Source organism: Rosa rugosa, chromosome 6 (genome assembly GCF_958449725.1).
Source record: "Rosa rugosa chromosome 6, drRosRugo1.1, whole genome shotgun sequence".
NCBI lineage: Eukaryota > Viridiplantae > Streptophyta > Magnoliopsida > Rosales > Rosaceae > Rosa > Rosa rugosa.
Window position 1 is genome coordinate 47,839,279 of NC_084825.1, and position 120,232 is coordinate 47,959,510.

Here is a 120,232-nt window from a genome sequence, read left to right on the forward strand (position 1 = left end):
TCATCTTTGGAAGAGCTTTCATGGCCACTGCCGGTGTCAAGATTAATGTGAAGAAAGGCACCATGAGCATGAAGGTACTTGGAGACAAAATCAAGTTCCAAATCTTTCCTCCCCTTCAAATTCTGGATGACATGAATGAATATTACTTTTTGGGTTACTATGGAGAGGCAAGAGTAAGGGGAGATGAAAAAAATAAGAAAGAAGTTTGGGCACCTCTTCCGGTCTTACCATGTTCACAAGGCTTTGAGTCACTCCTCACCCCCATCAAGAAGAAGAAACAAATTGGAGGATTGCCCAAGGGAGCACTTGTTGACATGGGAGCTTGCCTTGGAAGTTCAAAGAAGGTAAACAAGGGAGATGGTTGTCTCAAGAAGCCCCCTTGAGTGAATGAAGAATCAACGGACCGGCAAGATGTCCTTAAAGCAAAGCCCTACTTGGAGGTAGCCAAGCTCATAATGCAAGTGAAGGAGGAGGAAAACCCTTGGAACCATTCTTGAAGAAATGACACCATTAAAGTTTAGCTTGAAGAAATGACACCATTAAAGTTTAGCTTGGAAGGCAAGGGCTTAAAGCCTTGCATGTTGGTGATTGTTGGTGAATTGAATGAACTTCATGGTCTACAAGGGGGAGCATTCCTAAACCTTTTTCTTGCTTTATGTACTTCATTGTGTTTAAATTCCGGTCACTTCTTTGTTTTTGTGATAGTTTGCATGCTATTTCTTACCATTGCTTGACTCTTTCATTGCAAAGCTTTCAAGAAAACACTTTTTAACATTGAGGACAATGTTAAGTTCAAGTGTGGGGGGAAGGTCTAGTTTAAATTCAATAAATTCAAATTGTTAAAAAATAAAAAAATAATAAAAAAGTTGTTTTTTAGCTTTTAGTTGTTTCTAGTTTTTGTGTGTTTTGTTTGTGTTTAGTTCCTTCCAACTCCTATGATGAAACTTGAACTTGATTTGTAAAGGGCTAGAAAACATGTTTATGTCTTGTGAACTCAATTTTTCAAATAAAGGTTATGGGACTTATGTTTAACTTCATTGTTACCTTTGATTGTCAAGTTGATGCATTGGGATATGGTTGGCATGATGAGATTTGTGAGAACTATTTGCACCACAAATGTGAGTTTTAAGCCTAATGAAAGTGCATCCAATAGCTCTTAGCACTTTATTCTTCATGTGTGATCAATCTTTTGTGAATTGTATCTCTAGAACTTGCTTTATATCTCTCAAAACTTTTGTCAAGCATGAATACATCGCGGAAATGATTGAGGCAATAGGAATTCCACCATGGCCAAACAAGCTCTTGTCCTAAAAAGATGATTATCCTTAGGTTGCCAATTTGTGTCTTTTGTTAGCCTTTCATTTCTTTGCACCACAAATGTCTTACCTTCTAGCTCAAACACTAGCCTTACCCTTTCCAAGTTTTCTTAGTGAGCAATGTGAGATTGTATATGTCAAGATGCTTCAAGAAACAAAGTTTGGGGGTACTTGAAAAGAAATAAGTGTGGGGGAGTATTATGTTTATTGTGCAGTTGTAATTTGTCTTTACATTTCAAGAAAGTCAAAAAAAAAAAAAAATCCAAAAAGAAAGTTTCTCTAGTTCAATAAATAGTTTTTAGTTTAAAGTTTGAGGGAATGGTTAAGATAGTGAATCATATGAAGCATCTTAAGGTCTTAAGTTCGAAAAATCTCAATAAGGGAGTTGCTCGGAATTTGTGATTTCCTATCCACTTCATTTCTCTAACCCCTCGCCCTAAGTCTCATTACAACCTAATAAAAGTCATTTTTGATCCAAGATGGTTTGTGCACGACCCGTGGAGATGAGATTGAAAAGCAAGCATATGGCGGCATTTGCATGAGATTGTTTGAGTGATAGTGTAGCTAACCTTTAAACACTTGTGTGAAAATTAGAGTGAAAATCTAGTGAGTTTATTGTTAGCACGGTTTTGTTGTGCAAGCTTGGTTTTGGTGCATCAAAGTGACAATCATGGCATGACATACATTTTACTCTAGCATTTGTCCCATAGCTTCATAAACTTTTGAGACATGACTTGATTTTCTTGCCTTGAGCAAATTGTGTTCTTTGAGGATAATGTTGGAAGGATTAGGTTGTGTTAGTTTTGTTGTGTTTCGGATTTGGGTTAATGCTTTTGCTTGAGGACAAGCAATATTCAAGTTTGAGGGTATTTGTTGAGTCACAAATTACTTATGCAATTGTGCCCTATAATTATGAAAATTGATTTGTCTTCCATGCTATTTTACCCTTTTTAATCCATTTCCTTTTATTTGTAGGAAACCTTGCATTGAGAATAAAATGACTGTATGAAGCTTGAAATGCGGAGATTTTAAGCTAGGGGAAGAAGACACGGAGATTGGAAGAAAATTGCAAATCGACTTTTCCGGCGAGCCGCCACTCATGGAGGGTCCTTTCTCCAGCAAAGGAGGACCATGGTTGTGAGAATCTCCCATCACTTGAAATTCAAATATCTCCCTACACCTTGTCCTTTTGTCACCTTGCCAATTTGGGACCATTTGGGAGACAATGGTGTAAGAGCATCTATTGCACACTTTGGGGACCAAAGAGGACACACATAGCTGATCAAAGAGAGGCCAAAGACTCATTATTCAGCATTCTGGACTCCATTCAATCATCCACCCTATCCAAGATCCATTTTCTCTCTAGAGAAGAAACCACCATTTCCACCACTAAAACCACTATTTCCACCACTACAACCTCCATTTCCTCCACCACTCAACACCACAACTCACCTTAGAGATTCCAAATTTCACTATTCTTACCAATATCAAGAGCTTGGAGATAGGAGAAGGAGGTGACTACCACCACATCATGTTCTTGGAGACCCATCTCCACCGCATCTTCCGGCATCATCAATAGTCACCCTTTAATCCATATCTCTTTATGTATTTGATGTTTAATAGAATGTTGAAGCTTGTGTATCTAGTTATGTGTGAGTAGTGAACTAGTTCAACCCTAGCCAAACTTGCTTGTATTGATGCTTTTGTTTATAAATTGATGCAAATTCATGTTGTCATTCTCACATGCTAAGTCAATAGTTGAATGCATTACTTAGACCTAATCAATTTGAGTTATGTGTTTGCCATGACATGAAGTTTTTTCCTAGAGATTGATTACCTTTACGCCAAAATGGAGCATGAAAGCACACCATGTGTGCATGTGAGGGTAGTGAGCTAAAATCACCTAGAGATAGGATTTGTTTGCTTGCTTGGTTACCTAAACTCTAAGTAGTTAACTCTAGACTTATCCGGTTAGAGTTAATAAAATGAAAGGGGTTTAAGCCTTAGTAGTCTTATCCGGATGCTAAGAGGGTAGTTGGACAATTAGTTTTGCATCATTCATATCCAATTGCTTTAATGCTTGCAAGGGAGGCAAAAGGTGAAACCCAATGCCCTAACTCCCATCCATTTGATAACAACTTGTTTAGTTTAGCTTAGTTTATATTACTTGCTTTCATTGTTTCAATTTGAATAGAAACCAATCTCAAAATCAAAATCAAATCTCTATACACCATCTTGCACATACTCACCATGAACTTTGATTCACTTGTGAGCTTTTGTTTGTGATTGTACATTTGCATATTCTTCAAGTTTTTCCTTAGGTTTTCCCTAGCTAGGAAAAGGATTTACCAATTCTCATGGGTTCGACATCCTTACTTAATCCCCTATTCTATAACTTGTACCTCTTACACTTGAGGGTGGCTTCAATGCTAACAGATACCTTAAAATTCATCAATTTGGCTGAAATTTTACAGAGATGATCTATACATTAGTACCTAAAAACTGAACGGTCGAGATGTGGATATGCGACCGAAAAGTGACTCTAAACTCTAAAAGCGCACTTTAATTTTAGAGCGAGGCCTCGCTCTGGATAAATATTAATATATATATATATATATATAGGGAGGATTAAGAGAGGACATCCTTAAACTCTTAAAGTGAGGATGTTTTTATTTTTAGCATGTATTTTAATAATAACACCATTCATTCTCTAGTAACCTACACACATACGAATCCTACAAAAAATCCAAATAAGAAAACGTTTAACCATTTGATTAGCATAATGTTCGTTTTAATTTTATCTAACGGACTACATTTGTTTACACACTTTTGAGTGACCAAATGATTATGGATTTGATTATTTTTTGTAGACACAATTCTTACATAGGAATCTAAAGGATGAACAGATTTTTTTTTTTTTTTTTGAATAAAGGGCTGGTGCAGCTGCCCTCAAGCCTTGATTAATGAAACTGTCGAATACATGGGGGGGACATTAAGCCTAAACCTCTGATTACAATAAGCATCTAGAGTATTTTCCGAAATAATATCAGAAATCTCTATAGGAGACTTGTATTCTAACAAGCACCAACTAGCAAAGAGTGCACAATGAGCTACTCCATTTGCTTTAACATAGCAGTGACATAGCGGAAAAATAACTCGATATGTAACCCGATTACAACATAGCATAAGTACCAGCTTTAGCATATCTTTCCTATTATGTTGCCGCCGAAAAAAAAATCCGACGACACTTTGTCTCACCCTGCCACTAGGCGGTAGGGACCATTTGACAAAGAAAACCGCCGGCTACCTAGAGCAGACAAGGCACATTGAGTGCATACCCAGGCACAAGACCCGACTAGTCCTACACAACAAGTGTAGAGATTTATTTCACGCCAAAGACGTGACATAATTAAACAGTTGCTGAAAATAAAGCTAACAACAAAAATAAAATAGGTAGCCCAGACCGGGCCCAAAAAAGGGGCCCAAGCCCAAGCAATAATCCAGGGGGAAGGAAACCCATAAACTGTCAATCGGGCCTGACCCAACTCCACCATAGCCACCGTCGGATCCTGCACAGCGCCGCCCCGCCGCCTTCGCCAGAACGCTGTCAAAGATATGTCATCTCCGACGCGCCTAGAAGAACTGCCATCCCAGATCGGAACCCAGCCCCGAAGAAGCGCCATCTTCGTCGCACCATGGAGAATCCGAATGGGAGCACTCCAACCCGGATCGGGATCAGATGACCCAACCCAGATCGGGTCGCTCCGAGCCCCCTGCCACGCCACGCCAAACACCTCACCGCTTGGCCGCCGCCGAATCTGTGCTCTAAACCACCGATTAGGCCATCGAAGAGAGTACGAGTACGAGTACGAGTACGAGTACCAACCAAAAGTCACAGACTTCCCCTCCTTCACCTCTCTGACATCCACCGTAATCACCCGGATCGGAACTTGATCAAGGGACCCGGCCTCACGCCTGACCCACATGGAGTCGACAATGGCCCGTCCGACGACGGCATAAGGGCACGCCGTCGGACATGGGGGGAAACCTATGTTTAATCACTCAGGCGCGTGCAAGCGCGTTCTCTCGCCGGACAGGGGGGAAACCTATGTTTTTAAGGATGAACAGTTAAAATCATTGAATTAGGTCATATACTAATGTAAAATAGTAAAAATCCTCAAATACTTAAAGTAAGGATGTCCTCTCTCTTGATCCTCCATATATATATCTATATATATATATATGTTCAATAAAATACTTCAACAAAGTATAAATATAAATGAGTGAGATGATTTTTTTTGAAATTATGGGGACAAATTTACTTGATTAAATTATGAAAAATGTAGAATGAACTCAATAAATTACCTCAACGAAGATCAAACGATATTTCTTTCTAAAATTGGAAGGATAATTTCTAGATTTGCTCTTGAAATATATGTGGTGATCTTCAACGCCGGTTTAGAAAGGCAGACTGATTGAAAGCTAAGTTACAGAAATGCACAATTCACGGCCATGAAATTCTTGTCGTTGAATTGTGACTTGGCCAGTTGGGTCACCATCTTCATAAATAAGTCGGCATAGACGGCTGGTTTTCTGTCTTTGCAATTTGCATGCAATCAAACTAATAGTCACAGAAAAAGTCATGGGCTCTCTTTGGAAGGATGGTCACATCTCTGAAGACAGTCGGTGCTCGGTTCAAATGTTGGAGGACTTTAGTTTTGATCCACAAAATTATTGAAAATCTTCATCATTCTACATATAATGTTGAAAATCATCGATCAATCTCCATAGATGTATATGAGATGCACCATACTTCATAACCTACAAGCATTACTAGTTTACTACTTGGTCCATGAAAGCCCTAGTCTTCTTTTCTCGCCGTGGTGATCCTATTTTTGTCCCTATCGATTATAATGCAATTTGGGTTTAAATGTTTCCAATTACTAATGTGTAGAAGCTAAAATTTGGAGGAAAAGATGAAGTTAACCTGCTTCTACGCTAGAAGTATTTTAGCATCAAGCTAAAACATATATTCTAAAACCTGTTTAAGTGGAATACCTATCCGCATAAAACACAAATTCGGACCAAAATTTCTAATGAAGAAAAAAAGTAGGTCGACTAAGAAAAATATATATTTTTTTCTTATTAATAACAAAAATTTGAAAATGATGAGGAAACATTACTAACAGGTATCAACAATCAATCGGCTCGTTAAGAGTTTTTGACAAGTAATTACTGAAGTAAGTGTTACATCATTATTTCTAAAAGATAATGGAATAAAGCCAAAGAAAAATTTCAACCACTTGTATAATGAAAACCGAAGAAAAGCTCATTTATCACATGTTCTAAGAATATACGAGCGAGCAACTATAGTATTGATGAAATCCAAAATTTATTCTAATCCTTACTCCTATATGATGAAATCCAAAAGAAAAAAAAGAATCTAAAAACTAAAAACAAGATTGCCCAATGGACTTAAATCAAACAAAGCCCATTGTCCAAATAGCAGCCAATTTCCGGGTTTGGGTCTTTTACCTTCTTCAAATCAGCAGCTTAAACCCTTAAACCCCTCAAAGCCACCATTTCTGTTAAACCCTGAATCATGTTCCTCCTTCGTAAAATCATCCCCCACAAACCCCAAAATTCCAAATCAATCCTCACCGTCGCCGCCCGTTTCTGCACAACCCAAATCCCTACCGTCAATTCTTTTCCCGATGAGCCCACCGCCGCCTACTACGACCTCCTGGTCAACGCCGCCGGCGAATCCAGAGACTTCGCCAACCTCCAGTACCTCCTCAACAAGCGCGTGAAGGACCACTGCTTCAACACCTCCAACACCTTCAAGTTCATCACCAACACCGAGGCTTCCCTCTCCGTACTCCCAAATCTCTCTCGGACCCTCGCGTGTCTCGACAAAGGGTTCACGCGCAAGAGCGCGTACGACTCGCTCATCTCCCGCCTCTGCAAGCTGGAGCTAGTCGAGGAGGCGCTGCGCGTGGTGGACCTGATGGCGCGTGAGGATTTCGGCCTGAACGCGTGTACCTTCCACCCGATTCTCAACGTGCTTACAAAGAAGGGGAAGATGGAAGAGGCGTGGCGCGTGGTGGAGCTGATGCGGAAATCTGGGGCTCCGCCGGATCTGACGTGTTATAATTATCTTCTCATGGCGTATTGCTTCTCCGGAGATTTGGATCCGGCGGCCGGAGTTTTGTGTACTATGGAGGAGGAGGGGATGAAGGCGGACACGCGTACGTACGACGCGCTGGTGCTTGGCGCGTGCAAGGTGGGGCAGGTGGAGGGGGCTATGGTGCTGCTGAGGAGGATGGTGGACGATGGAGTTCCGGTGCTGTTGTCGACCCACGTGTACGTTATTGATTCGCTGCTAAGTCGGGGTTCTTACGCGGAAGCGGTGAAGTTTGTGAGGGGTTTTAGCGGGAAGGACACTTGGTTGGACAAAGAGAGTTTTGGGAGTCTGGCTAAGAGGCTCATTAAGCTCGAGAGGCTTGGTGATGCGAAGGAGGTCTTGGATGAAATGCGTGGAAGGGGTTTAGTTATTGGAGATAAATTGAAGGATTATTATGAATCAAAGATTACAAATAAGAAATAAGAGTTCATAGGTTTATTAGTGTAAACTACTGTTCATCTATTGTACTATGATCTCACTTCCCTGCTTTAATTCCATTTCCTTGCCATCAATTGCCTTCATATTCCTCCTTTGATCTCTGAATCCTTAGCATTGTTGTTAATTCATCTTCCCACTATTTCAAGGCATTTCCACCTCTTGTACCTTCTGGCTTTAATTTTTTCTGCCTTTTGATTGCTTTTCAATATTCCCCACAACTCCACAAGAGCCAATATTTTTCTGAGAAATTTTTCAGTGCTACGGTCAAACTGCATGGCGTTAGACGACAACAAGAAGGTGTTTTTTGTTTATGTTCTTCTTCATGAAGTCTGGAGCAAGAGCTTTGAACCAAGAAACAAATATTCAATTAAAGATTTGCTGCAATTCGGGGCTTTCCTACTGCTATCAAAGATCTTTTGTATAAATTAATTGATTCAATTTGTGACTTTCCTAGTTTCAATTTTATTAGTATGAAATAATTATAATTCTGATTTATGATGGTTCTGCATGAAGAGATGCATGCATGCTTCTTCAGGTTGAAACCTTCGGTGCGGCAAAACAGTTAAAGCCTAAATCTCATACAAGAATGACTATCACGCTATGATTTTCAGGCACAATAATACATCAAAATAATCAAATATAAATACACCGGGCGTGATGATTTGAACATCGACCCTAAATACAAATAAAATTATTCTTTTTAAAACAAGTATACTACTAAGTTCCGAACTCACAATGTCAATACAGACTTGTTCTCTAAAGTCCTATATTACATTACACAAATTTACAAATTAAGTTGCATTAACAAAATAATAAGTAAATGATCCTTCAGAGCTGACTACAAACGGAAGTCTAAATAAAGGTCAAAACAACAAAATTAACTTCCGAACACATACAGCTGCGACTGCAAAACTCCAACGTCAGCCACGATTACCCTAATTTGCAGGATCAACCCCTACACCATTGAATAGTGCACCGGGTTGCAATAACAAATCTGGTAAGCTCTTGACAGCTCGTATGAGTAAACTCGAACCACAATAGTAGACCGGAATAATAAAGTCAAACAATTCAAAATAATATAGTAAACCCTGCATATGATTTAGTGTAGGTGATTACATGAAGATCAAACAATATAAAGAAATAGTAATCCTTGCAAATAATTTAGTTTAGGTGATCACATGAAGATAAAACAAAATAAATAAATAGTAATCCCTCCAGATTTTTTTTTTTTTTTGAGTAAAAGAGGTCATCCAATTATGTAATTCAGCAAGCAGTACAAAAACGATCCATCCCTATGGGGTCGACAGAAAGAACCGTTCCGTAGAAACTACTACAAAGCCACTCCTAACTAAAAGAGCAAACAAACTAGTAATCTCCTAGCACACCCACATTTTAGGATTAAGCCCAAAACAAAGAAAAGCAGAGCCCCGAACAAGATTAAAAAACCCCAATGGGGACAACGAAGTCTCTCTTTTCTTTGCGATCTCTCCTGCTCAATGCAAGAAAAAAATAGGTCCATCATTCAGAAAAGAATGAAGGCCCAACACTAAATTAAAATTTAAAGACAAAACAACTGCCCAGGCCCAAAACAAAACCCTAACAGCCCAATACAAGGCCCAACCAAAACACCTAGAGTAAACCCTAGCAGAGAATGCAGTCAAGCTGCCGTAGCCATACACCACTTGCCGGAGTACGTCGCCTGCGCTACCACCACCATTGATAGCATCCTTCTGCAGGCCGCCACCCATACCAGCAAGCAGCTTGAACAGGAATGGACCCAATTCTAGCGGAGGATAACAAGTCCCACCACCATACTCAAAACTTAATTCCAGCCTGACATCCACCTCTGCCGGCAAAGAAAAATCAAGAACACCACCGGTCCCTTTGTCCTCTATAAGAATCGACCAATCCCAGCCATACCAGAAAACACCACCATCAAACGAAAAACCCAGAAATCCCTGCAGATACTTAGTTTAGGAGATTACGAATAAAAGCAAGCAATTCAATACTAGAAATCAATACACGTTTATCTATTTATAACACTAATCACCACCACATCAATCTCAATATTAATTACTCAACAACAATCCACTTCATTTACACAAAACCATCCACGTCCTTTACACAAAATCATCACCAAACTGATTATCACATAATATTGGTTCCTCATCTCCAACAACCTCAAAACAATAGCGAAACTAATTCCAAAATAATATGCTCACATTTCAAAACCATCATCAAAAACATACACACTTCAATCAAAGCTCAAGCCGACAAAACTATCTGTTATTTCCAATTGCATATATATATATATATATATATCGGAGCGGTTCCAAAGAGGACGTCCGCACTGTTGTTAAAGTGCGGACGTCGACGCTGCAGCTCGGCTCGGGGGGCGACAGAGCGGCGGAGCTTGCCGGACTGACACCAGGGGTCGGACGGACGAGTCTGCAGTCGGTGGAGTCGCCGACGACGTGGTTGCAGCCTTGCCCAGAAACCTGCAGTTGCAGGTGAGCTCGATGCCCAGAAACCTGCAACTCCGACCTCGAACGCTGCCCAGAACCGTCCGCCAAGCCTCCGGCCTCCGTCTGCCAAGCCCCGAGCCGCCGTTGCTGCCTGTAACACCGCCGCTGCGTCGTCGTCCGCACTTTAGCAAAGTGCGGACGTCCGCTTCAGAACCCGCCTGATATATATATATATATATATATATATATATATATATATATATATATATATATATATATATATATAAGTTTGCTCAGGTGCGGATATCCGCACCGAAGAAAAAGGTGCGGATTTCCAATTTTGACCCACTTTCCGATCACATTTTTACATCTTAGCCGTTCAGTTTTTAGATCCTAATGTATAGATCAGCTCTGCAAAATTTTAGCCAATTTGATGATCGTTAAGGCATCCAAAATTGCAATTTACACGAACGGACCGAATCTGTCGAACCGGAACCGTTCGTATTTATAATGATAAATTGCATTTTTGGATGCCTTAACGATCACCAAATTGGTTGAAATTTTGTAGAGGTGATATATACATTATGACCTAAAAACTGAACGGCTAAGATGTGAAAATGTGATCGGAAAGTGGGTCAAAACCGGAAATCCGCACCTAAGCAAAAAGTGCGGACGTCCGCACCGGAGAAGAGCTGTATATATATATATATATATATAGATATAGACACACACACACACACACGTAGTCATCCACTAAGGGATGCCACTAATACCAACTATAGTTTTACAAATTATACTACTCGAAAATTATTTTATATCAAAACATTGTTTTAGCTTACCCATGAACTGTTGTCAATGAAGTTCATATATTTTAGGGTTATTATCACAAATGGTACCTGAACTTATCTTCTATTTTATCGATGGTACCTGAACTTCAATTTTGATCACAACCAGTACCCGAACTTTTCGATTTCATTTTAAATGGTACCTAAGGCCACATTCGATAACTATTCCGGCCAAAAAAGCCAAATCTAAAAAAAAAAAAAAAAAAAAAAAAAACAAGTTCAAGGCAAGTCTATTACCAAAAAATCATCACTATATATGATTGCAACCCTTGAAATCATTAAAAATCATCACTATGATTGCCTCCCATGCCGTTTTTAGTCGGAATAGTGACCGGAGGTGGCTCTAGGTACCATTTAAAATGAAATAAAAAAGTTCGGGTACTGGTTGTGATCAAAATTGAAGTTCAGGTACCATCGATAAGATTGAGGTATAGTTCAGGTACCATTTGTGAAAATAATTTGTTTCGATAAATTTGATTTTTCATGCTAACCATTATATCTACTAAATTAAAATATAACTAATTTATCAACCGAAACACTGTGAGATTTACTCACCTCAAAATCCCGCTGTGTCTTCTCTCACAGCTAAGATAACGTACAGCACACTCTCTGTCAATCACCTAAGTAAAATCAAGCCTCAACTTAGTACTTAACCAAAAACAAAAACGGTTACAGTTCGAACCGAGCACTTGAACCAAAAACCGAAGATTCCATCAATCGAGACAAAACTTCCTCCGAGACCTCCCAAGGTCTCCGGAACACTTCTAGGATCAATTTATCAAAATTATACGACGATCCAACAGTCGGATCCTCACGAATCGCAAACCGAGAAAACTGAAACTACGAAAACCTAGCATGCTTCAAATGATCACAACATGACTCCATAATATATCAACATGCTCGTATCGACGAGTAGGAGGCAACTACGAAAACAGAACCCTAAAAACTTGCCATACCCGTTGCCATACGCCGTTGGCAGTGGCTGCGCGTGGCCGCCGGTAACCCCCGAATTGGGTTATGATACCTATTCTGAAATCTTCCCAACAACATCTACAACAACTTTTACAACTACACTGAAGTCCAGAAACTGAGGGATTCGTCGAAATTTTCCTCGAAAGGAAAGGGGCTGATTGAAACCCTAAAATCCCAATTTGCTCGATTCTCCTTCCTCGCTGCAAATTTGATCAAGAGGCTTGAGTAGAAATGTTCTGCATTTCATGGGCTAGAAAACCACTCAAGAAATGGCGCCAGTGGTGCCCAGAAATGAAAGAAATCGAGGAACTCCAAAATCGCGCCGCCATCACTGTTTCTACCTTGCTGAGATTTGTCTCGGCGGAGAAACGCCGTGTATCACCGCCACAGAACAAAAGAGAATGAAGAGGCGAATCGATTGGAATATGGAGGAGAATAGATGGAAAAACGGAAACTGGCGATTTTCGGCGCTGGAAGAGAGAGAAAGTAAGGGGTTTCCGAAAATTGAAGCCTTGGTTTTTTTGATATTTTTTTCGAATTTTTTCTATTTATCCCAAAATGGAAACTTTTTCCATTGGCCATAAATTCTTCATACGAACTCCGATTTTTGCGTTCCATGTGTCCATGAATTTGTATTGACGCGTTCTACAACTCTTGTGAAGGAAGTTTTTAGAAAAACTCAACGAATAAAAAGTCAATCTTTGACTCCTCGAAAATAAAACGTTTCGGTAATTATTCGTCCGAAAATCTTCCACTTCACCAACAACTTGAGAAATAATACAACCGAACACTTTATTAATTCTATAAAATTCTAAGATATTAATAATGAATTTTCGGAGTATTACAATGACATTACCCAAAAAGTCTAAGGTGTGAACGGTAATGGCCAACCACCACCCACTAGATCTAAAATGGTTCTAATTTGAGTAATTTCCACTTTCATTGATCTTCATCAATTCTTTATTTATTTTGGTAAAAGAAAAGAATTGAATCCCATCTGAGCTTATGAGTGAGGAAATGAAAGGGTTCAACTTTGAAAGAAAAAAATTGAATCATGCGGAAAAGAGGTTAAATTTCGATTCAACTTTATCTAACCCTACTTTGTTTTTTTTTTTTTTAAATGGGGCTGGTGCGGCTGCTTTCAAGCCTTGATTAATGAAATTGCATAATACAAGTGAGGGACGTAGAACGTGAACCCCAAATTACAATAAGCATAAAGAGAACATTCTGAAATAATACCAGGACCCTCCACAAAATCTATATATTCTAACAAGCACCAATTAGCAAAGAGTGCACGAATGACTATTCTATTTGCTTTGACATAGCGGTGACGTACCAGAAAGATAGCTCTAACACAAAAAAGCATCATTACAAATAGCACAGCTTTCCTACTATGTTGCTGCATAGAAATAAATTCAGTGACACTCAATTTCATCCTGCCACTAGGAGGTTGCGTCCATTTGATAAAGCAAATAGCTCGTCGCCTCGCTAGGTCAGACAAGGCACACAGAGTGTGCATACAGGGACCAAGCCCACGTCGCCCTGTCAAATTGTGATAGGGACTTATTGCCGGCATAAAACCACATAGTACTAAACTTAAAAAACAATAAAACATAAAAAGAAGGAAAGTTTGGAACCAGAGCCCAAGCCCAGGCCCTGGCCCAAATAACACCAAGCTCAGGCCAGAATTTCAGACTGCTGATGCCGCATCTCCTCCAGCCCGCATGCGGATACTTAGCCGTTCCACCACCCATCGTAAACTTGCTGCCACGAATAGAGGCTGGTCGACCCTCCGCCCCTCCATCATCCCCAGCACGTCGGCAAGACAAATCACACCTCCCCCACGCGGGTTCGAACGCCCCAAACCAGATCGGAGCACTCTAATTCGATCTGAGCCCATCAACACCCAACCTCGCCGCCTTCCCCTCGTCACCAGCCAGCAATCTCATCTTTTCGCAATCCGATCTTAGGAAGATTGACACCATTTTCAGTCGCCTACCACCAAACCAGGGCTGCCCTTCCCCGACAGGAACTCCAAGCGATCTGAACAGCACAGCAACAACCACACAACCTTCAATCCTACTGGGCACACTTCGAAAAAACCTATCCCTGGACACGAGGTCCATTTCGGCTCGTCCGACGACGCTGCCACGAGGGTGGGTCGTCGGACAAGGCATGAATCACGACGAGACGCTATTTTTCTCTCCTTGCGCAAGAGCCTTTTTTTTTTAATAATGGATGTTTTATTATACCTTTTTATCTAACCCTACTATTCTAACGCTAAAAGTGACTGAGGTGTTTTTTTTGGTTTGTAACTGAGGTTAAACGATGTGAATTTTATTTTGGACAATACTTCGTTAATCATAGCTAGTTAGCAAAGGCTGAACTTATTCAATAAAAGGACATTTGTCCACTCCTTTTAGTATTTTCTTTTATTTAATTTCTGTTTGTAACAATCTAGCTGCGTTATGTTAAAATGTAAAAAGTTGCAACCCACTTTAAAATAAAATAAATAAAAAGCCGCAACAATTATTTTCTTTATTTCAGTTACTGTTGTTCGGATCCAAATCCCACGAACATGGAACAAGAAGTAGCGGAATCATTGATTGAGGTGGTGGGCTCGGAAGAGTCGAACCCGAATAGCTCAGATGGGTTGCATCATTCTTCAAGACTCGGCGGAGTATCGGAGCACTCGCTGAAATTTGCCTTCTCCAATGGAGTAGCGTGACTCAGTCTGATTATGATTCCTAGCTCTTGTCGTATCTCTTGCCATGTTAGGTATGGTGCTCCATTGAAGAACAAATGAGTCCACTTTCAATCTATAATTCGATTTATGTGTTGTGATGGTTCAATTTTGTTTTGAAATTCGACTTCATGTTTAATCTTGGGGTTTTGGTTGTTATACTTAATAGTAATTTGCAGTAATCTGCATAGCTTTTCGAGTGTGTGGATGTTCAGTTTTACCGAGCAATTGAGTATGCATGTTCTCGTTCAAAATGTTCAATGCAAATATGTTGTTTCACTATTATATAGAGTTCTTATGGAATTGCTTGTTTTTACTTCTTCGTTTTGGTTAAGGGTTGTTTGCTTATAATGGGATAGTAGCCACCATGGTTCTTCTTCTGCTACTCTCTCAAGGAAACTCCAACAAGGGGGTGCTATACCAGATTTGAGACCCATTTTGTGTTTGGGCTCTCCAACAACCCAATTTAGGGGGAGTCAGTCTTGGAATTATAAGACTTGAACTCAAACCAAGTCTTATATATGAGACTTTTTCATAACCAGGACTGAGCTACAGTCCTTGGGGCCACACACGTGGGTTGGGTCAGCCCAACTCCAACGAAACACACTGGAAGAGAAGGTCACGATCACGCGTTGGGCTGGAGAGATCAAGAAACATTCACGCGCCTTAGGTGCGTTGGAGAGAGAAAACAAATGCCTAAACTTCTGCTTTGGTGGGCCCGCCTGAAGATTTCTGTCCCTTGCAGATCGTTGTGGGGTTTGCAACGGTAATGAGAAGGGACGGCTGTGATTCGTCCTTTTTGAATATGGACGGTTCTAAGATGTAGTTTTTTTTTTTTTTTTTTTAACTGCAACAGATATATTTTGAATCTCACGGCTCAGATTTGAGGGAAAAAATGATCAACGACTCATATTAAATCGAGGCTTATTAATTTCAGTTTTATCCAAAAAAATTAAAAAATTACCAGAAAATTGATGAACAAAATCTTTACCTTATTATGATAAAAATAGAAATGTAAATTTTTGGCTTGTTTAATTAAATTAACATATTTTTAATATAATATTCATAAACATTATACTCATATTATATTTTAATAAAAAATAGTGAAAATAGCACTCCCATATAACACCTCATTGTTAGAGATGAGAATTGAGTCATATATAAATAGTGAAACAATAAGTGCTAAAATGAGAATAGAACCCCAAAATGCAACTTGATTGTTGGAGTTGCCCTAGTACATTGTTGAACTACCAATGTGATTGCCCAAAAACATAGGTGATAGGTAAAAGTAGCCTAGTAAAGTTATGGCGGTTGGTTTTGTGGTTTGAAATGAATGAGTGAGACTAGCCTTTCAGGAGAAGGCTGGTTATAGATGAAGGAGGAAGATGTCGGCATTCCAAAGGAGAAGCCAGATGGTATTGGAGATGTATCCTAGATGACAACGCATTTGTTTGCAGCTTTCTGGATAAGAGGAGGCGAGGTGAGGGAAGATTTGGATAACGTGGAAGATCTTTGATTGAACTCTCTCCGTTAGGTGTTACAACAGCTTTCACACAAAAAATTCTAAAAGGACAGATGTCCTCTTATTATTGGAGAAAGTGCGAAGTATCGTTCTTTTATCTTCAAGGTGTTAACATGTGTTGAATTATCATTGGTTTCGAAAAACCACGTGGCGTGGTGTAGTTGTGTGGTTTCTTTTTCTCAAAATCATAGCGTACGTTTCAGTTTTATTTAAATGCTGAAACAGCAACACAATATTCTTTAAAAAAAAAAAAAAAAAAGTACAGCAACTCAATGAAATCCAAACACGTGCCCCCTCTATGATGAGAAACGACACGTGTCTAACATGCCTGGCATTACACAACACACTATAAAATGAAGCTGTGCAAGCTCCAGAAAAAATCATCCGATCGTATGACATACAATAGCAGCCTAGTTCAATCATATCTCTGCGGCAAAGGCAGGAAACCAAGAAGCCAGGCAGCCAGGAAGCCAAGAAGCAGGCAAAGCAAAATGACTCGTGGTTTTGGATGCGTGCAGTGCGGAACGCGCAGCAACCCCTGCCGGTGCAAGGTGGTGGGCCCTACCTTGGGGCTCCTGGCCTTCGCCGCGGCGGCGATCGTGGAATGGCCTGTGGGGGCTGTTGTCTACTTGTTCCGCCACACGAAGGGTCGCCGAATCATGGGTCATCCGTCCACTGTTGTTTACCCCAGAGTTTCTAATTCCATTCCCATATGAGTCCATCATCATCTGGTGCTGCTTAATTTCTTTTCATGCACTTGTAATAGTATCCAATCCATGGAAGCAACTCTTACCCCAAAGTACGGCTGCTCCTTTTGTCTGTTTTCCACTTCTGTTTGCTCTTAATTATTCGGTTTGTTATTGTAATGACTAATGAAATGGGTTTTTATTAATTAATTTGCACTTATGAACAATTCTCAGGTTCATTCCTTTCCTTGCTCATTCACCTCTCTTTCAACCAACTAATTAAGTCTTGACACATGTGTTTTGATTTAAAAAATAATAATATAAACTCTAACTTTAACTATATTGTTGTTAATCATAGCATTTAAACTATATTTTTTTAGATAATAATACAGGTGTCAGCATTTAAATGGCTGTTAAAAGATAGTGAATGAGCATGTTTAATCGGGAGGGGAACTTAAGAATTATCCGATCTTTATAGTTATTTTGACGCGTTCATCTTTATATCTCTCTCTTGGCGAAAGCACGAGAGATTATTCAAAGCACCGCCGTGCACTTGCACCAACATAAATGAATGGTTAGATTGCATTAAATACACTTTTTGTTTATTAAAAATAAAGTTGATAATAAATATCAAGGGTTGAGATTATTTTATAAGGGTTGGGTCACTTGTACCGTCGGTGCATAGAATAATTTCCACAAAAGCACAAGCAACCAGATAAGTACATTTATCCTTAATTTCTCAGACTAAGACCTCATGGAATAGGAATTACTTTGGCTTTAATTTCTTAGAGAATACATTCATCTCTTAGAGAATACAATTTGGCTTTAATTTCTCATGGAATAGGAATTTATTTCCATTTGCCATTACTTTTAAATGCGTACGTGGAGAGGACATCAATTCCCATGAGTACGTGTTCCATTTCAGTATCTACTAAATGTTGAAAATGGAATTAGAAAAATGCTAATTAATCCAGGGAGATAAAAAGCGAAGAGTGAAAATGGTGGTGGATCGAGATGATGGCTGGATACTGGCTCATTTGGATGTGGATTAGCTGGTAATTTGTGATTGGCTTGCTCATGTGTTCAATTCTTCAATGGGAATATTGACAACGTTGCTTCCTCATCAAACAAAGCCCCTAGTTGTATTACATATTTACATGTTCCCATGGTGATATCAATGACTTCTGTCCATTAAGGGAGAGCTTTTCTGATCAATTTTGAAGCTCCAGTGCGGTGATATGGAGGATGGTGGGTAGCGAAAAGGGGGGAATTTATTTGATTTGTGAGCTTTTAACATAAGACCCCCTCAAAATGAACTATTGCAATCTATACCTGAGATTTCATACTAGAGAACGATAAACCCCCAACTAGATCAATGCGCAAACCTATTTCAAAGAGATTATAGTATTTTATAGATTGAATTTATAGGAGATATGAATGATGGTTTCTCTCTTCTTCATTTTCTTTATAGATTTGTGATTGGCATCTTCTAATCCTTAATTAGTAAAATCAACTATTTCTCCTTTGTAATAGACAGGATCAAAAATAGAGCTAACACCCAATTGTTTATCATTATGAATTTATGTTTGAAGCACCGTTATGATATCTTGAAACTTTCATGTTTCATTTTTATTGAAAACTTGTCTCTAAATTTTTATTTTACATACATTATATAAGTGTTTTACGATTGGAAATCACGAGTTACTGAAATTATTTCTTGAATTTCTCTACATTAAGATCAAGTGACCAATGAGAACTCGGTCGGGGATGAAGATTTTTACCCTCTTAAACAGTAAAAAAGTGAAAAAGATTAGGCAAATTTTGAGAATGAAATGAAACAACCATGGACACAAGGTGGGACATGTGTATTGGAAGCCAAGCAGTTCCACATGGTTAAACTAGAACAGTTAGTAGTCTGTCCAAACCCCAATAGGAAACCTGACGTCACCGCCGGTCGAATCCACGGCCAGATTTCCATTCCCTTTCCGAGCCCGATCCTTTTCCCCATCTCTCACCCACTCCCCTACATCACCTCTCTGTTGGTCCAACTCTCTCTCTCCCTCTCTCTCTCTCTCTCTCTCAACCCGAACCCGACCCATGGAGCGCCCGACCCGGCCCTACGCCCCGGGCGGCCGCGAGGACTGCTGGAGCGACGACGCCACGTCAGTGCTGATAACGGCGTGGGGCGACCGTTACCTCCGCCTCAACCGCGGCAACCTCCGCCAGAAGGACTGGAAGGAGGTGGCGGACGCCGTCAACTCCCGCCGCGACGGCGCCGTTTTCAAGACCGACGGGCAGTGCAAGAACCGAATCGACACGCTGAAGAAGAAGTACAAGCTCGAAAAGTCCAAGCCCTTCCCCTCCACGTGGATCTTCTACGACAGCCTCGACTCCCTGATCGGAGTCCCCTCCTCAAACGCCGCCGTTTTGACCAGACCCCCGAAGCCACTCACACTCGCCCTTACCCTCAAGTCCGCCGCCGACCCCAGGGAGAGCGACGGCGAGGATGACGTGGAGGGGGGAGGAGTAGGGTTGGCGGGTGGGGCGGCGTGTAGGGAACTGGCGAGGGCGATTTTGAAGTTCGGGGAGATTTATGAGAGGATGGAGAGTTCCAAGCAGGAGCAGATGGTTGAACTGGAGAAGCAGAGGATGGCTTTCACTAAGGAGCTTGAGGTGCAGAGGTTGAATATGTTTATGGATGCTCAATTGGAGCTGGAGAAGATGAAGAAGAAGCGCCCCAAATACTCAAAGCATTCTTCCGGTACTGATTCGGGTTTTCGTTTTTTCGTGCATTTTCGCTCGGCGAAATTGTTGGTCGATTCCTGTAATGCAAGTAACAGTTTTTGCGGTCTAAAATTTGAATGTTTTTCCGCGAGTCAAATCTATTTTACCGTCTTGTCTTTACTGAGATTGGTTTCTGTTTAGGTTGTGATATGAGACTTGTTTTGTGTGTTTTACACAGGAAAGAAGTTGTGAGCTGAGAATGCAGGAGGGCCTCTCGAAAATCGATTTGCTGATCCGCCTCTTTTAAGTTATATGTACTCCATGATTTTATCATCCATATATAGTTGCAGCTCGAAACCTTTGGAAGCAGATAGGCCTATGTTGTGTGTACATGAGTAGTTGCTTTGCTACAGAGTTCTTCTACTCTGTCATTCTCTAGTGTAATTGTTCAGTATCATCAGCTTCCATATTACATGTGTTCTCTGTGTTAAGCTCCCATTTTGTTGGTTTTTTCCATCGATGGCAATGCTGAGTCTCGCTATGAAATGCGTGTATTGCGATATTTGTGTAGTTCCAGCCTTAAAAGCGATATACCCGGCCTGGTGAAATTTTGAGCTAATACTATAGTGAAAAATCGAAGAGGCAAGACTGCAACTAACATATTAGCTACTACCAAGGAAAACAGATCAGATCAGTATGTTCTCACAAAACTGTGAACTCCGGATCTCCTGGGTTCCAAAAACATGTTTGGGAGTATCTGGAAGGCAATAAGTATACACAACAAAATCACAATTCATGTTTAAAGAAAGTGCTTTGCTGGGTTTGCAGAACTGTTCTATTCTATTTTCTCTTGGTAGCCACAGAATTACTCCATCAATTCACTCATTATGATCACAAAGTAAGGCCACAACATATCAATTTCACAAGAGGGAGAGAATATAGAGAGATCAGAATTATAGTATATATGGGGGATAGCTAAAACCACTGTTTGTTCCATGTTGGCTCATAAATTCAGTTGAGCTCTGACTGAAGGCATTGTTAAATCCACTAAAAGCAGGAAGACCAGCGAAGTTAGCCTCAGTAAGGTGATCCTCTAACATTGTATAAGAAGACGCAAAAGAAGAAGAAGAAACTGATGAAGAACTTGGATGGCCATAACAAGCGAGACGAGCTCTAGCAATAGCGAGATCATGTTGAAGCTCCACCATCTTTCCCTGCAGCATAGCTATGGCGCCAATGCAACCATAAACAGGGTCTCTGAGCCGAGCCTCGGCCTCATACGCGAGTGAACTTACGGTGTCCTCCCTCTGCTCCTCAGGCACTTCACTAAGGATCTTGCTTACATTGCTTGCCCCAAACACTTTGTGAACTTTGGCAAACTTCGAGGGCTCGTCAGAGCGAAAATGCGGTGCAAATATGCAGGTCGGGACGCATCTCCTCTTCAACAACTTGCAAGCTGCACAGGATGAGCTTGAACGAGGCTCATGAGTTCCTTTCATGGCTTCATTACTTGCACATTTCTATCATGATCGAGTAGGTCTCCTTTACATCATAATCACTTATATAGACCTTCGGTTACATTTGAAGGGATGAAACTATTAATTATTCTAATTCGAATCATTTTTCCCACTCTCCCTCATAACGTGAAGTAGCCCTAAAGAGAGATTCGAATATGTAAATGAAGGGTTAATTATGGTTTACTATCCTATGATTTTTTTACCTTGATCCTACTCAAAATAGGCTTAAATATGTCTATTCATTTGTGAAATCATGTTGATTTTACATCTTGGAAATAAAAAACAATAGAAATAATTGATGATGGGGCACCATATATCATGCGCCATTGATAGTTATAATGGGACATGATGGTTCATCAAGAAAGATTAGGTATTTCATTTGACTGGACAGAGGATTTTTCATTAGAAAAGTAAATCACTTAATCAAGAAAGTTTGATTTGTCCACAAGAAGGAAACATGGAAGGTGCAAAAGAAAATTTAGGAATCTCAACCTCTATGGTCCCAACTGATCACTATAATGGTAATCTTGTTTGTGGTTAATTCCTGATTATTATGTTCTATATGAAAAGGATTACACTAGCTCAATTTTTTTTTTTTTTAAACAATTACAATTGATGAGGTCTAATTTATTATTATGAGACGTTTAGATATGAAAATCTTCACGGTCAAGTTGGTTATCTCTGCTATTGATCATCTCCATCCTCTTTATAGTATTGTGGCAAGTTGTCAAAGAATTTTTGAGTAGGGATTGAAATGTGTCCCTTACCCATGTTTACAGAGAGTGTAATTCAGTGGCTGATTTGTTAGCAAATATTGGGCATGGTTATGAGCCTGGCTGTAGATTCTTTAGCTCCCCTTCTGCTGATGTCGTGCCTCTTTTGGAAGCTGATCTATTGGGCTTGTCTAAGCCAAGATTAATTGTGATTTAGGTTTTTGTCTTTTGTCTTCGGGCATCCTTGTAATCAAATAAAAAATTGGCTTGTGATAACAAAATATCCGATTTTAACATCGCAATATAGAAATTTACTTCCTTAAAAATATGAGTGAACTAAATATCTTCAAGAAGAAATATGAGTGAACTAAATATCTTCAAGAAGATGTTTGATGCAAAGAATGTCAAATACAGTTTCGTGTTCCATTGTTTAGATTAATTAATTAAAGCTCTCTATTCACTACTAATTGTCGTCTGATGCTCTCTTACCATTTTGCTCGTGACATTAATCTCACAGTACCAAGGTTTGGTCATAGTCTTTAAAAAGGAGAGGACAATTATGTTTTTTTTTTTTGGATTAGAGAGGACAATTATGTTGCTGCTACGTGTATTGGTGGTCCGATTTCTATGGGTCCGTTGCCTCTTTTCTATTTGGAATGAGACTCAACTGTCGATCCACTACTCCAAAAGAAACAATGGTCGGCCAATGGTAATAAGAACGAGAATACAAAATGCAAATTACATTTCTCTATCGAAAAGACACTGATCCTAATCTCGCTTGGTACACTAGAGTAATTAGTGGTATAGTCGATATTGGCGTCTTGAGTTTTATGCTTATATCAGACCAAAAAAAAAAAAAAAAGAGTTTTATACTTATAGATCATATTTTTTATGATGGAATTCTAAGTCATTTTATGTTAACATTTTCGCCCAAAAAAATAAATTTCATTTTTTTTTTTTTACAAAAATTTGGAGAGAAGAAGGCTTTTCTACACCTCCACGCTAGGATATACCTACAACTTTGAATGTAAATGACTGATATGAGACACCTATATGTCTCCACAGGCCCATGTATTTCTGTAAAAGATTTACACATTACACGATCGAATGCAAGAACGCTGACAGCGGAGATCGAACTTGAATTGAGACTAAACCACAGACACACGCGTACCAACCGAACCAACCCATGTTGGTAAATGAAATGATGTGCCATGATTTTTATTTTTTGAAAAAAAAATGAAGAATAATATGTCACTTCAAACATTTTATGGCATTGTGGAAATTAGGACAAAGAAGACAATAGTGCGCTCCTCCTCCAGGTGCCCACTTGCTCAATGCTCGTCGTTTTCCCAGAACACACAAAGCGAAGCACACCTTGAAATTGCTCGACACGCGTTACCTATCATTCACCCAACGTAGCCATTTGACCGCCACGCTCGCGAAAAGAGCGTGGGACAAAAGGTGCATAGAGGAAGGAATATGGGCCGGCCCAAGAAGGAATGATTAGGGGTGTTGGTCTGTGGGTTAGAAAGTGGTGTCAAGAATTGTAGCTTGACTTCGGCCTATGGCATGTTGGTCTTTACTCCACTTAATTTCGATTAATCTTTTCATGTTTTTGAGATTTGACCTGTAGGACCTTTTACACGTGATCATACCGACGGAAAGAGAGGCAGAATCTGTTTGGATATCGAGTTTTCGGACACAAGTTGCTTTTGAATCCGTCGAAACACGCTTTTATACGATCGTTTAGTCATTCAATCGTATCAAACAAACAATATTTGAATCAAGTTGAATATCTCATTCTACAAGCGAGCCGTTATGAAGTTAAACTCAAATTTAGATCGACCAAGAGACCTTACTTTGAGCAATATGATACTCTCCATGTATTTATAAAGTTAAACTCAAACTAAACTTAACTATGATTCTAGTTCAAACATAACTCGAGCCGAGTTTTTTTTAGACAAATCAAATTCGAACATTGTAATGATCTACATTCTCACACACTCCCTCACGTAATGGCTGGATTAAAGCTATAAATGTACATTAACGATTAAAACTAAGTAACACATAGTACTTGACTACTTGTAGTCATTGAGCTTAAAATATGATATAAATACTTATTTGAAAATCTAGGCCTCCAACAAAAAACTAATTAACAATTAGTAGGCGGAGAGACTTGGTCCTCTATAAGTGTTTATCTGGATTAAAAGTATGACAACACTAAACATGCTCACACGAATTAATGTATATGAACGATGATGTTGAGAAGTATGATTTATGGAGCTTTCATTCTTTTGTCGTTAGCAAGATACGCACTGGATTTGTTTGGTCTCCATACATAGAACTATATAATTGTGGAGAAGTCGACCTATTGTTAATAGATCCAAACACAAATGTTCAATTCGATCGGTAGGTACCCAACAGCCAAGTCAAACAGCCTTCCACCTCTTGTTTAATCCTAAAGTGAAAGTGAATTTACCTCAACATCCCCTTCATCCTCTTTAGGGTTTAGATATACGTTGAAACATTACATCCCTTCTAGTTTGGGAAGCAATGACAATGCCCTTTTATGTACCAAAAAAAAAATGACAATGCCCTTTTATCAGACCAAATAAAGAAAAACAAAACCAAACAAAACAATGTTCTTCAGAAAAATAGACATTTTCACAAAGTCACTATCGATCATCTTCGTCCTATTGTCTTAGTTTTAGTGATCTATAAGGTTTTCAAGGATATATTAGATTTGGTTCATCTGAAGTTTGGAAGTGAAAGTTACAGAGAATGGTTGAGGTAGATTTTAAAATGTCTAATCCTGCTAAATGTAATAGGGCATCATGTATCTGACATTCTGACCATTGCTTGCTACTTAGAGGTAGACTAATATAACTAAGGAAATGGTGAAGGGGCAAAACATGAAGAAAAAGAAGACAAAAAGAGATGATGATATATGAATCTGCAAATACATTCACTTTTGGGCGATTGAGAAATCTTATAACATAATCTGTGTAAGATAACCTTTGACTCGTGAAGTTCTACGGATTTTTTCTGTAATTGTCTACTCGTCTCCAAAAATTTGGATGAGTAAACCCATAAGCAAGTCCATCACACAAGTAATTAAGAAAGGATACTATAATTCTTTTTTCTTCTAATTATGTTGGAACACCCAATAAGTTCAACAATGAGATTTAAACTCAAGAATTTCCTATGTGATGGATCTTGGGTAATGGACTAATGTAGACAAATAGTTAAAAATAATCACTCTTACTGACGGTGAAACCTAGAGTTACAATAAACAAAAAAAATAATGCATTACAAAGAAGAAGAATCGGTATTTTTATACTAAATAATACATTGAAACGGTAATACTAAAAGGCTCCGAGAACTAAAAAATATGTTTGAAGAATGAAGATAGAGTGATCTATCTCCTGTATAATGTCTCACTCATTCATTCGTCTACCATTTTTCATTCACCACTTGACCAAATGTCTCCTCTTTTTTTTTTGGGTCTTTTTCAATGGTAGGTTTCAAATTTTAATTATGATTAGTATATATGGGACTCTTGTCTTTATTAGATGTATTTGACATGTTAATATAGTACATAAATTATGAATTTATAAACAAAAATAATATACATTATAAGCTATAGAATGAAAATGGTTTCATGAACAATTATAAAATGGTGACTATTGTAGCTGCCAAAAGTCCATATATATTCATGGTCTTTTTTTTTTTTTTGAATAAACCCAAATAGGGTGACTGTCATTCATCGAAAGCCAGAAAGGGCCATTACATATCCTCCCTCTACCAACATGGGGTAGATAAAGAGTTTGTGGTAGTAGCACAGTGATACATAGATTAGGTCCAATCATTTGACGGTTCCATGCTCAGAAAGGGGAGCCTATAGACTATTGACTACTACATAGTAAATAGACAGAGTAAACGAGACTCGATGACGCTACTAAAAACCTAGAAGCATAGCTTCCTAAAACAAAGGAAATTATTAGAAAGTAAAAACTAACTATTAGAAAAGCTCAACAAAACAGACCCCAGGAAAGTCACCATCCCAGCCCAATAAGCATGGTCTGACCCAAGCCCAGAAACCAAGCTCCTCTGCACGACGATTGTACGCACAGCCGCCTCATCACTTCCGATCGATCAAGGCCCCACGACCATGCCGGCACGACCGCGCCGCCACTCCTGCGCCGCCATTTGCACCGTCATGCTCATCGTCTTCACGGTCTAAGTGCCACTCAATACAACATAATGACCTTCTCGGTATGATTTTATATTAATGAAATTATCATTTATTCATAAAAACTCAAATGTTCCTAATAAGACATTCCATATAAGGACACAATATCATTATTTTTACATTTTGAAACCACAAATGAAGATAAGAATTAGGTCACCAAGTACTAGTTTGACATGGTATGTATTCCTAATTTCCTATTCAGCATTTTCCCATGTAAGTGTTTGTAATATAAAAAATGGCGGGTAACATAACAAACCAAAATGGCCAGAGGTTGCGCCAAGTGGCAGCAACCCATGAATCCCTAACTTGTTCACTTCTCCATCTTTTCTGTTGTCTCTAATGTCAACTAATCCAAACAGAAACAGTCAAGAGTCCATGCAATTAGATTACTATTTCTCTCTTTCCCCGTTATTTCAATATCCAAATTAGAAACCTTGTTCTTGTTCAAGAAATTTGAAAAATCCTAGCTTAATTAGCAACAAGAGCAAGAGGTTTTAGTAATAAAATCGAACAGAAAACATACTCAACACTGAGAATTATAGAGGGTTTTGAACCATGGATGTGGCTCTAATTCCTCCAATGTTGGTTTCTTCAGGCTTTTTGCCTACTGGGTCATTCTTAGAGTCATTGATTCACATATGCAATGAGATTTGCTCCATGGAAAAGCTTCCTTTCCTTCAAGTCAGGAACATCTCCACCATGATAAGGAGGATTAAGCTTCTTTCTTCTTTGTTCGAAGAGATTCAAGAAACTAACGGCCCTCTCCCTCCATCTTCAATCCTGTGCCTCACTGAGCTCTTCTCCGTGATTCGAAGAATCAAGTTTTTGATTCAAGAGTGTAAGGACTGCAGCTTTTTGTGGGGACTTATGCAGATGGAGCTGGTTTCAAATCAGTTCTACGTGTTGGTCAAGGAGTTAGGGAGAGCACTTGATATTTTGCCTGTGAGTTTGCTCAATATTACGGCAGATATTAGAGAGCAGATTGAGCTTCTTCACCGGCAAGCGAAAAGGGCAGAGTTGTTTATTGACCTTAAAGAGGTGAAGAGAAGAGAAGAGCTTTTGGTATTGATGGGGAGCAACAATGAGAGGAACAAGAAGAACAAAGGGTTTGTAGACTTGGGCAAGGTGAAGGATATCTTGAGCAGCATTGGCTTGAGAAGCTCAATGGATTACGAGGAAGAGATTTCAAAGCTAGAGGCAGAAGCTCAAAAGCAAGCAGGGAGTGGCGGACTAATTGTGGTATGCAATATAAACAACCTCATCTCCCTTGTTTCATATTGCAAATCCATGATTTTCGTCTATGATGATTTCGAAACAACCAACAAGGAAGACTTCAAGCTGCTAGGTTCTACACCCTCAAATAGATATTATGATCACTCCTCATCTTCTCAATCCATAGTTGCCAACATCCCAGATGAATTTCGATGCCCGATTTCACTAGACTTGATGAGAGATCCTGTGATAGTAGCATCGGGGCATACATATGATCGAAATTCCATTGCTCAGTGGATCAATTCAGGGCACCAAACATGCCCCAAAAGTGGACAGAAGCTTATTCACATGGCCCTTATACCTAACTATGCACTGAAGAGTCTATTGCATCAATGGTGTGAGGAAAACAATGTTCCAGAAGTTGGATCATCACCATCATCTTCTTCAGATTTGGAGAGGAGCAGGAGCAGGAGCAAAAGAGATTCTTGTGAAAATGCTGTGGATCACATTTCTGTTGTAAAAGCTGCAGTTGATGCTGTGAAGTTAACAGCTGAGTTTCTGGTGGGAAAACTAGCAACAGGTTCACCAGATATCCAAAGACAAGCAGCATACGAGCTTCGGTTACTTGCTAAAACAGGCATGGATAACAGAAGAATAATAGCTGAAGCAGGAGCTATTCCTTTCTTAGTGACATTGCTGAGATCACATGATCCAAGAATTCAGGAAAATGCTGTCACCGCACTACTCAACCTTTCCATCTTCAACAACAACAAAATTTTGATAATGGCTGCAGGAGCAATTGATTACATAATCGATGTGTTGGAATCAGGGAACACAATGGAAGCAAGAGAGAATGCAGCAGCAGCAATTTTCAGCTTGTCCATTATTGATGACTGCAAGGTGACAATTGGAAAAAGACCAAGAGCCATTCCGGCATTGGTGGGGCTTTTGAAAGAAGGAACTCCGGCTGGTAAAAAGGACGCAGCCATTGCTCTCTTCAACCTTGCAGTCTACAATGCTAACAAGGTCAGTCTGGTGGTTGCTGGAGCGGGTCCCCTGCTCATTGATCTGTTGATGGATGACAAGGCGGGGATAACAGATGATGCCTTGGCAGTTCTTGCTCAACTTTTGGGATGCTCTGAAGGGTTGGAGGAGATTGGGAAGAGTAGGGTTCTAGTGCCAATTCTCATTGATCTTCTGAGATTTGGTTCTCCAAAAGGGAAGGAGAATTCAATAACTCTTCTGTTGGGGTTGTGCAAAGATGGAGGAGAGGAGGTTGCAAGACGACTATTGATGAACCCGCGGAGTATCCCTTCTCTTCAAAGCTTGGTTGCTGATGGATCCTTGAAAGCTCGAAGAAAAGCCGATGCACTGCTTAGATTACTGAACAGATGCTGCTTTCAATCTCGGAATCAATGACAGTACGATGTTTGTTACAATGTTGCATACAAAAAGATATGTATATTTGTGAAGATTAAGCGCACAGATAAAACTGTCGTATACATTGATTACTGCAAATTGATCTCATATTGTTGTTTGTTTCCAGAAAAATATTCATTCTTCCCTGTTGATTGGTTTAGATATTATCGCAATTTCATTGAGAATTGAGATGAATTTGAAACCTCCTCAAGGTCATACCAGCTATATAATGTCTTGAGAAAATGAAGAAAGAATTGAACATATTTCATTACTTCCAACTCTTTATTTTACATCAGTTCCTTGATGATCCGCTTCCTCACTAATACTACAAGAAAAGAGTAACATGAGCTGCGGCGACAGATCCTAAAGGTACAATGACAACTATATAATACATAAAAGGAAACTAACCTAGTTATATATGGTTTAACGTATATGGTTAAACCTAACCTGAACAATGCATAATTTATGAGGTTGAGTTACACGTCCATATGTGAACCACGATTCACCAATGGAAAGAATAATTTGTATGTATAAGATTTACAACTCTACCAATTCCAACTGAATATTTGTGCCCTTGATCCCGTACTTCCAATACCAGCTTCCACTGTCCATCATATTCTCTGCGATAGGATCTAATCCGATTGCTAAACCTGGATAACCCATGAAATGAAGATGGATAAATTAATGATTGTATTGCAGACATGTATGTAAGTCTTTTTGAAATGGCATTTACGTCTGTGTTGGATAGAAAGGGAGTCCCATTCTAGCAGTTATCATCTCAGGCTTGATTTTGTCACTTTGGAGGGTGTTTCTATTTGCTTTCATTAAACTACTCAAGTTACCTCTCTTCCTCTAAAAAAAATTTCTTAGTCGTTTCATTCACCCTCATTTATTCTGTTCTTTAATATAAACTTTAGAACTTAAAAAAGTCAAGGAAAAGTCAGCAGGCAAACTGAGCAACAATGCTATTATAGACTCTAAACTCCACAAACCTGAATCTCCTGGCGTGATCTTCATTTTGTAGCCATTTGGAACTTCAAATACATGATTTCCCTGCATCAGTTGATAAGAACAAAAAGACGCTTGTTAGCTTTTACCTATAATATAAATTCATAACCAGCTTAAAATTACTGATGGAAAGGTGAACTCCTAACAATTGGATATGAAACCTCCTCCATTCACCAGTCATTGAGAAAAACACAAGGTCCAAAGTGGACTTCAATATTGAAAACGTGCTACTTTAGATATCTTAAAAGCTCTACCTCTTATTAAATTCTTATTGTTCTTGTCAAAAGTATTGAATTCAATAGAGTCAAATTGGATTTGTACATGGTATCATGCCCCCCAGGCACTCTTTAACAAATTTATTGTTTATCATACAAAATGCTTCTGACTGAATTCCAATCATTTGAATATGTTACGCCGGCAAGATTTACTACAAAAGTAATAATACCTTAAATAATCTGTGAAAGGTGGAGGCCCGAAATCCAGTTTATAAAAAAAAAAAAATTTAAAAACTCAAATTAAAAAATTTCAAAGAATTTGTCTTTTCCTCCATGCATATCTACAGTGATTGGTTTTCAAACTAACCTTTAGGATAACATCAGTTGCCTCAAACTCAGCATTTCCATGCAGTACAACCTTACATGCTTGGATGCGCTGCACAACATGCTTCCAATAGACATTGTCTTCAAAATTCCAGTCAATTCCCTCATTCAATACTCTTACATTCTGTAATTTACACCTTCCACACCTACGGGATCAATAAATTATTACTACAACTTCAACTGTAAAATGGGTTCATCATTTCTGAAGACCTTAAATTGTAGAAATGAAAGCAACAGGCTTCTACCTGTGTCCATATTGTAAAATAGGTTCACCATCTTCACCAACCCTACTTGAGCCCATAATATTATCAGCCTCTATGATCAGGCTTCCATCAAGCTGGATATGGGAAAGAGATTAGTAAGGAGACAACATCTTTGTATTTCTCAATGTTCTATTTTAAAGTTCAAACCTGAACATTCCTCCACAGGAACTCTGCGACCTCTACTTGTAACTCAGAGCCTTTGCTTATTGAGCCTCCATAGAACTGTCAGGTAAACATAACTTGCTGCTTAGCTATTCATTTCTTCAATATTTCAATGAAGAAATACAAAATCTAGAAAACAATAAAATGAACCAACAACACATCCTCGGGTGCCACATGAGATTAGTGAACAAAATGCACATTACCAAAGACAGGGAGAAAAAGGAGTTGAACTGGCGAATCTGTCAGATTCTCATTGACTTACCTTTTGTCTGGTGACCTCCCAAAGGGGGCCAAGAGCAGGGTGCAGAAGAATAAGAAATGGTGGTCCAGAATTTAGATACTTGTCATTACCTCCAATCTGCATCATAGGATGAAGTAAAATACCACAATTGAATATCAAAAGGAAACTTCATCAAGAACTATGGATTTCCATTGAGCAAATACTAAGTGATAACATTAGCTGGCATCAAGTGGAAGTAATTTTGGTTACATTACTGCAAAATAATAAAGAGAATGTACCTCAGGAAGTTGAATATCACACTGAGACAGAAGGTCATGAGCATTTCTTAGGATATCCAACAGCGAACCATCCGGAGTCTGCATATGAGTTTAACATAACGATATTAACTTAAGGAGACAAATTACCCTCTGCACTGTGTCGCAACAAAAAGGGTACACTTCAATTTATACTCTCAGGAAAAGGAGACATAGAGCACTATTACATACTTGGTGTAAAGATTTGTCTGCATGCCTTCTTTTCCTCTTAGTAGATGATGTAACCCGTCTTCTTTTATTAAAAACAATAAAGGTATCAAGCTTATCTGCCAACAGTTATAGCAATATAGTTATTCATAAACATCAAACATAAAAGGGATAAGTAGTCACAGTAATATGCAATTTAGACAGTAATAATACCTTCAATGCCTTTATAATCTCTAGATGGATGTGTATTAAGAAAATTGTCGGCAATATTTTGCATTGTGCATTCAAGCCTGCCACCAGGAACACTACAATACAAGGAAAGTCATTACGAGCCAGGCTAACATTATTCATGTGTGCAAGATCTGTTTCTTTCGTAGTGCAGTCTGTAATGATTAGCATACCATGTCTGATGCACCCGTTACAAAGATTAAAAACAAACAACCAAATTGTAGGTAGAAGAAGTCTATTGAGGTTTTATCTTTGCAGGATCTGCCGTCAAGTATTATTGATGCAGACATAATAATCACTTGTGAAACAGCAGTTAAAGGTTTTAAAAAGTACCTGTGTGGATTTCCAAAATTGTCTACAAATGATATCGCCTTTTTAACATTTAACACCATGCCAGGTAAGCTGTCTGTATTCTTACTGGAACCCACCAACTCCGCGGAAGGTAAGTCTACATACAAAATGTTTGTATTGGCAGGGAACTCTGCCTGCAAACTTGAACATAGAAAGCATGGTCAATGTTGGACTATAGAACTGAAAATTTAAATTACCAAGTAAAAGTCATGGTGAAAGAAACGAATGGCCAAAGAATAAGAGAAAAGAATATAACACGTTGACAAACAACTTTGGTGCTTTAAGTTAGAATATGTCTTGCTTACATGAATTACACAAAATCACAACTTTATCAAGAGGTTTGCAGTAAAGGTCTAGATTCACGGACCAACTGACTGTTTGGAATTAAGAAACAATATTGGACTATCAACTCTGCCTCATTCTAAATATGTTGAACTTATCAAGTCAAGTATCATGTACTTGCACCAAGTTTTGCATTTTGTGACCTACTGAATCCACATTAAGGATGATTTCAGAATATTAGGGAGCATCACTATTCTTAATTATTTAAAGGCCACATGAAATGAGCCAGGAAAAAGAGCACCAGTGCTTCACTGAATAACAACATTGGATATTGTAAAGAAAAAACCATACACAGTCTAAGTTGGCATGCTACTACATTGGTCTTATGTAAATTTCAAGGACAAAGGATATCAAATCACACCATATACTACAAGTTATATTACAAATTTTTAATAAGAGATAACTACATACCTATTACGAGAATGAGGTCCATCTGCTATCCCAAATTTATCAAACTCTGTGTATTCAATGCAAGACAAACCATATGCCCACCTTCCATCCAGATTTTTCTTCTCCATTAGAACATTAATTCCTTCTGTAGCCCCCGAGTTCCTCTTACAGGAAGCAAACCCCAGTTTCTGTTACATGCACAGGTTGAAGTGAAAAACAATTAAAAAAGAAGAAGGATTCTAAGTCCAAAAGGTGCTACCAGTTTCCATAACATCTTTATGAACACCATAGCAAATTTGTACCTTCCCATGGTGTAAACCAATCCCTGCTAGTGCCAAGAGAGTCAAATCTGTAGCGGCCACAACATTGCTGGAAATTCATTGTTATTATGTAAGTCAAGATGTGGAATCCAATTTATCAACATTTTCCGATTGAAGAAAAACAGCTTACCTAACTTGCCGTACAGTTGCACCTTTACGTCCATGATCATAAAACCATTGAAAAATGCCTTTATCATAAGCAAGTTTCCATATCACACCATGACCACCAGGCTTGCAAATGGGAGCAAAAGGTTTCTTGATTATCCATTGCCCATCCTCTGCACTAACAGCTGGAACAAGGGGCTGCAATTTCACAAGAATACATTTATTGCCAAAACCAGATAAATGATTCCATAATACATAAGCATTACAGAAATACCCTTTATAGTTTCCCACATTATACCTGTTCGAAAAGTTGGAAACTTGATCGACCTCTCTTAAACCATTCAAGTTTTTCACAAAGAGAAGTTATGTGTTCATGGTTGTTCTTTGCAGCACTTGTCATGATAGCAACAGGAGTGATGCACTGCTTCCCATAAATCTTGAAGTACAAAAACTCTCTAGCCTTGCAATCAATATACTAAAACGTAAGATGCATATAACTTCATCATCACATAAAAACTTCTATGTTAGCTCATTTTTCTTGTCAAGTTTCCAATCTTGACAAACAGAGATCTTATACCTGAAGATCTCTTATAAGACCTTCCAATAAAGTCCGCCCACAATAAGGAAGCATTGCAGCTGGGAGACATTCACCTGTATCAGGATCAACCAAACCAAGCCTGTCGGCGGAGCCTCCCAGAGGATAAATTTCACCTAGGTCTGGCAAACCCTAAAATGAAAAACATCTTTTAGTTCAAGACAATCTAACAACCTTCATATCGAAAGACCAATAGCCCTGACACAAACCTGAATTCCCCATAGAGCAGCTTGAGCTGCATATTCTGCATTTTCAGAAAGATCAAGTCCACTAGGTGCATGAATTTCCAAAAACTGGCATTCCATCTGCTCTTGTATGTTGTTATACCAATTTGTAGTCTGCATTTCAGCTCTCGATTGCGCTAGAAGCTCCATTACTGTTATCTGATATCTGCACAAGTTTGTAATATAAGCTAACAACTCACATATCCTAATGCAAAGCTTTCCATATAAGAAAAGTTAAGACTAAAATGAATTCGAAGAACCGAAATAGTGGACTCACCCAATCACTCCTCCAATGCAGTTATAGAACTGTTCAACCTCTCCCAAATTCTTCAGTAGCTTCTTCAAGTCCTCAAAATCTTCATCATTCAAAGCAAACCGAACCTTCTTCTTCCCCGAACCGTCACTGTTCACATCCAATTTCTCAATCATTTCAGCAATGGCGTAAAACGCGGTCTTCACGGGGCTCCTGGCCGGCTCCGCCTCGCTCTCGGCGAACTCAAACCCCCAGCCGAGCACGTGCTCTTGGCCGGCGGCGACGAGGCACTTGAACAAGAACAACTCGGTCGGACTCAAATCCAGCGAGGCCAAAACCGCAGAGAAGACTCGGCTGTTGCCGGAATTGAAGAATCTTTTCACTCTGGAATCTCCGTCGATCACTCTGGTTTTGGCGCGTAGCGATTTGGCGCCGGCGAGGCGGGAGCGGAGAGACTTGAGGCGCGCGAGCTCGCTGTGGAACTCGAATTCGGGAGCCGGCGGCGCGTACTCTACCGGGACGGTGGTGACGCGCGTGACACAAGAACCAGGCGAAGAAGAAGAAGAAGAAGAAGATAGAAAAGTAGGGAGGAGAGTAGGCTTGGTGAGGCGGAGAGAAGTGAGAGAGTGGAAGGGAGAGTGGGGAGGTTTGAAGGTGAAGAGCAAGTGCGAGGTGTCGCGGTTGAGAATTGGAGCTGAGCGCGCCATTGTTTACATCCACAGAGGTCTCCACAGTAGCCTCTGTAGGGATTTGAGCTTTGAAATTGAAGAAGAAAGCAAGTCAAGTGTGTGTGTGTGTGTGTGTGTGTGTTAGAGCTTAGAGGTTTTGAAAATGGAGGAGAAAGAAGGAGAAGGAGAAGGAGAAGGAGAAAAGGGAGGGAAGGATAAGAAGGAGACACCGAGAGCATATACGGATATACCCAATTTCTGTTGGCTCCTTCCAACAGGAAAAGGGTGTGTCCTAATCCTAATATCTGGCTCTTAGTTCCTACACCATACGTGACACATTTTATCACTGTGATTAATAAACATGATAATTTGAATGAAAATGGGATCGTGCATGGTTTGATACATTAGAAGGTGCTATAGACGTATACGCATTCATCGAAATATGTTAAACTTTAATATTACTAATTCTGGTAAATTATAAGCTCATCGCTCATAAAGCATGATTTTCAAAATATGTAATTTTGGCCAAAAATCATGTGTTATAGCCTATAGTCCACAATTTTAGGTAAAAACTATTGTGTGCTAAAATCCTACATTATACCCACCTCACTTTTCATAGTTTGTGAAATGTAAATTGTAAAAAGAAAAACATAGAGTGTGGATTATAAAATAATTAAAGAATATAAATTTCACTCCCCGTTCTTTACAGGTTATAAGAAGTTTGATGCTCTGCACTTGAATATATACAGCCAAGCTTAGGGCCGGGAGTTGCATGTTAAAGATGTTTGGTTTCAACCCAAGTTAGAAAGCACTCTTCTTTATCACTGAACTAGCCTCTACACTATAGTACTCTAGCAAGGCAGAAAATATATAGGAATCACTAGATTGCTGGTTAGGGAAGCAACCTTTTTTTTTTTTTTTTTTTTTTTTTTTTTTTTGTGTGGCTCTCAATGGATTTAACCTGAAACCTACGGCTATACATGAGAACTCTAAAGTCTTTTTTCAGTTTCTCGCTCTAGGTTAAGCTCCGAAGGTCTCACACAAATTTTATATGCGACGTAATTCTGGCTAGTCAATGCTTTAGTTTCAGTCTGAAGGAAGCTAGGATAGGGCAGAATCAGTTTGAGACTGTGTCTCTATGCTACTTGTCTGGCAAGCCCTGGGAATGTTTGATTGAGGCTGAAAATAAGTAGATTTCGGTGTCCCTCTTCACTGCTGTATGACAAATTTACAAGTTCTAAAGGAATTGCTTGCTTCTAAAAATGGTGGCCTATGAGGATCTGAATCTAATTGTTGAGACCCCTTATTTTCCTGTTCTCCTTACTGATCAGCAATGACGGTTTCCTTTTGGAATCGACCTCAGTGTTGGTTTTTCAATCTGATTTATATCCTTATTGGTTTATTTCTTTTTTTTTTTTTAGATAAAAAAAGTTTAGGTAAGAGGGAGGCTTCCCTACACTACCAGGGCCAGGGCAAACCTACGACCTCAACCCAACAGGACTTATGAAACTGGCCAGTGTCTCAGCCCAGCCCATTGGTATGAAATTATGCAGGACATTTTTAAGATTGCCCACCAAATAAGAGATTGTCATGTGCTGAGGCTACTACTACTCCACAGCTCTGTAAGGTGGAATTTGATGAGAAATATATTTCCTAATTATGTACGTGAGGATTTAATGGGGAGTTGCATGTGCCTCCTCCTTTCTCTCCCAGCCTGCTTAATTGGGACCTGATCCGCCTTAATTCTATCTTATTAACTCTCTTTGTAGACAGAGCCAATCATTAATTCCCAACCGTGGGGCGAATGGAATCCTATACATAAATCAGTTAATAAAAGAATAGAAAAAGCTTTTATTGTGCCACTTAAGTTATATAGGAATTCTTGAACCCAAGAGTTAAGAATAACAAGTTCTTCATTACCTAGAATAGAATAACCACTTAGAATAACGAAACAGATTATATTTGTCGAGAAGTGTAAAATTGTATGGATACGATCCTCATTGTGCATCTTGATCAATTGGGTCGTTTCTTTGTAGATTTCGACGCGAAGCTTTTGTAAATGCGTTTCTGGGTATTCCTTTATCATTTCCTCCAAACGAAGGAGTTCCTCTAAGTCTATGAATTTTTTTAGAATACTCTTTTCTTGAATATCATTCAAAAAAATTTCGGATTGCCTAATATTCCACCAATTAGTAATCCAAGATTCCAGACTTTTTTTAAATGAGAGAGAGAGATCCACCAAGGCAAAAATACTATAAATGCAAGATATAGAAGGGAAATGAATACTTTCTTTTTTGCCATTTTTCGTCTGTGAATTTTTGAAGTTTTAATGAACTCATCCCATGCGTCGACTCTATATGATACTAATATTTCTATCAAGCATAAGTTATATCCCAAGTCATCGAGCCCATTAATCTATTGCGAGGTTTTTATTTGTGATGCAGTATAGCGGTTAGGTTAGTCCTTGAATCTAGAAAGAATACAGAAATAGAATAAGAAAGAGCTAGCCCATAATATTAGTTGGATTTCGAGACGAAAGAACTCCCGTTCTATTAAATAAAATATCAAATATAAAAAAAAATTATGGACACAAAAAATTTCGTTTTAGGGTTGCTTCGTATACGTTTACTTTGGCTCGAATAGGCGTTCAGAACAAACTTCCGTTAAGTTATGGTATAGAAAAAAAAGAGGGTTCTTGAGTTTTTTCCCTCTTGCAAAGTATTCGTTTTTCAGTTCCTTTTTTCAAAATACTTCAATTGGTACGCGCAAGAAATAGGCCAATTCAGCAGCTTTTTGCTCAATTTCTCATGGAGTCAAATTCTCATCAGTACGCGTCAAGGGAATGGCCCCCTGGCCTCTGATTTCCATATAAAGGATCCGACGAGCAAAAAGACCCTCTTTATTTTCTATTCTGATGGACTGAATATCTTTCATAAGGAATCGCAGAAATATGCGACGGTTTTTTCCAGGAAATCCCCAACGAAAAATACACACTATGCCCTCTTTTCATCTATCTTACATATTGTACTAATTAATTAAACTGTAAGGCCACGTTCTCAATATATATATATATATATATATATATAGAGAGAGAGAGAGAGAGAGAGAGAAATTAAAATAATTAACCACCAATGGATGCCTAGCTATCTGCATGCAGTAAGCTAAATATTACAGTTCGGGATTTCATTAAGTAGTCGCAACGAATTAGCTATGATCAGCACTTCTCTAAACACAAAAAGAATTAGCTATCAGCAGTTCAGCACTGCATGTGAAAGTTCAGATCATCAGATACAGAAGATAAATTGAAATATGTTGTGATCAATAAAGAGAAGTAGAAAGAGAAAAACAGGAGAGCGGAGGAGAAATGGCGCAGCTGTCTTCCAAATTGGCGGAAGAGATCGATGGATATATGGTCGTACAATTTATGTTGAGATTGCCTCCTATACTATAAGCTCACCATTTTTAAAGGATATTTTCATAACATGTTCTAATTGATGGAACACCGAAATTTCGAACTAATTATTTTTTTATGCAGTTTATTATTTTATAATTTTAAGAATCATTAAAAAATTTTACTCGTGATTTTTGAGTTTAATCAGTTCGAGAATTGTTTGAAAATGATCATTTGAGGGTAGAAAAATTTTGGTGACAAAATAAGAACGTGCAATTTTAGCTAAACCTGAACATGCAATTTTAGTCCACAGTTTTGGAAAGATTTATTATTATTATTATTATTATTATTATTATTATTATTATTATTATTATTATTATTATTTTGAGAAATTTATAGGTCTAGTTTCTACGGGATAGGTTGGAATTTATTTTATGGTAACACGGAGTATCAATACATTAGATGTATGGTAGAATTTTGTTGGAGTAATATTTTAACCGCATTCCTTTGAAATTGAAGTAACTAATTCTTGGCTTTCATGTAAAGTTGATTCAACATATCTTTGACCATGTTCACAAGTTGATTTAGCATCTATTTGACCATGTTTACAAGATTTTAGTAATCATGCCAGTACTATCATATATCATTTAACATCATTTTAGGGCAGACAACTTATTATTTATGAAGAGGATCATCATTTGGACAGAATATTTCAACGTAGGAATAAAAACACTAAGCAGCTGCTTGCATACTCATTCAAAAGGAATGGGATCACAGTTGGTAAACCTGTTACCACATTCTATGCTTAAATTCCTATCACAGTCGAATGGCGTGCACTCCAAATACGTCATTCAAAATCAGACGACAATGCACCAATATCCATTCAAGATTAGATGATGTTGGTTTGGAAATGTATTCAAAACCCTATTGCTCACACAGTCATGTTCACACTACTCTTCTCTTTGGCCACCTTGATAATCCTACCGCCATCTCCGATCAGTGCCTCCTCTCCATCTGTTTCTGCTCTCTTCGCTTTCGGCGATTCCACGGTGGATTCCGGCATGAACAACGACCTCCTGCCTTTCGTTCGGTGCGACCATCCCCCTTACGGCAGAGACCTGCCGGACCACGTCCCCACCGGAAGGTACTCCAATGGAAAGATTGCAACTGACTTTATGGCCTCAAACTTGGGACTCAAGGACCTCTTGCCTGCTTACCTCGACCCGAAACTGACCGACTATGATTTGCTCACCGGGGTCAGTTTCGCGTCGGGAACTTGCGGCCTAGATGATCTGACCTTGGAGTTGAGCCACGTCTATAGTATGGGGGATCAGTTGGAGTATTTTGATGAAGCCGTAGTGAGGATGAAGATAAGTGTTGGGGAAAAGAAGGGTAGAGAGATTGTGGAAAATGCACTGTTTGTGGTTAGTGTTGGGACGAATGACTTGATGCTGAACGTGTATGAGTTTCCACTAACCGAGAGGAAAACTCAGTTTACGTCTACAGACCAGTACTCTGATTTTCTGCTCCAGAGACTTGGGTCCTTTATTCAGGTAATGAATTTCGTCTCTTTTTGTACATATACATATCTTGATTAACAATTTAACATAATGCTTGATAATCTGCTTGATAATCTTTGCATTTACTACTAGGAGACCAAAAATGTATGTCAATATTAATTATTTAGTATTAAATCTAAGAGTGCATGACTATGAATTTCTTGATTATATATTTCAGTAGAAGATTAGACAATATTAATCCCTTGGTAGAGGTCTTCGATTCACGCAAAGCGCTAACTCTCCCCAAAAAGAAGAGGACCACTACACGTGGAAAGCCACCGCCCGTCTCTTCATTCTTTTTAGTAAATTTAAATGATTTTCAGTTTCAATATTTTAGATTAAACTTTTAATGGTTGGATTAAAGAAAACAATGAAAAGAGACCTATAACTTTTTTTTTTTTTGAATCAAACCCAAACCCAAAGGGCAGGTGGCAATATATTCATCTAAAGCCAGAATAGGCTGTTACATACCCTTCCGCTGCCATCTACAGATAGACAAGAAGGTAGTGGTAGTACCCACAGTGGTACATAGAAATAGACCTACCCATTAGACATTGAACGTAGATATAACGGATATCCTCCTTTGGTACTACTCTAAAGGCGCTAGAGAAAAACATAGAATGCGCACAAACGCTTATCTTCATAAAACAAGGAATTATTGTAATTAGACTAACTAAAAACATAAAGATGGGTCTAGGACAAAAACCCTGGCCCAAAATACTGCAGTCCAAGTAGCCCAAGAAGAAGGCCCACCCAAGGCCCAGCAGGTTGGGCTTGGCGCGGCTCCAGCCATCACCTCCAGACCACCAAACTTCTAGCGCAGCTCCTCCTCGGTGCCTTCTCCATCATGTCCCCACTACCCCGAGTCCGCCACAGTCTGCCACTACCAAACCCGACGAACCCCGCCGCAACACGAAAACCCGATGAGACCAGGCCGCCACAAGTTGCATCCCCACGAACCAGTCTCGATTTCATCGTCCCCGATCGATGCCACCACTGAATTCGAATTCGAATCATGCTGTCGATCCAAGCCTCTACCGACACAAGATCTGCCACCTCCCAGAGATTACCTGCCGGAAACACAAAAACCAAACTGCACCTGCCAAAAACTTGAGCAACCCAATCCAAGGCCTACATGAACAGCCCATTCATTCCCCGTGCGGCAGCAAAACCGCATGACATCGGCAAGGCCAAGGCCAGCCGAGTTGCCAGGGCCACCACCGGATGAGAGGTTAGCACTGGGGCGCCGCCGAGTTAGGGTTTTCTCTCAAAGGGAGAGAGAAGGCTTCGACCGTAATGGTTAATCTCAAGAAATAAAGAGACCTATAACTTATGGCGAGGTGATGATTTTTTATGGTTTATAAAAATTTGGCTCCATTGACACAAAATCACAAGAGACCAATATTGAAATTTGACTAAAACATGGGCAATGAGAAATGATTTTTCAACCCCTCTAGTGCATACCCCTAAAATTTGTTAATACATTAATTTCGCTTTTAGTTTCAATTCATCAGTCCTTGCTACCTTAGAATACAAGAAAGTCTAGTGTACAAATGTAATGTTAACTAGGGGACCTGGGAGATAAACAGATTTAGATTTTACAAACTAGCTACATATGAGACTAATAATTTGAAAACTAATAGTACGTAGCTTTTGTGCTTGGGGTGGTATATTCATGCAGGCTCTGTACAGTAGGGGAGCACGGCGGTTCATGGTGGCGGGTCTTCCACCGATCGGATGCCTTCCGCTTCAACAGACACTGAGCGGCATCATCAATCTGCGCCCTCAGCGCCTGTGCGTCACGCAGCAAAACATAGACTGTCAGACCTACAACTCCAAGCTCCAGGCCCTTCTCTCAAGTTTGCAAACCACATTACCACTCCCTAGTTCAAGGCTAGTCTATTTTGACATCTACAACCCCATCATGGACATGTACAACAACCCAGATAAATATGGTACTCGACACATATTATTTAAAAAGAAAAAAGCATTGTAGACTTGTAGTTAATAAAGTCTTATAATCTAGGTTTTATTTTTTTATTTATTATAAATATTTATATGTGTAGGGTTTGTGCATATACATGAAGGATGCTGTGGAACTGGGATGCTTGAGTTGGGGCCTCTGTGCACAGAGCTTTCGCGGACATGCCCCGACGCGTCGAAGTATCTTTTCTGGGATGCAGTTCATCCTACTGAAGCAGCATTTTTTGTTATTGCTGACTATGCTCATAAGACTGTCTTGCAGTACCTTAGTTAGATCGATCTTCATGTTTTTTCTCTATTTCTTTTGAAACTATGAAATACACCCAATGTATTTAAGTGCCAGGAATATACTTGTTTGATATATAATTCTTGCAAGTTTCGAAGCAGCTGGTGTATTTTTAGTGAGAGAAAAATGGAGTAAATAAACTTATGAGGCAGCTAGATGAGAACAGTGGCATACGTGATTAGGATCCACGTGATGAACTCAATTCCATAAGATTCATACTATCTTTTGAGTTAATCCTCATGATTTTATTCAGCGTATTCGAGATCTAAATTAAAATTTGAGACCCGAATTTTAAGTGAGGGTGTATTTGTTCGACTATGTTATCTGTTCATTTTATGTTTACTATACTGTTTTTATCTCCAAGGTTTTAAAATTTAAAGTGAAATTGACCGCACAAGTTTATGACGGAGTTGGTAAGAAGTCAAGTTTTTGTGATATGTATATTTCTCTATCTATTTTTATTACTAAGTGATTGCAATATGTTCACTTGGTGAGCGGCACAGACTAATTTTTTTATTTTTTATTTTTTTTTCTGAATTGGCCCGATGGGCAATAATATCATTCATCACAAGTCAGAATAGGCCGTTACATACCCTTCCGCTGCCATTTAAGGACATAGGCAGACAAGAGATAGTGGTAGTACCCACAGCGGTACATAGAAATAGACCTACTCATTGTACAATCAAATACGTAGAGGTAGCGGGGATCCTCCATTGGCACAGACTTACTTGTTGAGTGTTAATACTATTGTAATGAGTAGTCTTTGTATTATTCTGATAGTTGGTCGTATCATTATTACAATAATTTTTTTTATAAAAAAGGAAATGTTCTGTGATATATTAAATCTACTTATTTGAGCCGACTCTACTAACGCAAATAAGTTTTGCCACAAACAATTTTGCACAATTCTTTTCTTTGAAGCCGTTTGTTCATTTTTAATCTTAGAGGAGAAATGAGATGTGAACTTAGGCCCGATCCAAAATTATCAATGAGAATTGTATATAATTAATGTTTGTTGAGAAATTCTTACGTAAGACAAACATACCACGTGGCGGTGGGGTTGCCCAATCAAAACTCATAAAATTTTAAGTGTGTTCCGAAACTATCATTACTACTTATTACCCAAAACACTCATTTGCATGTGCACTTATTGGTCTGTCCTACCAGACACGTGGTACGTTTGTCATTCGTAAGAATATCTCGTGTTTGTATTAGTCACGAGAGGTGAGTGGCGAAGAATAGCACTAAGAAAAAGAAAATGATAGGATGCGGGGCAAACTGTCAAAAAATTTGTAAAGACATAAAAAATTAAATTTCTTAAAATTAGATCTTTATCTTCTTTTATTTCATTTACTATTTTAAAAAAAAATAAAACTATCAAATAATTTCAACCTTTTAAAAAAGTAGAAACCAGAGCCTTATCTTCTTTTACTTCACACATACACTCTCTTTCTCACTCTTCCCAGCCAGCTCTCCTTTCTCGGTCTGAAGCCTCCGGCGAAACGTCACCGGTGTCCGAATTCATCACAATGGTTCTCGTGTCTATCTTCTCCATCTTCGCTTATATATAGTTTTGCTTCTTCTCTGTTAGTGCTTGCTTAAATTGTTCACTAATCACTACCTGCATTTCACACTCATCGTCTTCCACAGACTAGTAGCTAGCACTGTTTAGGTTTAGTATTGAACCTTTTAATGGCCTCAGGATTCTGATGTGGTTGAATTGACTAGCTAAGAGCACTAGTTAGGGTTTTGAGGAGCAGAATTTACCTTTGAAAAAAATGAAATTACTCGTTACTATCTGATAGTTACTATTCTCCACAAGTTCAAGAAACTCAAGGTGGCTTTTCGCATTCTCTGTTCTAGATTATTGTGCTCCTTTTTAAGTTAATTGCATAATGAATTTGAATAATGCTCTGATCTTTGGGAGGAAAATTTTAGGTTAAGGAAATGGAAAGTGAATTTTGTTAATGTTTCTTCTGTATTTTGAGTTGATTTTGAACATGTGCGCAAGAACATACGCATCGCTGACCTTTAGATTTCTCGTGTTATCATGCCTTGTCAGGTGGATAAAGTCTCGGAGTTTAGTCAGGATCAAGAAGAAAGGTTTTTGTACTATGTATCTGGTATGTATTTCTTCACCTTAGAATTTGTTTCACTTAAAAGTTTATCCCATGTTCAGTTTTTGAAATGATCGAGTATTTTATCATGCTATTGATGTGAGAAAGGCTCACATTTGGTGCTTCTCTGTGACCCATTGGCTATTGCAGTTGCAGAGGAGTTGGCGAAAGAGTTGAGTTCTTCAAATGGGAAATTGAAATCACTTATCGATGACTTGAGAAATGAAGTGGATTCTATCAGGCATGTACTTCTAAGTATACAGATTCCAGCTAGTCAAGTTTTGTTGTAATTAAACTAAATAACATGCTCCTAAATCATATGTTACATTAATTGCAGGACTTTCAGGAATGAACATTCTACGGAATACCAGAAGCTTCTGATGGAAGAGGAGCAGATGGCAGAAGAATTGAAGCTGTGTCTGGAAATTGGAAAGGACAGGTTCCAATCACAAGCTTATGAACCAACTTTTGTTGGGTATGCAATTCTAAGTTCCAGTGAAATTTGAACAAGTCAAATTTTATTGTAGTCTAACAAGAGTCTTTTGATCCATATGTTGTATCAATTGCAGGTCAATCAAAGAAGTGCATTGTACCGACTTTCAGAGGTCGCAATCACAAGCTAATGCAACTCTTAAGTTTAATTCCAGTTAGTCAACTTTTAGCCTATACCACAGGCTCTTAAACTATCTTTACATTTATTGCAGGTCCTCCTTTGATGAAAAATGCATAGAGTCCATTAAGCTTCTGATGGATGAGAAGCAGAAGGCAGAGGAGTCTTTGAAAATTGAAAAGGAGATGACGCGATCCCAGGCTAATGAACTGGCTTCCCTTAGGCATGCAACTCTAAGTTCAATTCTAGTTAATCATCTTTTTCTGTAGCATATACAGCAGGCTCTTAAGCATATTCATATTCACATTGATTACAGATCTGCCTTAAATGAAAAGTGCACCGAGTGGCAGGAGCTTCTAAGGGAAGAGAAGGTGAAGGCAGAGAAGTTAATGCTACTTTTGGAAATTGAAAAGGAGAGAACACAGGCTGATGAACTGGCTTCTATTAGGCATGCAACTCTAAGTTCAGTTTCAGTATTGTCAACTTTTATTGCAGTGAGCAGAGCAGGCTCTTAAAACATCTTTTCTTTGTTTGCAGATCCATCTTTGATGAAAAATGCGTCGAGTACCAGAAGCTTCTAATGGATGAAAGGCAGAAGGTAGAGGATTCAATGCGACTATTGAAAATTCAAAAGGTGATAACGCAATCAGAAGCTAATCAACTGGCTTTCAGGCATGCAACTCTTAGCTCCACTGAAATTCCAATTGGTGTACTTTTTATGTATCTTAAACAGCATGCTATTAAACACTATGTTACCTTAATTGCAGATCTGCCACAGATGAATTTTTTAGGAAAGAAAACCAGGCTTGTAAGTCAGCATCTGTTAAATTGTAGATATGTCCAGTAATTGATATAGTCCATGTAAATGTATCTAGATCCTTGACCTTTTCGTCTATACTTGGCATCAGTTTATGGGAATTCTGTTCACATGAGTCTTAAGGAGTGTGGTCTTGGTGAACCAAGATCTTCATTCTGATATATAGGAACTAAAATACACACTTTATATAGGTTGTAGATTAATAAAGACGGAACTTCATATGTCATAAAGATTAGAAATGGAATCTTTATGCTCAAACTTGTTCTTGAAGTCTAGGATATTCAAAGGACCATCAGCCTGCCTTGCTAAGAAGTAAGAACTAGCTTTTGCAAGCGATTTATGAATGTGGATTATTAAATAGATTGTCTTAGAAATCATTATGCAGAAATTCAATGTGGATCAAAGGTGGTTTAATACTTGGGACCCAAAAGTAGTTCAAGGGTAGGGTAGCTAATGGCAGTAAAATAACAAAGTTGATGCTAAATGTTTTTAGCATTGAGGAGCATGTCCTTACCACTGTGGAACACTTAAGATCTTCTGTAGTTTACTTAACTCAAGCTTTGACATCCACCTTTCAATATCTTTTCTGTTTATAACTTGATGGTTGCAATTTATCGCAGCTAAAAAACTTTTGGAAGTTTTAGAGGCAGAATTGAAGGATGTGAAGAACAGAGAACTGTGTACTTGTGGTCAAGTCTCAGGAGCAACAAACAAACGCAAAAGAGAGAAGAACGAGAAAGAGGAGGAAGCTAACAATGAACAGTAGCAGAGGTGATTAGGTGGCATGTCGTGAACTATGTCCCAAGAGATTCAGAATTTTGGTTTGAGTGAACCTATATGATTTTATTTAGCGTATCTGAGAACTATGTTAAAATCTGAGACTCATACTCTGAGTGGGTGGTTTTAATCGATTATGTTATCTGAGGTGTTTAATACACAGTTTTCGGGGTTTTACAATGAAATTGACCACACTAGTGCATGATGTATTTAGTTTGTGTATTTGAGTCAACCGCACAAATTCAGTACAAAGTGTTGCTTTCTACTAGAGGGACAACTGCACAATCTTATTTGTGTTCATTTTAATTCTTGGATGAGAATGAGGTTCAACTTTGTCCCTTATTTAAGATTGTCGATGAGAATTAACAGTAAACAAATAACTATTGGTGAAAGATTTGCTAGTACATCTTGGTTTTTTTTGAAAACCTCTTTTACCATAAGCTCACCATTCGTAGGGCATAATTTTTAGACTTTGAAAAATGGTAAAAAAAAAAAATGTTTTCGAGATTTTTGAGTTCTGTAGGTTCGAAAATTATTTAAGAATCATTATTTGAGGGTGAGAAAATAAGAAAATGTAATTTTGGTCCAAAATCTTGTGCTATAATCCACAGTTTTGAGTAGGAATCATTGTCTTGAGATTTTTAGTTTTATTTATTTATTTTTAAGTTTTTATGAGGTTGGGGTATGAATTGTAGTTAGTTTATAATTTTAATTTTTTTAGTTTTCTTAAATAAATAATTTTGTATTTAATATTAAATGACTAATTAGAGCCTAAGTAACATGTTTGAAAAATTAGAACCTCAGAATAACACCACCGACTAATATGATGTCATGTACATGAATGATCATATATTAGGTGCATTGCAAAATTTTCTAATAATTAGCTTGTAGTTCGACAGCTTGAAGTTGCAGAATTAGAACATGTCTCTCAATTTTGAATGCTATTATAAGCTCGTCTTTAAACTTACGAAGTTAGGATTATTGATTGGATATTTGTCACCGGATGTGGGTGGCGTGGAGATGGAGTGAAAATAAGAAAAATCGGTATCGAATAAAAGGCAAGCTTATTGTGAATGAAAGGAGTTGGATGTACCAAATAGTTTGAACATCTTGAAGTTGAAAGCATTTTCTTTTCTTCTTTTATCTCATTAACTTTATTAAAAAGTTATTAAAGAATGTTACAAATATCAAATAAATTTAAGTCATGTTATCTTCTTTAAATTTCTATTTTCTTAGAAGAGAGAGAGGTGATAGGTGTTCAATTGTATCAGCGTTTTGACTCGCATCTCAAACTTCTACATTCTTTTTCCTCTTTTAGTGTCCTACTTTGTTTGCTAGTACTCACAAATCCATGTTCATCATCTTCCATAGATCACTATTAAGTAGCACTATTTAGGGTTTGGGATTTCACTTTGCAAAAATAAAAAGAACCTATAGGGAGCAATCCAATCTATTAATCATTAATCACGAGGTTAAAGTTTGAGAAATTCTTACAACAGGTAAACGTACCAAGTGGCGGTGGGGCAGCTCAATTAAAATTCAGGAAATTTTAAGTGTTTTGAAACTATCATTACTTATTAAAATGAAATACCCAAAACACCTTCTTGCATGTTCACTGATTGGGCAGCCCTACCAGCCATGTGGCAATTTGCCCTATGTAAGAATCTCTCAATTTTTTTTAGAGCTATTCACTAGTTTCAATAAGTTTCCGAGGAACGAGGTGAAAATATCAAATAATTCAAATATCTCTAATCGAGAAACTTTATTTTCTTTTGCCTCAATTATCAAATTTAAAAAATTATAACAAAAGCGAAAATATCAAATAAATTTGAGCCTCTTAAAACTAGACCCTTATCTTCTTTGTCTCAGACTCTCACTCCCTCTTTCTACCTTTTCCACTTCTCGGTCTGAAGCCCACCGGAAACGGAGAGAGGTCGGCGGTCTCCGATTGCATCACCGGTTAGCGTCTCTCACTTCTTCTGCATTTTCTTTCTTCTCTCTTAGTATGTTCACTTCCTGCAAATCCATGTTCGATCATCGTTTTCCATAGATTACAACTAAGTAGCACTGTTAGGGTTTGTGAATTTCATTTGTGGTTGATCTGAGAAGTGTAATTTACTCTTCACTATCTGATAGCTGTTACTATTTTTTTTGGTTCGCAGATGGAGGATTTCAATTTAGAATTGCTCCAAAAGTTCAGGAAATTCAAGGTTCACTATGCTCTTTGGAATTTTCTTATTAAATTTTTGTGCTCCTTTTTTACTCGATCGTACATGGAACTTGAATAATGCTCTGATCTTCAAAAGGAAAATTTGAAGTTGAGGAAATGCATAGTAAACTTTGCTTACTTTGGTTTCAGTATGTATTGCATATTTGCATCAGAGCTTCTTTTTTTTTTCCCGTTGTTTTTCGATTCATTAGTATCTTGTTATTATGCTATGACAGACAGAAAAATTCTCAGAGCAGGATCGAATTAGTGAAGATCAGGAAAATAAGTTTAAGAACTATATCTCTGGTATGTATTTTAGGATTTGCATTGCTGAGATTTTAGGCCGAGTTTAAATTTACGAGCAATGTGACAAGGGCTGATCAAATCTGAGGCTTCTCTTTGGCAGTGTCAGAAGAGCTCAGCCAGTACTTGCATTCCTCGATTTGGGAGTTGAAAACGCAAGTCAAGGACTTAAGAAAAGAACTGGTTTCTCTTAGGCATGCAATTCTGTATATGTTCTGGTGAATTTTGATTAGTCAAAACTGTGTTGTGGTGTGAGGAAGAGTCTCCTAAAAGATATGTTGCATTTGTTGCAGGGCCACGAAAGATGACCAATCTACGGAATACCAGAAGCACTTAATGGAAGAAGAGCAGAAGGTGGAGGTGTTAAAGCTGCGTTTGAAAATCGAAAAGGAGAGGAACAGATCACAGGCGAATGAAATGGCTTCTCTTAGGCATGAAACTCTAAGCTTTACTGAAATTCCAATTATTCAACATTTCATTGTAGCTTAGAAACAGTCTGTTGAAGCATATGTTACCTTAATTGCAGGGCTGCAAAGGATGAGGAAATCATGGAATACCGGAAGCTTTTGATGGAAGAGAAGCAGAAGAGTAAGTCAACACTGATCTGTTTGAGCATTTTTATGGCCATTAACTGTTATAGTCCATGTGAACGTAACTGGATCCTTCATTTCTTTGCATGTTCTCAGGAACTAATCTTGGTGAAACCTGGATGTTCATTCTGATAGGAACTAAAAATAAAATATTCTTATAGGTTGAAGAAATTTCAAAGATGGGTTTCTTTTATCTTTTGTCCGGAAGATTATTTACGAAAAATGGAATGTTTGTGCTCAAATTCTTGTTGAGAGTTCAGGATATCTGAGCTATCGCCAACCTGCTTTCTAAGAACTAGCCTCTCTGCATGCAATTTCTTCTTGTAATTTTAGAGTAAAGATAGTAAGTAGATTGTCTTAGGAATCTATATACAGAAATTATCACTTACGGTCAAAAATAGCTCAACGGATAGTGTTTGCAGTGGTCTAGTATAGTAAAATCACATTGAGTGAAGAAACATCTATTCATGCTAAATGTATTCAACAATGATGAGAATCTGCTTGCCATTGTGGAACATTTAAGATTCCTATAGTCTACTTAACTCAAGCTTCCACATCCATCTTTCAATACTCAATTTTACTTATTAATGGTTGTAACTTATGGCAGACAAAGAACTTTCTGATGAAGTAGAGAGACTTCAACAGCTGCAAGAGGAGCTAATTTCTAGCAGATTGAAGGATACAAAAGATGCACAACTGTGTATTACTACTGCTGGTGGTCATGTCTCACGAGAAACAACCAAACACACAAAGAGGACAGGGGGAAGAAAGATAAATAACCTTCGAGCTTGAAGGTATTGGTAGAGGTCATTAGGATGCACATCATGAACTAACTCCACAAGATTTCGATCTTCTGTTCGAGTCAACATTGTGCTTTTATTTTGCGAAGTTGAGACCTCTGGTAAAACTTGGAACTATTACTTAGGTTTGGTGTGTTTGATGATAACACTAGGCTGCCATGTGAGCATTCCAGCTCACTGATAGTTGCTTAGCTGTCAGCTTGTTATTTGCCATGTGTAGGCTGAGCTGTTATGACAACTGTTAGTTTGTTAAGCAAGTAGTTAAAGCTGGGTTTTCTGTAGCTATAAGTGCAAACCTCCTATGTAGTTCATCTTCACAACTCTATTAATCAGAATATCAGTAAGAATTTCTCTCTTTGTGATCATCTTCAACCTTGAGATCTAGATTGTGAATTGCTCGATTCTCTGTTCAGAACCCTTACAATTTTATCATTTGATACTCTTTTTCAATTGATTATGTTATGGGTATCTTCTGTGTTTTTCATTTCCAAGGTTTAAAACGGCGTATTTGACCACACAAATCCATGATTTTATGAACTTGTGTAACTCGGGCAATCCCACTAATTCAATATTTGTTCTCTGTATTGGAGTAAAACATTCACGGCAAATTATGTTTAGGGGTGAATTTTTTTCTTTCAAAATCTATTTTCGCCCGATATTGACTCTATAATGAGATTCTTAAAACTCATTAAGACATTAGAACACCCCCAATCGTCACTCTATAATCATATGCTCCGAGTCATTACGACATAAACACTGTACTAATATAAGACTGGAGTTTAACATAAAACAGGTTAAATTCTAATCTTGTGCCAAACCTATCTTCGGTACATTATGAAAACACTCATCTAAGACAATTGAAATATGTCTCAACCATCAAAACTCAATAGCTATATCCGCATACGAATACACAAGTACATTAACCATTCTACATAATTACGTATGGCTAACTCTAGTCTACAAATAGGATTTAAAGCGAATCTATATATTATTCTTTTCAAACTCTTTCTAAACGATTGATGGATCATGTGATTACATAAAATGACATTTTGATGAGGAACATCGTTTCAGAGATAACATATAAAAGTTAATTATTTGAGATGTTCAAGAAATATAGTAATTAAGGGGGTTGAAGTGATCGATTTTCTATTTTATTGGCCTATATGCTAAGGCAAACAAGAATATCACCAAGATATATAATTAAGGAGCCTAAAACGCTTAGAACAATGCAGTCTGCATATTTGGTAATGCTAAAACATATTCGTCTCTTTGTACCTCGATATTCACCATTGATTAATTTGATTCTTGCTAGCTATATATATCATATATAGATACAAGATATTAATACATATACAACAAAAGGAAATTAATTAACTAATTAACACATCCAAGTAGTGGTGATGATTACCTTTATATGCTGTAGAATATGACAATGGTCAAGTTGAATAGCTAGCATTTTGGTCTGATTGAATCGACAAGTACCTCAAGATCTCACTTAGAATATATATCATTTTGTCTCTTAATATTCATAGAGTGAGGTCCAGAGTACTTGCCTTTCTCCCATGCTCCCTATCATGACCACCATTACCTTCTAGCTTCTTCATCAAGCCGAGCTTCGAGGACGCTGAAGCTGGAGAAAGAGAAAGAGACAGACCAAATCCCAGTACCTTTTCTTCTGTTGCTGGAACTTTCAGTGATAAGTTCAAATCCAAATTAGAAGTATTATCTGAAGAATCCGGAGCCTTTCTTTTCAGTGTGTTTCGAGTGGCGATACTGTTGTCCAACCAACTGTGATCTTGCCATGACTGCCTGTTGAAGGGTCGGAACTCGTTGTGGACTCGAGTACTAATTTGATGCCTTGATCTCCAAGTGGATGGAATATGAGTTGTATGTGATTGAATATTGTTCGGTGTAGTAGCAGTAGTAGTAGTTGTACTAGTACTAGTGTTGTTGCTTCCAAATATTCTCTCAGCAACTGAACCATAAAGTCCTGTAACTCTTGTTTTATGATGATCAAATAGTTGAGTCTTGCCTGTATTACTGTAAGGGCTATAAATCTGGTGGTGGTGGTCGTCATGGCGGCCACGCCAAGAGGCATCAGCACCATATCTTGATAATGAAGGAAAACAAGTACTTCATTACTGGTTATTGTGATTCTTCTTTCAAGAAAAATGAAAAATGGTAGAACTTCTCAAAGGGTGTACTATATTTGTAGTCATTTATCAGCGTGTTACCTTAATCCTGAAGAAGGCCATTGGTGGTTGAAACTTTGTAGCACGGAGAGTTGAGTAAGGTTGTATATATGATTATCTCCACCTTCAATGTAGAAGCCTTGCTCTGAGAGAACTGTGTCATAGAATTCAAGACAGAAAGATCTCACAAAATTAGATGAATACTGTACACGATTAAAATCAGGTAAACCCTAACTTTTATCACAGATGAATTGGGACTTTGCATACCTTGATTTGGGTCTTCCATCTTCTTGCTCCTATACATCTAATAAAATTAATCAAAGCCAAAATTAGAACATAAATCAGAATCATGCATAGAGGAGGATTAATTACATAGGAATATATGAATTAAATCTATTCATATATTTAGTTTATTACTTGAAGATGGCTCTTGACATGAGCTATGCTGAGACCCTTGACATTCATCGATTGAAGAACTAATTTTGGTGTTGCTCCTGCACCATTAATCAGATCGATCAATAATCATATATAGTTAATTAGTATTATTTCTTAATTAGCAAATTAGTGCTAGTTAGCTAGCTATGGGATTCATAGTTAACCACATATAAACTTACTCTCTTGCCCTCCTAATCTTTCAACCGCATGAATAAAGCAAAGATGGAGATCAGGAGTCCATCGAAGCCTTGAAGTCTTGGAACGCACATACTGTCGTACAGATCCACCTGAAGCACCGTTCGACTTTTCGTTCTCTTCGATGGTGCTGCTACTGGAGCTAACACCATTCTTGCTGCTGGGCTGCTGCTGGCTATCCTTATCCACCACCTCCTCATCCTCCTCCTCATCGTCACCACGTTCCTTCTTGCTCTGGCTAGAAGATGATAAACTTGCTTTAGAAGCTTGACTGGTACCTTCACTTGATATCTTCATCGATCTCTTTATGTTTTGCTTGATCTTAGTGGCATCTTAGTATTGATGGACAGCAATTACATATAGGATCTTGCGATGAACATCTGTAATTCTCTTCATGATGATGTATATCCTGATCTTATCTGAGCCAGAGAAGATGTATGGAAAAATCCATTCAAGCAATTCAGGTCACTTGCAGGAATTGATGAGAATTTGGAAATGGAAATCCTGTCCTAGCCTTTATTTAAGTATTCAACATCCCTGTCTCTCTCCTCTCTATGTTATTCTATATATAAGATTTGTATATATAATGCAAATTTTGTGCATATATGCCTTCATATATATATGCACACACACACAGGTACATCTGTGAGGTCTGACAGAGTCGGACCTGACATGAGGGCTCTGTGAGTCGGTCGTTTCAGGCCCAGTGTTTCCGTCAAGGCCTAATTTTTTTTTTTTTTTTTGTGGGGGTATATAAAAAAAATATTAAGTAAATAAAATGTAAGTCTTTTACTAAACAATGAGATTGGTTTAGTTGGCAAGTTGCAATAATTTCTTTTATGTTACTCCTAGCCTAGGTTCGATTGTTCGAATATCCTTTCTGTTGTGTATTTATTTTTCTTTTCAATTTTTTTTGTAAATATTTTTTTTTCTTTTCTATAAAAAAGGTAGGCCCATTTTTTATTTTTCGCTTCAAGCATCAAAATCTCAAGTCCGGGCCTGACATCCCCTGGTTCGAATCTCATTTCTGTTATGTATTTATTTTTCTTTTCAATTTTATTTTATAAATATTTTTTTAGCTATTTTTTTTATTTTCTATAAAAAATGTAGGCTCATTTTTATTTTTCGCCTCAAGCCTTAAAATCTCAAGTCCAGGCTTGGGTCTGAATATGCGTACATCAAAATTAATTAGCAAAATTACGATCTACTTAGATGGTGGAGTATCTAAGATAAAATACACCCAATGAAAAAATTATAAATACGGGAGTTAGGGTCGACATACCCTAAGTACGTATAAGCCAAACTAAACAGTCACTATATTATACATTTTGACACACAAATAACAATTAGTTTAGCAAACCCTATTCTCTTAGTTCACCTTAGAATTTTGGTCGATCCTAGTTAATTGGAGTTTATTTCTACTATGATCGATAAATGTAAACATTAAAATGATCATGTACAATCCTGATATTATTACTCTTCGTAGTATATATAAACCAAGTATTATATGAATATATGCTAGTTAGCCAGGCTTAAACTAATCCAATGACCTTCCCCCATGTACTTTATTTGTGATCTCTATGCCACCATTACCATATATATCTAGCTAAAACGTGGACAGGGTATGCAGTCAACTTTGTGAAGTAGCCCTAGCCTGTACTAAAACAAGAATACTGTGTGCTGTTTGTACGTGGCTTTATTAGAAAAAGATGTTAGCTCTTTTGCATGCTCGTGAGTACTTGTGAGTTGTTTAGAGTTTAGGACCTCGTAACTTTGTTTATGTTTTAGTTTGGCTCAATACAAAACCCTGGTGGCCTGTCTTCGCTACCCGATCATCAGTAGTTGTTCCAAGATTTAGAAAAATGATGTGCATACTACCATTTTGCCTAGCTAGCAGCCTAGAATCATGGATTTGTCCATACAGAAGAACTAGTTATCACGGATCGATTTGTCCTTACTGAAGAACTGGTTCCATTTTGAAGTCAACTATATATCACCTTTTGGATCCAATCTTTTGCCTTCTAGCATTGGAGACGAAACTAAAACCACTGCTGGTATTACAACTTATATCGATCGCAGTTATAAACTTATAATTAATCAAACAAACCCATCATGGATTCATGACAACAATAGTTATTATTCTTTTCTTGAAGAAGGCTGAAACCTTCTATATCGAGAGGCCTTCATAATGATCGTTACGAACTTACGATTAATAATATAAACCATGCATGGTTTAAGGCCTCAAACATAATCATCATTCTGAAACCAAAAATAATATTCTGCACTCGTGCATCCCTCAGCTCATAAATGCATTCATTAATTTGTTACAACAACTATATACAATCTGGGCTGGCCTGCATATAAATCATATGAAGAACTCCATAAATGTAACCACTAAAGACCAAAGTTCTTCACTTGATCACAAGCAACTTGAGAGTCAGAGGAGAACCACAGCTAGCCGTCGAAGAAATGCTAAAGTTCATCATTACCTTTTTCTTTTTCTTTCCTATTAATAAACCTTCAAACATGGCTGGCGGGCTATGGTTTTGCCTGTGAAAGCTATTAAAAATTTAAAATAGAGGGAGACAGGTTTGGTCTGAAAGATTCTTCATGCATGGAGCATCCAAGTCAACCCCCAAGTCCCAACAGTACCTTTGTTTTTCCTAATTTCTTAAATTATTCTCTACTCTGTTTTTGATCGTAAACTGTAATTTTCGTTTCTTAATTTTTCTTACTTTGCATGAGTACTCGTGATCCTATTTATGCGGATCTATTTGCTTGGAGATTAGGATGTCTGTCCTTTTCTCATCTACCCTAATTGAATAATCCATCCTTCAACTTCATTCATCATCATCAAGTATTTATATATTCATATATGATAAATATGCAAACGCCATGCATGCATGTTGGAATCAACCTCTCATCTTCATTGTTATTGCTTAGTTTCTTTATTCTGTTGACCATTGATGATATGATTCTAGTCTTAAGTTGACGAAGTGGTACGAGTTAGCTCAGTGGTTAGAGCACCTAATACCTAATGACAGAGTCATGAGTTCGAGTCACTATGGGGGTAGGAGTGAAATCATTTGATCCTATTTTAAAGAAAAGAAAAAAAAAAGTCGATGCTTTCAAATTTCGAAAGAAAACAAGAAAAAGAAATCAAGGAAGACTCACAAGACCATTATACAATTCACAATAGCCCTCTCCATTTCATTTTTTATGCACCCTAGAATTTTCGTAATATGCTAATCTAGAGCGTTAGCAACACTTTTCTTTTACCTTATTCCATTAACCGTTTCTTTTATCTTTTTCATGATTCGAAACCGTTCATCTCAAGATCAATTTTAAAGATCGTTTCTTTACAAATTTAACAAAAGCGAAAATCGAAGTCTCATTTAACTGCTACCAGAGAAGGAAAAGAAATGGAATGATCATGAGTGCAATGCTAGCTATGAGTCAAAATCAACATGGTCGATCAGTACAAATTCTTTAATTAGGGGATGTTTTTTTTTTAATTTTATTATTATTATTATTATTATTATTATATATATATATATATATATATATAGAGGTCTGATCAGGAGCGGACGTCCGCACTTTCGCTGAAGTGCGGACGTCGATGCAGCAGGCGGCTTCCAGGCGGCGCCGGGCTGGCCAGAGGCGTCCCAGACCTCTTCTAGGCGGCGTTCGAGGTCGAAGGAGGTCGGGCTTGCCGGTTTCTGGGCAGTTGCAGGTTCTGTGCAGCACCACAGAACCGTCGCCGGCGACTCCACCAGGCCGCAGACCCCTCTGCACGACCCCCAGCGTCCCTCCGGCAAGCCGCGCCACGCCGTCGCCGCTCGATCGAGGCTGGAGGAGAGACGTCTGCACTTTTTCTGAGTTGCGGACGTCCGGTCTCGAACGACTCCGTGTATATATATATATATATATATATATATATATATATATATATATATATATATATATATATATATATATATATCAATAGAAGTACTTCATTAAGAATAAAACGATCACAATGGATTATGGGACATTGAATATCCCACACTAGACTTCAGTCACTTCACACTGAAAGTCCATACTGACACACTAATGGAACCAAGAAGGCCCCGACTCTAAGCAAAGTGACTGCTTAGGGGATGTCAGGCCCGGACTTGAGATTTTAAGGGTTGAGGCGAAAAATGAGCCTACATTTTTTATAGAAAAGGAAAAAAATAGCTAAAAAAATATTTACAAAAAAAAAATTGAAAAGAAAAATAAATACTTGTGATTCAAACCAAGGGATGACAGGATGTTGATTTAATTATGAGTTTTTCTATTGGAACCTCTAAATTTACTCACTGGACCTCTATGCTTTTTACACATTCTATCAAATTTTTAAATACTAAATTTACTCACTGGACCTCTATGCTTTTTACACCTCCTATCAAATTTTTAAATACTAAATTTACTTACTAAACCTCACTGAATTTCCTCAAATAACTTCACTCATATAACTTGCAAACAAACTATTATCTTTAAAACAAAAAAATTAGTTAATTTAATGAATTAATTACCCTATAAATCTTAATTACATATCCATTCCTTAATCAGACAACATCAATTTTTTTTAATAAAAAAAATTAAACACAAGGTATTGAGTTTTAAAAATTAATTTCTAATCAACAAGAAAATAACATGAACTTATTTTGTGGTTTTTTTGTAACTTTTTTTTTCTTCTGTTTTAGCTCTGCAAAAAAAAAATGAAGATTAATAATTTTTTCTTAATGTTTATTTTATGTACCTCATGATTAATTATTTAAATATTTGTTTAGTTTTTTTTAATTGCTAGCTCTCTTTTTTTTGTTGCAAATATAATGGATAGACTTAGATTTAGGTCATAATATGATTTGTTTGTTTTTCCTCACCAATACGCGTTCAACATGTATATCATACATTTTTATGTCACATAATCATAGTTTTAATTCTTATTAAATATATATGAATGTTTAATGAGTATGTAGTGAAATTAGAAAATTAAAATAGATAAGAAAAATAATAAATAATGCAATATAATATTATTTAATTGGAAAGTCTATAGAAAATCAATTTAATATTTTTTGGGTATAATTATTGTCCTTAATAGTCATTTTATAGTAGGTTATATATGTAATTTAATAATTCATAATAGAGTGAGGTCAAGTGAGCATATTTGGAGGTCCCAATAACAACACTCTTTAACTATCTATCAAATTTGGTGTCACGTAGTACTATAATATATAACTAGGAATAATTTCTTAATCTATCAACCCAAATAATTTCTTAATCTATCAACCCAAATAATTTCTTAATCTCAAGGCATGTTTAGTCACTTTTAAGGCAATTTTTGAGGGCAGCGAAAGCGATGTTTTACCAATAACATATTATCCTTTGACATGAACTATCATGAACAATCACCACAAATTAAGCATGATAAATAACTAAACAATGCATTTAAAATTCGACAGGTTAACCGTAACTGTCATATTTCGATAGTTAAAAATTTGGCTCCCCGGATTGCAGCCATATTAATTTTTGAGCATGCAAATAAGTCGAGCATAAGCTCCAAATTCACATATCATAGAATACAGTGATACACTACTACGGTGTACTCGTGGAGCCATAGGACTCTGATGAAGTGAAACCAAACATATTTCTGATGTGCCTTTCATACTTCTAAAGTTCTAAAGTGATTCATGACGTCCTTTATCATTTGATCTAGTATTATAAGTGTTTACTTTATCGTAGATGCAATTTTTTAAATGTGTAACACAAGCTTATAAAACAAAAAAGTTGCAACTCCATTTTTGCCCACGACTATTTTGTTGCAAAAGTGTTCACTAAACCCAAAATCACAATTAAACCAAAATGAAAAGACAAAACATAGGTCCCATCATTCTAAAATGACTGTTTCAACAAAACCAGAGAAAGAGACCTTCAAATCAGGTAATAATCTCCATATGAAAATTCCTAGTTGCTCCAAGTTAGACCACTTGAAATGGGTCACTATCAAAGTATCAATATGAGACTTAAAATGGCAACCTATTATCAGAATCGCACTAAAAGCATTAAATCCGAAAACAAATGCAAAAGGCAACAGAAGACTTTGATGGTAAAGACAGTGAGTGATATGTATAAAGCATGATGGTCTTCCAGAACCTTTTGACACACTTTACCAAAAGCAGCCATATGTATTCCAGCACTTGAATCTCATGTTATTTTCCTCTATGGGGATCAGAAACTCACAAAGCATCAGGCTTTCCTGAAATTTTAGTCAAAGGTTGAAATTACAAGAAAATGTAGCAATGTCTAAGCTAAGATTATAACCAATAGTGGAGTTGTCCATCCCGTAAGAAAAAAACTCAAAGCACCAGAAAATCGAAATGGCATGTTTCCGGGGTCACCTCAAATTCACCGAACATCACACATCAGAAGGAAAAACAATTCCTATAATGATGGAGCTGAGATGCTAAACCGAAAGCCAGTCTTTCCGCCATCATGCTCAAATTGCTTCAGGATATAGTAGTAGTTGCACTGCCAAAAAACAGAACTCATCAAACTTGAAGACCAAACTAGGCAGCCAACTAAGCAGCCAAAAAAAAAAATTTAAATAAAGAGAAATACAAAACCCGCATGCATACCATTATAAGATGATTAAGATCCAGTTAATAGCAAAACACTTTCAAGCCAATACCGCTATTTCATTAGATTATACTGTTTTACCAGATCCGATACCACGGCTGATCAAACAATTTTCAATTGTGCAAAATCAAAGTTCCAAATGGTGATTTTGGGTGAATATAGAACAATAAAATCATTAATGGGTTCTGAATACCTAGCACCTGTCCACTGATTTTCCTTTTAATTATACAATCCACCTCAGAATATCAATCTTTAGCACTTTACTTTATTTAAAAAAATAGTAAAAACAATATAGGTAACTAACCTCAAGGCGAAATAATTTTGTGGGGATGACAATCCCAGCTCCAACTGAACTTCGAAATGACTCAAAGAACCTCTGCAAGGAAAATTTTCGGAACTCGTTCTCCGACAGTTTTGCTACATTCCCCGCACCCGCAAAAACATGTCCATGAACACCGCGTTCTCTTAACCAGCGCAATGGAAGGTCAAATGAAATGTCTGCAAATGCAGAAAGAGCAAGATCTCCTCCAACAAAATCCCTTCCAGAGGATTCTGAATTCTCATCATTAGAATTATCTCTGACATGCCTTCTTGGTTCAGTAGGGCCTAGTGCTCTTGTTTTAAATCCCCACACTGTTGCAGGGCCCCCAGGAGTGCAAACAGGAGAGAAATCACCACCTAAGAAGAACCGCTCTGGAAGAGATGAGGGCTTGTTCAAAAACCCATTCCCCCAAGGAAAGACCACTCCCCCAGAGACCCCAAAGTTGAGTGCAGCATGATAAAATCCAAATGGGACAGCATAACGAAGATCAAGCTCCTGTTGCAAATAATAGGAGAAGGTAGTTAATAAGCATAGCGAATAAGTAGGAATAATGTGGACACAACCAGGATGATAGTAGAATCTGAAACTAAACCAATGGTCATACTTTTTTTTTTTTTTCATGTTTATATAACTAGACCATAAGGATTCCATGAACAAGAATATAAACAACTGATCAAGTTGCAAACTACGTTAAAGCTGATAGATAGATGCACTAATCAACAGAAAACAAAAGAAAAGGGTGTACTAGCCTGGCGCAAAAACCGGACACTCCGACTATCAGGGGAAAGGCCACCAACATGACTAGAAGAAACAAAAGAATAGCCTCGAGTTGGCCTCAAATATGAATTTCTCCTATCAAGTGTAAATGTGTACTTTATGGATGAAAGTAAGCCATGGCCAAGCTGCCTTCTAATTGACTTGGAGGCCATTTGTGATGGATCTGTAAGTGTACGCCAACCAAGGTTGTATACAACATCATGATGCCTGGTTGAAAATAAGCTAAGCGAGAGCCCAGCCATTCGCTCTTTATAAGAGGATAACTCCAGCCAATCTTGGGAAAGAAGGAATACACGTGCTGTCACAGGAGTTACAAATCCTTTGAACCGGGGTAAAAGCACACCAGCACTTATTTCCGATGTTTGGCTGGGACCATATGCCAAAGAACCATCCCACATATCCCCATATCCAAACAAATTTTTAAACTTGAGTGAACCCTCAGCTGTCCAAGATCTAGCCTACAAAAACAGTACAAACTTTATAAGTCATATGAGATTGCATGTTTATGTACCTGCTCAAAGATTAAAAATAAAAGAGCACACATATTGTGCAGGACTGCATGAGTAGCTCTTATAGGCACATTAATAGTTATTTTCCTATTTTACAGCCCTTTACCCTGCTCGACAGCTGACTTATCTCTTATTCTCTGATGCATGATTCAACACAACTCAATGAAACAACTACCAATAGACTCCAGAGTTTGCACCACTACAATTCAAGCATGTTGAGGCAGAGTGCTATAAAGAAAAGGAGGAAACGACTCCCAGGTTGGAAATAAGCAGCATGGCTAAGCTTAACAAGACCTAGTTATGCTAATGAAGTCATGTACTCCATTTTCAACCATGAGTTTATCCGCACAAGTGAAATATATAGGACTTCATGTACTCCGATCTAAAGATAGTACATACGACACTACTTTTATATTACGAACTTAACAGAGACTTCAGAGAGGCTATATATAGACATTATTCTGTAAACCAGTATACTTCTCCGATAACGATTTCCTGAACTAAATTTGGCACCTACAGAGTGGATATAAGTGTATACATACACATGATTCATATTTCGACTCTCATAAAACACAGATTAAATGCTATTTACAATCCTAAAGCAAACTCGTCCCGATTAAACACTCATTATAACAGAATATTTACATAGATACTTGTAATTTCTCATCTGAAATACAACTCCTAATCTCATCAATTTCAGCACAGCAAAACCAGTACATATATAGAGAGAGAGCAACAGAGACCATACCGCCGGCTTAGTGTAACAGCCGAGTTCACCAGTAATCACACTCTCAGTCTCGACGACGTCGACGAGGACGTTGGCGGTTCGCGGCAGCTCCGGCGGGCCGGAATCGAGCGTGATCCGAACAGAATCGAAGATATCGAGCTCTTTAAGCTTGGCACTGGCCTTAGCCGAGGCCTCGAGAAGCTCCTGCATAGTCGTGGCCTTCCTAATCCCCTCGAGCTCGGCCTCGATCAGATACTCCTTGGTCTTGGTGTTCCCTCTGATCACAACATCGTGCACCCTCAGATCGACTTTCTCCGTCTCCATCCGACGGAACAGGCCCTCCATCTTGGCCTTCGACGAACGCAGTGACTCCTCCGAGGACGGCTTTCGCTGCAGCGGCGGCGGCTCGTCGTCGTCGTCGTCGTCTTCTTCTTCTTCTTCTTCTTCGAATTCGTCGTCATCGGGTTCCTCCGGGTCGGCGTCGTGGAGTCCGTTTTGGTTGAGATTGGAGGGGGGTTGTTGTTCGGGGTCGACTTTAGGGTTTAGGTTTTCCGAGTCCGCCATGGGAGGGAATGCGATAGGGAGGAGAGAGAGGGTTTGCGGTTTTGATTGGGAGAGGGGTTAGGCCGCAGCGGCAGTTTTTTACTTTTGACTGTGAACACTAGACTCACACTCTGCTTTGTGTGACTCCCACGCACGACCCCTTCTCTTGGGCTTGGAACGTTGAAGCCTTGATTCTTTGATCGAATTTCAAGTACTTGAACCACTTGTATTTCTACTGTAATTTTTATTTACCCTTTATCTTTTTTTTTTTTTTAGGGGGAACGAGAAGTGGATAACACACTTCATTTATTTTAGCTGACAATATAAGGGGTGGACTTTTTGGAACCGAAAACCGACAAACTATAGTATATTCATATTTATAGTCTTGTTGGTATTTTGATGTATATTTTCGGTTTACATTAAATTTGTAGATAATGATGTTGTTTGGATAATTACTGTATGTATGATTACAATTGAAAAAATATAAATTTTCATTAGAAATAAGGATTAAATCAACAATGTTAACAAAGTTAAAATTAACCGATCAAACCAAACATAACTGATGTAGTTGGTTAATCGAATTTGCGGTGTCATTTCAGTTAGTAATAAAAAACCGAACTGATGGAACTGACTCCACCCCTAGACAATATTAGAATGGAACCTGTCATGGTGTGGCCCATGTAAGATAAGCTCCTCACACGTCATATTGTGCTGTTTTGGGGGAGGGGGCTGTTTTGGGGGATGTCAATCCCGATTCGGTAATAGGTTGGATCGGGTAGTTTGGGCGGCTGTCGACCAGATCGGAGATCTTCTCCAGTTTGGATCTCGATCTGAGTTGGCGTCTTGTCCCACGGGTTGGTGTTTTGCTTCTTGCGGAGTGACCGTGGGTCTGTGGTGGTTCATCGACGGTGGTCGGTTCTTGATCGGGGGCCGGAAGGATCAGCGGCAAAGGTTGGAGAAACGGGATGGGAGATCCGGAGAGCGGCTGAGGTTGTAGTGGGTTGGGGCTGAAGTTTGGGTTGGGGGTGAGCTGCTTCTAGATCTAGGCTTGGCTTGGTTTCTGGATTCGGGTTTGCTCTGTTCCAGCTTTGGTCTAAGCCTGGTGGGTGTTATTTGTTTTTTTCTTCAGTTTTTTCTCCCAGTTTTTAGTTTAGTTTTCTGTTGTTGGCTGTGGGTGACCCGTTTTGGGTCTTGCTGTGCTTCAATGCTTTCAAACACCAACGCCTATTGTGATGTTGATCCTCAAAACAGTTTCTATCACGTGTATTCACTAGTCGACGAGGAAAAGTTGATTGGTGCTCATTTTTCCTTCTTGGGTCTGAGCCACGACTCAGTTGGTATGCCGGCGTTGGCTCGAACCATGTTGTGGCCCGTTTGCTGGATTTTGGTCATTTGTAGCCTTACTAGTGTTTTGGAGTGTTTAGCTCCATTTTTTTTTTCTTAGAATTTGGAAGGTATGTTCAGATCAAATGATCGAACTTGAGTTAGAAGTAGGTCTTTTGGCTGTTGTACTACATTGCATCCCTGCTTGTAACTTTCCTTCTGTTTGAATGAAGTTTGGATGATGATTAGATTAAAAAAAAAAATTAAAATCTAGTGGGCTCTCAAGCCCAAGTTCATCACCGAAAGTCCAAAACCTAAACTAGAGCACAAGAAAAAACCGTGATCGCCATAAACATCAATATGAATTCAGCTTCATAGCCTTCACTATTGGAGTCGCCACCAGCATCTCTACCATCATTGGCTCTCATGAAGCCAACTATGCCGCCACTCACGGATCTAGAACCACCACGAAGCTTCGAACCAAAGCCTAATAAGTCAAAAGGTTCTGAAATGCCTAATTATACTTCTTAAATTTGACAAAGTGCTTCTCAAAACCATTTTCAAGTGCTTTCTATAACTATCCAAGATATATTTTTTCTATTTATTTATTTTTAATACTTATATAATCTTTTTTCTATTAATTCAAAAACGCTTATGGTTCTTCCAAAAACAATTTCAAACAGGCCCAAGTGCCATGCAAAGGTGGGTAGGGAAGACCCGAGCCCACCTTGTCACCACACTCTGTGAAAGGCTCCTTTGATTTAAATTCAAATCAAGTCGAGTCCCAAATAAAACCTCCCTCCACCTCTCCACCACCGCAATGGCCAGCAACGATCTCTTCACGTCCTTAATCTCCGACATCAAATCATACTCCGGCAAAGACCCTCTTCTCCCTTGGCTAAGGTATTAACTCCCATCTCTTCTTCCCGATCATTTCCAAACTAGTCTTCTCTAACATTTTGCTCTACAATGTGCCTGCAGAGGGATTCGAAGACTTCAAGACTCACTTCCGCAGAAGATTCTAGAGGACAAGCTGCCCCGCTTCTTGCAGAAATGCGCGCAGAGCTTCCAGTCCGACGAGCGCTACCGGAACGACCCGCGGTACCTCCGAGTCTGGTTGAAGCTGGTAACTAATCAACCCTGTTTCTGGGTCCTCTAGATTCTACTTCATTTGTTTGCTACTGTTTGGTAACCGAGAAATTTGAAGGGTAAATAGAAGCATTGATTAGTTGATTGTAATTGGGTGTGGTGTGAGAAATTTGATTTGGGGTTTGCTGTTTTGTGTGGAGTAGATGGATTTTGTGGAGGATCCAAGAGAGCTTTTGAGGACGATGGAGGCGGATCGGATTGGGACGAAGCACCCTCTTTTCTACCAGGCATATGCTCTTTACTTTGAGAAGAACAAGAAATTTGAGGAGGCTGAGAAGATGTACCATTTGGGGGTGCAGAAGTAAGTGTTTGAGCATTTTTCGTAGTTTTGTTGTGAATTGTGATTGTATGAATGTGACATAAAACCATACTGGAATACTGGATTCAGTTCTAGTTCAGTCCTTGATAATTTGATCTGTTGCTTGGTCAGTCTGTTACTGTAATCTATAGTTTATGTTACAAATCGGCATTTGTAGCAACTTGAATGTACCAAAGACTAGTGGGTTCTTGAGCTAGAGGCTGATATCAATGAATAGAATGTGTCGTAAATACCCAGTTTATCGAACTAGGATCACTTTTTGTATAAACAAGCTGTTTTTGTTTTGTTGCTAATGGTTAGTTTGAATGGTATGTACATTTTGGAAACTTTGAACGGCTGCTAACTCATCGTAACTATTATTGAACAGCCATGCAGATCCCATTGAAGAACTAGAGAAAGCATATGAGCAGTTCCTGCAGCGCATGGAGAGACACAGGAAACGGAAAGACCAGGTAGTTTTCCATTTCTGTGTTTTTGGTGTGTAGGGGTTGTAGTGTCTATTGGTACAACTCCTGTAAACCTCAAAACATGTTCTAAATTGGCAGGAAAAGAGAACCACAAAAAGAGTAACAGATCGGAGTGGAGTCTCTCGTATTAATAGAGAAAGGAAAAATGAAAAGGAATGCAGGATCGGCGATAGGCCTACAGAAGGCCGGCATGATGGACCTAGAAGTAAGCATCAAGTGACTGCTGGAGGAGGGTCAGATGAACGGATGATGCCTTGCAGCGATGATACAGTCGTGGGGAAGTTTGTAGACACTGCCATTGTCGGAAAATCTGAAGCAGAAGATGCTTGTCACCATGGACTGGTGGATCCTACTATAAACATGAAAGAGGCCATGAGTGCCATAAATAGTATGTTTCGAGAGCCTTTAGAGATGGCTCCAGTTAGAAGAGGATCACGCCAATGCCAACAAAAGGAAAATAACACAAACAATGGATTCCAGGTGTTTGTTGATGAAAACTTGGATAAGGGAGGCAAATCAAAAGATAAAGGTGTTTCAATGGTGCAGCAAAGTAGAACTGCTAGCCATCAGTCTCACCGAGAACCTTTAAACATTTTCATTGATGATGATCAAGATAGCCTTGGGCAGAGTGAAGTTCAGAATCTGACAGAAGATTCTTCCCCATCTGCTTCACATGGAAATGCTTCTGTGTTTCTAAATCCAAAAGATGTTTCAAGTGAAAGTCCTAATGGTTTGGATGTCGAAGGTTCATCTAGACCAAGGTTTAGAGAGGATACGATGATGGTTCGTAGGATTGTTGGGACCACCATTTCGGAGGACCCGCAGGTGGAAAACGCTTGCCACCATGGCTTAGTTGAACCAACTATCAACTTAAGGGAGGCCATGGATGATATCAATAACATGTTTGGCAAGCCAATAGATTTTGTTAGAAGCAGAAGAGTTAAAAGGCAGGACAGAGTACCAGAGAAGAAACAAGATCTTGGTGGGTTTTGTATACTTCCTGATGATGAAGACGACGATGACGATGATAACTTGGAACAACAAGAAGTGCAGAAAATGAAAGATCTACCGGAAAAATCGGAAAAATCAAAAGATTCTGATCTGTTTGAGACTACTGTTTTTACAAAGCAGGCCATGGATGATATCAATAAGATGTTTGGAATGCCACTGGACTTTTAGGTACATTTCAACTGCAATCTGTGTGCTGTAGATTAGTGAATTTGTTGTTTTAGAATGTAAGAGCTATGTTTCTCCTTTAGCCCCTGTACTTGAAATTTGGTATCCTCAATGCAAACAAATTAATCATTTCTTTCTGTTTCTGCGTATTTGTGCTGTCTAGGACCAATTTTGTCCCTCATCTACAGTATAATCAACAGATAAAGAGAAAAGATTTATATTATTAAAATTTTGGGCAAATGAAACATTTCATTTCACACTGCATAGTACAAACATTCAAGAAACAAAACCATCTGGAAACACAGTTACACTTGGAACAAAAAGCTTACAAAGTAATACAGATGCAAAGATTAAGTTTGAATGGGGAGCTAAGTTGATCAAGGAATGGCGTGTCGGATATCAATGGTGGGTAGTGTAAGGACAACGAGAAGGACGGAAAGCAAAGGGCCCTGCAGCATATATGACAGCATTATAATTCGGACTCGTGTAACTCTTGCCTTCGGAACGAAGATGGGCGCCATCAATGCCATAATTGACATTGGTGGCAAGGTTGCACTTTTGAAGTGGAGAAGAAACTAGCTTCACTCTGCAGTTCTGAAGGGGATAGTCCAATGCACGGTTCATTTTGTTGCCTTCTAGCTCAGCATACACGTAGCCGTTAGCGTTTGCTTGGAAAGTCTTGTAGTAACCGACTTGGCCTATGTTGTTTTTGCAAACGACGCTGACTTTAGCCAAAGGGAGTGGGGTAGCTCCGGTCAAGGACCATCCACGGTAGTCACAGCTCTGGCAGTATACCATGCCTTCCACAACCACATGCACAGCGGCCTTTGGCTGGTATGTGGTGGCAGTTATGGAAGGGAAGGATGCCAATGAGATGAGGAGGAGGGATGAGACGACAACGAAAAGCTTCCTGCTTGCCATGTCTTATTAGCAGTTGGGGGTAGTAAGCAGGAGCTTAGCTATAAGAGTCCAGAGAAGAAAGCTGGGGGTGAATGAAGAGGGATTGAGGACGAGGTATATATAGCTTATTGGACTGTGAGGTTGGTGAGATTTTCTTCTGTTATTGACGTGGAGGCTACTTAGTTATCTGTTGTGGCCAACATGTTTATACGTGAAGGCCATATGACTATTCTGTTGATGAGGACCACTCCTTCTTCTTGTTTTTATGAGTATCTATCTCACGGTCGCTTAGAGTTTGAGGGATGGATAAAGAATTGCATAAATTAGCTAGTTGACTGAGATTTGACTTGGTCGTTTAGATTTTGCAGATGATCCAAGAGCTGATAGAGCTCTTTTGAGCACAATAGCCGGAGGCGTATCAGATTGGGAATAGCACTCTATTTTCTACCAGGCATTGCTCTCTACTACAGAAGTTCTGATAAGAAACTCATGGAGGCGGAGAAGATGTACCATTTGGGAGTGCAAAAGTTTCAGCACTTTTCTTGATTTATCACCCTCTCAATGTGAACTAAAACCGCAATACCTTCATTTCTTGTTCACAGCTCTGTCCATTTTGTCTCGTCAATTGTATTTAAACTTTAGAGTTCATGTCTCACGTTAGCCCATAAATGACAGCAATTCATGTTGGTAAATATTTTGGTCTAATTGCTATACTTATAATAAAATCAAGAAACATTTATGCAGATCAAGTAAAAGGCAGAAAGCATAATTCAAATCAATGTAAACCAATAAAAGTTAGAAAAATCTTAAACAATATGGTCGAGTCTAGAACTTGGTTCTATGTCCTTGAGACGAAATTGTCTCCTCATCGGTGCTTAAAGGTTTCAATGGCAAACGTCTCCCAGGATACAACGACATTCTTCTTGTGGTAGTAGCACTTCAAACCTCAAGAACAGCGAACTTAGATTGTGTATGAACTCTCTCTTGAAAAGACTCAATTGGTTTTCATGACACTAGGAAAACTCATATGTAAAAGGAGAGGAGGAAAAATGAATTCAAGAAGTTATTTTTCAGAATATGGTGTAGCAAGTGTTTTATAGATGTAAAGTGACTTTTGGAGGAGAGATGACTTTTCACCAAAAGTTATCTTTTGTGATCAGCCATGATTTCTCATTGCGTAGTCATTTACAAATATTCAACTTCACACCTTTTCACTAATTATTCATCCACAAATTATGGAAAATAAAATACTTAATATTAAAATTTCCAACAATCCCCCACATGGATGAAATAATTAGTTAGGAAGGAAAATTTCAAAAGACGACGCGCGCGGACATATGAGAGAGTTCGGTTGAAATGATATCGCATCGGGGTAGGTAGCTTTTGGCTTTGAACCTTCCTTAGTGAAATACCATCGGATTTACTAGCTAATTAGTGAACGTGATGTCTTGAACTATTCAGCCATTTATGTAAACCAAGACAATGGTATTCACACAATATCTTTTCATACACATCTAGTTCTACGGTTGTGTCCTTCCGGCCATGGACAACACCCGATATTCATAAGTGCTTTAGAGAATTCAGCCTTCAAAATTCTCATAGAAACGGCCTCATTTCACACTCATATAGGTGACTTCCTATGAAGAGTATCATTCTATACCCCACTTGAAAAATCAATCTATAGGAACCATTAAAAGCAAAGCTTACCCTAACACATTATGTTACACCCCACACCTGATATACCTTTTTACCGAGTTACATGAAATTCTTATTGGTTACCGTTCACGATTTTAATTTTAACGTTTAGGGGGTGGTTAAAAATTGACTTTTTATGAGTTATTAATTTGAGAAAATTTTCTTCATGAAAGTTGTAGAGGACGTTAACCCGAGCGCGGGCATATGTGGTACGTAAAAATTGGAGTTCGTATGCAAAAGTTATGAGTGAATTAAGAAAGTTACTGTTCATGGTAAGAAAATTATATATATAAGGAAAATTACTGTGGTAGGTTTCTAAAACCGGAAACCCACCTTTCTCTCTCCTCTCCCCCGATTTTCCCCTCTTTCTTCTTCGGGAAATCCTTCTTCCCTTCGATTGGCCGCCGTCCGGCCATCACCCGGCAGAAAGCCGGCCACCACAGGGTCGTCTCCTCCCCTGGTCACGCTGGTGCCCTTAGTTTTCGACGATTTGGCCGGAAAAGCTCAGATCGAAGCAAAGTTCTCTCCGGCTGCAGTTTGGGGTTTTCGCCGATTTCCGGCCATTCCGGCCACTTCCGGCCACCATATTGACATCGAAGGTTTGGTTTTTGATGGTGATCATTTCCCCTAAGGTAGTTCGTTCCAATTTGCATTGTAGAGGTTGAATTGATGATTTTTCATTTCTAGGGTTCTTGAAGCTTCGGGGCTTTCCTTCACCGGCTTGATTCGACCACTTCGAGGTAAAATTGGTTGATGTTGTAGTTGGGAAGTTGATTGGGCTTGTTGTGTAGATGCTATTGCCGGAATTTGGTGGTCATCGGAGGTAGTGGTCGCCAGCACGTGGACCCCACGTGCCGCCACTGTAGGTGGCGCGTAGAGCTGCGTTTTAATTATAGTTTTAGTTCCATAAATCCTATATTGATTGTAGAATTTGATACATGAAGTTTGGTGGAAATCGGAGGAATTACGAATTGATTATAAATGGTTTATTATTGATTTACGTGAATTCGATCGCCGAATTTCTTTCGAATTCACTTTAGATCTTACATCAATGAATGATTAATGTTGGAGTATTAAGGATGGATATTGTGGAGAGTTGAGGAGTTGGATTTTTGGAAGGGGGATGTTTTGAATTTCCATTTCTAAGTATCGTAAAGTTAATTTCCGTCCTGTGAAATATATATATTTATGAATGCTATTCGTACAGGACGAGAGGAGTCTCCATACGAGGAAAATCATGAGCGACGTCAGGATTGACCGCATACTGTGAGTGGACTTTTATTTTTAAGAATGATGCATGCATTTATTTTCCTGAAATAATAATTTATATATCATTTTATTATCGAGCATAATATTTTGTCTTGGATTATAATTTTGAGATTGTTTTTCCATATAAATTTCGGATACGAATTTATTATGCTCGGAGTTGGATTTACTTGTTTTCGGGAATACGATTAAATTTTTGGAGATTAATTATGAGTTATTCTCAATTATGATTTAAGAAATGGATTTGTGATATATTTCGTGGATACTAAGCTTTTGGTGTTTATATCCGATATATGATCATTATTTGAATTTATGATTCATGCGATTTTCGACGAATTATCTTCCGAAGTATTTCCGGAATTTAAAAGTATAATTTTATTCGTCGATTTTAAGATTTTTTTCTGGAATATCATTGGAATTGAGATTTCTCGAGGGAGTTATTATATATTATTCATTGCTTCTTCAATTATGTTTTAGAGAATATTTTTGGCGTGTGGGACACGCCGTCGTTTCGTTATTATTTTCTCACTTATATATTTTAAGTTTTGGCGTGCGGGGTCACGTCGTTGGATTACATTTTATCTCGTGAGAAATATGGGGAAGCCTTATGGATTTACTGGTTTTTGAATGTTTTTCCTCACCATACTCGGGTCATTCGATTAGGTCTCCTCCTCACTTACTTTGTGTTTGTGAGTGGCAGTTGAGGTAGCTTATTCTCCTCCTCACGTGGGTGGCAGTCGAGGTTATTAGTTCTCCTCCTCGCACAATCTATGTGTGAGTGGCAGTCGAGGGTAGGTAGAGCCTGAGAGGCTCCATTCCCGTATGGTGAACTCTCTTCCCCGTATCCTTTTATTGTTGTTCTTGACTAGCGGGGCTAGTCCGATTTCCGTTTAACCAGCGGGGCTGGTCCTATTTCTCGAGCATCGGAATTTATATTCTTCTTCGTGGTTATTTGTGACTAGCCCCATTTCTTGAGAGGAGCTTCTCGTGGCTTGTTTTCATAATTATTGCATGCATCGAAAGTTTTTAATGAAATAATTGTGGGAAAGTATAAAAATCCATTTTGTTTAAAAATTGTTTATTTTTGTCCACTCACGCTAACGTTTTTATATACTTTTCCCCTGGGCCCTTCGGTTTCAAATGCCCAGTTTTCAGTGTTGCTGCTCGGCGTTCAGGAGTGAGCCATAGTGACCGCATCCGCTTCCGTCATCATATTTTGTAGGTTATTTATTTAGCCTACGGTACTCTATGTTAAACTTTATTCCTAGAATGCTCTGATTACTAAGGGATATGTGACCCAAACTTGTATGAATTATATTTGAGGTCTATGACCTAACTTTGGTGATTGTAGTAACTTGTACCCTTTTGGATAATATGTGTGACGTTGTTAGCTTGTGATGGGATTTGTTGAATTTGGGAGCAAGGCGGCTCCAGGAGTTGTGGTTGGACTATTAGAAGTGAATTTTGTTTTCCGCAGGGTTTTGGGTTATCCATTTTTAAGGGAGGTTATGCCGAAATTTTTGGTAAATCTCCTTTAAAGGTGGGTCCCGCAGGGCCACTTCGGATTCCAGGGTGGAATTCGGGGTGGGTCTTGTCACATTATGCATTGTTTCATCATTATAGGACATGGGAAAGAGATTTATCTCCACAATGCTACTCCAAAGTCATCCACCATTTAGTTGTCCCTTTGAACCTAGATCTTGGGATCTCCAATCAACTAGGTTGGGTATCCATGATGGCGACTTTATGTTTTAGGCTTATATATATCCCATTCCTTTCGATGATCAACTTACTCTCTAGTCAAACTTCGATTCAAATAATCGGGCCCACTTGTTTGATTATAACTTCATTCCAAATCAAATTCAATATATGAAAACTAATTCCATTCGAGAGTAGTTGTTACCAAGTCAAGTCTTCGATTCACCAATTAGTCGAGACTTGCTACTTGTGTTGGCTAAAATTCATTTTTCTACACACCCCCACATTTTAAGGTATACGCATAAAATCTTTTCATACCTTACAAGGTGTCTCATTTCTCTATTCTCTTCTATTCTTCTCTAGAGAAATAGTGTATTCCTTATCTTCAAGTGTACATTTACTTGTACAGATTGGGTGACAAACGACCCCCACAATTTTTTCCATTATTATAGGTGTTAACTTCTTTATACAAGAAGTAGGAATCTGACTTTGCATGTCAGCACTATGACAGATCAACATGCCGGTCGACATTGCTTCATGGCATACTCACATGGTTATCTAGTTACTTCCTGTCTTAGGAAGTACTATTAATCATTTTCCATGTCATGATATTCTGTACATATGTGCATGAATTTCATGCAATCATGGAAGGATTCAATAAAAAATTTAAGTTGCTGCGATTAATCCATTCTATTTGAAATACAATGGCAATCGATATACCCGTTTTCTATCTTTCACCTCTTGGGTCTAGAAATCTTCTTAACATTTCATAGAAGAACATTTTCAGTTAAGAACTCAAACTCATAACGTACTGTTGACGTTTTACTGCTCACATTATCGTAATCCAGTTTAACAGATCACTTCACATTGCAACATGCAATGTAGTTGCCGCAGTGGGTATGTGTGACTAATTGGCATAGTCATATAAAAACATGCATACTTCAACATAGCGATTATGAGAACGAGAACACATGGCTGACAATGGTGGTTTCTTTGTCAGATATATCAAAATGATATATTTGATGACATTTTAAACTGTGCATGATAACCACTTTCTCATAGTATTCATTTATGTGCATTTACGGATTTACACGTGTGCCAACCAGAATTCTTAATCTCATTCTTCAGTTATAGAATCAGCCAATAACAGATTCCTTTAATATGCATGTAGACATAAATATACACTCCCAGAACGATCTTGCAGATATCTACCTTGAAATTTCAAATCTGCGGTTATGATAGATATATATGGTTTCAAATTAAAATCTAAACGCTGCGACTTTTGGATTACCCAGTCAATAAAGACTAGAGGTGGCATCCATTCTCTTCTATGTTCAGACAGATGCACGCATTCATGTACTATAATTGATCAAGGATTGCAGCAACTAGATCATACATTTGGTTTCTAATTGATTATTAAATATTCAAGCAATCAAGTATCAGGTCATGCAACCATGCATGAAACATTGAATCATGTACGTACTACTTAATTAACCACATGTATTATAGATCTAGTTTAGCACAGATCATATATACTCAGTCTCGTGCATACCTATTTGTTCTGACGTTTTAGACGAACATGATCAGGAGATCTACTACAATCAAACTCATAAGAAAAGTTAGATCAAACTTTAAACATAGCAATTAAACCAAAATAACAACAAGATTTCGTCTTAAGATTGTTGGTAAATATTTTGGTCTAATTGCTATACTTATAATAAAATCAAGAAACATTTATGCAGATCAAGTAAAAGGCAGAAAGCATAATTCAAATCAATGTAAACCAATAAAAGTTAGAAAAACCTTAAACAATATGGTCGAGTCTAGAACTTGGTTCTATGTCCTTGAGACGAAATTGCCTCCTCATCGGTGCTTAAAGGTTTCAATGGCAAACGTCTCCCAGGATACAACGACCTTCTTCTTGTGGTAATAGCACTTCAAACCTCAAGAACAGCGAACTTAGATTGTGTATGAACTCTCTCTTGAAAAGACTCAATTGGTTTTCATGACACTAGGAAAACTCATATGTAAAAGGAGAGGAGGAAAAATGAATTCAAGAAGTTATTTTTCAGAATATGGTGTAGCAAGTGTTTTATAGATGTAAAGTGACTTTTGGAGGAGAGATGACTTTTCACCAAAAGTTATCTTTTGTGATCAGCCATGATTTCTCATTGCGTAGTCATTTACAAATATTCAACTTCACACCTTTTCACTAATTATTCATCCACAAATTATGGAAAATAAAATACTTAATATTAAAATTTCCAACAATTCAAATGTCCCAAAGTCTAGTGATTCTTGAGCTCTAAGTTCATTGAAATAGAGTTCATCTTATTTAACCAATTTATTGCAAGATGATTAGTCATTCAAATACCAGCTCTCTCTTTCGATTGCTAATGATTTGAACTGGTGCTAGAACTTCCTCTTACGAATTATTAAACGGCCTTGCAGAGGAGGAAGAGTATGAAAAGTTCCTTCACCGCTTGGAGGAACACCAGACTACCAGAGAACAAAGAAGTGATCAATTATAGAGATCTATGGTATAATTGCCAGTGTATTCTTCTCCAAACTGGAGATATATATATATATATATATATATATATATATATATATATATATATAGAAGTACAAATTACCTATAGCCAAGTGTGAAAGGTAAATACAATAATAGAGCTATGTATGAAAGATAAATACAATAAGCTAGTCTTGCAAAACGGCTGCATTAACTACACCAGATTTGCTGGAGCAGCAGTCAAGATTTGCTGCTGCTACTTCTTACTGTATGCCTTTGTTCTTCATGTTGATATCAGCTCATGTAACAGTTTCTATTTCTCTTTATTTGGTATATAGGCTTAAATGCATAGTTTGTATAGGTAGGACTCCTTTAGCTAGGCTTTAACAGGGCATTCCCATGTCAGATAGGAGTAGTATTTATATCAATGGAGAAAGCGGAAAGGAATAATCAAAATGTTTGCAGGCTGAAAGAGGGTGAGATGAACACAGGATATTCTCATTCATTAATTATATGCACAATTAGGTTTGCCATCTTTGATGTTCTTCTACTTCATGCTTTTTTATTTTTTATTTTCAAGTCCTGCTTTCTGTGGAACTCTCAACAGTGGGTTGCAATTTGGGTTGTTATGTTGCCTTATCTGTTTTAAGCTTTAATTCTCTCCCTGTTAGTATATGGGCAAATATGAAACTATCCATTTCATACAGCAGACAGGTACAAACTATTTTATTCAAGAAACAAAACGAATTGTTGGAGACACAGTTACACTAGGAACATAAATCTTAAAAAAGAATATTGCAAAGTTGAAATTCAAGAGGAAATAGGTTGATAAGCTAGCGAATTGCGGTGCCTGAGTAGTTAATGGTGAGTAGTGTAAGGGCAATGAGCAGGACGGAAAGCTAAGGGCCCTGCGGCATATATGACAGCCTTGTAATTCAGACTTGTGTGACTCTTTCCTTCAGACCGGAGATGCGCTCCATCAAGGCCGAAATTGACATTGGTAGCAAGGTTGCATTTCTGAAGAGGAGAAGAGACTAACTTCACTAGGCAATTCTGAAGGGGATAATCCAATACACGGTTCATTTTGTTGCCTTCTAGCTCAGCATACACAGCCATTAGCATTTGCTTGGAAAGTCTTGTAGTAACCAACTTGGCCTATGTTGTTTTTGCAGACAACGCTGACTTTAGCCGAAGGGAGTGGTGTAGCTCCAGTTAAGGACCATCCACTGTAGTCACAGCTCTGGCAGTAGACCATGCCTTCCACAACCACATGCACTTCGGGCTTTGAAGGGTACGCGGTGGCGGTTGTGGAAGGGAAGAAGGCCAATGCGATGAGGAGGAAAGATGACGCGATGAGGATGAGTTGCTTGCTCGCCATTTCTTGTTAGGACTTCGGGGTGCAAGCAGGAGATCTAGTTGTAAGAGTGTAGAAGTGATCGAAGCTGCTGGTTTGAATGAAGAGAGATTGAATGGAGTGGTATATATAGCGTGTTGGGTTGTGGGCATGAAGGAACGGGAAGACTGAGGATGTAAAAAATCATAACACGAGTTACTCGGCAGATTTTGATTCCTATTTGATGAGATTTTCTAGGTGGTGAGATCAAAGTTACATGCCAACCACTCCATTGTGTCAACATGTCTATACGTGAAGGCCATATCTCCTTTCTGTTAATGGGACTGGTTCCTCTTGCAAGTTAAACAGCCTATATGAATGGATTGCGCCCACATTGGACACTTGGTAATTTCGATGGCAATACAGGGAACCCCAATTTGGGCTCATGATACGTGCCTACATGGAGACGCAATTGGAGAAGGACTTGCTCTGATACCATGTTAAACAGCGACAAGCGTGGCCCGTGGCCCACCATTGTACCGATACTGTCCCAACTTAACCACCCGTTAGGTGTTGGGTTTTAATCACAAAAAGTCTCGGTTCAATTGGGTGAGATCCACCTACTTAAGTTATATTTTATTTGTCACTTTTCCAATGTGGGATTTTTCCTCTCCAACATTGCATTGGTACTGTCAGAGTTTATTCTCACGTGCCATTAGATGTGGGTTTTTTCGAATAGGCCTCAATGTAAATATAATTGCATCAACCACCCACAAGTATGGAAACGTCTTACATGCTCCTTGTATAGGTTCTCGGGATTTTCTTATCTTTTACAAGTTAAATAATCAATTGTTTAAGTAAAATAGATTCGAGAGAGAATTGTAGAGAGAGATGTGTTTCATTATAGAGAATAGGAGCCCTATATATAGGGATTACAAAGTACTAGTTCTAATGTTACAAGGAATACCAATCCGTGTAGGATTGGGAAATCTAGAACATTCTCTCCTATTGCTACTCCTAGTTTGATAAGGCACACTAAATCGATATTCCTTCAACACTCCCCCTTGTGCCGCTTCAAACTTGGTGGTGACGCTTCATCCGTTGCCTCGTTAAAAACCTTGCCAGGTAACAAAAACCCTGTGGGATAAAAATAACCCTGGTCGAAGGACAAAAAGAGCACAACACGTCATTCACTCTTCGAGATCGAACATGTAGACATCATAACTCCCCCTGATGTCGATATCTCCCCCTGATTGCTACAATCGTGGGAGTTCGGATAACTTTCTCAATCCGATGCTCTTCACATGTTTCTCGAAGGTGGATTTAGGTAACGACTTAGTGAATAAGTCCGCTACATTATCCTCTGATCGGATTTGATTCACTTCAATCTTTAGAAGTGATTGTTGTTGCTGATTATAAAAGAACTTAGGCGATATATGCTTGGTGTTGTCGCCTTTGATGAAACCTAACTTCATTTGTTCAATACAAGCTGCATTATCCTCATAAATGCATGTAGGTTCATCTGTGGTAGACTTCAAACCACAACTTCCTTGAATATGTCGAATCACAGACCTTAGCCATATACATTCACGAACGGCTTCATGTAGAGCAATAATCTCTGCATGATTCGAGGAAGTAGCAACAAGGGTCTGTTTCGTAGACCTCCAAGATATCGCAGTGCTTCCCATGGTAAAGACATAACCAGTTTGGGAGCGACCTTTGTGAGGGTCAGAGAGGTACCCTGCATCAGCAAATCCCATCAAAACATTATTGTCGTTTTGATGGAGGGGAGTAGGGTGAGGCCGGCCACCCTTGGTGTTGGTGGCGGCGTTGGCGGCAATATGGCCGGCCACTTTGTCATGGTGGACGGTGGCTCCATGCCTAATGGGGTCCGATCCCATTCTTCCGTCATTCCTCTTCTTTCTGTAGGGATAAAATAGGCCCATATCAATCGTACCTCCTAGGTATCGAAAGATTGTCTTTACACCAATCCAATGGCGGCGTGTTGGCGCAGAGCTATGTCGAGCTAACAAGTTCACTGCAAAAGAGATGTCTGGTCTTGTGCATTGAGCTAAGTACAATAATGCGCCTATTGCACTTAAATAGGGCACTTCGGCCTCTAATGGTTCTTCGTCCTCATCCTTTGGACGAAACGGATCTTTTCCGGGCTCAAGACTACGACCAATCATGGGAGTACTCACAGGCTTTGCTTTATCTTCATTAAAGCGCCTTAGGATTTTCTGAGTATATGCAGACTGATGGATCAAAATTCCATCACTACGGTGCTCGAGTTCTAAACCGAGACAAAACCGTGTTTTCCCAAGATCTTTCATCTCAAATTCGGATTTCAAGTATTTAGCAGTTTCCTTCAACTCATCTAGAGTTCCAATTAGGTTCATGTCATCGACATAAACTGCTACGATTGCAAATCCGGAACTTGTTCTTTTAATGAACACGCATGGGCATATTTCATTGTTAATATATCCCTTCCCAATCAAGTAGTCACTTAGACGGTTATACCACATCCGTCCGGATTGTTTTAATCCATATAGTGAGCGTTTTAATCTTATTGAAAACGCGATCCGTGGTTTAGAGCCACTTGATTTGGGTAATTGAAGTCCATCTGGAACCTTCATATATATCTCTGAATCTAGATCCCCATAGAGATATGCTGTAACCACATCCATAAGCTGCATGTCAAGTTTTTCGGAAACTACCAAACTAACAAGGTAGCGGAACGTTATAACGTCCATTACGGGAGAATATGTCTCCTCGTAGTCGATTCCAGGGCGTTGTGAGAAACCTTGCGCCACAAGGCGGGCTTTATATCTTACCACCTCATTTTTCTCATTACGCTTTCTAACAAAGACCCATTTATGGCCAACAGGCTTTACACTTGGGGGTGTCTGCGTTACAGGCCCAAATACCTGTCTCTTTGTTAGTGAATCCAATTCAACCTGGATCGCATCTTTCCATTTAGGCCAATCTGCTCTTCGTTGACATTCTTCAACAGAGCGAGGTTCGATATCATCATATTCTATAATTCCTTTTGCAATATGATATGCAAATGCATCATCAATCGCCGTAGAATTTCTATCCATCATCTCATGTACACTAGTGTAATTTATGGAGATCTCTCTATTCTCTGGAGTTGGTTCTGACATTGGAGCGTCCCCCAATGATGTCTCTTGGACATAACCATAATCCGGAATATTCTCATGAGATGGATTATTCACATCGATGATTAATGGATTATTTTGTGCCAAACTCGCTTTCTTTCTTGGGCGAGAATCCATCGAACCTATAGGCCTCCCGCGCTTCCTGGCAGGAGCCATGGGCCTAGCCAAAACGTCACCATCACTGTGAGAGGGGACGTTGGCGCCATGCTCATATCCTCTTGAGTTGGCGTCATGTCCTCTAGTTTTAGGGACATCAATCCTTGCAGGCACGTTTGCAGCAGGTATGTGTGATCTCGTCACTTTAGCGATATCAGAAAACGCATCAGGCATCGATTCTGCTATGTTCTGAAGATCGAGAATTCTCCGCACTTCAATTTCGGACTGTGCGGTTCGGGGATCAAGATGAGACAGAGTGGGGACAGACCACGACAATTCCTGTCGTTCCTGTTGAACATTGATGTTCTTATCTCCCCCTAACGACGGGAAGACTGTCTCATCGAAGTGACAATCCGCAAATCTAGCGGTAAAGAGATCGCCTGTCAAGGGTTCTATGTAGCGGATAATCGTTGGAGAATCATATCCAACATAAATGCCTAATCGTCTTTGAGGACCCATTTTGGTGCGCTGTGGTGGCGCAATTGGCACATAAACTGCACACCCAAATATGCGTAAGTGTGAGACATTAGGCTCATACCCAGTCACCATCTGGGACGCAGAAAAGGGTTGAGTGGCAGTGGGCCTCAGACAAATAAGCACAGCTGCATGCAATATTGCATAGCCCCAAGCAGAAATAGGGAGATTGGTGCGCATTACCAATGCCCTAGCGACCATTTGTAGTCGTTTAATGGCGGCTTCTGCGAGACTATTTTGGGTGTGAACATGAGGAACTGGATGTTCAACATCAATCCCAATGGACATGCAATAATCATCAAAAGTCTTTGATGTAAACTCTCCAGCATTGTCTAATCTTATAGACTTAATAGGATGATCAGGGTGGTGAGCCCTTAACTTAATTATTTGTGCTAGGAGTTTAGCAAATGCAGCGTTCCTTGTGGACAATAGCATGACATGTGACCAGCGTGTCGATGCATTAACCAATACCATAAAATATCGAAATGGTCCGCATGATGGTTGAATAGGTCCACAAATATCACCTTGGATTCTTTGCAAGAATGGTATATTGTCTTTGGTGTCCTTTGCATAGGATGGTCTCGATCCTAATTTTGCTAAAGAGCAGGCTTTGCAGAACGAATGATGGGCTTTAGAGACAACCAATGAGGATTTTGGTTTAGCCATGAAGTCACAATTGACTTTAGAAGTAGAAGGAGGAGTCAAACAATGATCCATGGCGTCAATGCCATGTTGTTGCCGTAGGGGGTAGACGGCGCCGGCCCTAAGTGGCCGGTTTTGCACAGTCCTCGAACCAATTTTTGGTTTTTACTTCTCTTCGTTCTGAAGAATGGATGTCCGTGTGAAGTCTTTAATATACGGATCATCATATCACAACCTGGGTGTCCCAGACGGTCATGCCAAAGCCTATATGTGTCAGAATCCCATAAATCATCTCTCATGACATGGTTGGATTCAATGACTCGAATAGTGGTTGCATACAACCCACTAGAGCGACACATAAGTTTCTCTAAGACTCGTTTATGTCCGTAGTCATTAGAGGTGATGCAAAGGAACTCTTGTCCATTCTCACAATGTGTTTCCACATGAAAACCATTGGCTCTTATATCTTTGAAGCTTAATAGGGTTCTTCCTGCCCTACGAGCATATAATAAAGTTCGAAATTAAAACATGTCCAAGACATTGAATAAAATAAATCGATACTTTATTAATAATAGCCAATGATTACATCAAAGTTTCTTGACCAAAATCTAATCCAATATAAAAATCAAACCGTAGACAAATCGTAGTCACTCAATCCGTTCGGTAATTTCAATTTAGTTGTGACCAGGTAAGGTAAGGCGAGATTTTGGTGGAGCGTTGTTCACTTTTAAAACCGTTCTCTCATATCAAACCTTGCCTAGACATCACAATTACTCTTGAGTACGCCTAGAGGGAAAGAGTTAATACAATAAGTCATTTTATTGATCATAATTGCCATTACATGATTCTTGGAAATAATAAAGACTATAAAAATCTGCGGCATTTTGTCTTCATCGCAAGAGTTAAAGTCTTTGTGAACTCGATGTCTTGATCACCCTGATGCGACTACCTTCGTAGGTACATTGCAAATTCAGGTCCATTGATCAGAGGTTCCATATCAGAAATAGACACCATAAAGAGGATTCTCCCTTGATTGAGGCGCATTGGCGCAATATGCATAGTCCCTAGGACTGGTGGCGTTGGAAAGTGGTGCCCATGGCCAACGTTGGCTCCATGGTTTCCAACCCTATGTCCCTCAAAATCACGCCTCCTACGGTCGTGTGATTGTCGCCTTGAGCGATTACCTTCTTGAGCATTTCGATCGTATGGATCATGACGTCGATGGCGACTTTCTCTAGCCATAGGACGATGCTCTTGATAGCTATCTTGAAGCCTATCAAATCTTCTTTGCACAAGTTCATTGCCATGTCTTTCAGTAGTGGCCATAGCTTCAATAAGCTGTTGAAAACTTGTGATCCGTCTTGCATTTACATGAGTCCGGAATAAGTCAGAGGACCTCATAGCACAGGCGGGGAAGGTATTGAGGGTTTTCTCAATCAACTGATCTTCTGTGATCATCTTTCCACAGAGACGCATCATTACTCTGATGCGGAGGGCTTCCGAATAAAATAGCATGACCGTGTCAAATTCAGAGAAGCGAAGATCTTTCCATTCTGCTTCTGTATTCGGAAGTATGGAGTCACGAACATTGCCATATCGTTCGCGAAGCGCATGCCAAAGCTTTATGGCGCTATCCTCATTTATGAACTCAAACTGTAGGTCACTATCCATGTGACGTTTCATGAAGGCAAGTGCCTTGGAATTATCTTTCTCAGTTTGAGGGTCTGGAGCTGTTTCTATAGGACAAAGCTCTTGGATAGTATGCAATAAATCACGGGCAATAAGGTGGATCTCGACATCAGTGACCCAAAATAAGTACCTTTTGCCTGCATAATCCAATGGAACAAAATCGAGTTTGTTTGTTTTTGACATCTTGAAAGATGAAACAAAAAACAAGTTAGTTTCGGAGTCAATGCTTCCACGAAAACTAATATAAATAAGATTTCCGAGCTATGCTACCAAGAAATCGATTTCCAAGAATAATTGGATTAGACCGAAACAATGATGTTTGAATGGTCAAAATAGATGCTCACGAACGCTCTTAGTTCGTTAAATCGATGCTTACGGACGCTCTTAGTCCGAAGTCTTACGAACGCTCTTAGTTCGTTAATTGCGTGAATCCCCACGATTCCGCTTTTCAAGAATCGAACCCACATTATAAGAAAGGTGGGATGTAGAAGAAGGGAGGTTTTCAAGTCCCCGAGAAAAGAAGAAATATTTGAATTATAGGAACTTTAAAACTTACTCTTGAATACTTACTTGTATTTGGATCACGCGCGTGTCGATGCAGGCGTGATGGAGCGAAGCAATCCGAGTAGAGGTTTGCAGCGGTGCGGGGCAGCAGGGGCTGCAGTGGCAGCAGTAGTGGTGCAGGGCTGCAGGCGCGCGGGTGCGTAGGCTGGCAGCAGGGGCTGCGGTGAAAAGCTCGGCCTAGAGGGCTGCAGGAGCAGGCGGGCTAGCAAGGGGCTAGGTGTTGCGGCAGTTTTGAGGAGAAGAATTTCTTTTCAGGTTTTTGGGTTTTTAGCTTTTGTGGTTTAGGGCTCGTGCTGATAACGTGTTTAAGTAAAATAGATTCGAGAGAGAATTGTAGAGAGAGATGTGTTTCATTATAGAGAATAGGAGCCCTATATATAGGGATTACAAAGTACTAGTTCTAATGTTACAAGGAATACCAATCCGTGTAGGATTGGGAAATCTAGAACATTCTCTCCTATTGCTACTCCTAGTTTGATAAGGCACACTAAATCGATATTCCTTCAACATCAATGAGTAAATTGCATTGATGTTGTCCAAAACTTAACCACATGTTTGACTAAGTGTGGACCCTCAATGCAATTAGTAAATTATAAACATTTATATGGAAGGAATAAAAATCATAAATATATAGTACATGAACTATACATCTATCTTATCAATGATACATGAACTTTACTTTTGTCATAATCAGTTCCTGAATTCTTCGAGTTCTTTTGAAATGGTATCTACGGCCACATTCGGTCAATACCCTCATAAAGAATGACAAGTGAGAAACTTATATCTCATTTATTAGATGACATTTTATACTAGTTGTTGAGAATATCATCGACATTTCGTATTCATGACCTTCTGATATCGATTAGGGGGGGGAGATGGAGAGTGGGCTATGATTTTTATTATTATTTTAATTAAATTATTTTAATTTTTTAATTAAATTATTATATTAAACTAAGTAAATCGGAAGATATCTTTTTATTTTTTCTAAAAATATTTGTAACTTCGAATTTTCTTGTTCTAGAAGAGCATACCAAACCATAGCTTCTTCTCAATCTTTGATCTATGAAGCTCTGGTTTCTTCACTGTATCTCAGCCATGGCTGGCTTTTGTTATAAAAGTAATGCTACTATCTTATTATTGAGGTGTTGTTAGTTTTGTTTCGCCTAAGGCCTTATGTGACTAATATATTAGAATTGTTTTTTACTTGGTCCCTGGCACCTTGACACCAACTGCAAAATCGAAATGTTCCATTGTTATAGCATGCAAATGTGCATAAACAATGTTGGTTCTGATTCCTTCATAACCTTCCGTTTTCAAGAAGACAGTCACAAACTCATAGGCTCATAGCTATTTAGATTAAACGGACTAAAACCTACAAAATCTCTGGCCTTGCATCAAAGAATCCCACCAAGCCATGTCCAACTGTTTGTGTGAATCACCGCAGTTCCGGCAGATGCCTGATTTGCTGCACAGTTACTTCTGGGATTCTTTCCATTAGACTCCCTTGCAATTCTTATACCAAACTGAACAAGAAAATGCAGAATATTCAGTGATTGAATCACCTCAACTATCAAAATAAAAAGATGAAAAAAAAAGTCGAGACAAAGTGCATTGAATGTCAAACTGTTTTAGGTGAAGATCATGGAGCAGATTCTGCATTGCCAGAAGAAGAGAACCACAAAAAGGTTCGATCATGTCAGACAGACAGCCAGTAGTATCCCTCTTACAATTGCGAAAGGAACAACGAAAATGTCTGCAAGATAGGGTCCATGAGTACCGAAAATCCAGCATGATGAATGTAGAAGTTTGCATGAAGTGACTGCCGAAAGAGTATCCGATGAATCCAGGATGTTTTGCAGTGATGATGCAGCTGTGGGGAAGTTTGTAGACACTGCCATTCTTGGAAAGTCTGAGGCAGAAGATGTCACTGGACTTTTAGGTACATTTCAACTCCTACATGTGTGCTACGTTTGTTGTTGATGAATTATGTACTGATCTTTTCTTCCCATTAAGCTCTTGCACTTGAAATTTGGATATCTCAATGAAAATGAATCTGTGCCTTTTGTTTTTGTATGTGTACTGGTGCTATCTAATTCTTTCTTTGCAGTGTAAACTCTAAAGAACACATTAGGAAATTAGATTTATACTATTACGATATGGGCAAACGAAACAAGTATTTGCTTTCTCATAGCGGATTACAAACTGATTTATTCATGAAACAAAACCATTGCTTATGGAAATCAAGTTGATCCGAGACAAAAGACGACTGGTGTGACAAATTAGTAGTGAGTTTTCGGAGCGCAAGACGCAGGGCGAAAAGCCAAAGGCCCTGCAGAAAACACCACAGCTTCATAACTGCTTCCCATCACTCTCTTGTCTTCATAACGAAGTGGAGCTCCAGAGAGGCCATAGTTGATGTTGCTGAGCAACCTGCAGTCTTCGAGAGGTGAAGAGACCGGTTTGACATGGCAAGCCTGGAGGGGATGGTCCAACATGTGGTTCATTTTGAAGCCATCAAGGTGTGCATAGAAGTAACCATCAGCATTTGTTTGGAAAGCCTTGTAGAAGCTGACTTGGTCCTTGTGGTTCTTGCAGATGACACTGATTTTAGCCGAAGGGATTGGTTTAGCACCGGTCATGGACCACGTTCCAGAGTGATCACAGCTCTGGCAGTACACCATGCCTTCCACAACCACGTCAATCTTTTTCTGATGTTCGGTCGCGGTTGTGGAAGGGAAGAAGGCGAGTGCGGTGAGGAGGAGGGACGAAACGAGGACTATAAGCTGCCTGCCTGCCATTAAGATCTTGTGACTTGAGATATAAGCAGGAGCCTACTATAAGAGTGTAGAGAGGAAAGCTGAGTTGAATGAAGAGAAATTGGATGGGGTGGTATATATATAGCTAGCTTAGCTAAATTAGTGAGCCAATCTACTATTATAGACGTGGAGGCTACCATGTTACATGTCAACGAGTTCTATTATTTCAAGTTTTAATGCTTATACGTGAAGGCCATACCTCTCCTGTGAATGAAAATAATTGGAAGATTTGTTTTCTTGCTTTGTATTATGAGAGAGTATTACTTTATCTTATTCCATGTTCGGATTTAACTTATAATATTGTTGATGATTATGTCCTAATTTCATAAGATTCTTTTCCTAGCATATATCCAAAAACTTGAATGGATGTTGGATTCTATTTGTTTTAAAAAACCAAAGTTAAAGGAATGATCTTTAATTTTTTATAATCATATAAAGGAATGACTTGATTAGCATCAGATTTACTGAAACAGAGTTCTAGGCTGGAGTTTCACAGTGGCTCCTGCTCTCTCTTTGATCAATCCACTGAACTCACTCAACCAAGACTATTTCTAGGACAGTGAAATGCTTCCAAAATTCATGTTTGGCCGTCGATAAAGTGCTTTGTCATTGAAGAAAGTTCATCATAGTTGAATGAACAAATATAGTATTTCACAAGCTGTGATTTTCGCTTCTTTTTTTTTAACATTTTACAGTTGAACAAGAAACACTAAAGAGTACAGATTAACTAGATTTGCCACACTCTCAGTTATATACAAGTAGAATTCATACCTACAATCTGCTCTTAAGCTTCTAGCTTGCATCTGCAGACATAAGTTCAAGCTCTGCCCACCAAAGAGTGGAGAGTTTCGGGGATACTGCATCAGGTGTAAGTCCAGTTATCTCTCTCAGCCTTGCAGTGACGTCTCTCATTGGCGGTCTTTGTCTCGGGTCAGGATGGACACAAATTCTTATTACTTCTCCAATTCGCTCCAGCTGCTCCTCTTGGAAAGATTCTAGAGTTGGATCAACCATTCCCTTGAAGGGATGCTCCCCTCTCAAATAGTCAGAAGCCCAGTCTTCAAGTGAGTCATTGTCTACTGAATAAGGGAGTCTACCTGTCACGATTTCAAACAAAATTACACCAAAACTGTACACATTACTTTCCAGGCTTGTTGATTGTGCATCAGAAAGTCTTGAGCCAGATGATTGTTTCTCGGCTTCAGCTATCTCATTCCAGAAAGTGACTTCTGAGACCTTCGGTGCATAATCCTCGGTTAGCTGGACAGCTGAAGAAGTCAAGTTGTTGTGAGCTATAGGCGGCTTCAGCTGATGCATATGCTCAAGGCAGTAGGCCATTCCCATTGAGATTCTCATTCGCATTCTCCAGTCCAGGTGCTCAGCTTCTTTTACTGCAGTTTCAGTAAAAATAATTTAAACATCTCATGCATCATCAAAACAAAACATAAATAGCAAAAATATAGTTACACTCACTGTGTAAATGCTCGAAAAGTGTGCCATTGGGAGCATATTCAAAAACCATCATTCTAGTGAAAGGCTCTTCTTCCTCGCAATATCCAATAAGGCTGACAAAATTCTTGTGGTTCACTTTCGATAATGTGTCGATCTGAAACCATAACCATAGGAACAATAAGGGCCTGGGAGATTACAAGGAACATGCACATCTTTTATAGCTTTAAATTGTTTAGTACCTTCTTCCTAAACTGCAACTCTAAATTGTTGCCCCAACCACTGGCAGATGTTGCTGCGAGAGAAGCCACAGCAATTTCGACACCACTGGATAATGTTCCTTTGTACACTGTACCCATCGGTGAAGAAGTACCTATAACATTACTGAAATCTTCACAAGCCGCTTGAATCTCCGATCTCTTAAGATTTGGTACACCTGCAATGAGAATCTCCTATCATGTTAGAAGGTAAACATGAAAAAGAACATGATAAGGGTGGTTTGACAGTCACAAGAGCATGGCAATTATTATCAGCATGAACTTGAGCTTACAGAGATCAATTTTCTCCATTACGAAAGAAGCAATACCAGTTACAAAGGCTTTCTGAAGCTGCCCGCTTAATCCTGTGGCCCAAGGTTTGACAGTAGCTACCTTGTTGCGTCCATAGAAATACAACCCAACAACTAAAATTACAAGAGAACCACCACCGCCTATGGCTCCAGCCATTATTGCAACACGATGACTGGAACTTTCCTTTGGGGAACTTTCTTGGGGGGAAGGCTCAGGAGAGGAAACTGAAGGTGGAGAAGCAGGTGTGGTTGGTGGGGGCGGAACAGAAGGTGAAGGTGAAGGTGAAGGTGAAGATGCAGGTGCAGATCTAGGAGTAGATTGTTCTGTCTTTGATTGTTTGTTGGGAGGACGATTTACTGCTACCAGCTGTCTCCCATGGTAGAAGTGTTCAGTATTAGCAAGGTTCCTGGCAAAGATAAAAGGCAACATTAGATAAAGCAGGATAATCCAGTGTTTCTAAATAAAAATATCAGATGAAAAGGCAATTACAATGAACACGATTTATAAGAGTAACGTGTTCAAATTAGTCAAAGGCATATAATTGATACTGGAACATCCTACGGCAACATGCAATAGCCTCATTTTTCCGACATCATTAGTCTGCAATAAGTTCTAAACTTTCCGGATTACTCTTCAGCACAAAAGAAATCATGCCAACAGAAAAGTGGCTCACTAAGTTTGATTGCCATCATACCTTGAAATGGATCTTTCATTGCACGATGATTCTCTGGTTGCACCAGAAAGTTGGTTTTCGTCGACTTGATATTGGGAAAGCATCTCCAGTGCATAAATCTCAGGAGATAAGATACTAAGGAGCCTGTTGTTATCTAGTAGCCTGCAAATAAGCAGAAATAAGAGTTACTACAGCATATACGAGAGAAAAATGACCTCAAAAAATCGAATTGAAGCTTTGACACACAACTTACAGGATTCTCAATGAAAAATTACTGTCAAGGTCTACTGGAAGTGTTCCACTGAAGTTATTATATCCCAAGTCTAACACCTCCAGTTCCTTCAACTCTCCGATCCCTCCAGGAATTATCCCCATAAAGGAGTTGTTGCGCAAAATACTGTAGGAAAATATTAGCTGAGCAGGACACACCAAAAGAGACTAAGAACTCCGCAGAAATTGACTACTAACCATTACATTTGAGGCAATGGTACAAAAATACTTACATAGACTTTATATGAACAAGGTTTCTGAGCTCAGGTGATAACGTTCCTCCAAGACAAAGATCTTTCAAGTTCCTGCACACCATAAATATCTAACTTTAGAATCATGTAGGCAAAAGCAGCAAAATTAGACTACCTTCAAGTACAATGAATCATAAACAGTGGAAGCACTACTATAGTAGTATCAAATTCAAGGTTTTGATTGATCTGTGATAGAACCCATGGAGCTATAAAACTAATGAGTAAAGCTATATCTAGTTCCCAAAATCATCAAATACCTTTAGTACGATGAGAATGAACCAAAAAAAAAAAAAGGAACTTTAGTGAGAACTTTACCCTTACCAGTCTTCCGACCAAGACACAATTTTTGATCAACCCCAATGAAACTATCATTCAGTAAATGAAAGAAGAAACAAAGAGAGTACTTACAAGACTACAACTTTTCCATTGGAGCATTCAACCCCAAACCAAGAGCAAGGGTCAGTCTCTCCATCTTCATCATTCCAATTCGACAAAGCACCAAATGGGTCACTCACTACTCTCTCTCTAAACCTCAAAAGCGCCAAACCTGCACAAAGACACAACCTTTAAGCATTTTCCTTCACTTCCCCAAGAATCAAAACACCAAAAACCCAGTAACTCAAATTCCATTACCTTCATCATTCAAAGACCAACACAAGCTCAGATTCTGAAACAGCAACCACACAACCACCACACCCACAACCCCCAAAGGGTCTCTAAACCGATTGAACCTCCACTGATCCTTCATCTTTCTCAAAATCAAAGCAAACCCAATTACCAAAAACAAAAACACAACCAAAAACACTACAACTTTATCTCCAAACACCAGAGTTGAAAAGGCAGCAGATGAGTAAAGATCAAAAAACGTGTACTAGTACTAGTTGCTATCTAATAAAGACCCCTCACAAGTGTTTGAAAACGCGTTCCACTAGCTCAGATTACATATATTCTAGATAATAATAAAAAAAATCAATGTAAACGAGTCAGAGGAACCCAAAAGGTTCATAACTTCATACTTTACAATCAACCAACCCAAAACGCGAAGGGGTCTAAGAACTAGAGCGCACGGCAAGCTTTTGGAGAGTGGGGAGAGCTTGAAATGGGACGAGAAGACTACGCGCGCGCGTTTGGATTGTAGTCAAGTCTTTTGTAACAGAGACGGCAAGCAACGACTTGTGGAATAATTTACATGGAGAGATAGACAAGCCACACTGTCTTCTTTGTTAAATTTGACTCAGTAAAACACTCAAATTTTGGATAAGTCTTTGGGTCGACACCCACCGCGAAATTTAACATTAGTCTTCTAAGAATTTTCTGTGGCCTATGGGAGTTGATCATTGGATTGATGTTCATCGTCAAAACTAACTACTAGCATCAGCATGGTCCATAGATTAAGCTTTTTTTTTTCTCTCTCTCAAATAAAGTTTGGTGGGCATCTGGAACCTCATCTACTGTACACAGTAGAAAGATGATTGACGTCCATTACACATTTAGGCATATCGGATGGGTTCATATAAACTTTTGGATTAGCATCAAAGCTGGAATAGTTAGTTAGAGTGTGTGGCTTTTAACCACAAGGTCGGAAGGTTCAAGCCCTCCTTCTAGCGTACCACATGAACTTGTAACGTGAAACATTGATGAGTTTTTTTTTTCAAAATGAATCATGTTTCTCTAGAAATTATTGACGTTTTGCATCATTTTATATTACTATTGATAATCACATTAAAAAACTAATATCACCTAATCATCTTCATGAATTTCTAGCTATGGTTTTGCATCGTTTTATATTACCTTTGACAATCACATTAAAAAGTTAATATCACCTAATCATCTTCATGAATTTCTAGCTATGATTTACGTATGTATGTGACTTTTAAATTTCTACCGAGAATCATTTTATAAACAATGGTTCCAATTCCACACATATACTGTGGCCATGTGCCAAATCTATTTGAAAATTTAGGGGGGTAGGATTTTAAGATTTTTCTAAAGTGAGGGAGGTTACCGCAACTCTGACCAACTAATTTTTTATGGACAATTTTATACTAAAATCATAATTTGCGTGGAAGAATTAGCAAGATGATGTCTTGATGTTGTCCTCTACTCAAGCCTTAAAATTGATGGCTTACTTACTAACTGAACCACTTTCCATCGCATAAGGCACGTGTATCGCACCCAAAACTCTGGGGCCAGACACCAACGGCGTCGTTTCATAGTTGACTCGGTGGAGCGGACATGTATGAACTGATGGGCTGGCCCAAGCACGATCTGAGTATTCTATCATTCCATTGAACTTGGGCCGATGGCAAACGGCCCTTCAGTTTTTGGTTTGAATTTTAGCTATAGTGAAGTATGCTTTCTTGTGTTTGATTACCAAAAGGTAATGATTTTCTTTTGTAATGGGGAGCAATACAACTTAGGAACTTGAAAAACGTTTAGACTATATCAAATTGTTGAAAGTCGAAAGTAAAGAAAAATATCAAATTGTAAAAGTAAATTGGAATAGGTCTACTCATTTCATTTCATAGTCCCTTTATATAGGGATAGAATTACAACGGAAATATCAATTACAATAATGATACTAAATGCTGATTGAGCTGTAATTGCAATTTCTTGATTCGCTCTTCATCAGTCACTTTAACGAATGCACATAATGTAATTTTCCTTTAACACTCCCGCTTGTGCCAAGTCAAAGACGAAATGGTGCATGAGTTGTTGCCTCACTAAAAACCTTGCCAAATAACAATAAAAATCCTGTGGGACAAAAAATACACCTTAGTCGAAGGAAAAGAGCACAACGCACATTTTACATATGAGGATGACATGTGTGTGTTAGACTCCCCCTGACGTCTGCCCCTCCCCCTGATCCTTATTGGATCTTACATTAATCAAGGGAGCTTGGAAAGTCTTCGCATTCCTATGTTTTTCACATGTTTCTCAAATATGGCCTCAGGTAATGATTTGGTGAACAAATCTGCCACATTCTCCTCAGACCTTACCTGATTCACTTGAATCTTGAGGAGAGCATGTTGTTGCTGATTGTAGAAAAATTTTGGCGATGTGTCTTCTATTATCACCCTTGATATAACCTAGCTTCATCTGTTCGATGCAAGCTGCATTATCTTCATAAATGTAAGTAGGCTCTTTAGTGGTAGAACTCAAACCACTAGTCCCTCGAATATGTGTAATGATAGCTCTTAACCATATACACTCACGAACCACCTCATGTAGAGCAATGATCTCTGAGTGGTTCGAGGAGGTAGCCACAAGGGTTTGCTTGGTTGATCTCCAAGATATCGCCGTGTTCCCAATAGTAAATACATAACCAATTTGGGAACGACATTTATGTGGGTCAAAGAGGTACCTAGCATCAGCAAAACCAACCAAAACATCATTTGGGGTTTCGGTGTAGTGAGTGGCGCTTTCGCCATCAACATTTCCTTTAGGGATTGCAGTTTCATCTGTGGTCCCTCTTGTCTCTCTGTAGGGAAAGAATAGTCATAAGTCAATGGTTCCTTTTAGGTATCGGAAGATGTTATTGATACCATTCCAGTAACGCTGCGTTAGCGCTGAGCTAAATCTAAATAACAAGTTCACTGAGAATGAAATGTCTGGTCGAGTACATTAAGCTAAGTACAATAATGCGCCTATTGCACTTAGATAGGGAATTTCAGCTCCCAACACTTATTCGTCATATTCCTTTGAACGAAATAGATCTTTCTTTGCATCCAAACTTCGACCGATCATGGGAGTGCTGGCAGGATGCGCTTTGTCCATGTTAAATCGCCTGAGCATCTTTTAGACATACGCAGACTGGTGGATTAGTATTCCACAAACTCGGTGTTCTAGTTCAAGGCCTAGACAGAATCGAGTTTTTCCAAGATCCTTCATCTCAAATTCGGATTTCAAGTAGCTCGCGGTTTCTCTTATTTCATCAATGATGGGGCTTAGATGTGACAGCTGGCTGAGGACCTAGGAGCAACGCGAAGGAGGTGCAGCGACGCCAGGAACTGGGTTGCAAATGCCGGGAACTGAGCACCGACATCGGGAACTGGGCTGCGGTCGGTGACGCAGGCGGTGAACGCTGGGCGGAGGTGCGTGCAGGTCTGCTGGAACGCACGGAGATGAGCTGCTGGAGGCTAGAGTGCGTGAGGATGAAGCGCGAGGCTAGGCGAGGCCTGGGCTAGGCTGGAGGCCGGTGGTGTGCTGCAGGCCCGTGTGTTGGAGGTTGCAAGGCTGGGAGGGCTACTGCAGGCAGAAGTGCGCTAGGTGGAGGCTGCTGTGCGAGGAGCCGCGCGGGGTAGTGGGCTGGGATGCAGGCGAGGAAGGAAGAAGAAAAAAAAAAATAATTAGGGTGGCGGCAGAAGAGAAAAGTTTTTTTTCTCTTCTAGGGTTTAGGTTTTTTTTCTTCTCGAAATTAGGGCTAGAGACTCGTGCTGATAACGTGTAAAACTAAATTGGAATTGGTCTACTCATTTCATTTCATAGTCCCTTTATATAGGGATAGAATTACAACGGAAATATCAATTACAATAATGATACTAAATGCTGATTGATCTGTAATTGCAATTCCTTAATTCCCTCTTCGTCAGTCACTTTGACGAAGGCACATAATGTGCTTTTCCTTTAACACAAATACGATTTTATAATAGGTCAAAATTCTATAAATCGTAAATTTTTATTTGGTAGTCGGTAGCTTTTATTTGGCATCTTATGGTAAGGTCAAAATTCAAATTCTACCGACCACAACGTAATCCATATTCATTAAATATCACATCATATTCTACCAACTACAGTGCAAGTCTTATACATTGAAAATTTCACGGTTGAGTGGCAACGTAGTTATTGTTCGTTGAATTGAAAATATTACTTCTATTTCAGTCCCAACACAAACGACCACATGCGATCCTTAAACATTGAATAACAGTCAATTTAGTCTCCAAATTATTTCACAAACTGAGTAATTCTCAATAAACATTACACCAGAGTAATCAAAAACAAGATAAAATAATTTGCAAATGTATATTTATGTGTTTTTATTTGATACAAACTGTGTTTCTAATAGTTGAAGAGTTTACAATGGTGAGATCCGGCGCCGCATGGTAGAACATGACGGACACATAACTAGACCATTCACATTACAAGTTGTACAAGGACTAAATTCACCGTCACAATGAACCCTATGACTTCCATCACATGTTTGGCATAGCACAAACTTGATTCCTCCACATAAGTCACACGGTCTAGAGTCTACCACCGGTAGCCATTGCATCATTACCTTCAGATCACCACTTTCGTGGAGTTGTCGGATCTCTTCAACCCCACCAATGCATATCCCACTGATGAAGACCATAGGCAAAGTGAAGGTCCTACTTCCCATAAGCTCTTGCAACTCCTCGAAAATTTTTGTGTCCATTGACAAATCTCGTTCGTCTATGGGAACACAAAATCCTCTAAAAATTGATCGGACAACCTTACAATCCTCGTAAGTTCTGCGCACTACACGTAGGCTCGTATAGTAGATTACCACACGGCGATCATCGTCGTGTATCCTACTTGGGCGCGCAATGTGGTGGGCCCACAAGCGAAAGACTGTGGTGGATGTCTTGGCCCGATGTATGATAGAGGCTCTCCTCGGGGTGAGGGCTTCAGGTTCGGGTTGGAACAAGCTCCGGATGTCTTTAAAGGACGAGCAAGAAAATCGTCTACGTGATCGCGGTGTTTTGATTGTTCCCACCTTGCTTGGTGATTTCAAATTCAACCATGATGGTGCAAACATGATGGTGAGAGGGAAAGATTATAAGAACAAATGGAGGATTCTGGCTGGAGGACGAAAAGGGGGGAGAAATATAATGGTAGGGAAGAAGAATGAGACTGCTCAAAGTGGGGTGGTGTTTAGTGGTGTGAAGGGATATTTAAGGACGAGCAAAGCCACTATTGGGGTACCTTAATACAGAAAGTCTATTAAGTTTTGGTCCTATATAAGCGTAATTATAAATTTCCAAAAATAGAATGGCAAAATACCAAATGACGATAGTAAATTACTAAAAGAAGAGAATTCAAAATTTCCATTGCATCCAGTGTGCACTGTGATTTATCATTTTATGATTGTTTAGACCAAAAAAGAAATGTATATCGTAGTAAAAACAAATTCTATATTTGAATTCACGTAAAACAAATTCAAGTAAAATTTACGGTCAATGATGAAGTCTACTATATTAGGTTGAATTCCATATAAGGTGATATGTGTAGGGAGCCATTCTAATGATGATCACTTTAATGAGGATTAGTTGAAGACTTTCTAATCAACGGTTTGAAAAACTCAAGTTTCGATTACATTTTGACAAATCAATTGTTAGATGTTTATGTATACACATGAGTAGATCACTTATGAAAATTTTCTTCCAAATTGCTACTCGTTAAGGTACCGAACTAGATCAAATAAATGGACGAACCAAATTTGTCAAACATGAACCGTTCATGTTCATGACTGATAAATCACGATTATGAACCCCTTAAAGATTTTCAATTGAGTTGAAAAATTGCATAAATGATCTACACATGAATATCCAAAATCACTTAATAGTTGATTTGCAAAAATGTGATTGAAAAGTGAGTCTCACAATTTGGTAGTTGGTAGCGGTCTAAATTTTCGGTTTTGTTATGGTACGATATAAAATCAAATCTTAACGACCACAACGTAATCTATATTCATTAAATGTAATACAATTGATTTTACCGACCGCGGTGTAATCTTTCTTTCTTTTAAAATTACATAATAACTGAGTGCATGCTAAACTACTTGAAGGTACTAGAAACCCAACGTTCTCTTCTTGAGTATTATTTCCACATTAAAGACACAAAATTTACTCAGTTCGATATCGGTAAGATTCCTATATACCGTACAGACTGAATGTGGGGTTGGTGGCCATATGAAAACCGGAAATCTTGGTTTGGTTATGGAAATGCCAAAATCAACAAAATCAAATCTTACCGACCACAATGAAATCTAAACTCATTAGTAATAATTTAAATTCGAGTTCTAACCTACTAACACGAACTCGAGTGATAATAAATTCAAACTTTAAAGTTTTTTCTTTGTTACGTAAAATTATGTAGATTACAAGCCATTTTCTAACGAATCAAATGAGAGAGTTGATGTAGCTTCAACAATAATGCTTCCAAACCAAATATTTTCACCTTTAGTTCTGTGCCTTTAATTTGCCAAGACATATAACATTTGCTTCTCTGTAAACATGTTTGAACTCTTAAAACTATGGAACTGATAAAGACGAATTTGATGTTTCAAAACAGTGGTAGAATTTACCAAGCTAATTGATCTTTTTCACTTAAGCAGTCAATGAGTACTAATTGTTTGATTTGCGGAAAGTTGAAAACATTCTTCCAAGTTCGAATATCTCCAAATGAAATATGATGGGGTTTGCATGTATATGAAATACAGTTTTCTTCACCCACTATGAAATATAGAGTGCAAATGGAACTTAATTTTCTTTAACAATAACCAATTATAACAAAAGACTCTTCCATTAAAACAGATGAATAAAAGAAAGTACAACTTGAACTTATGAATCCCAAATTAAACAGAGGAGAGCTTTCCCATTACACAACACTGAGTCTCATTATCTCTTTCTTGTCTCATCTTCTGGGAATCTGATCGATCAGTTTTACTGTCCCGCAGTTGAACATGAAGGGCACGTAATCATGCCATTCATGTTACAGTCCATACAAGGGCAAAACCCATCTTTCTGTCTGTAGAGTTTGTGGCTTCCGTTGCAAGTCTGGCAGAGAATAAATCTCAGCCCTCCGCACACATCACAAGTTTTGGACTCCACCACCGGGAGTCCTTGGAGTATTGTCTTTAGCTCTCCGCTTTCATGGAGCTGCCTCACCTCCTCGGCGCCACCAATGTAGTCTCCGCTGACGAAAACCATGGGCAAGTTCAAGTCCTTGCTCCCAGTGACCTCCTCCAGCTCCTGTACAAACTTGGAGTCCATTGACAGATCTCGCTCGTCAATGGGGACCCGAAACCCTCCGAGGATCGATCTGACCACCCTGCAATCCTCAAAGGTCCTCCGCACCACACGGAGACTCGTGTAGTAAATCACTACACGTTGGTCTCCGTTGCGCACTTTGCAGCCACTTGGGCCCTCTACGCCGCGAGCCCAGAGGCGCAGGAGGACCGTGGTGGACATCTTGATACGCTGCAAAATGGAGGCACTCCTCGGGCTCAGGACCTCGGTTTCGGGTTGAGATTTGCAGAGGTTTTGGATGTCTCTGAAGGATGAGCAAGAAATACTTTTGCACGAACTCGGTGCTGGCGCGGGTTGGTTCACCTTGCTCGGTAATTTCAACCATGAGGATGAGAACATGGCCATGGAGATCGAACAGAGAGAGACTAAACAGCAAATGTGTGGGTTTGTAGAGGGGAAATGAAACCTGATTAGCTTTTGTTGGGTGGTGTTTAGTGGAGTCTGGAGGGCTATTTAAGGCGGAGCAAGATGGCCAACCCTAATATGGTAAGCGACGTTAGTACTAGATTGGAAAATAATAATATTACCTAAGTTGCTCAACTTTTCTATGTATAATTATGGGTGCCAGTTGAATGCTCAGGCTGTGTATAATTATGGTTTTTAAGTACATGCAATGCATCCAATAAAACAGTTAAAGAGATTTATTATGGGTGCAAATGAGTTGTTCAGAATATAAATTAAGCAAAGGTGGCAGATATAATTCTCCACGTCCAGATTGGGTTCTTGCTGTTGTGTTAGCCAAATTGCTAATAACTTGGAGAATTCAATTCTATAAATTTGAATCGATGGATGTTCTTGTCTAGTTCTTATTATCCATTTTGTACCTAATCGATATATCCTACCTCTATTTATTAATTTATGCATGAAACCACTACAAATTATGTGAATAACTACGTACTATATTTGTTGCTTGTGATTATATTCAGAGTTTTGTTTATGTATATACAAGATATTCACAAACAACTGAACCATCGGGATGGTGATATCAAAGCGTCTAGTGTTGATATTGTGGAAAACCATCGTCCGTATATAGTTTACCCAGCTTTGCCTGACTCATTATGTACATACAGTTAGTAATGTCTTAGTTTTTATTGATGTTCGAATCAATATGTAATAATTTTTTACTTAGGAAATCAATAGATTCCTTAAAATTAATGGAAATCTTTTTCAACTATTTGCTTATCCATGATGCATTTTGTCCCTTTCTATTCGGCTATCTTAACTATATCCATTTGTTGAATCATTCATGTAGTCCTTGCAAGGTTCTTGAACAAATTAGGGCAAATTCTTTCTATGATACCTGAGGTATGGTCAATTGGACACTTTGGTACCTAGTTTTCAAAAGAGGACGTACAGTTTGATACCTAAACTTAGGCTTCATTTGACGTTTTGGTACTTCTGTTAATTTTTCTGTTAAATATAAGGATAAAATTGACATTTAGAATATATGTATAAAAACAAAATAAAAATGGCTAAATACAAATTACTACCCTGTGATTTAGGTCCAAAATCAATTCAGTCCTTGAACTTCTAATTTCATCAAAAACACCCCTGTACTTTCAATTTTGATCTAATAGGTCCAATTTGTTAGTTTTCCGACAATTGAGTTATTTAACTTGTTAACGTGGCTCATATATGACCTATGTTTTATGATGTGGTGTCGAGGTGGTCTGCATAGTCAATTTAGGAGTGAGTCCTACTATTAAAAATAAATAGTTTTTCAACAAATAATCCAACTATAACTTGAACCCATAACAGAATATTAACAAATTGGACCTATTAGATCAAAATTGAAAGTGCAGGGGTGTTTTTGATGAAATTAGAAGTCCAGGGACTGAATTGATTTTGGACCTAAACCACAGGGTACTAACTCGTATTTAGCCCAAATAAAAAACATGAGTTTGTGGGTCTTCATCATTTTTTAGGTCATTTGGAAGAAAATGAACATGAATTAATGTTTTTTTTTTTTTTTTGATGACATGAATTAATGCTTTTGGATCTTCAGGTACCAAACTAGTTCAGACCACTAGTACCTATAAACGGATTCTATGCACCGTCAGTGCTACGCGCGTGTCACTCATGCGCATAATATTTTATTATTATTATTATTTTATTTTATTTGTGGTCTTATCCGCACCGATGCCAGTCCCTTCATTATCTTCAGCACCCAATTGCAAGACTGCGTTTTTTGAACCTTCTTGACCTTTGAAACTTGGATTCAGAATGGGTATGATGGAGTTTGTTAGATTTTGGAGAGAGGCCAAATGGGTCTTCAAGAATATGGGTGTGTTTTTGTTTTCTTCTTTCACCACATACAAAACAGAAGAGGATTGAAGCTTAGATGAAGAAGAAGAGGGGCCATTTTGGGAGGGATTTTCCGACGAGAAATTGGCAAGCTGCAGCGAGGGTTTGGTGAGAAAAGGGAGAGTGATTCAGAAGACATAGAAGCTGTTGTGGACCAAAAGAAGACTGTGGGACTTCAAAACGTCAAGCACGTGAGTAGCACACTGTCAGTGCTCATGCACTGATGACTGATGGTGCACAGAATAAGCTCCGATCTAATTCATTAATAAAAAAAAAAACAAATGTCATATTCACATAAGACAATTCCGTGATCCTTAAACACGTGGCACATGGGACCCACAGAATCACGTGAATTCGACTACGCGCCAACCAACTAACCTCTCCTTTCAAAACTCACACAGATCTCTCTCAGTAGCTTAGTTTCCATGGAGAATTCGAAACTGGTCCAAGTCTCGGAGCAAGAGGTCCGAATCGACTTCACCCTCAACCAAAAATGCCGCGCCAACGTCCGCCTGACCTCCCTGAGCTCCACGTGCCCCGTCGCCTTCAAGGTCCAGACCTCCTCTCCTGACAAGTTCCTCGTCAAGCCCCCCACCGGCCTCATCCCTCCCTTATCCTTCGCCACCTTCCAGGTCGTCCTCAAGCCCCAGTCCCACCTCCCCGCCTCCTTCCCCCGCTCCCCCGCCGACCGCTTCCTCATCAAGACCGCCGAGTTCTTCCCCTCCGCCGGCGCCAACTCCGACTCCCTCGACTCCTGGTTCAGGGGGGCCCACACTCGCGACCTCAAGCTCAAGGTCGCCTTCGTGGGCCCCGTTCTTCTGCGGCACGCCGTGCGCGGCGGGGATTGCGAGGCGGTCAGGAATATAATCAGGCGGCAGAGGACGATTCTGGCGGAGCTGACGCCAGGGGAGGCCGAGTCGCTGCTCCGAGTCGCGACCGAGTTGGCCGAGCCGGAGAGGATGATTAATTTGCTGCTTGAGGCCGGGTTGAGGATCGAGGCGGGTCTGAGGTTGGATCAGGTGGATGAGGAATTGGTGCGGAACGGGATGGATGAGCTACGCGTGGCGGAGCCTTCTGATCGGTTTGCTAGTGTTCTGGGTTTTAGGGAATCTGGACCGTCGACAGCAGAAGACCCCAGCAGGATAAGTAAAGGTCATGGCCATCGTCCACGAGTTGCCACTGATAGTGATGTAAGTGTTTCTTCTTAGTTGTACTAGTCTTGCATGCACCTGATTAAGCATTTTGTATTTCTGGACAGTCTGAGCCTTTTATTTTTTGAATGCATCAATTATTTTATGGCTACAACTTACAAGCACCTTAGCACAAGCATATAGAAACAAATCACATAACTACTTTTGGGATGATGCCAATAGCTAATGACTTTCAAATGAGCCTCACTCTGGTTACTATATATGAGTTCTAATTTCATATCCATAAGGGGTGATAAGGCTAACCAGGATGTACGTTGTTGTTATTATTATTATAGGGGTTATGATATACAGATTGATCACAATGTAGGCTAATGTTTGGTTATATTGCTTGGAATGAAGCTAATGACTCTAAATGAGTCTCACTCTGTACGTGAGGCCTAAATTAATATGCACTCTGTTGGTCACTTGGTCATAAATCCAAATCCGTATGAGCTAGGACAAATGTTATTATCATATGTTATGATAGACAAATAATCAAATGTAGGTGTTTAATGTTTTTGATTATGTTGTTTGGGGGCTGATTGAGTGGAACTTGCAGAAGCTAGAATTGGGGGAACAAATGTTGATGGCAGCGCGAATCGGGGATTTGAGAGATGTGGAACTGTTGTTTCTTAAAGGAGCAGACATCAGCTACTGTGATCAATATGGCTTGACAGCTCTTCATGCGGCAGCCATTAAAGGGCACAAGGAGGTTGTTCTGATGCTGGTCGAATTTGGGCTAGACTTGGAATCCAGAGACAGTGAAGGCCATGCGCCGCTGCATTTGGCGGTTGTGGGGGGAAACTTGGAGACGGTTGAGATGTTGATACAGAATGGGGCTAATGTGAATGCCAAGAGCAAGAGTGGGGCTACTCCTTTGTACATGGCCACAGCTATGGGGTATGATGATATCACTGAGTTTCTTATCAGCAGAGGAGGCTGAGATTGCGAAGGAAGCAAGAAAGTCACTAAGTAGCTGAGTTTTGATCAAGACAAGAAGTTGAATTGGAGTTGTGGGAAAATGATGAAGAGGAAAAGTTGATTGAAGCCACCCAAATACTTGTAGGAAGCTTCTGTTTTAGGCTTTATATCCCACTTTCATGCTTTTTACAGATCAATATATTTCGTGGATAGTTTACTGGTTATATAATATTGGTAATGGTTTAATTGTCAAATGGGGATGTAGCTCAAATGGTAGAGCGCCCGCTTTGCATGCGGGAGGTACAGGGTTCGATCCCCTGCATCTCCACATTTGTTTTTTGTATATTTGTACAATTCATTTTCCTTTGTTTCAGCAGACAATTTCAGAAAGAGATGTGAAAACAAATAAAAAATAAATAAGAGCCCAAAGCAATTACATTATTACAAAAGACATCCACTGAGGGATTTCAACCAGAAATTTTGAGTGTATCTTGAATGATCTTAGACTCACAAGTAATTTAGCAACTTTAGCTACAAAAGAAAAATTCACTCGCTCTAAATAATTCAAGATAAAAGCTATTATTTAATCTGAGATTGTGAGTAAACAAAGTAGTTTGTTAAAGATAAATTGGTCTTCGTTTACTTGTTTGTCAGGTATCAATCATTTCTTAACCCTTTGCTGTTACTTCTTAACCCTTTGCATAGATTATTCTTCATCGAGATGAACGGCTTCTTCAACATGTGCTGACAATAGCTCCCTAATTTTGCCAAGGATTTAAGTTGCATGTACTTAATATCCTTATTGATCTCATGTATTGTTTCCCTCAATTCATCATTGTTCATAGCCATGTCTTTTTCTAGGGACTTGTTCACTGCAGATTTTTCCTTTATGGGTGATTCATCATCATAAACAGGCCTTTCCTCAACTTTAGCACGTCCTTCAAGTAGTGTAATCTGAATATCAACGGCGAATTCATCGATTTCAAGCTTGTCGATTTTTCTTTGTAATCGCCCCTTTTTCTTCTTAGATTTATGCACGGCATATAGGTCAAGTAGTTTAGGAATGACTTGTATAGCCTTCTTGGTCTCTGCAGCTGCAGCATATTGTTGAGCCTTTTGGTTTTGTGCGCGGACCTTCTTCTCAAGCTCTTGCTTCTGTTTCTCAAGCTTCTGATGTATCTCTTCCAATTCTTTAAGGTTCTTAAGCTCTAGGCTCTGTTTATCAAGGTCCCGTTGATGGAGATGGGGATCGAATTCTGGCTCATCTCTTTCAAAGACTTCAAGAGACATGATTGCCTTTACTTTTCCCTTTTGGTGAAGAGACATTCGTTTCCAAAACACAAGTTTACAGACCCTCCAACGAAATCACTAGGCGTAGTAACAGTACCTGATTCTATGCGCTCGTTCTTCTTCTCTGAAAATCAAGACTTTGTAGGCTAACTTGAAGAATTTAATTAGCCTCGTACCTCTTTTATGTAGTATCAACTTAGTTCTTCTCCTAATAGAATATGGAGAAAACATAATTTTATATTACCTAAATCTGGACTAAAGAATCTAGTTCCGAATAGGATACGGAGAAAATCCTAGCCGAGAAATTTCATATTTTTTGGCCATAACTAATTTTTTGGACAAAAATAAATACCAAAGTAAAATGAAATTCCCAATTTACCCGCGTTATTTTGAAGTCCCTACTCCTACTACCTCACACACACTAGCTCTCTCCGTCACTCCAACTCGGTCCAAATGTACGGCCTCCTCTCTCTCCTCCTCCTCCTCCTCCGCTTCTTCGCCGCCGCAGTCTCCGCCTCCTCCACCTCCTTCCCGGACCGTTTCACCTCCTCCTCTCTCCGGCGTCACAAATCCCAAGAATACTTCGAGCTCGGCCGTCCTCTGTCGTCCGATCTCCTCCCCCCGTCCTGCTACCGCCGCGTCCTCACCCACTCCTTCGCCAACACCATCAACGGCCCTCCCTTCTCCGCCCCATACTCCCCTCCGCCGCCCTCCGAATCCTCCGTTTGCTCCGCCCCATGGTCCCACGTCGCCCTCGAGTTTCGCGCCAAATGCAAAGGCGAGCAGTACGACCGCATCGCCGGGATCTGGCTCGGCGGCGTTGAGCTCCTCCGTACCAGCACCGCCGAGCCGACCGAGAAGGGAATCTTCTGGAAGGTTCGCAAGGACATCACTAAATACTCCTCCGTCCTAGCTCGCTGCGATCTCAACCTCACCATGATGCTCGAGAACGTCGTCGATCGCGTCTTCACTGGCGTTTACCACGTCGAGGTTCATTTCCTCTATTACAAGGCAAACGTCGCCGTTTCGGAGCCTAGGGTTTCTTCGATCCTTGCAGATCAAACTTTCAACGGTCAAAAATTGGGGATCGTTGTTCCCGAGGAGCCTGCCGATTTGATAGTTCCGATCTCCGACGACGGCGACAGAGGGTTTTGGTTCAGAATCGACAGCGAATCGGATCTCCCTTCCAAGCAAATCCAACTCCCTCGGAACACACGACGTGTCGTTCTTGAGCTCTACGTTTCGTTTCACGGCAACGACGAGTTCTGGTACTCGAATCCGCCGAATCTATACATCACGACGAACAATCTTACCACCGGACGAGGAAATGGAGCTTACAGAGAGATTTTCGTGACGGTTGACGGCGAGTTGGTGGGATCGGAGGTGCCGTTTCCGGTGGTCTTCACCGGCGGGATCAATCCGTTGTTTTGGGAACCGGTGGTGGCCATCGGAGCTTTCAACCTTCCTTCTTACGATTTCGAATTGACGCCGTTTCTGGGGAAGCTTCTGGATAAGAAGGCTCATAGCTTTGGAATTGGAGTGACCGATGGAATTTCATATTGGCTTGTTAATGCCAACTTACACATTTGGTTGGATCATAAATCCAAGGCTGTGAAAGCTAAATCAAACTCGTTTCCTTCGCCGGCGATTGAAGTGAAGCGTAATGCTCGGTTCAAAAAGCTTGACGGGTCGTTCAGGATCAAGGCAAGGAGGAGGAGTGACTTTGTGGGGTGGGTTAAGTCGAGCTCAGGGAACTACACTACCACATTCTCGCAGAAGTACAAGTTCAGCAGCTCGGTTAGTTTTGGGAAGAACGGGACGTACAAATCGGTGAACCAGAAGGTCAAGGCTGAGAAGGAAGTGAGGGTTGTGAGTGAGACTGGTGTGGTGGTTCTTAGAACTAGGGTTAAGGGAAGGTACCCTATTGATGTTTTTACAGCTACTCTACCAGGTAAGAAGAAAGACACCTATGTGCTCCTCACCAATGTCACGCATTTGGTGAAGGAGAGGAGCTGGCACGGGGGATATTTGAGCCGTGTTAACAACATTCAAGATTCAAGAGGGTGGATGGAGGTCAGGGATCATTCTGTTCTTTCTGGAACAGCAGACACTCGGCAGAGTTTCGGTTACAAAGATAACTTTGGCTGCTACTCGCGCACTATTGGCGCTGTTGATGGCAGCTTGATCAGGGATAATTCCAGCTTTCATTGCATATCTGCTGCATGATTCTGATCTCCCTGCTCTTAGATCCTTTCCCTATTGCAAAATTTCAAAACTTAAAAGCTAATCCTAGCTATCTATTTGTGTTTCTTTCTAATCTAGTCTGGCTTCCTAGCCACTTCATCAGATTGTAATAATGTATAGCTCTGAGAACCTCAGGAACTCATATGCATTTGTTATTTGTATTTTGTCTCAAGAATCAAGAGTAAAAATGAGAGATTGTAAAATAGATACATGAACACTGCGGTGACTCGCATCAACTTAGATAGTAGATACATAACATTTCTATTATATAACTGTATCGAGTAATGCATTATACAATTTGACTATGTAACTTGACCAATACCATTACATTATTGGTAAGGATATAGATTTCTTTCTATGAGCCCTATGACTGCGGGACTTGAATTTTGAGAGGTAAAAATGGTTGTCAAACTATATGATTCTTTCTTACCAATGATTAACATATAGAAAATAAGCTTGTACAGGAAAAAAAGCTCAGCAAAAGCTATCTTCATTCATGATCTACTTGAACCTCTTGCTGGACGCCAGAAACCTTTCTGACCAATAAGAAATTGACCCTGATGGACGGTTGAAGACCATTGAAGCGAATGCAAAAGTGGCCTCAGCTTGTCTATCATTTCCATTGTATCTTGAATTACTATATATCCACCAGGCCTCAGTATGCGATCCATCTCTACCACTACCTCTACAATGTCGCATCTGACAAAAATGAAGACTATTTAAACAACATTGTTCACCAGAAGTGGTGCACATGAAAAGATACATATATGCACTAATGCAGTCGAGATTTATATTCATCAAATGTCAAAATCAGGTAGGTGCCACAAAACAAGCAAAATGTTTGAGAAGGGTAGTGTAGTAAGAAATCAGTATGTACCTTTGAGAAAGGCTTTGAAAGAGAAAACTTGAATGCAGTAGATCATAGGTTCGAGGGTAGGTACTCAAAGACTCGCACCAGTCATGATAGAATCCAATCAATCCTCTATCAAATATAATAGGCAGAGTATCTGGTACATGAACCGGGATGACATTCATTACCCAGAGAGGTAGATCGATAAGCGCCGCAGCAAATCTGTAAAGCATAAGCTTCAATCAATTTGAACAACAAGAGCACTATTAAGATAAACAAAATGATTGGGTGTGGAAATATAATTTACCCTCCATAACCAGCATTCATATCCATTACATTCCGCACACTTGACCAGTTTATAGCAGCATTATTCCGATAGGAATTTGACACAAGTGCAGACCAAACTTTAGTGTCCTTGTAGAACTTCTCCTCGGATTCTGGCTCAGGCGATAAGCTTTGAGGTTTACTGATAAGCCTCTGCGGCCATGGCGCGGGCCAACTATATCCAGGTAGTTGGGAAAGGCAACGACTAAGTGGCGCGTACCTGTAAAACAAAAATCTAGAAGATTAAGTCAAAACATTGATCAATGTAGACAAATTTTATGTTGGTCCAAACCTATATGTCTTCTATGCTTATCATGGGTTGCATATTTAACATGGGTAACAATTTTCTAACCAAACAATTTAAAACTTAAAACAAACTCATCCCCAACGGGCCACCACACCTGCATGGCTGCATCACTCTCACTAAAGTAACAATGAGCAGCAACGATGGGAAAAGATATATTTCAGAAAATTACCATGAACTAGTTTTCTTGTCTTTAGGATCACACACAGGTGGATCATGTTGTTGGCGTTCACTGTAGCAGGAAGTAGAGTCAGGCTTTTGATATATTACGAGCCCAATTCCAGTTGAATCAAGACTCTTAGCAACAACCTTCCAGCACATTGCTGTTGTCAGAGCCACCATAGCTGCAAGAAAAATGAATGAGTATCCGACTTGGATCAGCTTAACATCTTCACCTTTTTTATTGGAAATATTACTGCTAAACTCCACACTGTACAAATGATGCTTGCATAACTTCATGCAATATGGTAATACAAAGAAAGGAAGCCAACCAAAAGGATGTCATAGAGAGAGAAGGGTCAGCTTACGAACATTTCCATACTCCGCGATCTCTTTCGTTATCATCACGATAAACTGGTGTAGCAGACCATATGAAAAATCCCCCAGGCCTAAGAACCCTGTTGAGCTCCAACAGTGGTTTCCCGCCTGCAGCAATAAAAACCATCAAAATAGCATAGAGAAAAGGACAATGAATAACAAGTAAAGAAATAACTTCACACTTGATGCTAAGAACTATTATAGAAAAAGTACCATCAGCATCCCAGTGAACCCTGCACCGCGCACAATGAAGCAAATCAAATGCATCGTCTGGAAATGTCAGCCTTTGTGTTCCAATAACTGAAAGAGTAGCAGGAATCCCCCTTTCTAGAGCAAACTGTATCTGAGCTTCATGTTCATCTTTTGGCGCAAACGACATGGCGATAACATTTTTGTCCAGCAAATATCCCCCAAAGCTAGCAACCCCACAACCAACGTCCAAAATGACCCTTATGTTCTTCCCCCATACAATAGTCGGCAAAGTCTGCAGCGAGAAAACTAAAATCAAATTCTACGAAAAGCAATGCAAAATCAAAAGCAACAACAGGAACGCGTAACACAGTACCTTTTGAATGTACTCAATGTAATGAGTAACCCCCTCCTTAAACTGAGTACCACCCCCAGGAAAAACAAGGTAATCACCGGACTTCCGCACCCAGTTTTGATCCTTCTTGTACTCAACCAGCTTCGGGTGAGGTACATTGTCATACCATATCTAAACACACACAGTAAAAAAACCATCAATTCACCATTGAATACTCTTAACTACACAATCTCTCACATTTTCGCAACCACGTCCCCAAAATGGAAAATTCTGCTTCCAAATTATAGCTTAAATTCAATTGCACTAGTTATAGACAATCTTCACCATTAAAAGCGTACAAATATGCAACACCTACCAAAACCAGAAACAATTAATTACGAGCAAATCTTACCAAACCAGAAAGCTCACCATGTCCCTGCTCTTCGGCCACGGAACCTTCACCTTATAGCCACTCGGCAACGGGACCAGGCACCTCGGGCTCGGCGTCGGGCAATGCCGCTCGCGGTGCTCCATGTGGCGGCGCGACTGCAAGGCCTTGATGGCCTTGAAATTGTCCAGGCAGGGGATGAAATCGACGGCCAGGGGGCCGGGGCAGAGCTCCCAGGATATATTGACGGCGGCGAGTTCGCCACCGGAAACGGCACCGGTTTTGGCGGTGGACGCGATAGGGTTGGAAGGCTGAGGTTGAGAAGAGGAGGAGGAATGGAGATCGGAGGAGGAGAGGAAGAGAGGGGTGGGGGTGGAGTTGGTGAGGAGGAGGAGAGTGACGCAGAGGAAGAGGACTGAGAGGGCGAAGAGGAACGGGTATTTTCTCTCTTTCAAGAACACTGAGATGCCCATTTTTTATTTTATTTGAGCTCTCTACTCTGTGTGTGTGTGTGTTGAAGGTTCTGTTAAAATAGGAATGGGGTATTTAAGAAGTAGGGTCGAAGGTGAGGTGATCGGGATTCCAGGTTGGAGAGGAGAACGCGGTATTTGTATGAGGATTTCGAAATGTCGGTACTCAATGAAAGCCTTTTGTGGAGGTCAAGACAGGTATTTTGACTTATGCAATTATTATTTTATTTCTTTTTTGAAATAATTATTTTATTTCTCAAGCACATAGTTTTTCTTATTTAAACTCCAGCAAGGTAAGGCGTATTTGGAACAGCTTCTAAGATGCCTAAAAGAAATGCAAAATTATTCCTCAAAACCAATTTCATGTGCTCTTAAAACTATGCGAGATAAATTTCAATAGCAATCCCAAGCAGGCTTGTAAAAGTGTGTTTGTTACAGAATCCTTGAAGTGCCTCTTCAAAAACCACCGAAAAAAAATGCTTCTATAATGCAAAAAACACTTGATTCCTCCGCCAATTCTTGAAGTAATCCCAAACAAACCATAAGCTTCTTCAACCCAACAAAGCTCCACACAACACTGCAGTGGTATCAGGAAAGCCTGATGTAATAAACTGGGTCAGTCCAAAACCAATGGCTTTTTGGATTCTTCAAACATGCAGCATAAATTTAAAACCATTCTAAAACCTATAAAGCAGAATTTGCACAAAAAGATTTAAGGAAAAGAAAATGCAAAATCAGAGGCGGCATCAGACAAATGTTGCTCCATGAATTTTGAAGTAATAAGGTGCCTTGTAATCCTTCACAAAAAAACTCTCCTAAACTGGTAAACAGGCAAGATACCTCCATCATACAATACTTTGAATTCGGTTGGTTTTACACAACTATTGAGGGAAATTATCAAAAATAGACTTGCTTGAGAAAATTGGTTAAGACTTTATCTATGCCCACAACTTTTTCAATCTACAATGCATGGCCTCCGTTCTCCACGTCAACTTCTCCCATTCCAGTGTCTTCTTCATCTTCACTGCCTGTATCACCCCCAACCTCCTCATTCTCCTGGCGGAGCTTACTCATGTGCTCTTGCAGCAATTTATCTTCCTTTTCACTCACCTGCACAAGAACACCATATTAGACCCAAACAAAAAAGGTTTCTATGCAAAGGTTAAGAAACAGTTGGAGCTGGCTCCAGACTATGAATTAAGATGTCAATGCTCTGGAATCACAACGATAAAGCACAATTCTTAAGACAAAATTTACTTGTAACAGAAACAAAAATGTACACAGAAGAGGGTTGGTACTCACCACTCTTGGTGCTTCCTTCACCAATAGTTTCCCCTTGTGATGCTCTATTGCTTTTGTGCAGGCTACAATTGCATTGCCTAGAACTGTTATACCTTGTTCCTGTCCAACACAGAACAGCAATCATGAATTCATTAGCAAAGAAACCAGTGACAAACTATAGCATGTTACTTTACAGCTGCTTGGAGGAAGTTCAAGAAGACTTCCTAAATCTTCAGATTCCAAAAACATATGTTTAAAAAAGAGATCTTGTATGCCATATTCAAGTGGGAGTAGGAGAAAGCGATGATATAAATGAAATACAAAAGAACCAGCAGTTTAAGCTTGAATATGTTGCTAAAAATGATCAAATGGATAAATCAGCGAATAACAAACTCTTTTTAAAGCACACACAGACATACAACATACAGTAAATTAAAAAATAAACATTACACTAGTGCAGAATCAAATTGGGAAAAGGTTGTGATCCTCCAAGGAGCCAACAAATAAGTATATGTTATCTATTCATATAGGAATGCTCAACATACAATTATCATGCAATGGAACCATAAAAAAACTCAAGATTTGCATCACAGTTTGGCATACCTTATCAAGAGTCTGTGTGGTAAGAACATAGAGTGGAGGAGCAACCAACTTAATCTTCACAGGACAGTCATTGTTGCCCGCAGCTTCTGCTTTCCGCATGGCATCCTGCACAATCACATGTTTAGAATGTTATCAAGCCAAAAATAAGAACCATATAAGAAAAAGACGAGGCCGCAAAGGGGAACTATTATACCTTAATGTGAAGAACACCATCAAACTGGAAACACTTCATTTCAATATCAGCACGGATCTTCAATGGTTGTGGTGTCATTCTTCTCCTGATGTTCTTTACCAGAGAGTCTTTCACTTCCTCTGACACAGCAGGGACAACCTTAGTAACCTACAAACACATATATAAGGAAATGAAGTGTCTAAGCGAACGAGGCATAACTGGATAATATGCAGCATAAGATAACACACGGCATAAACCATCACAGCCAGTAACACGAATTACCTCCTGTCCATCAGGGCCGGTCTCTTTCACCTCACATGTAAGGGCATTGAGAACTGTATCAGGATCAGTGACAATTACTTTAAAAGCCTGCACAAAGAATAATTCATGTTCAAACTGAAAATAAAGAACACAAAGTACTCTGAAAGGTTGTGAACATTCTCACCTCAAAAGCATGACCATACTTCCGGTACAACGGCCAGCCAATATTGACGTACAACTCCTGTAACAAGTAATTCATTTAGTTATATAGCCTACAAAAATAATGAATGACAAACAAACTAAACAACTGGATTCAATCAATAATTTTCTTCAGCATGTCCTCTCCTGAGCTGAACAAATTTGCAACAAGCACAATTTTAAATAGAAGTGTCTCTATAACACAAACATATATAGTCCTTCCTGCCCCACCCCTATTTAGATGATAGATGACGAAAACAATTAAGCATTCAATCAATAATTTGTTTGAGATTGCCCAATTGAGCCAAAAAAATTCTCAACAAGCACAATCCCAAACGAAAAGAGTGCATCTATAACGCCAACACACTGTTCCTAAGGCCTCTCTCCCCCACACACAGTCACAATAAAATACTGTCCATTTCTGTAGATTCACCTACCTTCGAAGCAATTCAAGTTTCAACTCTAACTCTGCATACTAATGATCCTAGAAGCAACGAAAACCAAATCCACTAAATGAGCATATAACTTTCTAATTGCTTGCAGTGCTATAAATCAATACCTAACATAGTTCTCTGGGTTCAATTGAGCCCCAATCTACATTTCTACCCTAAAATTCTCCAAAAAAAAAAAATTCAGCACCCAAAGAACAGAAGGAGTTCAAAATAGAGAAGCAAAAAAGTACCTCCAAATCGATGCCGAGAGTCTCAGCGACATGTCGCATGATGGAGTGGACGAGCTTGCTCTTGTTGTACCTCTCCTCACAGGTGGCAATATCCTCCTCGGAAACCCTCCTCTTGCTCAAATCGATGTAGCCCTTCTCCTTGTCGACCCTGAGAACCATGACGGGCTCGATGCGGCCGACCTTGATGAGGCTGCTGACACTCCGAATCCGACGGCGGGAGAGCTCCGAGAACAGAATCATGCCCTCGATGTTGTTGTACTCGAGGAGTGAGACGTACGCACCCATGTCGGCGATGTTCTTCACCTGAATCATCACCGCCATGTCCACCTCCGGGTACCGCGCCTCGTACATCCGGCACTCCAGATTGGGAGTATGGGAAGCCATGCCGAGAATTTGAGAGAGTGGATGCGCCGGAGAATTGAGAGTTAGGGTTTTGAGCGCAGAGAGAGAGAGAGAGAGAGAGTTTAAGCTAATGTTTTACTCACGGTCCAGAAGAAGCCCTTTTACTACCGGAAACGGCGGTCGTTTCTTTCTGTATTTATTCTCCCCCTCTCTCTTCGTGGGCCTGAAGTAAAAACCCATTGTAAAGGCCCAGATTTGGAGAACTAAAGCTTATTAAATATTCAATATTAGGGTGAAAGAGCAACGTGTCGATATGTCCGAGTGGTTAAGGAGACAGACTCGAAATCTGTTGGGCTTTGCCTGCGCAGGTTCGAATCCTGCTGTCGACGCTTCTCCCTTCTTTTTGTCAATGCCATTTTTCTCCGGACTTAACTGAGAGAGTTCATTGACAAGAACTCAAGAAGATACTCAAAACATTTCTTTCCGGGAGCATATTCACTGCTACGTGATTAAGATGTTCAATCTCTCGGCATTGATCAGGGTTCTTATTCTCTATCTCCGGTATCTCTACATCTTTGTTTGTTCGATGAGTTTTCACTGTCCTCACAACCTAACCTCGCCAATTGTATAAGAATTAAGCCCAGAATCTAGCCTCCATTGATCTTACAACTAACGAGAACTCAAACTAAGGCACTTTGAAGGTGTGGGGGAGCAATGTCCTTTGAAGCATCAGGTGCCATGTCAACTATCTCAAGAATCAAATCGGAAATTACAAGATCACGTGCTTATAAAGACCTTGACGAGGAACTTACAGGACTGTAAGCTAACAGGCAAAACAGGTTATAAGAAAAATGTACACAATATGACGGTGTAGAATAACTCAAGAACGATGACATGTTATTCCATTAAGACCTGAGTATTCGATTTTGCAAACATACAAACAAAAGTATCTATGTTCAAACTAGGAAATTCGTGTACGATCCACCTCTCCAAGAACACGTTAGAACAGCAAGGCAGTTAAGCTGTTGTGTTAGGAGCAAAGCTACAAGATGCCAATGATACAAAACTCTCAACTCTATCGCCAGCTGAGTTCATTCAAACTGCAGAGACTTCTGTATCGGGACAAAAGACGAGTTGTTTCGGTATTAGCAACAGTTTCACCAAAACATTTTAAGTCTACTAGAAGATGGCCGCTAATGAGAGCTCAGTCAGCTGATAAAGCCAGAGTTGAAGCAGGGAAAAGGAGTGCCACAAATTTTCCCACCTCACTTGAAAGACAAACTACAATTCATTGCGGGTATCATCATTCCCCTTTGACAAAAGCCAACGGAACAGTTGAGATAACTTACTGGTTGCAGGCTTCTGCTCCTGCTGTCCCGCTTTTATATTGCATACTGCATTGTAGTCATGCTTCAAATGAGGAGCAACTACTTTTTCCTGGAGAAAGACAAATTGTAAGATTAGCACAATGCGTCACCATATCCATAAATAAGGGTGCAGATCGAAACAGTACCTTGAAAACATCAAGTGGGCAAAGGTCAGAACCATCACAACCCTGTAAGGCAAAACACAAAATGTCAATATATGCAACAGAAAATTACTGTGGTACACTAATCGTAACCATTCCTAAAACAGCTAACCATTGTTTGGCACTACAAAATGGAATGAAAGAAAAATAATAACATTTTTGAATTACAGTGTGTGTGCTCGTGAAATCTCAGAAGAAAAGTGTAAACAAAGTTTGGAATCCAAATACTCAAATATCAGGGGCTTACAGGCACAGGAACGGGATGCTCATTGTGCAACACTTGCACAAAGTACTTGCTTGAACTTTTGGCTGGACAGCTGTACAGAACAAGCATGTTATTCCCACCAAAAGGTGCCACATTGCTGCACTTCCAATTTCTTTTCTGGGGAGGCTTTGGAGGGTGTTCCAAGGGCTGTTCCCTCTTTATTTGTTGAAATTCTGAAATATTGAAAGTGTAAACCTACTAAGAGAATGGTATATAGAAAAAGCCATAGATACAAGCATTGAAGTCCCCCCACCCACATACAGCCAGATCATTGCCAGCAAAGTTAAAAATTTACTTATCAAATCACTCACCAGATCCTTCAAGAAAAAGCCCGAGCAAGCATGAAAATGGAACCACAGTTTCTGCGTGTGCAAACCTCATCCTTGCCTTTTCATAAGTGCCAGGAGCATGTTTTTCTACAGAAGAAAAAGTGAGTGTTGAAATATCCAAGTCCAATCGCTAACACAATAGGATTATAGGTAGAAAGTGCAGTTGAGATTATAAATCCCATCTTGGGCATTCTAAGGCTTGCATCTTAGTTATGAGATTTTGCGCTTTAACTCATCAACTTTGGGCTGGATGCTCCAAGTTTAAACTATCAAACAAAAAAATTCCGGACAGTTCACACATGCACCATTCAGACAATGCAATTAACATATAAATGGTCAATGCAACTGAATGCAAAGAAATGGAGATTAGAATATTTCTCCAAATGGCTGGTGACATGTAAAAGAGGAGTAATACTTGAAGTTGATAGCGGGACAGTATAATTGGCACCCATGCACGGTGCCTAAAGCTTAACATGTTCCACAGTGACCATTTATAGCTGTGCTACTCTAGGGTTATTCAAGAGAATGGTTTTAGAAAAGAGAAAAGAAACCACTCATCATTGACCTTTTTTTGAAGTTCAAATATGTACCTTCGTGGGCCTCAATAGCCTGATCCATAGATTGCACAACATCTTTTAGCAAGGGCACCCCCATTCTATAGTTCAAAGCTTTACCATACCCCTTCAATATAAAGGCCTCCAAATCATCTGTCCACTCCAGCAAAGCAACCTAAACACAGGATGTGAATCAGCAAAACCACATAAGACATGGAATCTGTGTTGCACTTGTAATTAGTATAACATCAATTCACTTAGCATCTTGTTCATCACCAGATGTATCTACAACTTAAAGACTAGGATTCATTAACTTACTTCACTTAGTTTAATCATCTTGAATGATGTCATTACATACACACCCATTTGTAATATTCACGATTAAACCATCAAAAATCACATTCTGTTAATGAGAGAGTGATAATTATACAATTTGATGTATCATATTTGAATATTAATAAATCCTGCATACCTCAGAGGGGTTGAAAAGCGCACAAGCTTGATCAGTTACGTTCAACAACGACGCCTCCTGCCAAATTAAACAACCAAATCATAGTCATTATTTCAATTTTACTACAGGAATAATTAATTCACAAGTCTAAATCCAGGAGAGATCAAATATGTTCGCGTGTAAAAGCAGAGAGAGATAACTACCTGTTTGCACAGAAACCAGAGAGAAGACGTGTCCTGCCTTGTAAAGTTCAACTTGTAGCGCTTAGTTAATGCAGAAGTAATTTCATCAAAGACTGGTTCCTTAAGTTTATTAACAGATGGCTCCTGACTTTTCCGATAGTCCTGCATACATCAGACCTCATCAACAATCAAGTAAAGCAGATGATTATACATATATGATTATATATAAAGGTTATAGACAACCAATCCTGTTCTACCCAATCACACCAGTCAATAAAGGTCTGTAATCAGTGTTTATGTGTTTGCATGTGTCTGAGCTTTAAGGAAAAAATTATCAATTCCGTAGGTACCTTGTAGTTATTGCAACAATCATGAAACCTCAGCACTATGTCACTCGCACGGCTTTCACTGGTTACAGCAAAAGCTTGATGTTTGCCTGGCCCAAGATTTCCTTTGCCACTGAACAACGCCATGCCAAATGCCACAGCACTGGCTGACGCCCGAGGGATCTGCCAAGTTTATAATAAAAAATGATGCATAAATTCATATGTTCTTAGAGATCTGAAAGGCTGAGATATAATTTACTTTGCTCCGCTTAAATCATCAACAATGAAAAGATCAGTTACTCCTAGCATTTCAATAGCAAACTGCCAACCTAATCATAAGACCGTAGTAGAGTACTGAAATTTTTTACAAATAAGGCTGGTAATGGCAAAAATTTATAGTTAAATGTGTTTATAAAAACAGAAAATAAAGCGTGAAATGCAGCTTACCTGAGAAGACTTGATGGGATAAACATTTGGATGGTAGTCCTCATCAAACAGATTTGGAAATCTTTCTCTAGTCCTAATTCCCAGTTCATAGAGCTCTTCCTCTCCCTGGGCAGTCAATTGTCCACCATTTTGTTTTCCCTTCCAAGGCGACTCCCATTCCTTTAACCAACCGGGAAGGTTTTGCAAAGGCAGCTTCTGTTCTTCTGCTTCTTTCACTAACAAAGCCAGACGAGCTGCCAGGTTGTCCAACTCCTTCATCCGTTTCTTTGTAGGAGAACGAGTTCCATGCCTGGCCTGTAAATATAAGTCACATCAGTACCGCAACTCTAATTCCGACCCGAACCACTGACTACAAATCCAGCAAGCCAATCCAAACATAGTGCTGCATAGATTAATCCTAAGCAATAGCCACAAAACGTAGTCCACATTTACTTGCTGAATTAACTTCCGCATGGAAATGTTAAAAAAATAAATTACCACAAGATTCAAGTGAATGGGAGTGCATCCATCTGGAATTTCAGATGCTACAAATGAATTGCCGGCGATGTCTTTATATCTGCCACAAAAACTCATCAATTATTTCCGTCACAAAACACAATTCCACTCTCTCTACCTCATAATCATAAATTCAAACATCCCTAAGTTTCTTCACCTCTTCTATTTCTCGGAAATATTTCAATCTCAGATCAAAACCTAATCGACCGAGCTCACAATTAAGCTCAGAAACAAATCGACTATGCCTAAAATTCAAATTAATGCAGATTTTGATTCTGTGAAAGAGAGAAACCTGGACACAGAAGAAAGGTGTTGGCGAACGTCGAAAGCCTCTTCTTCTTCTTCTCCGGCATTTGAATGGACGAAGAACACTGAGAACAATACTAGCAGAATGAGAAGCTTAGCCCTAACCATTGTCTCTCGAACTCGAAGAAAACACAGAGAACAAATCGAATCCAAATTACGAACCGCTTTTGAATATAAATAAATAATGGAGAATACAATTCTGCTTTTATAGTTTCTGCTGAGAGACATGGAGTGTCTAGTGAGGCAACTCAACCCATCTCCCAACGCCGCGTGGCAAAAAAAAAAAAAAATCAAAAAGTTTCTACGCTCGGTGTAATGGGCCACCTCAAAGGCCCAATACCTTGTCGGCACATCTCCTATCTTGTTAAATAAACGGGCAGCGATTAAGCCAACACCCAACTATTACGATGTCACTCGGTCAACTCTCTCGGCCTCTAGTATTCAAACTGTATCGAGCCAATTTACAGTCTTAGTTTGAGAGTCGTTACTTAAGTCGTTACTTACTTATTCACTCGATAGTTAGTTTTTAATCTCAAACAATACAATAGTGTTGTCTATAACTATAAGCAGTGGCGTTCAAGTGTTCAACTATGAGGGTGGCTACATTTGATTGGTCATAGTTTTCATAAATTACAGTATTACACATTATAATTATTGAAAATTAAGAGAAAGTATATCATTCGCCAAACTCATTGTAGGCTTTGCTTCTATTTTGTTAATTTCCTATCAGTTTAGCCAAGGTATTCAATTTTCTCGGATTCGAGAGTCGTCACTCACTCCATAGTTAGCTTTTGATATCGGTTAATATAACAGTGTCGCCTCTTTAAATGTGTCAAAACCAATAAGATTATCTCAGATACTTACGAAAGCATGCTTTCTTTATAGCTAAGACTTCTACCATCAATTCCTCTGCTTGGAATGGAATACTAGAAAACATACATGTTTTACATGAAGGAATTTGTTGGATTGTTGGTAATGGCTCTCATATTAACTTTTGGCTTTATAATTGGTGTTACCCTTTTCCACTTATTAATCTTATCCTTGAATCTCAAAGATCTACACTGAATCTAAATGATACTGTGGCAGACTTTATTTCTCAAGGCAGCTGGAATTTAGATGCTTTACAGAGCATTTTACCCACTGAAACTCTGAATATCATTTCTAGCATCTCTGTCTCCCATTTTAACCTCCAAGATTGTTTTGTTTGGGGCCATACTGGTCATGGCAACTTTACCATTAAATCTGCTTCAGATTTTTTTTACCATGATACTCTTACTCATTCACAAGCTCATCTTCTTTCTAAAATGTGGAAACTTGTTATTCTGCCAAAACTTAAAGTCTCTGCTTGGTAGCTTATTAAGGGCCATCTCCAAACTAAGGACAAAATCTATTCCCACAATATTCCAAATCACTCTTGTCATTTTTGTCATTCTGACTTGGAAACTGCTATCCACCTCTTTTTTCTCTGTCCTTTCACCTCTCCTGTTTGGAACCACTAAGGCATCTTTTTTAATCCTGTTACTTGGCATAATGAGTTTTTAGCTTGGCTCTCTGATTGTGCTTCTCATTCAATTGGTGCTCCTGCTAGTTTTTCTAAAGTTTTATTCATCTGCTATAGTGTTTGGCGTGCTAGGAATGATCTGATCTTTCAAAATAAACAAAAAACTTATATTCAAGTGTCTTGTGCTGTTGCCACTATGTTCACCAACTACACCTCTTCTTCTCATCATGTTAGCCATTTTTAAGGGAGAATAGTCACTTTGGTCACTCAACTATGACTCATTCGACACTTTTGTCACTCAAGTTTCAAATATATCACTTTGGTCACTTAAGTATTACACTGTCATTCACAAAAGTTACTTTGTTGTGAGAAAAAATGCCCCTTGGGTGACTTTTGTGAATGACATTGTATACTTGAGTGACCAAAGTGATATATTTGAAACTTGAATGACTAAAGTGTCGAATGAGTCATAGTTGAGTGACCATTTGTGGAATTCTCCCCATTTTAAACACACTCATCTAATTCGTTGGAAGCCTCCACATACTAATTTTGTTAAGCTAAACTTTGACAGTTTCGTTTTTCCTAATAAGCAAGCTTCTGCAGGTTTTATTGTTCGGTCTGATCAAGGAAATCCTATTGTGGCTTCTTCAAAAAGGCTTGGACACTCTGATGTTCTTTGTGCTGAAGCTTTTGCCCTTCGTGCTGGCTTGCAAGCTGCTTTGCTTCATCAGTTAAATCATATCAAAGTTGAAGGCGATTCAAAGTTATTTATTGATGCCATCAACCACATACCAAAATTCCTTGGAGAATTGCCACATTAGTACATGACATCCGGATTTTGGCTAACCATTTTACCTCAATTCAGTTCAATCATGTTTGGCGTGAAGCGAACTTTGTTGCTGATGCTTTGGCGAATCTTGGTCATCAAGTTGGTGTTGGCAGTTGTTCTCATACTCTACCTCAGGCTGCTCAAAATGCTTTTGTTTTTGAGTCTCCTAACTTAGGATGTTTTAGGGGTTTCTCTTTGTAATTTTCTTTTTATTTATCAAAAACATATATATATATATACAGATCCTATCCAGAGCGAGGCCTCGCTCTGAAATTAAAGTGCGAAGTTGGAGTTTAGGGTCACTTTTCGGTCGCGTATCCACATCTTGACCGTTCAGTTTTTAGGTACTAATGTATAGATCATCTCTACAAAATTTTAGCTAAATTGATAGTCGTTAAGGCATTGATAACTGCCTTAAAACTAGTACGATTCAGGTTTGACAGATTCAGTTCGTCAATTGGTTTAAGCGAGTTAGATACCTTAAAGATCATCAA

General features: G+C 39.2%; 21 protein-coding genes, 2 non-coding genes and 1 pseudogene across 28 annotated transcripts; 12 read left to right on the forward strand and 12 right to left on the reverse strand.

Annotated features, from left to right (window-relative positions):
- Positions 1-6,735: 6,735 nt before the first annotated feature.
- Positions 6,736-8,021, forward strand: LOC133715807 (pentatricopeptide repeat-containing protein At3g56030, mitochondrial-like). Its single transcript, XM_062142463.1, has one exon. The coding sequence runs from the start codon at positions 6,919-6,921 to the stop codon at positions 7,921-7,923; it is 1,005 nt and encodes a 334-aa protein (XP_061998447.1). The 5' UTR covers positions 6,736-6,918; the 3' UTR covers positions 7,924-8,021.
- Positions 8,022-16,823: 8,802 nt separating this feature from the next.
- LOC133715845 (uncharacterized) lies at positions 16,824-17,381 on the forward strand. The gene has a single exon (XM_062142509.1). The coding sequence runs from the start codon at positions 16,839-16,841 to the stop codon at positions 17,199-17,201; it is 363 nt and encodes a 120-aa protein (XP_061998493.1). The 5' UTR covers positions 16,824-16,838; the 3' UTR covers positions 17,202-17,381.
- A 1,674-nt stretch (positions 17,382-19,055) lies between these two features.
- LOC133717852 (trihelix transcription factor ENAP2) lies at positions 19,056-20,393 on the forward strand. The gene is made up of 2 exons (XM_062144598.1): positions 19,056-19,932; positions 20,134-20,393. The coding sequence occupies exons 1-2, from the start codon at positions 19,269-19,271 to the stop codon at positions 20,145-20,147; spliced, it is 678 nt and encodes a 225-aa protein (XP_062000582.1). The 5' UTR covers positions 19,056-19,268; the 3' UTR covers positions 20,148-20,393.
- A 154-nt stretch (positions 20,394-20,547) lies between these two features.
- Positions 20,548-21,575, reverse strand: LOC133717853 (LOB domain-containing protein 21-like). Its single transcript, XM_062144599.1, has one exon. The coding sequence runs from the start codon at positions 21,392-21,394 to the stop codon at positions 20,849-20,851; it is 546 nt and encodes a 181-aa protein (XP_062000583.1). The 5' UTR covers positions 21,395-21,575; the 3' UTR covers positions 20,548-20,848.
- A 5,229-nt stretch (positions 21,576-26,804) lies between these two features.
- LOC133714782 (U-box domain-containing protein 1-like) lies at positions 26,805-29,163 on the forward strand. Its single transcript, XM_062141036.1, has one exon. It carries the CDS (start codon positions 26,933-26,935, stop codon positions 29,006-29,008), a length of 2,076 nt encoding a protein of 691 aa, XP_061997020.1. The 5' UTR covers positions 26,805-26,932; the 3' UTR covers positions 29,009-29,163.
- An 88-nt stretch (positions 29,164-29,251) lies between these two features.
- LOC133714781 (UTP--glucose-1-phosphate uridylyltransferase 3, chloroplastic) lies at positions 29,252-35,434 on the reverse strand. The gene is made up of 17 exons (XM_062141034.1): positions 34,575-35,434; positions 34,283-34,463; positions 34,056-34,205; positions 33,777-33,938; positions 33,504-33,676; positions 33,356-33,422; positions 33,075-33,241; positions 32,304-32,462; positions 31,956-32,047; positions 31,767-31,861; positions 31,560-31,637; positions 31,303-31,398; positions 31,026-31,100; positions 30,861-30,952; positions 30,599-30,761; positions 30,001-30,061; positions 29,252-29,658 (listed from the first exon to the last, which is right to left on the reverse strand). Exons 1-17 carry the CDS (start codon positions 35,255-35,257, stop codon positions 29,546-29,548), a joined length of 2,607 nt encoding a protein of 868 aa, XP_061997018.1. The 5' UTR covers positions 35,258-35,434; the 3' UTR covers positions 29,252-29,545.
- A 1,537-nt stretch (positions 35,435-36,971) lies between these two features.
- Positions 36,972-38,218, reverse strand: LOC133716907 (chloroplast envelope membrane protein-like; annotated as a pseudogene).
- A 1,284-nt stretch (positions 38,219-39,502) lies between these two features.
- Positions 39,503-42,425, forward strand: LOC133716908 (GDSL esterase/lipase At2g40250-like). Its single transcript, XM_062143546.1, has 3 exons — positions 39,503-40,162; positions 41,850-42,123; positions 42,235-42,425. The coding sequence occupies exons 1-3, from the start codon at positions 39,503-39,505 to the stop codon at positions 42,423-42,425; spliced, it is 1,125 nt and encodes a 374-aa protein (XP_061999530.1).
- Positions 42,426-43,853: 1,428 nt separating this feature from the next.
- Positions 43,854-47,014, forward strand: LOC133718367 (uncharacterized). The gene is made up of 10 exons (XM_062145200.1): positions 43,854-43,969; positions 44,500-44,560; positions 44,705-44,795; positions 44,892-45,029; positions 45,124-45,159; positions 45,259-45,387; positions 45,481-45,612; positions 45,702-45,836; positions 45,932-45,972; positions 46,602-47,014. Exons 1-10 carry the CDS (start codon positions 43,967-43,969, stop codon positions 46,745-46,747), a joined length of 912 nt encoding a protein of 303 aa, XP_062001184.1. The 5' UTR covers positions 43,854-43,966; the 3' UTR covers positions 46,748-47,014.
- A 1,593-nt stretch (positions 47,015-48,607) lies between these two features.
- LOC133717743 (uncharacterized) lies at positions 48,608-51,058 on the forward strand. Its single transcript, XM_062144464.1, has 7 exons — positions 48,608-48,717; positions 48,921-48,968; positions 49,204-49,273; positions 49,374-49,464; positions 49,564-49,701; positions 49,797-49,858; positions 50,468-51,058. Exons 2-7 carry the CDS (start codon positions 48,921-48,923, stop codon positions 50,650-50,652), a joined length of 594 nt encoding a protein of 197 aa, XP_062000448.1. The 5' UTR covers positions 48,608-48,717; the 3' UTR covers positions 50,653-51,058.
- Positions 51,059-51,785: 727 nt separating this feature from the next.
- Positions 51,786-54,066, reverse strand: LOC133717422 (transcription factor BOA). Of its 2 annotated transcripts, none has more exons than XM_062144132.1 (5): positions 53,467-54,066; positions 53,270-53,346; positions 53,120-53,156; positions 52,895-53,006; positions 51,786-52,793 (listed from the first exon to the last, which is right to left on the reverse strand). In XM_062144132.1, exons 1-5 carry the CDS (start codon positions 53,777-53,779, stop codon positions 52,187-52,189), a joined length of 1,146 nt encoding a protein of 381 aa, XP_062000116.1. In that variant the 5' UTR covers positions 53,780-54,066; the 3' UTR covers positions 51,786-52,186. The 2 variants fall into 2 exon arrangements, with proteins under 2 accessions (XP_062000116.1, XP_062000117.1); XM_062144133.1 differs by having other exon boundaries at positions 51,791-52,769; positions 53,467-54,062.
- A 5,363-nt stretch (positions 54,067-59,429) lies between these two features.
- LOC133715336 (uncharacterized) lies at positions 59,430-63,187 on the reverse strand. 2 transcript variants are annotated; one of them, XM_062141806.1, is made up of 5 exons: positions 62,499-63,187; positions 61,214-61,699; positions 60,447-60,959; positions 59,905-60,034; positions 59,430-59,762 (listed from the first exon to the last, which is right to left on the reverse strand). In XM_062141806.1, exons 1-4 carry the CDS (start codon positions 63,039-63,041, stop codon positions 59,948-59,950), a joined length of 1,629 nt encoding a protein of 542 aa, XP_061997790.1. In that variant the 5' UTR covers positions 63,042-63,187; the 3' UTR covers positions 59,430-59,762; positions 59,905-59,947. The 2 variants fall into 2 exon arrangements, with proteins under 2 accessions (XP_061997790.1, XP_061997789.1); XM_062141805.1 differs by having other exon boundaries at positions 59,430-60,034.
- A 1,927-nt stretch (positions 63,188-65,114) lies between these two features.
- LOC133717925 (uncharacterized) lies at positions 65,115-67,575 on the forward strand. Its single transcript, XM_062144685.1, has 5 exons — positions 65,115-65,246; positions 65,325-65,469; positions 65,636-65,793; positions 66,179-66,263; positions 66,357-67,575. The coding sequence occupies exons 1-5, from the start codon at positions 65,164-65,166 to the stop codon at positions 67,455-67,457; spliced, it is 1,572 nt and encodes a 523-aa protein (XP_062000669.1). The 5' UTR covers positions 65,115-65,163; the 3' UTR covers positions 67,458-67,575.
- Positions 67,576-67,655: 80 nt separating this feature from the next.
- Positions 67,656-68,422, reverse strand: LOC133713968 (non-classical arabinogalactan protein 30-like). Its single transcript, XM_062139983.1, has one exon. It carries the CDS (start codon positions 68,373-68,375, stop codon positions 67,854-67,856), a length of 522 nt encoding a protein of 173 aa, XP_061995967.1. The 5' UTR covers positions 68,376-68,422; the 3' UTR covers positions 67,656-67,853.
- Positions 68,423-85,687: 17,265 nt separating this feature from the next.
- Positions 85,688-86,443, reverse strand: LOC133715248 (non-classical arabinogalactan protein 30-like). Its single transcript, XM_062141670.1, has one exon. The coding sequence runs from the start codon at positions 86,358-86,360 to the stop codon at positions 85,842-85,844; it is 519 nt and encodes a 172-aa protein (XP_061997654.1). The 5' UTR covers positions 86,361-86,443; the 3' UTR covers positions 85,688-85,841.
- A 544-nt stretch (positions 86,444-86,987) lies between these two features.
- On the reverse strand, positions 86,988-90,777 carry LOC133715246 (probable inactive receptor-like protein kinase At3g56050). Of its 3 annotated transcripts, none has more exons than XM_062141667.1 (9): positions 90,224-90,777; positions 89,999-90,137; positions 89,573-89,644; positions 89,323-89,466; positions 89,091-89,231; positions 88,378-88,802; positions 88,070-88,263; positions 87,852-87,984; positions 86,988-87,769 (listed from the first exon to the last, which is right to left on the reverse strand). In XM_062141667.1, the coding sequence occupies exons 1-9, from the start codon at positions 90,336-90,338 to the stop codon at positions 87,171-87,173; spliced, it is 1,962 nt and encodes a 653-aa protein (XP_061997651.1). In that variant the 5' UTR covers positions 90,339-90,777; the 3' UTR covers positions 86,988-87,170. The 3 variants fall into 3 exon arrangements, with proteins under 3 accessions (XP_061997651.1, XP_061997652.1, XP_061997653.1); XM_062141668.1 differs by having other exon boundaries at positions 88,414-88,802; positions 90,224-90,768; XM_062141669.1 differs by lacking the exon at positions 90,224-90,777 and having other exon boundaries at positions 89,323-89,483; positions 89,999-90,067.
- Positions 90,778-97,275: 6,498 nt separating this feature from the next.
- LOC133716909 (uncharacterized protein At5g39865-like) lies at positions 97,276-97,803 on the reverse strand. Its single transcript, XM_062143547.1, has one exon. It carries the CDS (start codon positions 97,801-97,803, stop codon positions 97,276-97,278), a length of 528 nt encoding a protein of 175 aa, XP_061999531.1.
- Positions 97,804-100,352: 2,549 nt separating this feature from the next.
- Positions 100,353-102,303, forward strand: LOC133717177 (protein VAPYRIN-like). Its single transcript, XM_062143842.1, has 2 exons — positions 100,353-101,135; positions 101,695-102,303. The coding sequence occupies exons 1-2, from the start codon at positions 100,371-100,373 to the stop codon at positions 102,076-102,078; spliced, it is 1,149 nt and encodes a 382-aa protein (XP_061999826.1). The 5' UTR covers positions 100,353-100,370; the 3' UTR covers positions 102,079-102,303.
- An 8-nt stretch (positions 102,304-102,311) lies between these two features.
- On the forward strand, positions 102,312-102,384 carry TRNAA-UGC (transfer RNA alanine (anticodon UGC)). Its single transcript has one exon. It is a non-coding gene; the product is annotated as a tRNA-Ala (tRNA).
- Positions 102,385-103,744: 1,360 nt separating this feature from the next.
- On the forward strand, positions 103,745-105,797 carry LOC133714663 (peptide-N4-(N-acetyl-beta-glucosaminyl)asparagine amidase A). The gene has a single exon (XM_062140828.1). The coding sequence runs from the start codon at positions 103,800-103,802 to the stop codon at positions 105,570-105,572; it is 1,773 nt and encodes a 590-aa protein (XP_061996812.1). The 5' UTR covers positions 103,745-103,799; the 3' UTR covers positions 105,573-105,797.
- Positions 105,798-105,827: 30 nt separating this feature from the next.
- Positions 105,828-109,038, reverse strand: LOC133714662 (probable methyltransferase PMT23). The gene is made up of 8 exons (XM_062140827.1): positions 108,558-109,038; positions 108,171-108,320; positions 107,819-108,089; positions 107,600-107,713; positions 107,241-107,412; positions 106,748-106,984; positions 106,468-106,662; positions 105,828-106,289 (listed from the first exon to the last, which is right to left on the reverse strand). Exons 1-8 carry the CDS (start codon positions 108,987-108,989, stop codon positions 106,085-106,087), a joined length of 1,776 nt encoding a protein of 591 aa, XP_061996811.1. The 5' UTR covers positions 108,990-109,038; the 3' UTR covers positions 105,828-106,084.
- Positions 109,039-109,732: 694 nt separating this feature from the next.
- Positions 109,733-112,688, reverse strand: LOC133714665 (eukaryotic translation initiation factor 2 subunit alpha homolog). The gene is made up of 7 exons (XM_062140831.1): positions 112,184-112,688; positions 111,488-111,544; positions 111,325-111,411; positions 111,064-111,210; positions 110,871-110,975; positions 110,289-110,387; positions 109,733-110,096 (listed from the first exon to the last, which is right to left on the reverse strand). The coding sequence occupies exons 1-7, from the start codon at positions 112,565-112,567 to the stop codon at positions 109,947-109,949; spliced, it is 1,029 nt and encodes a 342-aa protein (XP_061996815.1). The 5' UTR covers positions 112,568-112,688; the 3' UTR covers positions 109,733-109,946.
- Positions 112,689-112,832: 144 nt separating this feature from the next.
- TRNAS-CGA (transfer RNA serine (anticodon CGA)) lies at positions 112,833-112,914 on the forward strand. The gene has a single exon. It is a non-coding gene; the product is annotated as a tRNA-Ser (tRNA).
- Positions 112,915-113,396: 482 nt separating this feature from the next.
- On the reverse strand, positions 113,397-117,588 carry LOC133714664 (uncharacterized). 2 transcript variants are annotated; one of them, XM_062140830.1, is made up of 12 exons: positions 117,395-117,588; positions 117,085-117,163; positions 116,608-116,901; positions 116,185-116,343; positions 115,856-115,996; positions 115,674-115,730; positions 115,238-115,376; positions 114,630-114,734; positions 114,301-114,491; positions 114,039-114,080; positions 113,875-113,962; positions 113,397-113,637 (listed from the first exon to the last, which is right to left on the reverse strand). In XM_062140830.1, exons 1-12 carry the CDS (start codon positions 117,514-117,516, stop codon positions 113,621-113,623), a joined length of 1,434 nt encoding a protein of 477 aa, XP_061996814.1. In that variant the 5' UTR covers positions 117,517-117,588; the 3' UTR covers positions 113,397-113,620. The 2 variants fall into 2 exon arrangements, with proteins under 2 accessions (XP_061996814.1, XP_061996813.1); XM_062140829.1 differs by having other exon boundaries at positions 113,397-113,962.
- Positions 117,589-120,232: the final 2,644 nt, after the last annotated feature.

Coding starts and splice junctions, on each gene's coding strand:
- LOC133714662 (XM_062140827.1), bottom strand. CDS start 108,989: ATGGGCATCTCAGTGTTCTTGAAAGAGAGAAAATACCCGTTCCTCTTC. Junction 108,321..108,557: donor GGCCGAAGAGCAGGGACATG/GTGAGCTTTCTG, acceptor GTGTGTGTTTAG/ATATGGTATGACAATGTACC. Junction 106,985..107,240: donor GACAAGAAAACTAGTTCATG/GTAATTTTCTGA, acceptor TTTGTTTTACAG/GTACGCGCCACTTAGTCGTT.
- LOC133714664 (XM_062140829.1), bottom strand. CDS start 117,516: ATGGTTAGGGCTAAGCTTCTCATTCTGCTAGTATTGTTCTCAGTGTTC. Junction 115,997..116,184: donor ATTGTTGCAATAACTACAAG/GTACCTACGGAA, acceptor TGATGTATGCAG/GACTATCGGAAAAGTCAGGA. Junction 114,492..114,629: donor GCTTTTTCTTGAAGGATCTG/GTGAGTGATTTG, acceptor TCAATATTTCAG/AATTTCAACAAATAAAGAGG.
- LOC133715336 (XM_062141806.1), bottom strand. CDS start 63,041: ATGGCGGACTCGGAAAACCTAAACCCTAAAGTCGACCCCGAACAACAA. Junction 60,960..61,213: donor GTGTCCGGTTTTTGCGCCAG/GCTAGTACACCC, acceptor TATTTGCAACAG/GAGCTTGATCTTCGTTATGC. Junction 60,035..60,446: donor CAAAATTATTTCGCCTTGAG/GTTAGTTACCTA, acceptor GTTTTTTGGCAG/TGCAACTACTACTATATCCT.
- LOC133714663 (XM_062140828.1), top strand. CDS start 103,800: ATGTACGGCCTCCTCTCTCTCCTCCTCCTCCTCCTCCGCTTCTTCGCC.
- LOC133717925 (XM_062144685.1), top strand. CDS start 65,164: ATGGCCAGCAACGATCTCTTCACGTCCTTAATCTCCGACATCAAATCA. Junction 65,247..65,324: donor CCTCTTCTCCCTTGGCTAAG/GTATTAACTCCC, acceptor ATGTGCCTGCAG/AGGGATTCGAAGACTTCAAG. Junction 66,264..66,356: donor ACAGGAAACGGAAAGACCAG/GTAGTTTTCCAT, acceptor CTAAATTGGCAG/GAAAAGAGAACCACAAAAAG.
- LOC133715845 (XM_062142509.1), top strand. CDS start 16,839: ATGAAGCTGTGCAAGCTCCAGAAAAAATCATCCGATCGTATGACATAC.
- LOC133714782 (XM_062141036.1), top strand. CDS start 26,933: ATGGATGTGGCTCTAATTCCTCCAATGTTGGTTTCTTCAGGCTTTTTG.
- LOC133717743 (XM_062144464.1), top strand. CDS start 48,921: ATGGAGGATTTCAATTTAGAATTGCTCCAAAAGTTCAGGAAATTCAAG. Junction 49,274..49,373: donor GTTTAAGAACTATATCTCTG/GTATGTATTTTA, acceptor TCTCTTTGGCAG/TGTCAGAAGAGCTCAGCCAG. Junction 49,465..49,563: donor AAAGAACTGGTTTCTCTTAG/GCATGCAATTCT, acceptor CATTTGTTGCAG/GGCCACGAAAGATGACCAAT.
- LOC133715246 (XM_062141667.1), bottom strand. CDS start 90,338: ATGAAGGATCAGTGGAGGTTCAATCGGTTTAGAGACCCTTTGGGGGTT. Junction 88,803..89,090: donor AATGAAAGATCCATTTCAAG/GTATGATGGCAA, acceptor TATCTTTGCCAG/GAACCTTGCTAATACTGAAC. Junction 88,264..88,377: donor AATGGAGAAAATTGATCTCT/GTAAGCTCAAGT, acceptor TTCTCATTGCAG/GTGTACCAAATCTTAAGAGA.
- LOC133717422 (XM_062144132.1), bottom strand. CDS start 53,779: ATGAAGATATCAAGTGAAGGTACCAGTCAAGCTTCTAAAGCAAGTTTA. Junction 53,347..53,466: donor AAGATTAGGAGGGCAAGAGA/GTAAGTTTATAT, acceptor TTAATGGTGCAG/GAGCAACACCAAAATTAGTT. Junction 52,794..52,894: donor TGGCCTTCTTCAGGATTAAG/GTAACACGCTGA, acceptor CCAGTAATGAAG/TACTTGTTTTCCTTCATTAT.
- LOC133715807 (XM_062142463.1), top strand. CDS start 6,919: ATGTTCCTCCTTCGTAAAATCATCCCCCACAAACCCCAAAATTCCAAA.
- LOC133714665 (XM_062140831.1), bottom strand. CDS start 112,567: ATGGCTTCCCATACTCCCAATCTGGAGTGCCGGATGTACGAGGCGCGG. Junction 111,545..112,183: donor CTCTCGGCATCGATTTGGAG/GTACTTTTTTGC, acceptor TACTTGTTACAG/GAGTTGTACGTCAATATTGG. Junction 110,097..110,288: donor TGAAGGAAGCACCAAGAGTG/GTGAGTACCAAC, acceptor GTTCTTGTGCAG/GTGAGTGAAAAGGAAGATAA.
- LOC133714781 (XM_062141034.1), bottom strand. CDS start 35,257: ATGGCGCGCTCAGCTCCAATTCTCAACCGCGACACCTCGCACTTGCTC. Junction 33,677..33,776: donor GTTTCCAACTTTTCGAACAG/GTATAATGTGGG, acceptor GTGAAATTGCAG/CCCCTTGTTCCAGCTGTTAG. Junction 32,463..33,074: donor GGACCTCATTCTCGTAATAG/GTATGTAGTTAT, acceptor TCTATGTTCAAG/TTTGCAGGCAGAGTTCCCTG.
- LOC133718367 (XM_062145200.1), top strand. Junction 45,030..45,123: donor TATGAACCAACTTTTGTTGG/GTATGCAATTCT, acceptor TATCAATTGCAG/GTCAATCAAAGAAGTGCATT. Junction 45,160..45,258: donor CATTGTACCGACTTTCAGAG/GTCGCAATCACA, acceptor CATTTATTGCAG/GTCCTCCTTTGATGAAAAAT.
- LOC133716908 (XM_062143546.1), top strand. CDS start 39,503: ATGATGTTGGTTTGGAAATGTATTCAAAACCCTATTGCTCACACAGTC. Junction 40,163..41,849: donor GACTTGGGTCCTTTATTCAG/GTAATGAATTTC, acceptor ATATTCATGCAG/GCTCTGTACAGTAGGGGAGC. Junction 42,124..42,234: donor CAACAACCCAGATAAATATG/GTACTCGACACA, acceptor TTATATGTGTAG/GGTTTGTGCATATACATGAA.
- LOC133717853 (XM_062144599.1), bottom strand. CDS start 21,394: ATGAAAGGAACTCATGAGCCTCGTTCAAGCTCATCCTGTGCAGCTTGC.
- LOC133715248 (XM_062141670.1), bottom strand. CDS start 86,360: ATGGCAGGCAGGCAGCTTATAGTCCTCGTTTCGTCCCTCCTCCTCACC.
- LOC133717177 (XM_062143842.1), top strand. CDS start 100,371: ATGGAGAATTCGAAACTGGTCCAAGTCTCGGAGCAAGAGGTCCGAATC. Junction 101,136..101,694: donor GAGTTGCCACTGATAGTGAT/GTAAGTGTTTCT, acceptor TGGAACTTGCAG/AAGCTAGAATTGGGGGAACA.
- LOC133716909 (XM_062143547.1), bottom strand. CDS start 97,803: ATGTCCACCACGGTCCTCCTGCGCCTCTGGGCTCGCGGCGTAGAGGGC.
- LOC133717852 (XM_062144598.1), top strand. CDS start 19,269: ATGGAGCGCCCGACCCGGCCCTACGCCCCGGGCGGCCGCGAGGACTGC.
- LOC133713968 (XM_062139983.1), bottom strand. CDS start 68,375: ATGGCAAGCAGGAAGCTTTTCGTTGTCGTCTCATCCCTCCTCCTCATC.